At 39.2% G+C, this 121,896-nt stretch overlaps 1 protein-coding gene across 4 annotated transcripts; it reads left to right on the top strand.

The window, feature by feature from the left end:
* Positions 1–2,012: 2,012 nt before the first annotated feature.
* Positions 2,013–71,841, top strand: SLC12A7 (solute carrier family 12 member 7). Of its 4 annotated transcripts, XM_063325663.1 has the most exons (26): positions 2,013–2,240; positions 19,419–19,513; positions 21,758–21,880; positions 24,247–24,393; positions 25,128–25,182; positions 27,111–27,241; positions 30,917–31,158; positions 33,664–33,875; positions 38,795–38,962; positions 40,303–40,401; positions 41,111–41,168; positions 42,150–42,324; positions 45,576–45,694; positions 46,448–46,546; positions 48,761–48,880; positions 50,914–51,018; positions 53,291–53,459; positions 56,339–56,534; positions 56,863–57,032; positions 57,183–57,314; positions 58,968–59,075; positions 62,025–62,141; positions 63,764–63,945; positions 65,205–65,219; positions 70,261–70,394; positions 70,884–71,841. In XM_063325663.1, exons 1-26 carry the CDS (start codon positions 2,132–2,134, stop codon positions 70,973–70,975), a joined length of 3,372 nt encoding a protein of 1,123 aa, XP_063181733.1. In that variant the 5' UTR covers positions 2,013–2,131; the 3' UTR covers positions 70,976–71,841. The 4 variants fall into 4 exon arrangements, with proteins under 4 accessions (XP_063181733.1, XP_063181735.1, XP_063181734.1 ...); XM_063325665.1 differs by lacking the exon at positions 62,025–62,141 and having other exon boundaries at positions 2,016–2,240; XM_063325664.1 differs by lacking the exon at positions 65,205–65,219 and having other exon boundaries at positions 2,016–2,240.
* The last annotated feature ends 50,055 nt before the right edge of the window (positions 71,842–121,896 follow it).

The raw sequence follows: 121,896 nt of genomic DNA, 5'->3' as shown, positions 1-121,896 counted from the left end.
TTTATACTATTTTTTTTACCTTTCAGGTGGAGCTTGAGTGACTCTGGTCATACGTAACTTTGTTATGATTGGCGTAAAATTTCCTCACTTCACATTTAAAGGTATAGACTAGCAGAAATTCAGAGTGCAGACTCAGTGAGGGGTGGTCGCACCTTGGAAGTGGGTAGCTTTTAGGATGCAGATGTGTTTTGGTATTATAATGACATTATAATGAGCAAAGTTCAACCTAAGGACATGATTTTTACAAAAAATACGAAACTGTTGGCTCAGTGTAACAACTATGCAGCTTATCAGTGTTCATAGGACCGTAAGTTCCCATTCCCTGCTCTGATGCACAGAGTTTGGCTACGGTATCTTCGCACCGCCCCACCTTCCATGCTGTTTTTTTCCCACCTTGGAATCTGGTGACTCTAAGATTGCAGGTTATGTGGCCTAGGCAACTACGGTGGAATACATTCCTTGCTTATCAGCTGTACTCCACCCTGTAAGTTTCTTCAACGCTATAGCTTTTCTTAAAATGTGAATATAACTTTAGTTTCTAAGTCACCTCCAGCAATTATCCCATATTGCCTCTGCAGATAGATGACATCACGAAAATATTGGAAATCTGCTATCACCAGCAAAGACACCATTCCAGTAACTTTCTTGAGCTTGGAAAAAGGCAGGGGGAGGATGAAGAGACACACCCCCAACACAGAAATTCCTTTTTCATGCAGCCACCATCCTTGTTACTGTAGTTACACCATGATTTGAATGGGGGTGTGGAACTGGAAGCCCATACCAGCTATGAAAACGTTACCATGCCTCTCACCCCCTCCTTTTCTTACTGCCACTATCCCCACATCTGCCACTTCACTGCCACTTTTGATGGCCAGAATCACTTTCCCTATCCCCTTCTTTGAAGGCTTCTACACTGTGGGACAGACTGTAGTGTTAGGTAGGCATCTTCCATCCCACTGAGGCATGGCACCCGCAAACTTGCCAGAGTCCCCTTCCAAAAGGCTGACATGAATAGAGTCTTTCTGCTCTATTCTAGCGCTTTACTGAGAAAGTTGAATAGCAGGAGACAAGAAAAAGGTTCCTGGCTTCCAAGTCTGTTTTCTCTGCTTTAGGAGTGGAGATGCTACAACCTTCTCTGGGAAGGAAGTGTAAGGTAACCAAAAGGTACAGCTCATCACTAGTTCCAAATCATCAATATTTAATTTGATACACTGCCCATCCACTGCTTCACTGAAACTGCTTCACTTCAGGCCAGAGCTTACACGCTGACTCCAACCTGAATCACAGGACCTTCAGCTGTCCCCAGCAACCCATGGATGCTGTGTGGGAGAGCAGATTTCTGGGAACCATCTTCATCTCCTGGCGGTCCCAAGGTACACTTGTCCAACTGGTAACCTGCAAAGCTCCTGCTTGGGTTGTTGGAACGCTGCCATCCCTTTAGAGACCTGGAAGATCAGGGCTCTACAGTCTGGCTCTGGTTTCCTTTGGAAGACACTTTCTGCCTGCTGGGATCCGAGGACCAGCAGACCAGTCGGTGGTCCTCTTGCTGCGAGGACATCTGCAAGGCAAGGTCTGATAAGGAGAGGACGCATTTTTTTGTGCCCAACAGCCATAGCTGAAACCCAGTAAAACAACCCAGGGCGGTTCTCACGCAAACACACACGCACACCCTTCTCAGGCTGTTTCCCCAATGGCACTAGCTCAACTCACAGCAGAGGCTTCTCCCCGCCGACGGCTCCCCTCTCCCCTTCCGGGGGAGAGCAAAATCTCCCACCAACCCGTCTCGGTTCCGAGCTGTGAAGTTGTGTGTATGTAAGTCAGAGCTAGTCAGAGCGGTACCTCTGGTGCCGGCCCCCTTCCTCTCCCTTCTCCCCTCGCTTCACTCCTCCGCCTCTTCGCCCCCCGGGAGGCCGCCGCCCGCGCCCCCGTCGCTCCCTCCGGAGCCGCGGCCTCGGCGCCGTCAGTCAGGCGGCGAGGGGGCGGTGGCTGGAGGGGGCGGGGGCCGGCACCAGAGGCGCCGCCCCCTGCTGCTTGAGGAAATGGCTCTCACGTGAGGGAGGCGGCAGCGCCGGGCTTACCCTGCCCGCTGCCCTGGGAGGAGGCGCCAGCGGGTCCTGGGGCCGTCTGCGCCATGCCGACCAGCTTCACGGTGGTGCCGGTGGAGGCGCAGGGCGAGGAGCGGGATGGGCAGCGGCAGGAGGAGGAGGAAGAAGAAGACGAGGAGAGGGACCGGGGCTCCGGTGAGAGAGAGGGGAGCGGGGAGGTGCCGGGGACACACACACACACACACACAGTGCCTGAGGACGGCGCCGGCGGGGTGGGTGTGTGAGCGAGCAGGGTTTCCGCGTGGAGCAGGGGGTCTCGCCGCCGGAGGGCTCCTGCAGCCTGTGGAGGGGCCACATCGCCTCTCCGCAGCGGGGGCAATACCGGGGCTACCTGTCCAGGTGGAGAAGAGCGCTTCGGGAGAGGGCGAAAGTCCGCCGCCTGGGGTGGCCGAGACCTTGTTCCTCTTTGTTTCCGCAAGCTACCGCCGCTGCCCGAAAAGAGGAAGTGCTCCTGGGCGGCTCCAGCCGGGGAAGAGGAGCAGCCTGGGGGCGGGCGCGGCGCCCGCCCGGGGCGATGTGGGGCGGTCAGTCTGCCGCCCGCTTTCAAGGGGGAGCGGAAGTAACCAGTGCCGCTGGTAGCTCAACAGGCAGACACAAAACCTCTGCTAAACAGGCAAGTCCTACCTCCTGGGGCTCGCTAGAGAGAGGTGTAGGAGAGCTCTAATTCAGGCTGTGGAGAAGAGCACAGCCACACCTGCCTCGCTCCAGGTGTTTGTCCAGCCATGTACTTTTGCACCAGCGACCGTGTTGTGTTTTGCTGCCTGGTGGCAAGGTGTTAGGCGCCTTGCCTCCTGCTAGGCCTCGCCCCCGAGGCCGCCCTGGGGGAGCAGAATCAAGCCCGAGCTAGGAGTTGGGGCATCACCAGCGAGGGTCCGCTCAGGGCAGCGGGACAAGTATGTGTCTGCAAGTGGTGGTGGGGGAATGAGTGCTTTTATCACTTGGATGATAAGGCGCTGCTAAGGAAGCAGTAACTCTTTCTTCCTTTGGCTCAGAAGCCCTTAACACTTCCTCTTTCCGAAGGGTGTTGCAGTGGCAACGCCAAGTATGGTGCTTGAGTCACTGCTAGCACTCTGAGAGCTAGTTGGATTTTGCACTTGTCTTTTGGGTGTTACAATCAATACTCGTTGTTAACGGTTTGGGGGTTTTTTAGATGTTAGATGATAACAGGTGAAAAGATGGGTTTTTGTAAGAGGCAGTTCCTCATACTGGTGGTTTCTCCCTTTCGTGGTGTAGATCACAGTTAAGTAAGGCTAATACCATGTGATATTGCATGTGAATGTAAAGAGATGAAAACAGATTTGGCAAACTTAAATGTATTTACATTATTTTTATTTCTTTTTTGCACAAAGACTCTTTAGGAAGACAATCCATTAAAACCCCAAGCAGAGAAAGCTGGGTGGCTTTCTCCCAGAGCTTTGTCCTATCAAACCCCTACCTACCTGTAAAAGATACATACTACATGTAGTTGCATTTCTTTTGGTATGTTCAAGCAGTGAGCAAGGGTTCTAATAACTGCCACTTTTTTTTTTTTTTTTTTTTCCTCCAAACTAAATGGAATAGAAAAAATAGCAAAAAAACCAAACTGTTGCCACACTTTATACTGTACTGGATGGATGACAGCAATACAGCATTAATCTGTTTGGGTAGTTTTCCTTATGGTAGAAGAGCTAGCCAGAAAGGCATGGAGTGTCATGTTTGGTCACATGGCATCTCAAAATACTGGAAATACATACAGGCTTAGTTAGACAGGAGTTGTTAGACCATGCGTAGCATGTGGAAGGCTTGGAACATCTGGAGATCTTGGGAGGGTGAGGGAAAGAGTGGAACTGGCACTCCTGTAGTGGCTTATTTCTAACCTTTAGGGTTGTGACTAAAAAAGAAGAAAAAGAATAATTCTTCATGCAATTAAGTAGAATTTGTGTGGACTAGCAGTTATATTTGCAAAATGTTTAAACTATCTACAGTTCTGGATCTGTATCACTTAAGTGGATGAACTTAGGTATGACTCTTCCTGTTAATGTGCCTGTAAAATAGGGAGCAGAGGGGAAAACACTGAAAAGAGAAGGCTTGTAAACAAGATATAGTCAGAGAGCTCTGACTTTGTTAAGACATTAAATACCATACTCAGATACGGAGGTTTGGGATGTGAACCCGATGTTGCTTAATGTTGCCTCAGGTATTATATGGATGGTCATGGTATGTAAACCTGTAATGGATCAAATTAAGTTAATGCTATGTAATCAAATAATTCTCATTGACTCATTCTTCTGAAAACTTTAAAGAATTCTAAAATATTAGTACAGCTAAAAGCTGTTAAATCCATCTAAAAGCCTGCTGCCTTGAAAAAAAGGCTAGGGTGTAAATATTTTCTCTCCTGCCCTTTTCCACATCCCTGAGTTCCCTTCTGTTTTCCTGCACTTGACCTTGGTGTTCATCAGACACTTCAGGGAGCTGGGTCAACATGCTAAACTGGCAGAAAACTAAACTGCAGAGAAAAAAAAAAAACGCTTCCCCTGTTTTGGAGTTCAGGTGAGTGAGTGTTGCAAAAAGTCTGCGAATGTCTAGAGTTGTGTTAAGCTGGGGGGACGGGTAAAGCTGAGAGCAGGGATGGAAGTGAAAAAAGAGAGAGAATGGGAACTTCCCCTTTGGCTCACCCTTAGCCTATACAGCTCTATACAATTTTGTTCCACTTTTCTGGGAATCTAGAACTTTAGCAGTTTTGATTGACGTGTCTGGCTTAAAAACCAAGTAGGTGTTCTGGAACTCTTGAGTGCACTAGAACCTCGTTTAAAAAAAAACAAACAAACAAAATCCCCAGAAAACAAACAAACCCCAGCTGAACCAAAAACCAAATCAACCAACCAAAAAAACCCAAAACAAATCCCACCACTAAACCCACAACACTTGTTTTGGAGGGAAGTAGACTGTATGCTGTTTAGCCATTAGATTACCACTAAAGTAATTCTGGTATTTTATTAGCAAGGCACTTATCAATTATTCTGTGCGTTTATCCCCTTACACTCACCTATACCTGGCACTCATTTATGTGATAATGGACTAAGCTGAGATGTTCTTACTCTATGTTCTTCACTCCTTCATAGTCATCTGAAATTCTATAGCCTTGTATTTTCTCAGTTATGTGACAGTTATGTGTGAAGAAGGGGAAGACTTGGGTGAGTTGCTATTCGCCCGGATTGCAGCACTGGCCAAATGGCCAAAGTAGTACTTGGGAAGAGCAGGGTGGTAGAGTGGAAATTAATGCTTGAATTGAACAATGTAATTGGGGGTTGGAGCCTGCTAACTCAAATAATGGACAAAGTATCAGAAGGCATATGTGCCAGTGCAGAAGCATGTGTCTGTGTCTCTTAATGTGTTTATAGTACACTACAAGTGAAAGGGTAGTCAGGAAATAGTAACTAGTTGAAGAAGAGGAGGAAACAGGGAGTCTGTTGTAGGCAGTAATGGATGAAATTTTAAGAGAAATTCTGGCTCTGACTTGTGTTGGGGTTTTTTGTTTGTTTTCTTCGCACGTATCAGTAAGTGACTGTCTATTGGATAGACCTGTCCAAACTTTGTAAAGTCGATCAAATCTCTATTTCATCAGTAGCTCTGCATGTCAGGTGTTTCAAAGCATAACTAGTGTTTTTAGCATCCCATAGTATTATTTACCTAGCCACAGCAGTGTCTTATTTAGAAACCAATGTGAGAGCTAACTCCTACAAAATATTTTTGAATTGAAGACAAGGAATATCAATCACAAACCTGGTCATCTACCAAGAAGTCATCACATAACTAATGAAGCACGGATGCTGTGTATTTCTATAAAATGCTAATTCTTGAGGCAGGTATGTGTATGTCACTCTCTAGATTACTCAAGCTTTTTATAAACCTTGTTTCATCTTAACTCTGTCACCGTTTTTTCCAAACTGCATACTCTTACTTAGTCATTAGTGATTCTTCACTTGGAAACTGTTTCATACTTACTGTTCTACTTTCCGTCTTTCTCTGAACTTTTCCCACTTCTGTCCATTTTGAAATTGGGGAAGTTCCAGAATTTCATTTGATAATCAAGTTGTGAACAAACAGTGGTGTGTGTGATTTTTGGTTTTGGTGAGGTGTTTTTTGTGTGTTTTTTTTTTTTTTTTTCTTCCCCATGCTGCACTCTTCTCCCTTTTTTTCCTGATGTTCAGGCAGTGGTTTGAAAAGTGATTATTGAACTGGTGTTTTTATGAAACAGTCTTAACCAAACTATCCCATTCATGAGCGGTAGTGATCAGCTGCAGCCCAACTGGTTTCTGATTGTTTTCCTTTGTGTGTGTATCTATCTGCTCTTAAACTTCTACATCAAATTTTGCCTGTTAGTTTAACATTCATGTAGTCTTGGAGATCTGCAGTGCTCCAAAGTTGGCCTGTGCCTTGACTATCCTGAATAACTTCAAACAGTTTCAAATTGTCACATCTCTGATCATCTTGTGTTTTTTACTTTTGTTGATGTTTTTTATTAATGTGGAACAGCAAGTGTCCCAGCAGAACTTCAGTGACCATCTCCATTTCTGAGACCAGACTATATTTGTCTTCTACTTTCTTACTCAATTATTTACCTGTGGTTTATCTAATATCGTCTCTTTTATTCTATGGCTGCTTTAGCTCCTTAAGTATGTTCAGAGGAGGACTTCATCAAAAGCCTTTTGAAGATCTTGGCAGACTGTATAAATTAGGTTTCCATTATCCATGTGCTTGTTGATTTTTATTTTTTTTTTTTTCAGAAAACTATTTTAGTCATGTGAGACAGAATCTCCCTGTACAGAAGCCACATTGGTGGTTCTCCCATGTCACCCCAATGTCTTATTGTATAATACAATGTTGGGATGGAAAAATATTATTCCTGTTGCAGATAAATGTGTATCTGACACTTAATCATAGGCATGAGAGCTATACACAGGAATTTTCTTTGCCCTGAGGGGCATTGGCTGTCCAGGTCAACTCCTGATGTATGCCCAGCTCTGCGAGGTACTCTAATTGATCCATTTGCTGTTTAACATAGCTACCCTTATCATCGTGAATATGGGTGTTTCTGTTTGTTAGTTGTTGATAGCTCCAAGAGAAATGAGGGCAAATAAAGGAGGCAGAGTTAGGATAATAAACTAAATAACTTCACTGTGGAGTAAGTGGTTGCTTAGCATTTTGTAACTGTTCAAACATTTCTTTTAGACTGTTGCAGTTTTGACCTTTTTTTGTGATGGAGAGGATCTTAATGCTTGAAATAGCAAGTTATTGTTTTTACTCCATTGTGTTAATTTCATGTGAAAGAAATGCTAACATTCTCTTACTGTACTTATTGCCTAAGAGCTAAATGTAAATAATTCTAGTCATAAAACAACTTTTAAAGTAGAATATTTCAGAAGAAACTAACATCAAATATAGTGGTATCAAACCTCATAATTTTAGCTTCTCTGATCCTGTAATGAAAATATTATTACTGAGCTTTTTGATCTCTTATTGCTGATTTTTCTTTTGATAATACTTTTGCAGCCATCAGAATATGAGTGAGTAAAGATCTTCTGGTGTAACTGTTTTACTGTTTTTTCGTAATGGATCTGTGCTTGTAATGTTTTGTTATTTTATAATTTTAAGATGACCATTATCCTGTGGAAGCTCACAGGTAAGCATTGTAAAGGATGCCTTTGGTAAAGGATACAGTTTGTTACTGCATAGCAGATCTTACTAGCTGCTGCTGGGGGGGAAAGGGTATTTCTATTTTCTCCAGTGCTACCTCTTGTGAACTCTTTTAGGGAACCAAACTGGCAGGAGACTAACTATGACAGGAAAAAAAGTTTATCTCTAAAAAGTTGTTTTAAGAGGCTTTATTTCCTTGAATCAGCTCATTGCAGAATAGGTATTGTTCCACACCCACACAGAAAGAAGACCACCCCTTTTGGCGGCACTAACCTGATTAATTTTTCCTGCATCTTTGACCTATGTTGTTGCTTTACATAAAAATAGCTACTAAAGCATGGGGAATGAAACAATTAGTGCTATTTTTATTTGCTCTCCAGACTAATGAAATATAGAATGTTATCACAGGGGACTTACTTTCTCAATCGGAGTAGAAATATTAAGCTTGATGGTGTTGTGTGCTGTTATCTGCGCCACTACCCCCCCCACACCCAACAAAATGCATTGTTTGGTGTAAATGAATTCTTCTACCAATTTAAATGGATTCTCCTACCAATTTTTTTTTTTCCCAACATAATCCTTTGTGGCTTATGTGTTATTTCTTACATAATCAGATATATTTCTCTTTCTACTTGATTCAATGTACCAGTTTAACAAGGAGCATTTCTGGTACAGACTGTAATTTGTATAACTGCAATTATTTGTATGCCATGGCTTTGTGAACTGACCAGACAGTAACTAGCAGAATTTTAATTTGGCTATGTTATGGTTTGAGAAAACACATAACAATTTATTCTTGCTTAGACAATTATTCTATGACCCAGTGACCCCTCCCCACCTGGAAAGGGTGATCAGGAAAAGCAAGGAAACACCAAGGTTGAAATAGAAATAGAATTAATAGGATAAGATTAAATAATTAACAATAATACTAAAGAACTAATATTAATCCCAATACTAATATATGATATAAAAAAAATATACTCAGCCAATTATAACAGTAGGAAGCTGTGCACTGCGAGCAGTGGATAGTAGATGTTGGACACTGAGAGCACAATGGCTTCAGGAGGAAGTGAAAGCCTCAGGGGTCCGGCACCAGGGTAGAAAGTTCTCTGGACCACCACCATCAAGGGAGAGGAGAAACTACGTAGCAAACTTCCTGATTTATATTGAATATGACATTCATAGTATAAAATAATCCTGTTGGCCAGCCTGGGTCAAATGCCCAGGCCTTGCTCGCTCCTCATCCCTGCACCTGGCGAGCTCATAAACCCTGAGACCCTGAATCCCACATAGCCTAGCTGTCTATAAATGAAGTATTTTCACAAATTCGGATACTAGTCTTCTAAAAGTGGAGCTTTCTCCAGCATTAGAAGAGAAATTAGTCCTGTATCGCTCAACCCGTGACATGCTAATAGTGTATCTTATCCTGTCAGGTTTCTATTTACCTTCCCCTACCCCAAGCTAATAAGAACAGGTTTGGAATATGTTTTTCTTGGCTCTTTGCACCTTTGATGCTGTGCAGCAAAGATGAATTCAGTGGAGAAGGTGCCATTGCTCTCAGCAGTGGTTGTGAATGTTTCTTCCTTCCCTGCTGAAAGAAAAATACAATTGGTGATGTGCATTGGGGTTACATGGCAAGGTTTTGGTAGCAAGGGGGCCACAGGAGTGGTTTCAGTGAGAAGATGCCAGAAGCAGCCCCTGTGTCAGACAGAGCCAGTTCCAGCTGACTCCAAGACAGCCCAGCTCCAAGATGCACCTGCCACTGGCCAAAGCTGAGCCCATTGGTAATGTTGATTAGAAAGAGTAAAACAAACAAAAAACCCCACCTGTGCAACAGCAGTTAAGAGGTAGGAGTGAGAACATGTGAGAGAAACAAGTCTGCAGACACCAAGATCAGTGAAGGAGGAGGTGCTGGAGGAGAGATTCCCCTGAAGTCTGTGGTGAAGACCATGGGATGCAAGTTGTCTCCATCCTGCAGCTCATGGAGGACCCCCATGCCAGGTGTGCCCTGAAGAAAACTGTGACCTATGGAGAGCCCACACTGGAGGAGGCTCCTGGCCCATGGAGAGGAGGCATGCCAGAACAGGTTTTCTGGCAGGACCTGCGACCCCGTGAGGAGACCCATGGTGGAGCAGTCCATTTGTGAAGGATGGTACCCCATAGAAAGGACTGTGCTGGAGCAGTACTTGAAGAACTGCAGCCCATAGCAAGGGCCCTATATTGGAGAAGGTAATGAAGGACTGTCTCCTGTGAGTGGGACCCCATGCTGGAGCAGGGGAAGAGCATGAGGAAGAAGGAGCAGCACAGACAGCACGTAATGAACTGACTGTAATCTCTGTTCCCTGATCCCCCTGTGCTGCTCGGGGGAAGGAGGCAGACAAGTTGGGAGTGAAGTTGAGCCTGGGAAGAAGGGAGGGGTGAGGGGGAGAAGGTGTTTCCAGATTTGCTTTTATTTCTCATTATCCCACTCTCTTAATTGACAGTAAATTAAATTAATTTTCTCAAGTCGAATCTCTTTTGCCTGTGATGGTAACTGCTGAGTGATCTCACTGTCCTTTTCTCAACCCACAACCTTTTTAGTCTTATTTTCTCCCCCTGTCCTGTTGAGAAGGGCGAGTGATAGAGAGGCTTGGTGGGCATCTGGTGGCTAGCCAAGGTCAACCTGCCACTTGAAGTCTATGAAAACTGCAATCTCTCTGATTTCAAATGCAAACTTTCAAGTAGTTGCAAAATTGGATCTAGTTTGATGCACTAGGTTGTGCCACGCTATGTTCTTACAATGTTGTCCTGACCCTGCATTACAAAAGGTATAACTGTTTCTGTGGTAGCTTCTCAACCCTCAAAATTGCCATTCTGGAGTTTTAGGGCATCAAAAGTGTTACCTACTTATTTTTAAAGGTCTGATGGTATCCTCAGAAATGGATTCATGAGCAATTAGCAGTATGCAAACTTAAAGATGATCCCTCAATAATTTTCCGCTTGAATCACAGCTATAGGAAAGCATGGCTTAATGCCTGTGTAAATTGGACAGTATTTGTTATCTGCTTCCTGATTTCAACAGTTAACGTTCTTAATTAGGTACTTTAATTAGCTGTATCCTTTAGCTAACTCATAGCAATCAAAAATAAGCAGCATTCAGCCTGCTTAGGAAGCCTTTCTGGGAGCTTTCAGGAGGTGAGATGTTGATTGGTAACTGCTTTACAAAAATGGATTATTTTTTCTTTAAACTCATGTGTGTCTTCTGAAAGAAAAAATCTTCTCCTGGAGGAAGAAATAAAAAAAAGAAAACCAACTTGTTCTGTTTCTTGCCTTCTGACAGGGGGCACACAGTTTGCAACTTCTTCAGGTCTTCCTACAAGCTTACATTTTTTTTTTAAGAGAATAAAACCTTTTAGCAGATTAATTCCAATTTTGAAGACTGGGAAGCTTGAGTATTTTTCTTCTAGCTTCGGAAAGGAAAGTTTAGAACATCCTTGAAAATATGTCAGAAGTTTGCTTTGTTATCTGTAGAATTGTCCTGATAGAAACTTACCAGGACAGGATGTGCAAGCAATAGCTTACTGCCATTGATTAGTGACCAGTCCTATCTCTAGCCCTCTACTGCACTGTCTTGCTTTGTGGAACATCTGCTGAGGACTTGCACAAGCTGCTTTATTTTGCTAGTGACGAACAAGTAGCAGTCCTGGGGAGGGCTGCGGGGGAGGAATTCAAAATGGGGAGGTACAGGAGGCAGGCTTTTTGCAGCATCAGTGAGCTACAGCGGCTCTTCTAGGGACCTAGTAAGTACCAGAGCTGGTTCTAGCAAGGAGGAACTTTGGGAAATCGTCTTGGAAGGAGCCTTCATCCCTTTCAGCCTTTCTGTGGTTGACCGTGCTTGTGGCATAGGTGTTAGGATCACAGAAAAGAGTAGATTTTGGATGCGATTCAAAGATTGGACCACAAGAACTAGTCCATTCTAAGCAATAACATCCATTTAATAGACTTGAAACAGTTTGTATGGAGTTGTTTAAGGCTGGTATAGAAGCTGAAATAGATTAATACATAAACTAGAAAATGGTGATACATCTAATTTGAAAGAGAACTAACAAATTATGCAGCCGGTCTTAAAGAGGACCCCTTTAATTTCAAAATACTTTTTTTTTTTTTAAAAAAAAGAGTGCTTGCAAAGTTACTAGAATTATATTTAATTATTTTTTATCTGCTGTATCTTAAGTACAATTAATGCAAGCTCTTTCTACGTAAAATCAATGTTTAGCAACTATACTTACGGTGACCTTGCTTAAGATCTGCTAATGTGTATTTGATGCACAAAACTGGCTTATTTAATAGACAGAATAGGTTGACGCTGCTTGTTGCTAATGTATGCTGATCTGCTTAGTGGAAGTATTTTTAAGTGCATTTATTTGATGTAAAGAAATCCTTAAATGTAGTTATTACTAGGGGAAGATGTGGGGTGATTTAATAACTTGACCTTGCCCATTTCACTAAGCATGGTGTTTATTGCTGGTGGAAATCCTCCAGCTTAATTCTCTTTAGAGAGTTCTGACTGTCATGTAGTTTGGCTGTGTCATGTGCATGCCTCACACTGCATGAAGCCTTAATGACTTGTTTCAGGATTAATCCAATGCTAGTAAGAAACAGGATTTGAGGTCTTACACAAAGCTGGGAGGAAGCAACTGTCAGTTTCCTATTTCAATTCTTGATCTGTGAAGAATCAACAGAGGGGAACAACTTGGCTTTCCTTAATAATGAGCGAACAAGATTATGAAGAAAGTGGGCCAAATCCAAGTGAGTCTCTTTAAAAGACAATACCGTGGTTCTAATGACTCTTACTGAAATAGCGGGTTCTGTTCTTCCAGCTATATTATAAAGAATTTATAAAGAGCTTTTGCAGTGTGTTTTCATTAGAAGTAGGCCGTGCTTGATCATAATAGTAGCCTAAGTAAAGGAAAACTAAAATTTAGTGATGCTGATAAGGTAAGTGATGGTTGTAGTATTAGAATCCTCCATTATGTAAGGGGGTTTAGAAGGACCTTAAGTATACCTTGTTCTGCTTTTCAAGATAACTTACATAAATCGTGCTTCTCATTGATAAAAATAATGCAATAAATTAGCGATATAGTAAATATATTTAGACATTTCTTTACTAAAAAAAAACCAATAACCTGCAACTTTGAAGTAGATTGCACTGAATTCTTAAACCCATCTGATGCAGAAATTCAGAGGCAAGATGTGCTCAAACAAGGTTATTGATGTCTTTTTAGAATTTGACCTAAAGCAAGGTAGTGGCTTTTTAAAACCTGAGTTTATGCTAGAGCTCTAAAGAATACTTCTGTATGTTTTTGGCTTAGGAGTGGTAAGAAATAAAATTTTTAAGATTGTCTGAGTTCTCCTTAGCTGCCAATCAAAAATTTGGACCTATAGGAAGTAAATATGCATGATAGAGAAGATAAAATTACAGTTTTTGCCACAGGTAGCTTTCTTGAATGTGACACTTGTATACATTGGTTCTAGTGACTTTTAAATTTTATGTATTTTTACCTTAAAGATTATTTACATTAACAGTAAATGCTTGTTTACTCTTGTGCAAACAGGATCTCATCTTCATATTCTTAGTTTGTAGTGGTTTGTTCTTAATGTGACTGAATACTAACTTAATGAAAATGTTTATAGTTTTAAAATAAAAACTATGGTATTTTTCGCCTGTATCTGGCTAACCGTAACCTTCAAGGTACGTGGACTGTGATTGAGTTGCCCTTTGGAAACCATGAAAGGTTAGGACTTCCCTGTGAAGTATTATTCTTCAACTGTGTTCTAACTTTATATGCTACTGTCTAAAGCAGAAATTTCTAGTGGTAAGCAAAACTTCTTAGTTTTACGCATGTTTAGGGAACAGCTATACTGTATCACAGCCAAGCTATCTTACTTGAGGCCATGTGGTTGAAAAGTTTAGATCATTCTCACTATTTTGAACACCACCTGTATTCTTTTGTCACATAAAAAGAATCTGCTTTTATTTTTCAGATAGATGTTAAAGTCTTACATGACAGGAGATGTACATGCTTGCTTTTTTGGACAAAATGTGTTTGAATATAAAGTCAAATAGGAACACTTATTGAATGTGAATCATAATGACAGACATAGTGTGGGACCGCAAGGAAGCAGTGAATCTGGAAAGGGTTTAGGGGTCAGACTGGAATAGAATAAGATGAGCTTGGTTTAATGCTGTGGTAAAGAGGGCTAGCCTGATCCTTGGAATAGAGAGGTGATGATTAGACTTCTGTAAATAGCAGGATTGAGAATGTTGTTAGAAGGCTGTATTTGACTTTTCAAGTTTGAATATTTTTTTGCATGACTTAAACTGGAGAGAATGTTGCCACAAAAATGATTAAAGTTTAGGAAAATGTTTCATGAACTTAACTGTTTCAGTTTTTCAGAAGAAAGCTTGAGAAGATTTTATAAGTATAGTTACCTTCACAGATAGAAAATACTAAGTGTGAGTGGTTAAATTTGGAAGGTCTACTAGTATGTTATAGCTACAAGTTTGAAAAGAGCCAAATTTAAATAGAAATAAAGAGCATCCCGTTTTAAATTATCAATTTATCTTTATAATGTTTTTTTAGGCCTTTTTCTTATTTCAGCTCTGAAAACATCAAGAGATAACTGGTGAAATCTCAGTATGTTTTTTTTCAAAGTTATAGAGCCTAATGCAGAATGAAATTCTGTAACTTGTGGAAACACAGGGAATGTGATTAGATGGTCTAATATTTTTGTCCTTAATCTCCTGAACAAGCATCCTAGTGCAAATTTAGGATCATTTAAGTGATCATTTCCTTCCACCCCAAGCCCTGCTCTGCCACTTTCTGTAAGACAAGATACCTGTAACACATTTTTTCATATTCTACCTCTTTTGATTTGGGGGAGGGAGGTGGAGAACCAGCCCCTGTGGTTCTATGATTTAGTAATATTGGCATCAATGCTAAGGAAGTGGGTTGCTTACATTGATTGCTTATTCCTATACTGATGGTGTCTCTAGTTCCAGCACAAGCATTCATGTAGTGAACACACAAACCTGGCTGGATTAAAAGTAGCAGCAAGAATAAAAACAAAAGCAAAATCAAAATGACTCTCTTCCAACTCAGCATTAAGCACATACCCCTGTTGAGTTTACTATATATATATATATCTGTTTGTGTGAGGAACAATGTGATACAGGGACAGAAATGGGTGAGTAGTATGTGTGAGAAGGGAATGAGAAGGCCACCTCTTTGGTGGCAAAGGTGACTTCTGCCTTTCTAACTTAGGCTGTTCAGTTCTCTTTTTACACTGTATAAAATGGACCGGTTTGGATCAGCTTAGAAACTGTCAACATACCTCAAAGTATTCTACCTGTCAGTGTTTGTGAGGATTGCTGCTCTGAAACTTTGGAGGAATATGAATTTGAACAAAGTCTTTTGTGTCTATGACTAACACTTTGAATTGTGATATGGAGACGTATTTCTGATGCAAGTTTTGTTTGCTGTGTGGAAATGTTAATGAGAAATCATCTGGTGGCATTGGCAGTTTTAAACTTGAGGCTAGCACAACTCTGGGATGGTTTGTGATAACTTGTGTGGGCTACGCTGCATAGGTAATTGAGGGGCTGGGGTGTATGGGAGTGCACGTTGTAATGATCTGTATGAACACTCTGAATATTACTTCCCAAACTTGAGACATCTTCTGCTTTCTCTGTTTGCAGCTGGTTTTTCACATGTATATATATAAAAAAGTAATTTGGTGTAGCTAATTTCCATGTAAATATAGCTATACCATCACAGTGCTTGAGTATCTGTAGAAATCAGGAGTAGGAATTTTTGCATGTCCCATCAACACAGAAAATACCGTACAGGCTTCTAGGAAAGGTACATTAGCTGTGGCTTTAGTTTGTCTACTGGCCTATCAGTAAGCACAGAGTTGTGCTATGGTGTGTGAACATTCCATAGCAGATTAAAAATGTAATAATAGTAGTAATAATAATAATCTTAAACTATATATTTGGGGGGACAGAGACAGGTTTATTTATAGAGCTTAGTCTTTGATCACCTTATGTTGGGTGGGAATGGAGTGTCGCATCAACGGGTGAGCATCTTGTGTGTGTCCTAAGACAGAGGAAACATTATACCATAATCAAGCCCATGGATGATTTTTGTTGTTAAATTTTGCCTTTCTCATGGATCTCTGATGGTCCAAGATGAAATACTGGCTCAGATGGACTGCTAAGCTAGTCCAGATTGAATATTTTTTGCCTGTAACACCTAGTAACTTGAATTACTTTCAGAAATCAAATAACACTAAGTATAGATTTTTTTGAGTGCTTTAATTGGATTCCAGAAGACATGCGCAGCTTAGAAGATTGTCTAAAACTATATTGGAAGTTATAATTTTTATTGTATGTTTAATTCGCCTGTACACCTTAGAGGAGTTTGATGCAATTTCAAAGAAGCCTGAGTGAAAGGTGATTTGCTTGTCAAGCATTGGAACAGGCTGCCCAGGAAAGTGGTTGAGTCACCATCCCTGAAGGTATTTAAAAGACAGATAGATGAGGTGCTGAGGGACTTGGTAGCGTTAGGTTTACAGTTGGACTCTGATCTTAAGAGTCTCTTCCAATGTAAATGATTCTCTGATTTGATTATTCTTCTTCATAGAATTCAAGGGAATAGGGTTAAGACATAAAGCTGTAAATGGCTTGAGACTTACTAGTGGAATGACATACCTACTTCTATGTTCCATGTTACCTCAAGGGAAGCAGCTGAAATGTTTTTTCTTTTCTTTGTGCTCCATTCCACTTGATGCACCAGTGGTGATATTTACAGCATTTGTGCAAAGTGTAAATCCTGACTGTCTTTTTTTTTAGTTCTGGTTTTCTAATGAATCCCTTCTTTTGAAGAAAGGATGAGCTAAAGATTATTTTGTTAACGTCACCATATTAGTTGACCATGTGTTGAGATCCTAAAACTAGTTCTTTCTACTGGATGGTGTAATACATCTCAATTTGAGTTACATGTTTGGAAGGCTCAGTGTATTTCTAAGCATATTACATAAGCATACTCCCAAAGGTGGCATTTTTAATTTACAGGCAATGTGATTTTGTTGACAGCGATACCGAAAAATTAAAGGAGCTTGTTCAAAGGTGTTCATAACTGTAGGATTGATCAACAAACTTGCAGATGAGAGAGTACTTGTCAGCACACTTTTGTGGTCGCTTTTTCAGCATTGATCCTCTTTCAAACCGCTAAAATAGATAATGCTGGTCATGTCAAATACTATAAAAATACTGTACCAAACACAAAATATGAAGAGACATCTGTATTAAAGAAACGGGAGACTTCTACAGAGTCTGGCAGTGACAGGGCTATTTTGAAGACTAGCATTGGAAAGCTTCAAAATAGGTAGAATATTGGTTGGAAACACTGAAAAAGGATTTGAAGAGTAGAAAACCTGAGTTCTGTGTTTTTCCATTTGAAGTCTTTTGGGTGTATTTGACAAGACTTGTTAGACATATTGTGCTCTGAGATTTTTTTCCTATTGGAGCAAAGCCAAGTAACTGTTTGTTTAGAAATACAAGAAATAAAAGATGATCTTACTATTCTCCTGACTACAGTTTAAAATACTTAATATACAGAGATGATGATTTTTACCTCCAGAACTGGTAAGACAAAACTATATTCTTTAACCTCAGAATGGTGAATACTGATTCACATTATTTGTTTGTCTACAGTTTTGATTAGTCTAATGATACCCACTGAAGTAGTAACGCCAGCGATATTACACTCATGAATGCAAAACAGTACTTGAAATTCCCCAGCTCACTTCTTGAAGAATAATCCTTTCTGAAGGGATTGGAAGTACCCTGAAGGGAGGAGTTATTTAGCTAGTAAGAACAGCTACCAGCTGTCAATAGGCAAGAAAATCAATAGAAGCGTGGTCTTAGCAAGACAAAAATATCAAGCAACCTTATTTTTATTTTAATTTGGGAACGTGCCTTGCAATGAATGCATTGTAAAAAATTTTAGCAAAAACAACCTGGTCATTTCAAGGAATGGATCTAAAAGAACAGCAATGTTCCAAAAATCTTGGGAAGAAAGTGCAAGGTCTTAACTAAGAAGTTCTAGTGCTTGTACGCTTTAGCAAGAAGATGGGAGTAATCAACATGTATTTGCTTGGGGACAGTGTTGCTCTTTGTTGCCTATGTAAAAGCTAACGGAACCTTTCTCTAAGTACCATGGAGCCAATTAAAGGATAAATGCCAATTTCTCAATCTTGTGCCAAACCAGCAAGTTCCATGCACTGTGAAACATCTTGAGTTGCTGGTCTATGAGGGTGAGTCTTCTGTGTTCACCGTGCTCCTTCTGCTGGCCCTGCATTAAGCATTGGTGGAGGAGGGGGACCTAGCCAGGCTGTAGGACTTGAAGCAACAGGGGACCAATTACAAACTGTAGAAAAACAGAAAAATGAAAGATGGAGGATATGGATATATTGGATAAGAACAGTAGTTGTGGATGAATTTATCAACAGTTCTTCTCTGTATTGTGGAATTAATCCTAGAGCCCTAATGGAAAACAGCTATCTTCTGAGTCTCTTGTGATAGTATGCGTCTTGTATGTCATGATACCAGTAAGTATAGTGATACCATGAATAGCCTATTGGACAAGGGAGCTATGGAGAGCGGTAGGAAATCTGTCAGGCATGTAGTCTCTCATCTGCTTGAGGAACTGAAATCTATTTCTGTCTTTATTACAAGAAAGATAATACTTTGTTCTGAGACTGGTGTCCATGTTTGCAAGAGCTTTGTTCAGGGACTTCATGTGGGGAGAAGTGTCCTGGAGGGGGCAGAGTGGAGGACAAAGGGAAAAGTATACAACTTGTTCTCCAGGTGTTCCTTAATTTTATAGTGAAGAGACCGGGTAGGTGCTGTTGCTGTAACTTGTGAATATAAAGGCAAAAGTACATAGGCAAGGACTTGACTGCTTGGAAATGTCAATGTTGTGACAATGCTGGCATGTAATAGCTTTTGTATTACTTGGGCTGGAAGGCAGTGAAAGTGATGCTACATTTTTTTTTTTTTGAGAGGTGTGCCAGAGGAGGTCAGGGGAGCTACAGCTTAATGAAATTCATAGAATAGAATTGAAGGAATAGAATAAATATAACATGTCATGGAAGAGTCTCCACAGCCTTTATAAAATAATTCTTTTTACATTGCTTTTTTTTTTTCATAAATTCCTGGCTAAACTACTGGAATTTTTTTTCAGGGAGCCAGTGAAGTAATGAAAAGGTAGGTTGGGGTTTTTTGTTGCTTATGTGAAATTCTATTATCAAGTGCTTTTAAGTAAACTGAAAAGATGGGGCAGGGGAGAGATCAGTGCATGTATTAATGAATAATAAGTAATAGTTAAGAGGCAGAAGACTGTACAAAGATTTGACTGTTAAAGTAAGTTTAATTTCCGTAAATGTGAATGTTGAGTCCATGTATGACAAAGACACACAGTTTGGCAGCTACCTCCAGTGTTATCTAGAACCAAATTTTTATGTCTGTTCCTCTTATTGTATACCTTGTCTTTTTTTTTCCTTTTGTTTCTAATTGTTCCACTTTTCCACCAGGGGATGGGATTGCCAGGGAGAGCAGTCCATTTATTAACAATGCAGAGATGGACAGAGGAAACATGTATGAAGGAAAGAATATGGCTCTCTTTGAGGTAAGTTAAATAACCCAAAAACGTATTTCACCTTCAGTTGAGACTCTGGTAACAAGATGAAAACAAGCAAACCGCAGTTTTCTTTCTGTTGAAATTTAGTGGGGGGAAAAGGTCAATTTTAATAACTCTTTAGTAGCTTGGTTCCTGCTAACATTACGTTTCAGTGGATTTGAATGATGTAATAAAAAAAGAAGTGCTACAACTCTTTTGCCTTCATATTTTAGTTTATCTATGTAGGCAACAACAGTACATTTTGATACACATTCATGTGAAGATATGAAATAAGCCTTCTTGCATTTAAGATTTTGGGGCTAGGATCTAGAAATTGTTGTTAAGAGAAAGCTTCTGAAAGTTAAAGGTAGTGGTTTAAAAAAGCAGTATCCAGCTTTAAAAGGATTACCAAATATATTGAGTTGAACAGGAGAAATACAGACTTCTCTTAAAGCAGCAAAACTGTAAAACCAACTGTGATAGGCCATGCCTTAGTTATATTGTCCAATTACAGTGTAGAGCATACCATAGCTACTTCTACTTTCCAATATAAGCATCTACTTTATAACGCAAGTTTAATACCTGTTTAATTCACTGATTAAAATCCTTTAAAAAAATAATATTGATATTGTACATCTAAGTATACTTTTGCAATGGAATAGTAGTTTTAGTAAAGTTCAACTTAAGTTGTTCTGCTCTAACCAGTGTCAGCTAGTCTTGCTCTGATGCTTGCTGTTAACAATAAACAAGATCCTTCCGACATTGTTTGCTTAGACATCCTGCTGTTGCAGTCTACCCACTATTTTTTTTGTCATCCTCTTATTCCTCTTGTCATCTCTTCTTCCTTTCAAATATCTTAGCATAGGGGAGACGGCCTTTCAGTTCCCTCTTTCTGCATAACCCAAATAATGTATTTTTACTATTTTTCATTAAGTTTTTGAGAAGATTGTGCTAAGGGCCAAACTAATGTTGGTCATTGATTGTCTTTTCTCACCTATGGAATTTCTTATGATTTTTTTGAAAGAAACCATGGTGGTGGAGTTTTCTCACAAATTTCTCTCCTTCAGGCTCTATTCTATAAAGCAATGCCCAAAACGTCCTGTTGTATTCCTAAGTTTGATAAATTGGCTGTATCTGCTTTTTGTGCCCTTTTTAAAACTTATGCTTGCATCAGTTATTTTGAAGAGTGGCTGACATTAAATCCTCAGCTGATGGTGTGACGATGACTATCTTTTACATATTTTTTGATTATAGACCATGCTGTCACAGTGTTGCCTTGAAAGCCTTCTAATGACTTCATCACCATTGTTGCTGTAGTGGTGAACCTTTTTTGGTAGTATATATGTTTCATAGTATGTTTCCTACAATCTTGTTCTTCTCATGTTTTCAGCTGACTTGTGTTTAAATTTTTGTATAAACTGTTACAAAGAAGTTTGGCTATCTTAACCATGATTATCATGACCTAATGCCTCAGGCAGAGATGGCTTAGTTCTTGTCTTTCTGTTTGCAATCCTGATCTTTTGTCTTCCTTACAATATTGGATCTTGTATACTTGATCAAATTCTCTGGTTCTGCTTTTCTCAAATACTCTTACTGTATATGCTTCTCCTAGACTTTATTGTTTGTTTTAGCATGGTTTTGTTTCGTAGCAGATATTTGTCTAAAGAAAGATGAGCTGACTTCTGTGTCAAATAATATTACACATGATGTTCGTATGTGCCTGTATTTTCAACAAATGAATACTTTGGAAGTCGCATGCATGGTTTAAGATTAAATAAGCCTGTGACAGTAGGCTTGAGAGTGATCCTTAAGTATCTTGGTGCTTGAGGGAATCGTTTGAGATCACTCTCTAGACACAAGCAAGATGCTGGAAAAACGCCCTAATGACTCAATCCTGCCAGTACAATCCCCTAAAAACCCTATTGTGATAGGAATAGATTTTTATAATTACCAATGCCCCTTCTCTAGATTTCCCTTGTATTCCAGCTGTACAAGCTGCATATTGTAACATAGTGTAAAAAAGTGAAAGCAATATTGCAAGATAGCCTCATGGTGTTAAACTTCTGGAAAGATTTAGAGCTCTTGTTGGTTGAAAGCTGACCGGTATTTTGTCATGATAATTTTTGGGTTTGGGTGAGTTGAAGCTGACCTGTTGAGTATGTGTTTGAAGTAGTATCATAAAATCATGACTTTTGGGGGAAAAAAACAAAACAAACCTATTTAATAAATGCAGTATTCTTAAAATCCCAACAGGAAGAAATGGATAGTAATCCCATGGTGTCATCTCTTCTTAATAAACTAGCAAACTACACTAATCTGACTCAAGGTGTGGTGGAACATGAAGCAGATGAAGACAGCAAGCGAAAGGAAGTCAAGGTATTTAAACTTCTAATAAGTTACTGAGACAAAGCTAGCCACAAAGAGGATCATTGCTTCAACCTAAAAAGAAGATATGTGAATGCCTAAAATGAGGAGTGAGACTTGTAATACTGAATTTAAAATTGAAGTGTTTGCAGTATGGCTTGTGTTATGATTTCTTTTTAAGAATTATTTCGGCTGGTTTATTAATGCATTTAATTGGCTGGATTTTTACCTGAAGTTGAAATTTAAGGAAAACTTAAGATGAAACAGACGACTCTTTAAATCCATAGGATATTTACTCCTGTTAACATGGTGGCAGCTTTTCTGAGTAGCTCTCTTGTTTCTGTGTGTTGCAGTAAGTATTTTTAAAACTTAATGGACACATTCCAATAAAACATTTTGTTGCATACCTCAAAAATATGATATTTATCGGGGGGTGGGGGTGAAGGAAGAAGAGGCAAAGGCTCTCTTTGGGACATCCCTAAACACGCTTGCTAGAAGGTAGCAACTGAATTCTTCAACCGCTGTCTACTGGATAGCCAAAGTGCCTGTCTAGGCCTCTGTAGAAACAGAACATATGCAACAGTCGCAGTCTACAATGAGATGTTGGATTGATCCCTCTGTGAGCAGGAAGCTGTTTCAGAAGGAGAAAGCTTGGATCAAAAACATGTGACCTGACAGAGTAGAAAAACTCCTAGGCAAGGAGGGATAACGAGCTGAAACTGGTTTTAGCATGGTGACTGAAAGAAATTTACAGTAGATACTGGGAAAAGGAGAGTACTGGGAGTCACTTGTCTTTGTGTGTAGAGGGGGTGCAGCTACTGAGTTTGTATGCTGAGCTACGGAGAAAGGAGGAGAAGCGCATAAGAATGAAAAGAAATGAGCACATAGAAGAGACAGATACGAAAAGGTGCTGGAAAGTAAGGTTACAACTGGAGCCCATTTGACTGGAAGAGGGACTTATGGCATGGTACCTACATAGTTGCAGTAGAACTGTTTACATTAGTGTGGGAAGTGTTGGTACGAGGATAATGGGCAAGGGTGAGGAATAAAGTCCAGCTGTTTCTTTTAGCTTTTTGCTTATCCTGCACTTGTTTATATGGGGGGTTTCTTTTTGTCTCATTTTGCTTGTTCTTTTTTTCTTGTTTTGGTTGTTTTGTTTTCTACTTGTGTCTTCTCATCTGAGGATACAGCTTGAGATATGAGAAAACAAACACTGGTCAACTCACGCTTTCCTAAGTGTGATCGTTGTCCTCCGTTCAGTGTTGGGCAGAGGTTTCTGTTGATGCAGCACAGTGTTGAGCCCTCTGAAACCGACTAGCCAAATGCACACCGTGTCCTCACTTGCACTTAACCTCGTTTGAGCACCATCTGGTGGCTTGAAAACATCTATGCATGTGTCTTTTTTTCAGATCCATGCCTGAAATTAAGTGATGGTTAAGTAGTAGCCTGGCAGAGTGACATTTTTAATGTCGTAATTGAGACAGTAGCATGGATGTTGCACATGAATATTGTCCAAGATGCTAAAAATAAGATTATAGTCTAAATGGCATTCCAAGTTCCCTTATAAGTCCTTGGGAACTTAGTATCTTCTTAATAATTTTGTTAACTTAAAAAGCACCAGTGCTTGCTTATTTAATTGATTGCCTTTTTTCACAGCCTGAGTTGTGATTTAAGAAGAGCTTCTGTGTCTGAAAACCTACTGTAACTATTACTTCTAAGTTGAGTCTTTCAAGGCCTGATTTCTTCAGAAGTGTAGAAGGCTGGAACTTAAATGATGAAGCCTGAATGCTTTTGTGTGTGTCTTGACCCATGGTGATCACCAGCAAATAAAAAGTACAAACACTTGTTGTGTCAGGTTTTACAACTTTTGCAGAAACATATGGTAGTCAGCTTTGCATTTCTTCTGCCCTTGTCATAATGTCTGTCTTCTAAAAACTGAAAACACTTATTGTTGAATATCACACTGTGGGCCAGCTGCTGGGCAATTGGTGATCAACTTTGTGCAGAATATATTTGCTATTTTGATGATAGCAGTAACTTCTCTTCAATGGTAGTCTGTAACTGGTATTTCAGAAGTAAGTTTGTAAAGATTTGTAAATAACAGATAAAGGGGCTTCTTACCCCCTATCAAGTTTTCACCCTAGTTCCTATGGAACAAGGGATTTGCTATGACAAATAGTTTTCTGTCTTTTCAGGAATCTTTCTGCATAAATAGCCTATGAATACTTGCGAAGCTGGGCGCTCTGAAGCTACCATTCAATTTCACTTGGCATTTGTTCATGGAGCATTTGTGATAAGTGTGAGCCTTTGTGGAAGAAAGTGCTTATGGACTTGAATTGTTAAGTACAAAGGAATTAATGTTCTGACTTTGTTTCCAGGTTCCACGTATGGGCACTTTTATCGGTGTGTACCTGCCCTGCTTGCAAAACATCTTGGGGGTCATCCTTTTCCTACGTTTAACGTGGATTGTGGGAACAGCTGGAGTTCTCGAGTCTTTCATAATCGTGTTCATGTGTTGTGCTTGTGTAAGTTAACCTCTTTCTTTTCTGTTGGCCAAATCTTCTGTTTCCTGTTACAAGAATACTGCTGCCTCCTAATATATGAGTAGCAGAGAAAGATTTCTCCTTAATGGCTAAGTGTTAGTGCAATTGAGAGACATGGGATATATATATATATGCACTGAGTGTCACATGTCATTCTAGCCTGTATGGAGTTTCTTTTGAGCTGATCACAGTAAGCTTTTATTTGAAGTATTACATTGATTTTTATTAAATCAGCTTTTGGCAAATATTTCATGATTTGTATTGAGGTTTGAACTATTCTGCTTTTCACAACTTCAGAACAGACTGAAATATAAGCTACAAATCAATCCACAACATTATGTCCATAAACTAATATTTTGGAATGAGAGACCACTAGCAGATGATATCATCATAACAATGACACTTGATCAGTTTGTCACTCCTATTTAATGGAAAGAATGAACTTCTTATTTTAAATGTATTCAGTGATCTGTATTCTTCCAATTCTTTTTAAAGACTGTCTCAAACATCTAAATTAACTGAATCTTCCACTGAAAAATTTAGTATTTAATTTACACGTGTATCCCTAACCAAAGACATGATCACTTTTGGTTGCTGTAACACCTTATTAAAAAAAAAAAAATAAAAATCCTAGTTTCATGTAATCACTCTTTCTTGCCTCATCTTTCAAAAAAACTTTCAGTATTTTAAATTTCCTCTATTTCATCTTTCCACAGACTATGCTAACTGCAATTTCAATGAGTGCAATAGCAACAAATGGTGTAGTTCCAGGTAATGTATAATTACCTTAATTATCTTAAAAGGTGAATGGTCAAATGATGAAAGTTTAAAGCTGGGATAAGAAATTTCTGTAGCTTGAAGTATCGAAGTAATGCTTTTGTGTCAAGTGCTTTTAACTGATTTGCAAATGACTTACGGTCAATTTCCTGCAGTCTTTTTACTGGACCTTCTGGGAATTATGAACTGTAGCACACTTCTGTCATTTGATTGTCATAAATCACTTGATTCTGTTTGGATGAAAGATCAGGTGTTATAATTTGAACTAATAGAGACTTGTCTTCATGAAAAGCAGATTTTTTTTTTTTACAAATCTACAAATAAGGCTGTCCTTTTCTTTTTTCTTGCTAGTCATGTTGTTTTGTGCAAGAATAACAGACAGTCTGCTGGCAGAAATCTCTTTCTATATAAGCACTCTGTTACGATCGTCTCCTTAAAGTTTCAGGATAAACAGATGAACTCATACCTCTTCAATTATGAAGCTGATTTTTTTTTTTGATGCAAAAATCAGTTAGTCTTTGAAGCTCTTATCTTTCTCAGTTTCTCAACACATTAATTGATAATACCAGTTTTCAGGTGGTGTTGTGAACTCTGAGCAGTTTACCTAATTATGTTAAAAAAAAAAAAAAAAAATTCTTCACTTGCATAGCTTCTCTAGCTTAGTAAGGGGTTCCAGAACTGGTGCATAAGTTGTTGGGCAAAAGTAAATGCTATGACTTGTGCAGGATGTAGAATAATCACATTTCGTGGATACAGTACCATATATGAAATATAAATACAATGGAAAAATTTGTTTCAAAAGCTTAGAATAACTATGTTTCACTATAAAATATAATTGGTGTCCAGATAACTAAAATGTTCTGCTCTTTTCCCTCTCATATTTTTCAAGTTCACTGTAAAGGTTTTGCTTAATGTCCGAGTGTCACAGAAATCTTTTGAAGTTGGTAGTTCTTACCCTAGATGGGTCTTCACTTTCACTTTTTTCGTTGGTGCCGATTTCTTGGAGAAATGCTGCTTCTACTGGAACATATGGAGGAGGTAGAAAGCACAGATAGGAACCTAGGATTGAAAGAGACCCGAGCAGCAGGATCATGTCTTTTGCTGTTACATGCAACAGCATTATGTTTAGTTAAAGGATTGGTGATGCATCATAAATTTTGTGGTTAGTTTCTCATTTGTTCATATTGAAAAGCAGTTTCTTATTTGTGGACTAATTTTATACGAGGCTGGTGTATGTATGTTTAGATTAAAGCACTTCCTTTCTCTGTCTCCTCTTCCTTAAGTGTCATGAGTGGGAAAAACATCACGAATTTAGGAGAAGATGGATAGGGAACCAGAGAGGAGCATGCTGTGAGGGGGCTAGGGGGAAGTCGAGATAAAGAGATTGAAACTTAAACTTTATAGAAAGGGAAATGTTATAGTGAAGAGGTGGGGAGGGGCAGGAGGATGGAGGGTGGTTTATGACTTAAAGAAAAATGATGCATCTATATGGGAAACATGAGTGAGAAGAACTGAAAAATTCTGGGGTGTTAGTGTTAATGTATTAGTGAGACAAGTTCTATTTTGTCTCCATCTCATAAAGAAATTATTCTGGAAGCTTATTGTTTGTGAACAGCTTGGGGTTAGAAACTAAAGATCAATTCACATCTAGTTATACCTGTATATCCTTTTCTTAATTTAGATTGTTTAGCTTGTGGACTTTTTCATCTATTTCCTTGGTGTTTATTCTCTGTGCACTTCGAAATGTACATTCGAGCTACATAGGTGGTATAGACATTAAATACGGTTTTGGTATGAACACTTCAACCGAGATGCATGCAGTAGTTATCTTGATTATGTTGATTGAATGATTCAAACTTGTTCTCTACTGCTGTCCTTAATCTGAAGGGCTGGAGTTTTTTTTTTTTTTTTCAAATTCACAGCTGGAGGCTCTTACTACATGATTTCAAGATCTTTAGGGCCAGAGTTTGGTGGAGCAGTGGGACTTTGTTTCTACTTGGGTACAACCTTTGCAGGAGCAATGTACATTCTTGGTACCATTGAAATTTTATTGGTAAGTACTAGTTTCTCTTAAGATTAAATGTATTTGGGCTGTTTTGGGAGATTGCTGAGGAATGCACTTGGCCTAAAATGCATTCTAGTTTGGTGAGTTTTAATGTTTTGATGCTATATTTCCAGTATGTCAATACTTATTCTTACTCTACTTGTGACTATTTGAAAAAGTTCCAAAAATTATGATCAGCAATGCAAAAATACATTAAAGGCTGTTTGATGTTGTCCTGGTTAAAGTAGTAACCAAACAGAATTTGGTAACTGACACTTACTAATTTGTACCAGATATATCTGTTGTTACCTTTTCATAACGTGTTCTGAATACCAAATGTCCCATAAATTACGCCTGTGCTACTATACACCTACAGAGTTGCAAGGAAAACTATATTTATTTTAGTAAGACATACCTAAAATTCCAAAACTAAAGGTATAGGACCAAACTGGAGATTAAAAATAAATAGGAAATATTTCAATAAATTATGCAGGAAATAACATTGTGTTAACAGGTAGACTTTGGAGACATGTTAAGATTTAATTCAGTGATTTTTGTACCAACTTAAAACTACAACTTCTAGATCAAAAATGACAAAAAATACCACAAGAAATAATGTAGTCCTTAACGAAATGTCACATTAGGTTGCAGATTAAATCGTAGTCAACAATGCATATTTTTAGGGCCTCTGAAATGTCATTTGGATTTAATGACTATGTTAGCTATTTTAAGTTAAAAATAGTTCACTTACAAATGTGAAAGAATTAATTTCTTCTTTCAATGTTTGTTTGCGTATGTTCATGATGCATCACAGCAAACTTACAAGAAGTTTGATCTGTATATTATGCTGCTTTTGTGTTGTATGTCCTCCTCTCCTTTTCCAAACAATAATAAGCAGATGCACACAGCACTTCCTTTAGGTCACCTTAGACTTGGAATTGAAAAGCTATAATGATTCCATCTTGAGAGTCAGTTTATCTTTTTCGCTTTGCAGTCTCCATTTAATTCAACTCTGAATGATGTCTTACTCTTTTATTTATTTTTTTTTTCGTTCCATGTAACATAAGAAGGCTTTGGTTCCTTTCCTTGTGACTCTCAAGTTTTAACAAGGATGTGGATTTCATGGTGTGAGCTATCCTTTGTCTTTTCCGCATCTTTTTTTTTCGTCTTCTTGCTGTAACTTCTCAATATATATCTTGTTTCATTTTTCCCAGGCTGTATGCCTTTGAGCTCTGAATTCTTCAGGGGAGCTTCCACTTACTTTGTATCTACTGGAATTAGTTTTCCATTTTACTGTTCTAGTTTTAAGATCATGACTATAAGGTTTTAAATCTGGCAACTACGTTATAGTAAGCAGTCAACACACCTAGGTGGCTCTGCATTTCTGTTGGAAGAGCTACTTAGTCTTGGTGAGTATGGCATAAGGCCTCTTAAGCCATGTTTTCTTGAGGTCTAGGAGGACTCCTTCCAGGTGAAAATCTGTGGGCTTGGCATCAGACAAGCATTCCCAGGATAATGTGCAGAACTTTTTCCAGCTTCTACAATGCTTGGCACTGCCATCTTCACTGGGGAAAGCTGCTGCCCAATGAAAGGCTATGGAGAACATGAAGGGCTTATCTCCTATGAGGCAGGAATTAAGAATCTATCCCATTTTCTCCTTTTTAGACTAATGGCTTTGAAATTTCATATTCCTATAAAGATGCAGTTGAAGACTGCCTGTATGGCACTGGCCTATCTACTGTGGCTTTGCCTCATCCAGGAGGGGCCAGACAGTTACTGGTCATCATATCAGAGACTGTGCAGATATGCACAGGAGGTACTTCAGAACTACTCCTTCTGGTTACTTACTGTGACCCACGTTATAAATTCAAAAAAACATGGATTTGAAATTAGAGATAGTCTTCGCTCATTACTGCTAGCTTGTGAGGTCTGGTCTATATTAACAACACTAGCACTGTGTCACATTGTGGATTGGATTTAGTGCACTGTTCTCCCTACTTAAGAGGCATGCTGGTTTTCTGTACTGCTAATAAACATGTATGGAGTTCAGCTATGGAATTTAGCCTCCCAGGATGGGAGGCACACCTCAGACCAGAATGCTGTCGTAGCCCCAGTGCACAAGTATTGATTTCCCCCCCCCCCCCAACTGGGACATGAATTATTTGGAGGGGCAAAAATCAGGCATCTGCCTGTGGCTTTCCCCAGCAAAGGCTGTTAACAGCAGGGCAACAAAGCACATCTTCTGGAGTACCTCCATACAGAGACTGATACTTCTGCAACGTCACAATGGAGACGATTTTTTAATAACAATACATAAATACTCTGAATCATTTTTTCATTTTGCTTTTTAGTTTTCTTTCATGGCGATGTGATGATTTTCATCTCTTATTGCATTCTAGTAAATATTAATTTACTAGATTTAAATTTAATTTTAAAATTTAATTAATTCTTTACTAGAATTTTCTTTAATTTAAGTTGCCTATGTCTGTTTTTGGATTTTGGTTCTGAACATATCAGGATAGCCTCCTGCTCAAAGTTTCTTCCTGCCTTTAGAAGGATAGTCAGTTCAGCAGTTATTTTAAAGGAGTGGAATTGCATCAAGTTTGAACTTGAGAATCTATCTGAATCTTTCATTGTTGATAAGACATGATACTCTGGAAGATGTTCTTTGGTACTTACAAGTTACTGGCTGTTATTCCATCCACACCTAAAGAACAGGAAGATGAGTTTTGCTGGCAGTAAATAGAGCTGCTTTAGATAAAGAATCAAACTAAGTTCTCCCCTAATAGCTGAGCAGAGTCTTTTTTGTAAAGGTGTTAGAAATAGAAATAAAGATATCTTTATTACGTAGTATAGTGCAGAAATGTCTCATAACTATAGGTCAGAGTTTGTCTTTTCATTTGCATTTACCAGTGTGAGTCCTATAAGCTGTGCTGCCAGCTTCTTTTCAGGTGGAACCCAGAACAAAATTATATGAAATTGAGATCTGTAAGAGAATCCTGTTTGAAATTACAGTAGTTTAAAATGTCTATTTTACCACGGGACTAAGCTTTGTCTCACTAATCTTAAACTGTGCAGTTGCAAATTCAGTTTAAAAATTAAGGTAAACTCACCATAAAACATTTTTCAAGGTACGATGTTTAAGGTTTGTTTCTTGGAATTTTATTAAATATAGTGCAGGGACTATAGTACTGAAAACACTTTTAGTTTATTATTATGCTTTTGTTTGGCTCTTCATATTTTATTTTAATCAACGGAATTATTTATCAGCAAATGCTTCAAATGAATCTAAGGATATATCTGTTTTGAGCTGAGTGTTTGAGCTAGTTTTTTGTTTGTTTTGTTGTTGTTTTGTTTTCTTTCTTTTAATTTTTGTCAGTAGCCCCCCTGCCCAGGTCTTTAGTGTTTTTTGCCTGTCTGGCAGTGACATGACTTTGAAGAGTGGAAACTCTTAAAGAGAAGCTGGATCAAAAGCAGTACCTCATTCTCAAAACTCGTTTCTGGTCATCCCTGCCGCCTCCTTCCTTTTATCTCTATGCTTTCAAAATGCCTATGTATTCTGGTTGAACTCTTTTGTGAGAATAAAACTGATAGTGTAATAGAAGATTAGTTTTTGAAGTTCAAGTAAATGATTTATTAATAAAATGTTATTACGTATATGATAGTTTGCCATATCTTTTGCAGACCTACATTTCTCCAAGTGCTGCTATATTTAAAGCAGAAGAGGTTGGTGAAGAAACAGAGGCTATGCTGAACAACATGAGAGTTTATGGAACATGTATTATCACTCTGATGGCCATAGTAGTTTTCGTGGGAGTAAAGTATGTCAACAAACTTGCATTGGTCTTCCTTGCCTGTGTGATTCTTTCCATCATTGCCATATATGCTGGAGTTGTTAAGACTGCTTTTGACCCACCTGACTTTCCGTAAGTGCAATATCTTAAAGTACTGTGGGTTTTTTAAATAAAAAAAACCCAAAAAACAAACTGGGGGGAGGGAATAACTACTGTAACCATTTAATGTTTTAAGATAAACTTCAAAATACAAGCACTTTGGCTTCAATAGTAAGTTTTATGTGTTTTAGGCAATTATGTGCTCATTTGTTATTCTGAGTTATCTATCTGAATCTTTCATTGTTGATAAGACATGATACTCTGGAAGATGTTCTTTGGTACTTAAAATTACTGGGTGTTATTCTATCCACACCTAAAGAACAGGAAGATGAGTTTTGCTGACAGTAAATAGAGCTGCTTTAGGTAAAGAATCAAACTAAAAACCTATAGAATAAAGTAAAAACTTCAAGAAAACATTCTAGCTATGATCCATGGTTATGACAGAAACATACTTTCAAAATTTCTTTGTCATGAGGAAATTTTTGAAACTTCCATTTCTCCCCACTCAAAATTGAGACACTGCAGTGTTAAATTTACAAGTATTTGTGAAGGCTTTCTACCTTCTTGTTGACAAAAATTAAATTTAATTTTTGTCACACATGAGAGGCTTCTCGACATCTTTGGCTTGTGCCTTTCCTAGCTCACTAATAATTATTTCCTTTGTCCAGTGTCCAGTTATCAGCATGTGAGTTGTATTTTTGTGTATCTCTTTCTGTTTGGAGAGAAAACAAAATGATACTACTTAACAGGTGAACAAAAGTTAGCAGACTGTTCCGCTGTGAAGCGCCATCTGTTATGCAGGACCAAAGTTATCCTTTACTGTGTGACTGTTACAGATACTATAGTACTTAGAAGTGTGTGGATGGTTGCATTACAAACTGAACATTAAAGCAGTATTCGTGGAGTGTACTGTAAAATGGTATCAAGTTCTCTATTGAAAAAATATAGTGTGTTCAAAATTGACATTTCTGAAGAAAACTTGATTTTCTAAGAAACCGTAACTTCTAGTAGGGAAATACTTAAATCATTCAGTCACCTATATAGGTAAAAGAGGGTTTATCTGTATATGTAGGACAGGTAAGATTTATTACCAAGTTTCTGGAAGCCTTGTCTATAGCTACTACTTTGATATATTATTGCTTGGGCAGGGGTGGGGAGGGAGAAGGATTATCTTAAAATAAATGTAGTCGTTCAGATTTTTGCCCATCTGTCTCAAAATGGGAAATTCAAGTGTGGTTTTATATTATGGCAAAGCTGATCTGGTGGTAAACTGGTGACCAAAAAAACCAGCTTCCACTTATCTGGTTAGTTGAGTTGACATCACTAACCTGTATTAGCTTTGGCCATTGTATAGGTGGTAAAATAATTTACCTCATCTCCCAGTTGGATCAAACCGGAAGAAGTTTCCGTGAGTTGAGTCAATTCACCCTGCTGCTATAGGGTCACCAAATCAATAGCAATTAAAAAGGAAAATAAGCAAGGCAAGTGGCAAGATGATCTTTCTCACAGAAGCTTTCTGTTAAGTCTGCTTGATTTCCATGTGATGCCATACCCTGAAGCTGTACTGGTGTACTGTACTCTTCTTGAGGCATCTATTCTTAATTCCTGTCAGAAATGGGATATTGCGCTAGGTCAATATTCTACTTGGCTTAGTATACTTGTTCTAATGCCAAAATGGTATGTTTTTACTCTTTGTTATCAGCTTAACTGAGCTCCTTCAGATGTATTAGATGGGTGCTAAGTGTTCTTTGACTTATCTGCCGAACACAAATGTTTTATTTCATGTTCTGTCTTTCGTCTTTGTAGATACTATACTATATATCACTTCATTATTTAGCAAGCCTGGAATAGATGTCTCCTAAACATCTCTTGTGTAGCTTACCAAAGAAACTTTCCTAGATCCTTAATAGTTTTTGCTGTTAGGAATTTGCTTTTTTTGCAGACTATTCTGAGTTTTCTCATTTTCTTTTGTTTCTGAGTGTTTTAATTGCTTCCTGCCATGTGATTCTTTAATTTGTACTCCCATCAATGTTTTTAAATTTTGCTGTTTAACCCTCCTGGCTCATTTCCTACCTCTTAGATTTTAATGTTTTTGAGGGCCATCTGAAATATTTATTTGCTAGAAAAGGGCACGACATACTTGCTTAATCTTACTTTTGTATTTTCTTGGTCAGGCTTATCGTTACATTAACTATTACTTAATTTCACTCCTCTCTTGTAGGACCGAACGAATCACAAACTCTGTTATTTAGTGGCGCAGCTGCTTCAGTTGACTGCATTTTCCAAAGAACAAATCAGAATGCAAAATAGCTATTAATAGCTTAAAGTAGAAATGTTTGATTAGTGTTTTAAAGATTATTGATGATAGCTCTTTATGCAGAGGCTCTATACTGTTTTAGTAGATGTAGTGTAGACCATAAGATAGGTACTAGAAGTAATGGGTTTCTGAAGAAGTCTAATGGACAAAAAACAGTTTAATGCACAACACTGTATTGAAGGATCACCATGATTTTGTTGTGTTTTTTTGTTTGTTTATAGTATCTGTCTCCTTGGAAACCGTACATTGTCAAAACGCAGCTTTGATGTCTGTGCCAAATTTACTGAAAGCAATAATGAAACAAAGACTACAACTTTGTGGCGCCTGTTCTGTGATAGTTCTTTGCTTAATGCTACATGCGATGACTACTTTAGTCTCAATAACGTAACAGAAATTCAAGGGATTCCAGGAATAATGAGTGGAGTCCTAACTGGTAAGTTGGAAAGCACAGTGACTTAAAAATTTTTGGACGCTATTAACTTGGCCTGTAGCTATTCAGTAATATAATGGTCTAGTCTGTCGCTGTTCTTTTACTTCTTATCTGTTTGTGTGAAAGATTGCTACTTAGAGCATGTTTCTTCCTATGAAGTTTCCATCTTGTTTTAGAAGCTTTGTATCAAACTCTTTACTTCATGGGTCATTGGAGTTTTATAGGCACTCTTTCAAAACCCGTTGTTCCAACAAAAAAAAATAAAATAGGAAAATGTTTATCACAGCTGTTTTTTTCCAAAATGTGTAGCTCTTTTGTATGCCGAATACATTTATTTCAATAAGCTGTTCATTAATACATTCTCAAACACTCCTGAAGGAGAACTTATTTCCAATTTACAGGTGGTGCATTGAGGAATGAAGTCCTGTGGCTTGTCCAATATGACATAGCAATTAGTGATGGGTTTGGAGAAAAGCAGTCTTTCTAGCTTCCAGTCTAGCATTTGGACAGGAGATGTTCTATGAAGTGTATAGGTTTTCTTCTGTTTACATTCCTGTATAGTTGTGGGAGCTTGGGATTACAAGTGCATTGGGTCATAAGATTCATTTTGAGCATGCAGTGGATTGTATTGTATACAAACAAATAATGCTTCCAGGTATGAAATGGATGTTCTGATACCTCTCCCCTGCTTCCCCTTAAAATAAAATTTGATTTATGTGAATATGCAACTCTACATAGGGACACTAGGCAATCACTACTACCATAGTAATTCAGTTTAAAATATCAAATATAAAGTGTACAAATACATAAAAAGATACTAGATGAAGCATAGGCTTCTCTGAATATAAATTTGTATGATTTAAAAAAACCACACTTAATTTCCTCAATGAAAAATGAAATTTTCTTTGATTGAAATGTTTGTTACAAGAAATGTGACTTAGTGTTTGTTCAATGCATTTTATAATTTACCACATGCATATCTACATTTTTTTTCCTGAGTATTTTTACATTTCCTGCCCCAGCTCAGAAGACAACTGTACATTCTAATTTTTTGCTACAGTGTAAGCTTTACACTGCTGCTTTGGTTTTGGAGGTTTCAGGCTGAGTAATAATATTCCCTTTGGAAAAATGGGCTTTGGTTCTGTTCACTGATTAATACGTCTGTTTGAACTAGCACTACTAGCACTAAAAGTACATTTAACTATTCTACTGTCACATAGTGCTAAAATGTCTAACAACCATTGAGAGTCCGCTGAAAGCTCAGCGTGAGGGATACACATTCTGGTGTCCATTGCTTGATGCTTCCTTATAGTGAATTTCATCAATTGCATTCTGTTCAGTCAGTCAGTCTGATATGGCTTTTCTGTAGCTATTTGCAGTCAGTTTTGCTTCTTCAACTTTGATAATTAAGTATTGCCAGTAAGCTTTCTCATCTTTCTCATCTAGCTACTAGCTCCTTTTTCCAGGCTGTACGACTGTGCTGGAAAGCACTGGTTACATCCTGTCACTGATTCTTGTGGAACTGACTGATGGCTTTCCTATATTATAAAACTGTATTTACGCTTACTCTTACCTGTTGCTTTCTGTCTTTGAACCATTTTTTGTACATGTGAGGAGTTTTCCTCTTATCCTGTGGCTACTCTAGATCCCTTGGGTGAGGAATCTCTCAAAAACATGAGAAATCCAGGTGACTGAATTAGGCGGATTGCCTTTGTTTGTTCCCTTCAAGGACCTTGAATACTTCTGACAACTTTCTCTTACAAAAGCTATGCTGAGACTTCCCCAGTTCCTCGAAACTCAAGAAGAAACCACGGACAGATGCTGGTTTTGTCAGAACTCAAAAGATAACACCCGTGTGTCTACTAATTCTCTCCATTACTAATGTTGCTATCAACTATGTGCAGGTGCTATTTGTGAGCCTTTAGTTTTCTGATCTCTTTGAAACTCTCTTTAAGTTGGCCTCATGTTTGTCATGTTTCAGTCCTTGGATAGCAATATGATTTCAGGTAAACTCATAATGATCACCACAGGTCTTTCTGTATTCTTGGAGGTTCAGCCTGAGTACTAATTTTTTGCTTTTGGAAAAATGTGCTCTGGTTCTGTTTGCTGATTAACATTTCTTTGAACTAGCACTACTGTATAAAAGTGCATTTCACTATCCTAGCGTCACGTAATGTTAAGACTAAATTAAGTGGATCACCTGTCCTGCTTGCTGAGTATGAGCACATGTTCGGATATCTGATGTAAACTTGAACTTGACTGGCAACGATTTCTCAAAGAGGGTTGTTCTCCACTGGTGCCGTATGTTCTGTTTTGTGTGAAGACTTTGCTACTGCAGACTCTGCACATCTAAGTCTCTTGAGCTGTGACTGGGAATACTCAGATATCATTCCTGGGTGTCTCAGGAAGTGTGTGCTAAATCCTCACACCATTTAGTGGGTACTTACATACAGTACGTATGCATCTCTTAGACCAATAATAATGGAAGGTGCATAACGATAATAAATCATTCTACAAATAGCTGACCAAACCTGCTCATGACTGTGGCCCTGACAGCAATGAAATAATTCTGGAAGCAGCTTTCATTGACATCATTCTGCTCCATGGTAGCATGTTGTTGGGGTAGGTAAGTTTTATCAGATCTTGTATATGTGTCCCTAAATGTTGCTAGAGGAACCTCAGCAACTCATGAATGGTCCTAAAAGGAGAACCTACCTCCTCACAAATGTCTGGACTCTTCTGAAAAGTGACCCTTTTTCCTCACCCTAACTTTCAAGTCCACTTGGATTATCACTTTTGGGAAAATGAACTTCGGAAACTAGTGTAACAAAGCTATGTGTGACATCTTACAAAAGGGGAAGGTGATTTCTATTTTACAAACTCTCAAAGCTGATTTTACCCGCTCCTGCTGGAGTGCACGCTTCCACAAGTAGAGCTATATGCATTGTAGTGCTCAGGACACTGTCACTTCTGTGTCATACTGAAAAAGGACACAGGCTATTGAGTCCTCATTAAGTATTTAGTGCTTTTGGCAATGATGAATTGATTTTTGGACTCTTTTTATGCTCCATAGGGATTGGATGCTAATTTGGAGATCTTGCCTTGTTTCATGTCACTTCTCAAATCGTTGCTAAAATTCCTGAAATTTGCAACTCTTGTTTCTTTTATGCTTTTTTTTTGTATGTCTTCAGCATTCTCTAGGCCAGTTTGGTATTTGTCTTCATTTGAATGAACTAAAACACATACCATTCTGTAGCAATTAATACTTTCTTTTTAATCGTTGTTCTACTGTCTCTTATGTTTCTCATGCACGCTTCCGTATATGCTTACAGATTGTAAGATTTCTGTTACAAATCTGGATATGAGTAGCCTATCTTTGCCCACTTACAGAGATTCAGATTCAATCTCTTATTGTGCTCAAGGTAATCTTTTGCTGTTGTGAAGGCTTAGAATACTGTCCTTAATTCCCTTAAGTTGTACTGGATGGCTGAAAACTGGCTAACAGATCCATTAACCTGGCAGTGCATGGGAATTGTTTACTTCTGTGGTGTAAAATCCTTTGTCTCTTTGACAGAGTGGGAGAGTATTTACTTTGTTTCCCCACATGGGACAAGACAACTTGTCTCATTTTAAAATAAGAATCAGTGTTGAATGTTCTCATCGTCTTGTCAAGGGGCACAACCAGTGTTTCTACAAATGTAAGCTCTCACAAAGCTACTGATTCTTCGACCTGTCAATTTTCATAGAACAAGCATCCTTAGTTTGTTGGGGAGTTTGAGGCACATTCTACTGGTTTTTTGGTGGTTTTTTTTTTTTTTTTTTGCTTATCAGTTCTCTTCTGGAGTCTGGTTACTCTGCTTATTGTCACTGTATGGAATACCTTTGTCATGAACAGCTGAGTCCTGAACTGTTGTCCAGGGTTATTCTTTACAGCAGGCCTCAAAGAACTCAAGTTACTGCTAAGTAGGATTTCTATTTTGACCTGCTCCTCAGAATATAAGAACAAGAAATATGAATATATGTTAAAAATTTTCTGAACCCAGAGATAGTTCCCTTGTTTTTTTAACAATACATCCATATGTCTGTGCAATGTAAAAGGGCATTCTACAAATATATTTTAGTTTTATTCTATGACTAAGTCTTTTTTTTTTTTTAATCACAGAATGGTTAGAGTTGGAAGAGACATTAAAGATCCTCTAGTTCCAGCCCCCTTGCCATGGGCAGGGACACCTTCCACTAGACCAGGTTACTCAAAGCACCCCATCCAACCTGGCCTTGAACACTTCCAGGGATGGGGCATCCACAACTTATCTGGGTAGCCTCATACAGTGTCTCGCCACCCTCACAGTAAAGAATTTCTTTCTAATATCTAAGCTAAATATCCTCTCTTTCAGTTTAAAACCATTACCCCTAATCCTATCACTATGCTCCCTGATAGAGTCCCTCACCAGCTTTCTTGTAGGCCCCCTTTAAATACTGGAAAGCTGCTTTATGGTCTCCCCAGAGTCTTCTCTTCTGCAGGCTGAACAACCCCAACTCTCCCAGCCTGTCCTCATAGGAGAGGTGCTCCAGCCCTCTGAATGTCTTTGTGGGTCTCCTCTGGACTTGCTCCAACAGATCTATATCCTTCTTATGTTGGGGGCTGGCTCCAGAGCTGGATGCAGTATTCCAGGTGGGAAGAGAATGGAAGAGGAAATCTTGTATGACAAATCCCATACTGCATTTCTCCTGGCATACAACGCAGATGTCCACCAGTTACAATTGGTATCGATTGTATTGCTGCTGTCTTGTTGGATTTATAAGGAAATGTTGGTAAACATCATGATATTTGTGTAAGAAAAGCTATCTGAATCATAAGATTCTCGCTGCTTAATATCCTGAAACAGAGATGACACTGGCTCTTGGTTTTTTCCCCCTTTTAGATAATCTGTGGAGTACTTATTCAGAAAAAGGATCAATAGTTGAGAAAAAAGATCAACCATCAGTTGCCGGATCAGAAGAGACTAAAATGGGTGGACTACCTTACGTTTTTACAGACATCATGACCTATTTCACAATGCTTGTAGGGATTTATTTCCCATCTGTGACAGGTAGATACAACTATTTTTGAGTGAGGATGTGTACTTATAGCTGAAAAAAGATTATTTTTTGTGTGTGAATGCTTATTGAAAACACGTCATATTTCTGGTGCTAGAGAGATATAGCTGGTGGCTGGTCATTTTAAGGGGCATTAGGACTTAAACAAGGAATCAGTTTAAGTGCTATTTTCTATGTCTGGAAAGAAGACAAAAGCTCCATGTGTTACTAAATGCTTATTCAAAATAAGGTGTGTACCTTTGTAATATTTTAATCCTCAAATGTATGAGGGAGCAGTTGAGAATTAAGATGACTGTTTCAGGATTCAAGCCGTGAGCTGCCTGTGACTTGTTTAAACGTCCAATAATTTTTTGCAGCTGTAATTAGTAGAGACTTTTTGTTAAGTTGAAAGGCTAGATTAGCTCTATATTATTTTCTTCAGGTCACATTTGACTGAAATAACAAGAAACATTTTTCTTCAAAAGTCCCAGCTCAAGCAATTGTAATATCAAGTAACAAAACATAACTCTGACACGAAGTTGCAGCTGTGTTTGCTAGTAGAATACCAGGTGGAGATGTCTCTTCGTATTCTAGTCCTCCACTGTTCCCGTTTCTCTACTCCAGGCTCTCTTATCTCATCATATCCGAGTCTGTGATTACAGTTTCATGCTTTTGCACTGGAATGACTTGATATTACCTTCCACGTTTGGTTTTTTTGCCTCCAACAGTAGTCAAAGATGGTAGAATTAGTCAGTTATTGTATGACTTTTTCCCTTCTGTCACAGTATGTGCTAGAAAATGTATTTTCTCTTGTTAGATTCAAACAGGGATGCATACATGTGGTTTCCTAAATATCCTTCTTGTACTTCTGCCTTCTCCTTTCTTTTTTGTTTATATATTTTTTTTATTACTTAGCTTATTGATTTGCTTTTGCATATCTCATTATGTATGGTCTGTTTAGTAGAAAGTTAATGCATTTGGTCACACTGGCTAAAATTGCTAAATCCCCATTAGTTTATAACATCCATCCCCAACATCTTGCTACTCCTGTATATTTCCCCATTTTAAAATGTATTCTGAAGTTATATTTGAAAAACAGCTTCCTCAATTTTTATCAGTGTCTTTCCTGAGCTTTCTGTAATTTTTCAATCAACAATGAGTAGTAACACAAATTTCTGAACAAAATTAAGGTATAAATTGATGATTTGTGCAGGATTACAATACGCTTCTGTAGCCTGCTCCATTGGTAATGATGTGTTAAATCAGGCTTAAAGTTAAATGTTTCTAATCTATGAGATATTTACAGGAAGCTAGTGTTAATTGTTTTTGACATAATAATTGGTCTCTTTCTAAGGCATTATGGCGGGTTCAAACAGGTCTGGAGATCTTAAGGATGCTCAGAAATCTATTCCTACTGGAACAATTTTGGCTATTTCAACTACGTCTTTTATTTGTATCCTTTATGCTGTGACTTTTTTTTTTTTCCAGGATGCATTCTGCAGGTATAACAGTGTAGTCGGTTTTTTTTTTTTTTCCGTTGAGAAGTCATTAGAGTTGCCTGAGTATAAAATGAGTGAAATCAAACTGAAAAGAGATATTTAATAATTGTCTAAAATATAAATACTATCTATAAATCTTATTTTAAAATATCAAACTTTACTAGTATGTGTAAATATTTTTGTATATTCTATTTGTGCTTCAAATTCCAAGATGTAATTGATGGTTATAGTTAAGTGATGTAGAGGTTTTTAGCATCATGCTTCATTTGGCAGATTGCTTTGTTGTCATATGCGGTGTAACAAGTGAAAATGTTAGAGCAAGCTACCAGCAACAGAAATCGTTAGTCCTTCAGTACTTAGAAGACACAAATGCTTATTGTATGAGAAAATGTCTGTTCTGTTGCATGATGTACGAACGGGCTACATCCAATACTTTACGGATCAACTGTGCATCAAATACAGTTGTTGAGAACATAAACTAAAAAGCTGTAGCAGGGAAGAGTTGAAACAAACAACCACAAAACAGCAAATATCACTACCCATCTCCCCACTTCATTGTCATGGATGCTTTCGTTTCATCCCTAACTGAAAAATTACGTGTTTTCTCCCTATGTATGTGATTTTTTTTTTTATACTGTAATGTTCCTTCAGTCTCAGTAATAGATCTCTCCTGTATAGTGTTGTTTGGTGCCTGTATAGAAGGTGTGATATTAAGAGATAAGTAAGTCATATTCAACTTCTAATTTTACAGGGAGTATGTATGATCATGGGTTATATTAATAGGACTTATTAATGGCTCTTTTGGGAAATTTTTCTTTTGCTTAGGTTAAAACTGGAGGGAAAGTCTGTCTGTTAAACTGAGATGGCTGCAGAAATGGGTCAGGTTATCAGGCTGCATCCCTTCAAGAAGTAGAAGCAGAATATAAGATTAATGTTTGACATGCTACTGTCCCTAATAAAATGTTCTTGAGAAAGAAAATAATAGTATTTTTGGAGCTGACGGGTGGTGGTAAGGGGAGTGTTAGCACTTTGAGAGAAGAAGCTTCTGTGGAACAAAGACAGAAAAATATTTTTGACAGTTACAAGACAAGGAGAGTTCATGAGAGAGACTGCAATGTACCATCAGGCCTATAATTTCCACTGGATGTATGACTATTTTTTGCTTTTAAAAAAAATCAGTTGCAGGTCAGGAGTCATGTCAGTTTTCACCCATGTGAGTATCCTGAGGATATTTGAGGCACATGAAGTGTGAAGGGAATAAATGGAATGGAGATAAGCATGAACAGACCCTCCAGATTTTGATAGATTTCTCCCTTAGGAGAAGTTGACTTGGCCAAGATTAATCTGTTGTCAGGTTTCAGATTTGTTTCCTTGCTGGTGTCCATTTCTCTCTAATGCCCAAGTTTGCTTTTAGTGATGAAGCAGTTCATTCTGTAACGTTTGCCAAGATCCTGATGACTGCTGCATGTCTGCTTAGAGGCAGCATTTATAACGAATCAATTATAATACGTTTTCTTTAAAACAGCAGAATAAAGATAAATTGGTTGGTTGGGAAGTCCTGTAGTGCATGCTGTGACATGGTGTTTGTTGCTGAAAAGTGCTGTTGTCCAAGATTGAAGTGTGGGTGTTGAAGCTATACTAAAAGTTATTTTAATTCTTACTGACTTTTTTCCTTTTTTTTTCTTTTTTTCCCCTCACTAAGGTTTGGAGAAGCCGTGAATGGAAATCTAGTGGTTGGTACACTGGCCTGGCCTTCTCCATGGGTTATTGTGATTGGTTCGTTCTTTTCAACATGCGGTGCTGGTCTCCAGAGTCTCACTGGTGCACCCCGTCTGTTGCAGGCCATTGCAAGAGATGGGATTGTACCGTTTATTCAAGTGAGACTTTTTTCTTTACAGTACTTCAGATATGGCTTATATTGTGACAGAAAAATAAGGCGTTATTTCTGCTATTCCTGTAGAACTGTGAGAGAAAGATTTGGTGCTCAGTTCTAATTGTGTAAAGCAATAGATCAAGCTATTGTAGGACAAACTTTGAACTTGGATTTCTGCGCAATGCTATTTCATTATTTTTGTTCTTAAACATAAAAGTTAGTGGCTTAAAACTGAGAATACTAGTCTTCTATAAATAGAATTAAATGAACTGAGAAGCAGCTAACAACTGAACTTCTTGACTCCAGGCTTTGTTTACAACTTGTATATGTGAACAGAGTTGACTTAATCTCACTATGGAACTGCATGAGACTTCTGGTATCATAGAGATACAATTCTAATTTTTATTCATTTTGTTTTAAGGTAAATGAAGTCAATAAAGATGTAACATGTCACCATAGAATTCCATCCCATGACTCCAAATATTAAGATTTTTCTGACATACTTCTGAATGTTTTCAGAATAAATGAGATTTTTCTCAAAGGAAGTCAGTAAGGGAACTGGCAAACATAAGCAAAGAGAACACTTGCTTTTAACACAATTGCTGGGCTGCATCTGTAAAAACTAGACAACTAGACCTGAGTTAAAAATGAAGAAATAAAATTCCAAAAGATTATAGTGTCTAGAGAGAACGCTGTGATTTCTGAGGTGAAGTCTGGAGTTTGAAAGCTTACCTCAAATTGCCAAGAATAGCCAACAGTTGCACAGCACGATGATAACCTACCTAGAACAGGTTCAAGTATAAGAACCAGGATTATTTCTGAGTAACTGTGAATATTTTGGGAAAAGAGTTAGGGGACAGTTGTCAAAATTAGAACACAGAAAGAAATTGCAGGTAGCACAGACACTGAAGGACTGAATTTAGGAGAATAGGCTGTTCTGTGTGGAGAGAGTCCTGAGGATGATTTGGAACACTTGATTGTTTCTATATATCTCTGTGGGATTGTGATACCTAAATTACATGACGAAACTTATGTTTGGGTAAAGTACGGAATACATACACACGAGATGCTGTCTCGCATCTAAGGTCGGTGTAGTATATCATATTAAAAATGGGCTATTACTCTTGGTGAATAAACTCTATTCAGAGATATCTATAATCCATTGTCGGTGAGGGCTATGTATAGAACAGCAGCTTGGTTTAGTTCGTGAGTTTGGTGAAAGCCTACAATGAGCGAACGCATTGATGTGTGAATTGAGGAGAAAATTCCTCAGCTAGGATGTGCTTAGACTGTTATAAGTGATGGGTTAGCTGGAGAATTCGAGTGGGATTGGAGGGTGTGTGTGTGTGTGTAACATCTGAGGAGGAGGGAGATGTGCAGAATATGTGGTAATGGGGAAATAGGAGAGGAAAGCACTTCTGTGAAGAGGGGGAAGGATTGTACATGGTTAGAGGACATGGCTGGAAAAGCTGAGAAGCAAAGCAAAATGGAAGAGGTAATGCTAGTGGCTTGGGGGGGGGTGGGTTTTCTTCTGTGTGTTGTGGGGTTTTTTTTTGTTGTGTGTTGAGTTTTGTTTTTAAAGGCAGATCATAATGCTGTTGCCAGCTTTTTTTTCCTCAGTCTTGAATCACTTGGGTCCATTCTGCTGCTGCTGCTTCCCTGGTCTGTCTGCTAGTGCCTAGACTCAGTAGGGCTAGATCCTTGATATTTTCTCTTATGTCCTTCTCTTCTCTTGGGCTGGAGGGGAGAATGGTCACCGTAAATGTATACTAGTATTGCTGGTGGGAGTTAAAAAGAGTTAAAAAGACAGCAGCTGCCACTTCTGCAGCCCCTCTGCTGCCTGAATGTTCTGCCAGCAGTACTTGCAGCAGTGCTACTGCTAGCAGGAAACGCAACTGCTGCATCTCCAATTCTGCTGGCGTGAGCTGCTCGGCACTTACAGTATTGGCAACTTGTTCATTGAGAAAGTTACATCATCATTCCCTTGGTGTGGTAGAAGAGCATCTCTTCTACCAGGGCTAGAGAAAGATGATGAGGATGTACAAGAGTATCAGACATGCTGCTGCTTTATTTTACGGTTGAGAGCAGTGGCATGTTCCCTGGCTTGCAAAACCTCTACCTGTAAATGGAAGTAAATACACTAGGTAGGCTGGGGTGCGGGGACAGAATCATGATGGAGTTTGACTTGTGAGTGGGAAGGGGGTGTAATGCAATAAATTGTAAATGCTGGGTTGTATTGAGAGAGACAAATGAAAAATTTCACTTTTGCCCGAAGTAAAAAATTTGGTACTTGGTGAGAAGGTGACAGTATGATTCCCTCTTATCAGGGTTAGACTTGGAAGGAGTGAAGAATCGGAAGAAAAAAATTTACGTGGTTTGGGAAGTGAAGGAAAGGGAATCCAGGAGAAGCAGGATGTTTGAAGAGGGATTTGAGACTTGAAAAGGGCTTGCAGTTTTGGAGTAATATAGCTGCGTGGAAAACCAAGGAAATGAATGCAAGGAGATTAATACAGGGGCAAGAGTATGACATATTTAAGAAATAAAACAACATACTTGAAACATGAGCAGAAAAAAATGGCATTTTAATACAGGAGAAGGAAGATTGATGGAATACAAGAAGCTAGGGAGACGGTAAGGAGAATGAGTGAAGTGAAGAACCTAGACATTTTGAAAGGAAGGCATTAAGGCACATGGGAGTGAGGGTTTAGCCTTTATAATTGTATGGAGGAGAATAAATACTACTGGAACTTCAGGTGAGGCGTTTTGCCATCTATCACCAGTATAGCTGGATAGAATTCTTTACCACATGCAAAATGATTTTTGGTAGGGCTCTGTGCAAGATCATGGGCTTAGCTAAGTTCTCTTTAAAGATCAATATTCCTGCTTATAAGTACTGAGCTGACGGCTATTCTGTATGTTACAAAAAAATACTGCCCTCAGCTATGTTAGCTTTTTATAGACTAAACATAAATCCCCAATGCATGTGGATTTGAAGTTACTTAAGTTCAACAGCAACTGCAGTAGTACTTTAATGTTATATAGTCATTGCTTATTTTAGTAAATGTTTTTCTTATTGGAAGTGGGTGGTTTTGCAATTTTGTTTGTAGCTTTTTGTAGTATAGATTACTTCATTTTCGTTTGTAATTAGTGACTATTTTTGGTTCCAGTTAGAGTTAGTTTGCAGTCTGCACCATATTTCATAAGTGTATGATGAACAGCTTTCCCTAATCTTGCTGTTTTCTTGAATTGAACTAGGTATTTGGTCATGGAAAAGCAAATGGAGAACCAACTTGGGCTCTGCTCCTCACTGCTGGTATTTGTGAAATAGGAATTTTGATAGCCTCATTGGACAGTGTGGCACCAATTCTTTCAATGTAAGTATGAATGTGGTGTGTTGGTGTTCTTAAGTTAAATATAATTTTATTTTTAAATTAACTAGGTAATGGTTTTTCTTTTTGAAATAACACATGCTAGACTTCATCTTCTAACAATTATATTCCTATTTGATCCTGGAGATGATACGAAACAACAAAATGTTTTGTCTGGAACTTATTTCTAGGCACAAAAGACCTTTTCCAGGACAGAGTTCTTGAATGCTAATAATAAAATGTTGAAAGAAAAACAGAGAAGGCCTCGATACTGTGTAAGCAGTGCTCAGAAACAGTGTAAATATACCTGTGTTATCAACACTGATTTGGTTACAAATCTATAATGTAAAATCATAGAAGGGCTTGGATTGGAAGGGACCTTAAAGATCATCTAGTTCCAGCCCCCCTGCCATGGGCAGGGACACCTCCCACTGGACCAGGCTGCTCAAACAGAGCACCATATGAGCTGCTATGAAGAAAACTAACTCTGTCCCAGCCGATGGGATACATCTATTGATTATCAGTTGTTTGCTACATTTTTTTTCTGAAATCTTTGTTTGAGACTCCATGTGATGCTAATACCATGTTTTGAGGCCTAATACTCTACAAGTATTAATTTAATGTACATCTTGTGTTCTGTTGGACACTGTGAACATGGCATACAAGTTCTTACGCCTCTTTGGATTGTGTTCAGCCTTTTAATGCAAATCTGTCTAGCTAATTTCCTATTGGAAAATGCTCTCTTTTTTTTTATAACAGGTTCTTCCTTATGTGCTATATGTTTGTAAATCTCGCTTGTGCAGTTCAGACGCTTTTACGGACTCCCAACTGGAGACCTCGTTTCAAGTATTACCACTGGTAGGGAACATTCCTTCATTCAGAAGAGTTAAAATTAATTATGCAGTCTTAAATTGTTGATGTTCTTACAAAATAGAACAAAAATTTCCTTTCTGATTTAAATGAGTTATTAGATGATTCTGAATATCCTAACAGCGACATTTGTTTTCATGTGTTTGGAATAGGACTAGTAATAGCTGTGATCATGAAAATGTGGCTAACGTAGAGGATTTAGGAAGGGGCTACAGGATGACATTTAATATTGCTTATAAGCCAAGAGGTCTGAATATGTGAGATGAAGATAAAAATAAAATGTCTCTTATATGTAGATAAGGAGAAGTGGTAAAAAATCTTCAGGAAGGCTGATAAGACTTTTCACTACAGTTCATGCAAAAAAAAATAATACAAAACCAAAACTTGTACAGGGAAAAAAATCTCATTTAATATACATCAGTTGGCTCTTTCAGTGATGTGATATTACTGTTTTGAAAATTTGTCATGCTTTAGACATTGCATTTGATAACTGCAGTAGACAAGTGGATACTTGACAAAGTCATAAAGGTCTAATATACAGAAAGTGTGGGTGTGATTTTTTTTGGTTTAGTTTATTTTCTTTAAATGGCTGAAGAGTCCAAATATTTCAGACAAGATTGGGAAACTTCTTTATTTTTTTTTACCTCATGTTAAAAATACATACCCAGTTAATTGTATTGAGAAATTCTTAATGCTGAAACGCCTTGAAGTCTAGAGCGTTTAGGAGATAAGGCGGCCTGATTCTAGGACGTAAGAGTTGCTTATTACTTTTCCTTTTAAAGAACTGAGTGAAAAGGAAATATCACAGTTTCAGCTCTGAAAAATCTTTTTTAATATGCTCACTAGGTGCTTACAAGTTTGGCACCTAAACCTCCAAATACATCAGTGCCAGTCTCCCAGTTTTATCACTGCAGACACCTAGTAGTATTTGCAACATGAAGGAAAACGGGGGGTTGCTGTCTTTTGGGGGCTTTTTTGTTGCACCTCCCCTGAATAATCTGATTGTGGAAGAAGCATAGTAGGAGGTACAAAGTAGCTTAAAAGCTAAGGCAGGTGGATAAGATGGATGGTAGCAAGAGGTACGGGATGGATGACAGTGAGGAAAAAAACCCCAAAGGGCTGTGACATGGCAGCAGCAGAATTAGTAACCATTTAGAAATAATTCTTTTTTTATATTTTTCCCAGAGAGATCAGGGAGCCAACTGACTCGCTGTGTGACTTTGTAATCACTTCTAGCCAAAGCAGGTATCAGAATGCTTGGCCAGAACTGGGATGGGACTTTATTTTTTTTTTTTGAGTGAAAGTGTTTGGCTGCATTAGTAAAGTTGGCTAAGTCAAGCATGAAAGAGTAGTTGTTCTTTTAGACAAATTACACTTAGATTCATGTCCTCATAACAGGTAAAAGCATTTATTTGGTTTAAAACTGGATGCATTTGGACTCAAATACTTGTATGGTACTAAAGAAGCAAACTAAAGCTACCAAACGAAAGTTGGGTCTGCTGATGCTCTTTGTCAATACAGTGAAAGCTAGCTCTAATTTGGAAATGAGGTGAAAAGAAATCTGGGGTGTCGTATGTGACTAAAAGTATTCACAGAACTGTCTAGTTCTGAGCTGACTTAGGCCTATCTTGAAATAAGTGTGGGCAAACCAGAAGTATAAACTTTAATCTGTAAATACTTCTGTAACTTTTTCAGTTCACAGTCATTCTTTCTTTATAGCCTTTGCAAGATTGTTGTCTATTCTTGTCTACTGATGTGTGTTCTCGCCTAAGAGACAGGTCACAATAGCAAGTGGAGAATATAATAGATGAGTCACACTTATTTAAACTAATCAACTATTTTTGCTGGAAGTAATGTTGTTTAGTATTGTTTGAGTTTGGTTAAATGCAAATCTAACAGTGAGTGATACCAATGTGTTTTGAAACAGACCTTACTTGGAGGTACTGATAGAGTTTCAGAGCTGACAAAGGTAGTATATCTATTGTTAATATCTACTTCAGCTGTATAATTTAAGTCACGCAAAAGTTTAGAATGTAACTTTTTTTTGTAAACTAAAACTGGGACAATGTATTTTTATTTGTATAGTAGCTATGAAATGGCCTTTGAAGAAGGCCTTACTGGAAGTTAATGGAAATAAGAAATTGACTTTGTAGAACGTTTGCATGCCTATTTAAAAAAATGGAAAAACATGATTTCTTTTAGGACTCTCTCATTCCTGGGGATGAGTTTATGTCTTGCCTTGATGTTCATTTGCTCTTGGTACTATGCTTTGATTGCCATGCTAATCGCAGGATGTATATACAAATACATAGAATATAGAGGGTAAGACCATATATCTTATTTATTCTATATTTAATATCTTTAATGTTCAGCAAAAAGTACTTCTGTATAAAATAGACACAACTGAAGTAATACAATTAAGAGTATTCCTTGAAACAAGGTAAGATGCCATCTCTTTAAGGGCTGTAAGTTTTCAGGTTCTAATTCCTCTGGAAGCTCTGTTGCAAAATTCTCCACAGACAGAACTGATCAAAATAAGAACCAATAAGGCTGGGAAATTTTCATTTGAGCACAGATTATGGTGTAAAGTTTTGGTACCTCAGAAACATCACCTTTTAATATCAAGTAGCAAATATTACATATCTGTTACCTTATTATTCACTTGACTGTAGCACTTCTTAGAATGAATGACACTGAACAATCCAGAGCACCCACTGGAAGTTATCTGTTTTCTGAAAGCTTAGATAATTTTTAAATTGCAACATGCTTTGCACTGTAGGGGCACATACAGAGCCACACATGTAAGAAATGCTGTGCAAGTAGGAGACTTAAGGAGCGTACTGAGTTCATTTAAAAAAATAAACAAACAAACAAACAAAAAAAACAACAAAAAACAAACCACCAAAAAAAACCTCACCCAACAATAAAAAAACAAAACCTAACCAAAAAAATCCCCAACTGAACAACATATCCAAACACTAGAGGTGATTATGATCAGTAGTGTGTGTACTTTCCCTTTCTAAAGAAAGATACCCAATGCTGAAAGATTATAGTCAAGAAAAATTGTCAAGCAGGAAATTGAAGCGAGGCCAGTTGTTTTGATGAGTTAAGCACACGTCTTAAGGGAATCAACTGGTATAAACTGCTCCATCTTTTGGGTTCTCCATCTTTTAATATCTCTCTTTCAAGATTAGATGCTTTCCTGGATTGTAACAGCTCCATTTACTGGGTTAATTGTAAGGAAATTAATTTGCCTATTTTAGCCAGGAAGTCGGATCAGATGATAAAAGTTCTGCTTCTGTGTGTGTATGTAAGTATGCACATACATCTAGATTCATATACAGGCTCTACAAATGTTGGCATGTAGCCAGCACATCTACCCTGTGCAAAGAGATTCTTTTTTGTGGAAATTTCTCTTCTCCTTGCCTTTACAAATGCAGGGGCTGATTTGGCAGTGGGGAGAAACTCACCCTGAAGCATTCTAAAAACTGCTGTGTGGAGAAAACCTCAGTTTTTATTTTAATTTTTGGATAACTAAGTAAAAGAAACTTATGTGACTGTGCTGCCTGTCAGGGTACATTTTAATTGCCATGTTGTTTTTAATTGCTTTTGAATTCAATTTGGCTTATTTCATCTAAATTTCAAAAGAAGGCTAGAGGTAACAAAGTTCAGTGAGAATTCATGAGTAGAAATAAGAGGGAAGGAGGGAGGGCAAGGGAGGTGGATCCCTTGCTAATTAGAATCCCCACAGAGGAAAACAATGCGTTAGCCTAACCATTGTTTCTTATTTGGTTGGCCACCTCGTCTATAGCGTAGCTTTGTATTGGGAGAAAGAGGAATGGAAAATGTAGGGAGACTGAAAGTGGTAGGAGGGTGGATAAAGCTTTAGGCTCATCTGGGAGAGAAGCTGGGAAAGAAAGGAAGTGCAGAAAGCTGTATGTAGTGTGGTGTTGGGGGAGAACATATAACACACTAATCCATACAAAGTCAAGTCTTATTCATTCTGTTGCTTTAAAATAATTTCTTTTAAGTAGCCCTCACTTATTCATTCTAGTGCTTAAAAGGCACTTGAGTAGTTCTCATGACTACAAAAAAGCTTTTGAAGTATAAATAAAATAGGCCATAATAAATATTATTAAATACTTACCAAATAGTACTCGTGAAGGTACCTGAGACTGCTTCACACCTTTGTTAGTCTTCCTTCTTGATTTAAATCTGCAAGATGAGTTTTTTCATGCATTCATGCAAAAAAGAGTGTTAACTTTTTATGCCCTTTATCTCTCACACGAGAAAATGTACTTAATTTGTATAACTAAATGGGACCCTGTTAATTGAATCTCTTCTGCACCCTGAAGAGCGGAAAAAGAATGGGGTGATGGAATCCGAGGACTGTCTCTTAATGCAGCTCGCTATGCTTTGCTTCGTGTTGAAGACAGTCCTCCTCACACCAAGAACTGGAGGTAAGCCCTATGCCTTCCAAGGTCGCACAATTCCTGAAATATGTAAATCTATTGGAAATACTGCTGGTATAGTTAATAGCCAAAGTGAAATTCATAATTAAAATAATGTTTTAACTTGGGCATGGCAATGATGTTGTTGCAATAGTATTATTTTAGTGCAATAGACTGTGAGTTATGGTCAGCCAGTAATCAATTTTGCTAGAAATATGGGTAAACTAACTGAAACTTAAATCCATGTGGTATTGTTATAGTTTTCGAAAGTACATAAGAATTTTACTGTTTAATTATTTACAGATTTTTGGATTCAAATGAACAGTTATCACTGAGTCCCACTGTCTCTATAGAAGAAATGCTTCAATTCCATAATGGTGGTTGGGTTTTTTTTGTGCTTCTGTCTATGTTCCTCCTGAAATTACATTGTATAAATATACAGAGGATCTGTTATTTATTTAAATTTTCTTTTTGGCAATTTTTTTAATATAGGTTCATTTAATCATAACACTTTCTAAATTGCTTAGATATCATTAAAACAAAAATCTCACATTTGGCGTCCGTTTGTATGTAATGGAGTTAGATGTCCGCTACTATTTTTGCAATATATTCTTTTTACTTGTTAAACTATTGATTTTTCTCAAAGCAAACACAAAAAATTACTTAGCATTTAAAAACAAAAGGACATTTGCACACTGTCACTTCTGATGAACGTAATGCAAATCAGAAGAACTCTGTTCAGTGGAACACGACAAAAAGAAATTGTCAGTAATTTTGTGATACTATCACACAGCAGTGACTATAATTAAAGTATCCCTGAGTGCATGCACATGCAATGTTCTGTTGCCCTTCGGTGTCATGACATTATTACACCATTTGTCATGGGACTGATGCACATAAGCAATTACTATGGAATACACAAGCCACAGCCAACTGTCGGAACACAGCATCTCAGAGACACAATGCAGTGTAGTGTTGACTAAGAGCCCTCCTGTTAAATGTCTGATATCGCTTCGGTTCCAGATGAGTTACCTTGCTAGTGTGACAATGTAGTTGCTAGAACTGGACCTTCTTGTTATGTCTTAAACTGTGCTGGTTTTGAGGTGGGTTGTGTGCTCTGGCTCTTCATCGTTCTCTTGAATTTGTAGTAATGACAGGAAAACTATAAACTGTTGATTTGGTAAAAGTAATCAGGTTGGGTATTGATTAAAGGAATCAGAACGCATCCTCATCAAGTATGCAGCTGAAACTGAATTTGGAGTGCTATCAGTACAGTTAAGGGTATGACTGTCCTTCTGGAAGGACCTATGCAGGTAGAGCAATGGGTTGACAAGAACAGCATGAAAATCCAGAAGGACAAGTCCAGTACCTGGGCTGAGACATTCCCAAGGCTGGGAACCTGTTTTGGTGAAAAGGACCTGTGGTTCCCAGTAGATAGTAAGCCAACAGTGTGCCTTGTCAGTGACATGTTGGACTGCATCAACGGGAGCATAGCTAGTATATTGAGAAGTAAATATATTGGAAAATAATATTCCTGTTTGCTCAGCACTCTCTAGAATATGTCTAGATTATTTCATCCAGTTTTGGGCACCCTAATGTAGGAAAGACATCAATAAGCTGGAGTGAGTTCAGCAGGGGACCACTGACATGATGGTTGGGGCACAGGAGCATATCTCCTGTGGGGAGAGGCTGAGGGAGCAATGATTATTCAGCTTGGAGGAGGCTTAAGGGGAGCTTAAAAGCTGATATGACTAACTGGTAAGTATCCAATACCTAAGAAGACTACTGAGAAGATGGAATCAAGACTCTTCATAGCAGTATATGGTAGGAAAATGAGAGAACATGACCAAATTGAGAGAGAGAGAAGATGTAATTAAGCATTGAAGCCATTACCCAGAGGCGATAATATCTCTGTCTCTGGAGATCTTCAACTGGATGGAGCTGTAAACAATCTGGTGTGCATTCAGTGCTTACCCCCTTGAAGCAGCAAGTTGCACTAGATGACCGTGGAAGGCTGATAGTTTTAATTCAATAATTTTCTTGGTAAAACTGTTCTTTAAGGTAGCTTTTCTGAATGATGGTATGGTGGCTCATGTAGGAATTCTGTACCTAAAGTCTTGTTGCTATTGCAAATTATGACTGACTTGCTTGATAGGTGAATATTTTCCATTGAATTAAACACTTAATCTGCATTTTATTAATCTTTAATTTTAATTTTCAAATTCTTTCTTGCTTATGTATATGTGTGCGTTTAACTTTTCTTTTTTTTTTTTTTTGGCAGACCTCAACTTTTGGTCTTGCTAAATTTGGATAGTGAGCAGTTGGTGAAACATCCTAGATTGCTTTCTTTCACCTCTCAATTGAAGGCTGGTAAAGGACTGACTATCGTGGGCTCTGTGCTTCAGGGAATCTACTTGGATAAAAGTACAGAAACTCAGAAAGCTGAAGAGGTATGTAAAAGCTTACAAACACTTGTAACTTCCATTAGTATTTAACTATTGAATCTGGATAACTCATATCTTGAATTATAACAGACTATTGTAAAGTATTGAATCAATTTTTACTTATCAGCACAATCAGTGATTATATATAAAGAACAGGTTGGTGTATGTGGCAAAATGTTTTATAAAATTTCCTAATAGGATAAGACAACGCTGATACTTCTTAACTCTTTTTTTTTTTTTTGATATTTAGAGCCCTGGGTTCACAATCAAATTTATGTTCTTGAAAAAGCCAAGTGGTAGACTTTTTTTTTTTAACGAACTACTTCACAAAGAAAATGGAATTATTTAACAGAAATTTTAACATTTATCGAACAAATGCAGATGTGTTTGGCATAATTTCATACTCTGGATGTATACACGATGATATTTTCTGTGTTGTCCTAGAAATACATAGCAGACCTAGGATTAGGAGCCATCTTTGCTGGAATCCTACTCTGTTGCTTAACTCTAAACAGCATCCTTCTTGAGATCCCTTACTTTCTTTATCTTTTGTTTTTCTTTCCTGTTTATCCCATATCTCCAGAGAAGGTAGGATGAGGTAGGAAAAAATGGTAAGTTGTCATGTAGTTTAAGATGACATCTAACTGTGCTTACAAACACAAGTGAACTGAACTGGAATCTTTCTGTTTTTTCCTGGCAACTTGTCAGTGTTTGACTGTGCTACCCGATTGGAAACACATAAATGTTTTTGTGGGAAGCCCTTGAAAATACCTGAACTTAATTTTAAGTTGTCCCCTGAAGGAAAAGGGGACGTTAATAGAGTGAGTTTCTGAAGATCCATTGTTTGTACAGCTTGAACTTCCAATGCAAAGCAAGTTTCCCTTTTTGTTTACTCTTAAGCAACTTGTGTACTTTTGTTTAATCCAGTATTGGTGTAACTCAGATAATTTGCTTACCTATGCACACTTTCCTACTCCTAACTTTATAGAGTGGGGAAAAGTTTTTAGAAAATACTATGTTTCATGTATTGTATTGAATACCATTGAAAAATCTGTTGCCTTTAGAAAACTACTGTAAACTCTACTCCAAAAGTAGGATGATTGCCATTATATCTTCCAAAATTGGTTAATATCTTCAATGTCGTTGAAAAGAGTATCAGTTGAAATGTCTGATATTTTGATCCAGGTTGTCTTCAAAGCTGTGTAAAAATGCCTGTGATTTTTTTCAGACCTGGTATCTCTAAAATAGATGAGCATTTGAGATATCGAAATGCATTTAAAGCTAACTACCCTTTTTCTTACAGCTTTCTTTTTGATCCCTCTTGGTATTCAGTCTTGTCCCTAGTGGTTTTTAAAATAAGAAAGTATGAAGCCAGATGGCCTAGCTGTTATCACATGAAAAGGCTCCAAGAGAGCAAGCAGCTTGAAAACCTGGCTGAAAAAGTCTAGCAATGATCTATTGTGAAAGTGATTGTTATTAAGCTGTTGTTATCAACGCGTGTGAGTAGAAAACAAGACCAAGAATACAATCAGGCCTCTGACATAAACCAAAGAAAAACCTTTAAACAGGAACTGCTTACCCATGAGGATTTGAAATGTTACCTATAGTTGGCTTAACTTAAAGTCAACTACATTTTTGAGGTGCAACAGGAATGAATTTAAGGGAGAGCTATTCTCCGGGTTCTCTAGAAAGTCAGGCCTGGTGTTAAGGTTAGGGAAACTGGTGCTTTTAAAATGGAAATTAAGATGAATTGTAAAAGTTTGAACATCTGGAGGCCTCGCTGGCTTTGGAAAAATTCAACTAGAAAATGTTTCTAGAAGATTTTCAGGAAATCAAGATTTCTCCTGTCTGTCTCTTAAAAAGGAAAAAGCATCTATTTAAACTGATATGCCCTCGCAGATACTGTTTGCACGGTGGCAGACTTGTTACCTTTTCAAACAGGCTTGTTAGCTTTGCTACCAAATTCTCTGAAGACTTTTTTTTTTCCCCCTCTACTAAACAGAATTTCTGATGTGAAGCCATGCTGAGCCAGTGCCAGACATTCTGTGATCAAATCTGTTCCTGATGGTTTTTGATAAGAATTTTGGTGCTTCCAAAATTCCAAATTTTGATGTACTGGTTCTTCCTTCTGAAACCATGCTGATCTCCCATACGAGTCATTGGTAATGATAGGATTTTGCATCAAAACATAGTAAATGCTAAAGCTGATGTTCCCTAGTCAACCTTAAAAGCATTTTGAATGCTACTTTTAAATTACTTGGTTATTTGTCTGTTTAAAAGAAGAGGGAGCCATCTTGAAACTAATGGGGTGTGGGAGACTTAATCTAGTCAGTTTATCTTGTCATTATTCAGGAAGTGACTGCAATTGTTGCCTGCACATCTATTTTTTCCATTTTGGGAGCCGATTAAATAAAGAATCAGCTTCTTAATGTCAAAGTTGTTTAAGGACCTTTGGCCTCTTCTTCTCAAGTCCTTGGCATCATGCTTTTCTAAACCCTCCCAAGTCCAAAAGAAAGGACTCGTCGTTCCAAATGTACAGTGCTTTGTCAGTTAGCAGTTTTGACTTTACCTGAAGCAGTGTTATTTTATTTATCTTTGTCAGCGTGGTTTTGCATGTATCTTGTTCATTGTTCTTTGGAAATAAAAGGCTGAACAACTAAAGTAATGAAAAACCTGTGTGTGGTGTCTTTTGCCAGGGAGGTGGGTGTTTTGGTTTTTGGTTGTTATAGAATCATGTTCACTGCTTTGGAATTTGGAATTGGTTTCTCAATGTTGGTTGTACATTATAGCTAATGTTTTGCTCTTATTTAGTGCTGTTACTCCTTATGGTGTTTATTACCGGTGCTGATGATTGTATTTCCCAATGTGTAATCTTCTTTTTGCAGAATGTTAAGGCCTTAATGGGAGTAGAAAAGACTAAAGGATTTTGCCAGATTGTGGTGTCTCCTAATTTCAGAGATGGAATATCATATTTGATTCAGTCAGCTGGTCTAGGAGGGATGAAGCACAACACAGTCCTGATGGCATGGCCACAGTCATGGAAGCAAACAGAAAATCGTTTCTCATGGAAAAATTTTGTTGGTATGCGTTTACTGACTTTGTCCTATGCATTTGCAATACAACTGTGTAACTAATGTATTTGCTGTGCGGAGGAAGTGTGATGCTGAACATCCAGGAGACAAGCGGATATTTCTCCACATCTGATTTCATGTGGAGTCTGTTTTCTCAGCCCTCAATCTCTTCAACCATGGCGTGTTTTGTTCTTCTCCTAAGTTGGTTAGTCTCTAAACCCAGGATGTTCCTCTTTTGCCTCAGCAGAATCTGTGAGGATTTAAACCTTTGAATTAAAAACAAAGGCTGTGATTGAAAACTATAAGTCCTTGATCAAATGTCTTGCTTTCCCTTGCAGATACTGTAAGAGAAACAACAGCAGCTCAGCAAGCACTGTTGGTGGCTAAAAACATTGACTTATTCCCAACAAATCAAGAACGTTTTACTGAGGGAAACATAGATGTGTGGTGGATTGTTCATGATGGTGGTATGCTGATGTTACTGCCTTTTCTCCTTCGACAGCACAAGGCAAGGACAACAAAAAATGGCCGGGATTTCATTTTCCAGCAGTTAATAGTCTTAAGGGTTTCTAATGAAATATTCTTTCACCTTGATAGCATTATGCATGGTGATGGCAATCACCGTGTTATGAATTTTTATAATGTATCTTTTTGATAGGTTTGGAGAAAATGTAAAATGCGTATCTTCACTGTTGCTCAAATGGATGATAATAGCATTCAAATGAAGAAGGATCTTCAGATGTTTTTATATCATCTCAGACTGAATGCTGAAGTGGAAGTTGTTGAAATGGTATGTTACTGCATATGTCTTTTTAGGTGCAATTGAGACTAAACTTGGGAAAAAGGATTTAACGTTTTTGAAACTAAGAGATGTTAGCCCAAAGATAAAAAGGGAAACGTTGCAGTCCCACCAAGAATAAGGTTGTTTTTTAAGCAGCATTATCTTACCATATCACAATGCTAGTGTACTTGAGTTTATAGTGAGTTTAATGATTTTGTCAAGTAGAATTGGGCCATCTTGATGTGTTAATGCCTACTTTATGAGGACTAGTCCGTAGTGATAGTTCATTCGGGAAGGAAAAAAACAGAAGGCTGAACATGCTTAGTCTAATAAGCCATGGCATCCAACGTGAGAGAGGGTGAACATGTCTATCTCTCCAACTGCTGTATAAATATCTCTCTGGAATAAGGAATCCTTAGGCCCCCATGGGAGTATGGCAGTTGTTTTTGGCACTGTCAGCCTCTTTGGCACTGAACGGCAAGACAATATGGCTACAGAGTCACAAGTGAAATAGTGACAAAATGAAATTTTTGACTTTTTTCCCTCTTTTAAATACTGATCATAAATTGCTAAAGAGAAAGGACTAAAGCTGTAGTCTGTCTAGACCTGCTTTTTTTGGCAACTAAGGAAAAACTTAATTTCCAGCACTCAAAGATGACTAGCATAATGTCCGAAATAAGGCCCAAAAAAAACCCCAAAAAGCTTTTAAACTCTTTCTGAAGTGAGAGGAAGACAGGCCAACTGGTTCAAAACTTCTACCACCACCAGTTCCTGGAATGAACAAAACCTGCCCAAAAGATTTATCGTGCTAATCAGCCATAAAGCAAGTGTTAAGAATTGTTTTAATTAATTATGAAAAAAAAAAATGACTTACGAAAGATTTGGTTAACATTTAGAACTAGGAAGTAAGAGAAATCCATTTATTTTATTTTTTGTTTTGTTTAGAGTACTGAATATAAAAGACTAAAATGCTGTGGCATGTGCAGGTGAAAGAAGGCGAACAGAGTGCCATAAAAAAGGCTCAGCCTTGGTTGGATTTTGAGCAGAAGATACTATACAAAGCATAATTTATTCTTTTCTTATGTGGGTCATATTTAACCCTGAGAATCTTCCAAAAGATAAGAGACACGTTATGAGTCAGTAGCCACACAGATGGCTGCTGTAGACTTTTTACGTTGTATTTTAGCTTTGAGCTGATGTCAGAATATATGCCGGAGTTTCTTCATAAATGCTTCTCACCGGTGAAATGACAATGTGTTATTTTGTGGCCCTAAACAGTTTTTAAGGAAACAAATATGCACACGTGCTCAGGAGGCAGCAATGCAGACCCAGTTTAAATAAGTGCTTTCAAGCCTTTCTTGTTTCTGCAGCCTAGTTGGAACAGAACAATGGAAAGTCTGTCCCAAGCACCTCAAATACAGATAAAGATCACATTGATATTGATATAGTAGGAGAGTTCATTGTACAAGATTACTGTTTGAAGAAGAAGTTTTAAGAATGAGGGCGGAAATGATTGATCAGTTATATGCTTAGTATTACTCTAATGCCATAAATTCAGCCAGGACTGAATGAATGCAGGAATGAATGTGGTACACTGTGTAAATGTTGTTCTTCTGAGTAGTACTCTTCTTCTGATGTTTCTAATGCCAATCTCTTTTGCAGTTTGAAAATGATATTTCTGCGTTCACATATGAGAAGACGCTTATGATGGAACAGCGATCTCAAATGCTAAAACAGATGCAGCTATCAAAGAACGAAAGGGAAAGAGAGGTAGGGACTTTGGCTTGGCAAGATGTTCTGTGAAAAATCTACAAGTAGTATTTCTTAGCTGGGGCTTCTAATCAGTTTCTAACTAGTCAAAAGCTCTTATAACTGCATTCTATGTTAGTTTCTCTACAGCAGGTTTCACTTGCAAGGTTAAAATAATGTGGGGAAAAAAACTTCAGAGTTCTTCTCTTCTTGTTAAGATTAGCGCAAGTATTTACTATCAGAAAATTTGAGAATCAGTGTGGAAAATATATCCAGAGCATTTTCAAACTTGACATATATCTTTAGGTAAGGTTCATGATTAATCAACTGTGTTCATTAGCTTTGTTTGTGCCTTGGCAGTGTGAATTGAACAAGACCTATTTTTTAGTTTCTGCATTATTTTGAATGTTTTATGTATCAATTAATTGTTGTTTCTGGAGCCAAAATTAAGCTGATTAACCTCTAATCCTGCGATATCCAGATGGGAATGCTATGTTCGCTGCTTCCCTACCCTTACTAGTCCCTGGTGGTATTTCGCATGATGACAAGATGCATGCAGCTGTATTTTTGTGAATATTTGTAACTTTAAAATATTTTTCTTTTTCTTTTGGCTTCTACCACCTCATTCAGTTAACTATGCCATTAAATCAACACTTCTTAGTGATGTAAAAGGAATTTAAATGCATTGGCTTTGCTATCACTTACAGTGATTTCTCTCCTGTGCCAAATAAGAGATCTCTACTGTGTTTAACTGCTATCATTCATAAAATAATCAGAATTTTTCTCTTGCGACTTTTTTGTCTACTGATAATTGTAACTCATTTTACACCTAAGCCTTGTTGGTGTTAATCATACAAGTCCATGCCATTCCTTTTTTTTTAGTCTCTCCGTATCTATTCTTTTTTTCCATTTTGCAGGATGTTTTTTTAAGGTTCCTAAAGATGCCTTGTATTGCTACAACAGTGCTGCTCAAAATTACCTATCTTCTCATCTGTGTCATGGTAGTTTTCTTTTGATTTGAGCCTGCCTAATGTCTTTTCAGTAAAAAACGAGCTCTCCTGTACTCCTTAGTGTTTTAGATTTTTCTCATTTCTTTATTAAACACTAGTATTTTTCCAGTGGAGTTTGAGTGATTAATCAATCTACAGTAGGCTTTTAAGGATTTAACTTACTCATGAATGCTATATAAGTAGCCCAAGGACATAAGTCTCTGTAGTCTCTAACATGTAAATTGTAGTAGAGACAAAAGAATTGCTTTTCAGCTTGTTGAGTTGTCTGTAATCTACACTACTTCGGAGGGTTGTTTGCTTGGAAGATTTTAATTTTTTTTCTTCTCCCCTCCATGTTTTGGGTTTTTTCTATTACTGAATGTAACCATCACCATTGCAGCTTCAATTTGTTCCTTCATATCAGGCAGGGTTAAATCTGAGATGTTCAAAATACCATTGAATTTATTTCATGGTCTGAAGTAAAATCCTTTAATTCCAAGAAAATCTAGTACTTATTTCCTGCCTTGTCCAACAATAAAATCCATATCCATCTGTTGTTTCTGATTAGGATACCTTAATCTACCTTGTTCTTTTGTGTTTTCATCAGAAAATGTTGCTTTAGTTATGCCTTCACTTCCTCTGGAGCTACAAGTTGAGTATGTGCACTCAGTGTGGCAGGCCCTCTTGTAATCTGATCATCTTCTCTTAAATTAGCTGAGCTATCTCTTCTGGTTTTACAATGACCTCCAAACATTTCTCTCATTAGTATCAGTAGTTCAAATTAGCATTGGTTTTGTTTTCATTATCTGTCTCCAGACATTCAAATGTAACCCTGATATTCCAGCTTTGAATGGTGCTTGTGGTTTTGTTTCCTATTACCACCAAGATTAGTATTTTAACCTCACTTTTGTGCTTTACCTCTTCAAACAAGGTACAAACCTTCTCAAAGAGAACTTAGCTTTGTATAGCATTTATTTGTTGTTTCCCTTGTAGCCATGCCGTTATCCCTTAGGAATCACCTTCACCTTTCCCTCTTCTGTCTTTTTTTTTTTTTTTAAATGGACCTTTATTTAATCTTGTCCATGGGTTTTCTTGTGGAAGTGGGGCACAGGGACTCATCAGATTTTTGTTTCCTTTTTTTGAGAAACTTGGTTGATTTGCCTCTATTCAAGCATAAATATAATACATGCCTGCAAAGTGTAAGGTCTGCAGACTTACCTGCACAGACAGGCACAACTGTCAAGCATTTATTTATTTGACTTCGACAACGGTGCTGCAAAGATGCAAGAAAATGTAGAGCCTTGTTTACTTCCTTGCCTCTGTTCCTGGTGGTTGTTGGCTTCCTTCTCTGGCTAGTCCTGACTAATGACTGTTGGGTCAGGCAGTGATATTGTTGGAGCTGTGAGAAGGCGGTCATCCATCCCACCACTACTTTGTGTTGGGTTGCAAAGTGCAAATGCTGTTGTGCAGATTGCTGCTGACAGGTAAGATTGGCAAAAACGTGGGTGCATGTAGGTGAGGATCAAAATTAGTTTGAATTGCTGGGAAATAAATCAGTGTTTGGAGTTGGAAAACAGCCTCCTCATCTGCTTGATTACTTTATTTTTTTCATACTTTTGATTGTAACTGAATAAAATCAATTCGTCTGAATCATCACATATATGAAGGGATGTGACCCTCACAAACAAGTGAATATCTGAGGTTCCCATATAGACAAAAGAATTCAATTCACTTCATGTTTTCACAAATTTCTGTAAAGTGACTTCATAACTGCTAAACACTTCAAAAAGAGCCCCATAGTATATATAAACAAATGGCATGTTTGTGAAAACAAACTTAAGTTTATAACAAGCTACAATACAAAATCCTATCTATTTAAAGGAAGCCGATTTTTGTTTTAAATAATATGGTCATCTGCTTCTTCCTGTAGACTGTTTTTTTTTTTTTTTTTTTTTTGTCATTGGTAACCTTTTTGTCCCAGATTCAGAGCATCACTGATGAGTCTCGAGGCTCAATCAGAAGAAAAAGCTACTCCAGTCCACAGTCCATTGGCCAAGATGCTCAGGCACTGCTGACTAATGATTATCGAGAGGAAGAGGTAGTTGGACATAGTACTGGCTAGATATACTTTCCCATTGCAACACTTGAAGTGCCGCTATTGCAAACTGAACTACAAATGAAAACTTGTTCATTCATTGTTATGGAACAGTTCTTTATAAATTTTAATTTTACTATTTTTAAGTTCATTATCTTTCCCTACTTTTTTTTTCTCTAGGTGATGCTTCTGCAGCATGAACTACGTTCTGTTTCTCACCCTTAATTTCCATAAAAGAAAAATTTGTGTCTGAGAGCGCAAGTTTTTCTTAAGAGCCAGGAGCAAAAATACTTCTCTGCCTTTTATCTCTTAAAAAGTCATAATAGTGGGTGTTTCATTAATAAGTATATTTCATGCTTTCACAAAGCGTTGCCTTCCTTTAAAATTCTTATATCGAAGCACTGAAGCTTCTCAGAGACTGTATAGATATACTAGGGCTTTTTAAGGAAACTTCTATGCTTATTGACAAGCCCTTATTAACCTGTGAATGTCATTACTACTTTCTGCATGGCGAGTTCGAAAGGAAACGGACTGATGCAGTCCATGGTTCTAGTGTGCACTTGAAGTGTTGCTCGTCTCTAAAGATGTGTAGCCTAGTCTGTAGAAATGCTGTATAACTTTGTGTTTCTCTTTCCTCATGAAGTATAAGAATGTGTTTTATTCCATCTAATTAATTTGGTATCAAAATAGCACTAACAAAATGTGCTTTTGCTGTCTTTGCGTTTTCATAAACATGTGCTATAGGTCCAGAATTTCTCTTGGCCTCACTGTCTTCTAAAAGAACTTTCTTCCATTGAAGCGTACATCTTACAGTTGTTAGTTTGAAATTTTAGTTCATTGGATTACCAGTACATACAGAATCGGCATGTTTTTGTGAGCTTTTTCCGTTCTCATGGTAGAACTGTATTCACAGTAATTTCTGATTTGTAGTCTTGACTTGTGATTTAATCTTCTGGGAATACACAAAACTGTCAAACAAATAGATATTTATGTGAACCTCAGAACTGAACTCTACGATTTGGGAATCCTGAAGGATAGGGACTAGGGAAATAATTCAGGGAAAATACAGAAGTTCTTAGGCATTTAAAAACAGCTGCAATTACAGTTTGTGAACCACTAGGGAAATCACTGTTCAGAGGCAGAAAGTAGTTTTCTCATCTGCTTTGATTTTATGCATGCTTTTGATTGGCCTGAATGAAATTGATTCTTCTGAATCATCACATATATGGAGAGAAATGACGGTCAGTGTTTATGGCAGCATCTGAGAAAATAACAGTGTAACTGATGAAGAATGAGAGCACTGGCTTTCAAGGTTTTCACTGGCAAAACCCCCTGGTGTTAATAAAGTACCCTCAGCCTGGATTCAACCTCACTTTAGATCATTACAACAGTAACATCCTAGCCCAGATGTAATCCTGCAAATATAAACAAATGACCACATTTTTACAAGCAGTTTCATTTCATGCTGAAGTCAAAACAATCTGGTATTTGTTCACAAAGTAAGGTGCATTTTTCTGTATCTTCTTTTGTTCCACTGCTGTGAAATTCCTTTTGAAAATTTTAATAATGTGTACTCTACAAACACTCTTTTTGACTGAATCTTGGGGTGATTGTTTTGTGGCCAGGCTCAGCTGATCCATGACAGAAACACTGCCTCACACTCAACTCCAGTAGTTAAAGCAAGTGTGGCTGCTGCTGTGCCGGAAAAAGTGCAAATGACCTGGACTAAAGAAAAGCTTGTAGCTGAAAAGCATAAACACAAAGATTCAAATGTGTCTGGCTTCAAAGATATTTTCAACATGAAGCCGTAAGTATACATGTGGTGTTTGGAGTTTTGTGTTTGGTTATGTGCATTTTAGTGTGGGGGGTTTTGTTTGTTGTGGTGGTGGTGGTGTTCTGGGTTTTGTTTTTTAGGAGATTCTGGCTCATTTAAAATTTGAGTACAAACATGATTTTTCCATGCACTTCACTTAAATGCCATCCTTATGAAACTGGCATGGACTTGGGTGAAACAACAATGACTATGAAGAGTCATTCACAAGAATGTTGTGAATGAAGCTTAAATATGACAGACTTTAAGCTATTAACTCAACTTCTGGATTGTACCAGAAAGCATAGATGTTAAAATGCTTAATGATAACTTTTGTGTGTTTTCTCTTTTCTCATGGGTAACAAAACACTGTATATCACTCACCTGTCTCATTGTGTTTTGTTGGGGTAGAGGGTGTACCAAAGAAGCAGACAGACTCTTTCAAGACATTTAGTTGATGTTTTGGTTTTTGTTGCTTTTTAATTTGTTTTGGTCTTCTTTTTTTTTTTTTCAAAGGAACATTGGTCACTCATCATTAAATCAATATAAAATTTGTGCTTTATATGTCTTGTTATATTAAGTATTTCCTGTTGAAATATTCCCTAATGTCTTTTTCTTAAATAGAAGTCACTTACTAGATAAGAGCTACTGCCTGTGTCAAGCCTGCTGTAGTAGACACAAACCAATGACAGAAAGATATCAGCCTGTTTGCTTCCTCATGTTGTGCTTCAAGCACACACACGCGTATTTTGAGTTCTGGAAGAATGCAGTTATAAGCATGGCATAGACTATTTTCTGCATGTGCCCAAAGCAAAACAGTGGAAGTTTTAATATCTAAAGGAATTGTGTCTTAAATCTAGGACTTGTAGACCATAGAAGGTACAATTAGAATTGGCACCTTTAAAATCCAAAGTTGTTTTGTGGACTTGGTCTGAGCTCTTTAGAAACAGTTTGCCTTCTGCAAATTGCAAACATCATCTTGCTCACGCTCTAAAGCACTGGTTTTGTTCTGGCATGTATTATACTCTAATTCTTAGGGGTTTTTTTGTTAGTATCTTAGAAATATTTCCTATTACTTCTTTAAAATTGTGCAAGACACAGATGTCAGAGTAGTTTTAAAAAATAATGTATGTGGTTAGGTGGTGGAAATAACAGTTCAAACTTTATGTTAATATAACAATATCTTAATGATGAATTTAAAATGTACCTAATGGCATAAATATTTTTTCCTCTGTACTTGCTTCCCTTCCCTGTAGAGAATGGGGAAACCTGTAAGTCTCAATTTCATTTCACTTTAGCAATGTAGGCTGTGTTCCCTGGTTCTTGTGGTCTTGTACATTATATGCATGTTTCCTACATCATGATTTGCAGTGCATGTATTCTTTTGTACCTTGTTTCTGTTTACTGTGATTTAGCATTTATCACTGAAAAATATTCTCCATTGTAACTTGTTAATGTTTTCTTCTAAATGTTATCAACTCTCCATTCAAGGTAAGTCACAGAACACGCATTTTAGTTTCTGTAAGAACGTGAAACCTGACAGTACTCCTCTGCACCAGTGCAATATTGAGTTTTCTAATTACGTGCATTAAAAAGTGAATATATTTTTGTTCTGGAAAAATAGTCCCCACTGTGATATAACTAATTGAACAATAAGGATGAATTTGTTCACAAAGGGAACTATCACGTTTCATCAAATGCCAGTTCTTGTCTCACTTCCACCAACCAGTGCGTGTGTACAAATAATGTAAGCTCAGATATATATTGGGTATGACACCATGCAAAAATGGGACATATCTCTGTTCTTGGGTGGAACTGACTGGTGACTGCTCTGCTTCTTTTCAGTGCCCACTGTTGTTTTCATTTTGCCTGTTTAACAGATTGAGCTGCTTATGAAAGCTGAGAGAGCTCACTTCTGTACCATGTATGATTTCAGTTCTACGAGTGCTTGAAGGCTAAATGAAATACACGTTGTACACAATGTACCTTTAGTCTACTTGAACCTTTATGTCTCTGATGAATTCTTGCCCACTCCATCACAAGTATACACCCTGCATATTTCCCCTGCGGTTTATCTTTTGTTTAACAACGTTTCTACTTCAGTATTTGTGCACTTCTTCACTTTTGCCTCTCTCTTCATAGTTGTTCTTTGGTCTTCTCAAACAGCTGTTCTGCTTCTGAAAAACTGATCTTCAAGTATTCTGTTGTTCCATATATTATTTTTTTTTACAGCTGGTTCTAAACAACAGATGGCTGCTGTGACAGAAAATCCCCCAGGAGGGACTAATAAACTAAGTCTTGGAAATGTCTTGGGGGGAAAATAGGGGTGTGCACGTGTGCGAAGAGAATCAATTGGAATTGATAGGGCTGGTCTGCACTGGCCACTAAACTTCCAGCAAAATGCCTTTTTTTTTTTTTTCCAATTGTCCCTGCAAAATCAAGCATGAAAATACAACGTAAGACATGCTACTTGTAGTAGTATCCTGTTAACGGCTTTTCCCTCCATAGTAAAAAAAAAAAAAAAAGGAACTTAGTAGTACACAAGTACATATGCTCCCAGCATTCTCCATCTTTCTTGGTCCCCTGTGTTTGAATGAACCTCCATCTGGCTGCTGTTCTCAACTCCACATTTAATATATAATATTAATATAATATTGTCATAAATGATTTAATTGCAAACAGGATTCCAATTAGAATTTATAATTTATTAAAGGAACAAAGGCAAGCAAACAGTGCTGGGTGTGCTGGGGGTCTCTGCCCAACCAAGACACACACCTTACAGACCCCATTTTTGGTTTATATCTCCTATACTAATACATATTCATAACTGTCTCTAAAATGGTTGGCCCTTGCCAGAAATGGGTGTATCCCCCCCCTTACAGGTCACTATGCAGATAACAACAGGACTGGTTTAAGTTGGTATTCTAGAATGTTCGCCAGGTGGCTCCTGCAAAACACAGACACGACAGACACACAAAACAATCAAAGGTCACACTTCACCCTGTGGCCCTAACACTGTCCACACTGACACGAATCAGTTAAGCACATTTCACAAATGTAATCTGAGGGTGGGCTCATGTTGCTAGAAGATTCTTGGAGTTGGTGTAGTCCCCTTGAAACGACCTCTGGTAGTAGAACAAAGTTATGTGTTTCCTCTTGTAAATTTTGGCCTCCTAAATGTTTTTCTTTTGGGAAAAGAGATCTCATTAATTTCTATTGTTTACTTAAGCTGATACAGTGCTGGTGCTTGTGCTGTAATTTTGATGGCTCTTAGTGGAATTCAAAAGGTGCCAGATTGATCAAGCACTTCAGAAGATGTCTTATGTCCTGCTGCTACTAACCTGCTGGTTTTCTCTCTGTTGTAGTTGTCGCAGGCGGAGTGATTAACTTCACTCGTAAGAGTAGTGAAATATTTATTAATATAAAACGGTGATTCAACAAAGTTAGTAGTGAATGCGACAGTGTTTTACGAGATTGAATGGAAAGGTACATTTTATTTACTGCATAGAGGACAAGGTGAGACAAGCTCTCAGGGAGACCCTCCTGTTGAGTCACAAGATTCAGAAAGGACCCCCTTGCTTTCTAAACTCCTCCTCAGAGAGGAGTCTAGGTGCGGCTGGATCCAGTCCTAGTCCCAGACTTGGCCAACGGTTTATGTCTAAGGGATGATATATGCGCAATCAATCCTTTATATCACTTAGCTAAGATTTCAAAGTTTAGCATGCTATTAGTCACTTACCGAGAATCTGTTGCGGCAAGGAATTGCTCAGCCTTGACGAGTAGAACCTTAAGCAAGCATTCCCACTGCAGGGGAGATCCTGGTGTGCAGTCTGCTGCTGTGCAGGAGAGTTCAAAGGACTCTTGGGCTGTCCGCTATTTATAGAGTGAGATAATTGACTTATACTCATATTCGCATGGGAACAAAGTATCTAGGTTTCCACTCCAGACAGTGTTGTAACTGTGTTGCCAGCCATCCCCCAAAGTCCGGGTGCAATTCATCACAACTCCCACTGGTGGTTATGGCTTGAGAAGGAGCCAGGGTGGGGGGGGGGGAGGGGGAGAACACACCACCACAACAGTATGTGAGCCCAGCTGAGCAGGGTACAGTTGTGCTTTTACTGTGAGACCTAGTTACAGTGCTAAGAAAATTGCATAGGATAGTGATTAAAAAGTGGCTTATATCAGTATGTCAGTATCTCTGTTCTTGAGATGTGCTGTCACATGTTGTTTCTGAGATTCCCTTTGAAGTGACTCACTTCCCTTGTAAAGAGTCTACTTTTGGGCAGCAGATCTTTTGGATAAATGGGATTAGGTAGAGTCATACGCTGTAGCGCATGACTCGTTTCCAGTCTTGGCTAGTTTTACACAGGTGGTAGTTTCTCAGGAACTATAAGGAAACTATTCTTTTGTCTTGGTCTGAAGGGCAATTAAACCATCCAAGGTAGATCCTGAAATAAGGAAATCTCTGAAGTCCTAGCAGTTTCTTCCTCTTGTGCATAAATCTACAACTATTATATTTGTGGCTGTAAGAAGGAAAGCATTAGTTAATTTTGATAATATAAGGGGAGAGGCTCACTTTCAGTTCATTGCTTACTGCCTTTTAGGATGTGAGAAACTAATTTTTCGTAAGTTTTATGCTGTTTCTGAATTTTCTTCACTGGGCTTATAGTAATCTTGTAATGTTTCCAAAGGAGCATGAGGGAAACCTTGTATTGTGCAATATAAATACTGTAATCTTTCCATTGCATTCCTGTAATTCTTATGTTTAGAATTTCTTATACAAATCCAGTTAGTCTCTTATATAATTCAACAAACTGGATTCTCAGTCTTTTTGACTAAACTTAATTTATATTGAAATTTTCTGCTTCATCTTTGTAAAAGTGTCAATTGGAATATTTTGTGCATTTTGGCAATCTGGTTAGAATTGCTTGAATTTCAGAGTTAAAGATTTTTTCTTTGAAAAGAACACTTAGGTATTGCATTTTCTCAAACTTATTTTGAATGTGTACAAATACTGGTGTCCATGAAAATAGCTTATTCTGTGTACCTACAGATTAAATTTATGAGCTCAACTACGTAGAGCTCAACTACGTAGAGCTCAACTACGTAGAGCTCAACTACGTAGAGCTCAACTACGTAGAGCTCAACTACGTAGAGCTCAACTACGTAGAGCTCAACTACGTAGAGCTCAACTACGTAGAGCTCAACTACGTAGAGCTCAACTACGTAGAGCTCAACTACGTAGAGCTCAACTACGTAGAGCTCAACTACGTAGAGCTCAACTACGTAGAGCTCAACTACGTAGAGCTCAACTACGTAGAGCTCAACTACGTAGAGCTCAACTACGTAGAGCTCAACTACGTAGAGCTCAACTACGTAGAGCTCAACTACGTAGAGCTCAACTACGTAGAGCTCAACTACGTAGAGCTCAACTACGTAGAGCTCAACTACGTAGAGCTCAACTACGTAGAGCTCAACTACGTAGAGCTCAACTACGTAGAGCTCAACTACGTAGAGCTCAACTACGTAGAGCTCAACTACGTAGAGCTCAACTACGTAGAGCTCAACTACGTAGAGCTCAACTACGTAGAGCTCAACTACGTAGAGCTCAACTACGTAGAGCTCAACTACGTAGAGCTCAACTACGTAGAGCTCAACTACGTAGAGCTCAACTACGTAGAGCTCAACTACGTAGAGCTCAACTACGTAGAGCTCAACTACGTAGAGCTCAACTACGTAGAGCTCAACTACGTAGAGCTCAACTACGTAGAGCTCAACTACGTAGAGCTCAACTACGTAGAGCTCAACTACGTAGAGCTCAACTACGTAGAGCTCAACTACGTAGAGCTCAACTACGTAGAGCTCAACTACGTAGAGCTCAACTACGTAGAGCTCAACTACGTAGAGCTCAACTACGTAGAGCTCAACTACGTAGAGCTCAACTACGTAGAGCTCAACTACGTAGAGCTCAACTACGTAGAGCTCAACTACGTAGAGCTCAACTACGTAGAGCTCAACTACGTAGAGCTCAACTACGTAGAGCTCAACTACGTAGAGCTCAACTACGTAGAGCTCAACTACGTAGAGCTCAACTACGTAGAGCTCAACTACGTAGAGCTCAACTACGTAGAGCTCAACTACGTAGAGCTCAACTACGTAGAGCTCAACTACGTAGAGCTCAACTACGTAGAGCTCAACTACGTAGAGCTCAACTACGTAGAGCTCAACTACGTAGAGCTCAACTACGTAGAGCTCAACTACGTAGAGCTCAACTACGGTGACAATACTTAAAAATATTTGCTTGCATGCTAGGAATCAGTCAAATGTGAGAAGAATGCACACCGCAGTGAAGCTCAACGGAGTAGTGCTTAATAAATCACAGCATGCTCAGCTAGTTCTCCTGAATATGCCTGGACCTCCTAAAAACAGAAAAGGCGATGAAAACTGTATCCTTTACTATATTGCTTCCATATTTCTTGAAATTAGGCATTTGATTTTTGTGATTGTGCCATTGCCTACTTGTTCGGATAATTGTTAGTAACGATGGTAAGCATAAGTTTGCCTTCAAGAAAATTACTTTTGATTCCACAAACAGACTTTTAAGAAATGTTGACAGTGGTGGGGTTTTTAGTGAATTGAGGTAAAGCATTCCTAAATTTTGAACTGATTTTTAAAATCTCTATTTTTATTTTTTCTGTAGGTGAGTAGGGCACTAGAAACTTCTTCAACTAGAACTAGAAACTTCTCCCAAATTAGTCCTCTCTTCCACTTGAGCAAGCAGGTGGATTACATAATGGGACAGTAAAGGGTGACACAGGAAAACTCCTTGATAAAATTGTTTAACTTATTTTTTGCATTGTATGGCAGATTTTTTGAGAGATTAGTAGCTACTTTTGTCTTTTCTGAACAAATTCCTTGACTTAATGATATTTCAGACATGGAGTTTTTGGAAGTTCTCACAGAAGGTCTAGATAGAGTTCTCCTGGTCCGAGGCAGTGGACGTGAAGTGATCACCATTTATTCTTAACCTGTTTGCACATTTTGTTTGACACACCCACCCCCCCCAATGAGAAAACAAAGTTATTTGCCATGATTTGAGCAGCTTCATTAAAAGTTTTAGTGCATTGAAAATTACCCGCAAGCTGAATCTTTTCATGATGTGTTCTGCTTTTTCTATTAAAAAGTTACATTTAAATTATATTTTAAGAAGATTTATGTAGAAAATATTTCTGTAGTGAATTAAAAAGTGGTGGATGTGTTAGGATATTTATGTGTAGCATATTCTGACACTTGTTAAATTGCGGTTAAATACAAGAAAATAAATGGTAATGCAGTGGTATTTTTAAACATAAGCAACTTCTGAATTATTTTAATCTCTGTTCTGTATCTAAATAAAAGGGAAAAGTTTTAGGAAAAGTTGGCTTCCTCCCTTACCAAAATGCTGCTGTGTTGCTTCTGTTGGGATTAGTCCTGATTCAGAAAACTTCATTCAGAAATGTATACAACCACTTAAACTTGTATATTATGTGCATAAAGTGTTTCCATGAAGTTCATGATTTGCCACACTTTTAAAATAATGTTTCTCTATTTAAAATACTCAGTCAGGTAGCTTGAAGTCTCCAGGTGGCAGTAATATTAAACTGACAACTTGTGTGATTTTTCTTTCATGAGCTATTGGCAGTTATAGTATATTGCACAATTATACCAGTGAAACCTAAAAGCATCCAACTCATAGGAAGACTATGATGCAGTAACTCCACCTTGTTGCAAATATAACTGTAACACTTGATAAACTACAGCAAGTTGGTTAATGAAATGCAGTCTTGTTTTCAAATATGTATATTTTGAAAATGTTGTATGTATGTGCTGCTGTTTAAAATAAAATCTGTCTTTCTGAACTGAACAAGCTCATAAGTATGTTTCATTTGAAATTGTCAAACAATTTAGTTCAGGTGCTCAATAGAAATTTTTTTTGCTTGTAAGAATTCTGCCCCCTTTCGGACTCTGTTCAGTTTTGTAAATATTGTTTTAAGAGTTTTTTTGGGTATTGGAAGTGTTGGGTATCAGAAGATTGTTCTACTCTAAAAATAATGGGTTTATTTAAACATATATAAACTAGTCTTTTATAAGACAGTCAACATCTCTGTTGCTCAGACAACAGTTATTGCAGGGCTGAAATAGGGTCAAGGCCAGTGCTTTTATCATAGCTCCTTCAGGCAAAGCAAAACAACGTTAAACAGCAAAGACAAAGTAGCCATTACCAATCCCTGTAGTTTGACGCATAGCAACAGGTGGAACACAAGGATAATCAGATGACCTACTGAATTTCAGATGGCTCTCAGATGCTGCTGGTGCATGCCAAAAGGCACCTGTGGACCACTGTGTGTGGGTGTAGGGTTAGGATGAGGTTTATGTATAGGCACTCAGATACCCTGGGGGCACACCAAAGGCACTCTAGAGGCCTTTAGGTACAACAGACACACGGAAGACCTGTGGACTGACCAGAAGGTGCTAGATTTGCACAGCTATCAAGAAGTGCGTGAAAAGGCATTCTCAGACCACTGGGCAGAAGAGAAATGTAATCATGTGGCCCTGGTGAATTTCAGATGGTTTGGTTTATGAGTCTGGGGAAAGCTTACAATGAGCCAAGACATTGATGTGTGAATTGAGGAGAAAATACCGCAGCTAGGATGTGCCTAGAACTATTATGAATGACAGGTTAGCTGGAGAATTTGAGTGTGTTTGGGGGGAAAACATCTGAGGAGGAGGGAGATGTGCAGAATATGTGGGAATACCTGCTCCTTTCTTTTTTGTTTATATAGTTTTTTATTACTTAACTTAGCTTATTGATTTGCTTTTGCATATCTCATTATGTATGGTCTGTTTAGTAGAAAGTTAGTGCATTTGGTCACACTGGCTAAAATTGCTAAATCCCCATTAGTTTATAACGTCCATCCCCAACATCTTGCTACTCCTGTATATTTCCCCATTTTAAAATGTATTCTGAAGTTATATTTGAAAAATAACTTCCTCAATTTTTTTTTATCTGTGTCTTTCCTGAGCTTTCTGGGATTTTTCAATCAACAATGAGTGGTAACACAAATTTCTGAACAAAATTAAGGTATAAATTGATGATTTGTGCAGGATTACAATACGCTTCTGTAGCCTGCTCCATTGGTAATGATGTGTTAAATCAGGCTTAAAGTTAAATGTTTCTAATCTATGAGATATTTACAGGAAGCTAGTGTTAATTGTTTTTATGACATAATAATTGGTCTCTTTCTAAGGCATTATGGCGGGTTCAAACAGGTCTGGAGATCTTAAGGATGCTCAGAAATCTATTCCTACTGGAACAATTTTGGCTATTTCAACTACGTCTTTTATTTGTATCCTTTATGCTGTGACTTTTTTTTTCCAGGGTGCATTCTGTAGCTATAACAGCGTAGTTGTTTTTTTCCGTTGAGAAGTCATTAGAGTTGCCTGAGTATAAAATGAGTGAAATCAAACTGAAAAGAAATATTTAATAATTGTCTAAAATATAAATATTATTTATAAATCTTATTTTAAAATATCAAACTTTACTAGTATGTGTAAATATTTTTGTATATTCTATTTGTGCTTCAAATTCCAAGATGTAACTGATGGTTATAGTTAAGTGATGTAGAGGTTTTTAGCATCATGCTTCATTTGGCAGATTGCTTTGTTGTCATATGCGGTATAACAAGTGAAAATGTTAGAGCAAGCTACCAGCAACAGAAATCGTTAGTCCTTCAGTACTTAGAAGACACAAATGCTTATTGTATGAGAAAATGTCTGTTCTGTTGCATGATGTACGAACGGGCTACATCCAATACTTCACGGATCAACTGTGCATCAAATGCAGTTGTTGAGAACATAAACTAAAAAGCTGTAGCAGGGAAGAGCTGAAACAAACAACCACAAAACAGCAAATATCACTACCCATCCCCCCACTTCATTGTCAACATCCACTGCCCTCCCCTCATCTTTCCATCCAGTCATTCCATCATAGAAGGCTATCAGATTAGTGAGACATGATTTCCCCTTGATAAATCCATGTTCACTACATATTTTTTACTTCATTTCCCTTAAAAAAAGTTAGAACTGCGATGCAATCCTGAGAGAAAAAAAAAAACAAAACAAAAAAACCCCAAAAAACAAAAACCAAAACCCCAAAACAGCTGCCTTTTTTCACTCTCCTCAGGGCCAGGTTCAAAAATGCCAAACATCCACAGAGAGTGCTCCCACACCAATGGTGGCAGGAGGGACAATTGTTGCTGTTCTCACTCTCTCTAGAAACTACTTGCAATGCCCCACAAACCTTGGGACTTCAAGTTTTCCAGGTGACTTCATCCTCACAACCACCTTTTTACTGTCTCCCTAGGGCTGGGCTAAAAAGCAGCAAACATCCAGACATTGCTCCAACACCCAAGGTACTGGGAGGGAAAACTAATATTTTTTTTCACTCTCTTTGGGAACCATTTTCATGCCCACAGACACCTTGGGGCTCTGCACTTTCCTGGCGCCACCATCCTCAGAATGATATTTTTTCATTTTTCCCCAGGGCGGGACTCAAAATTAGGCAATGGCCGGAGATTGGTACCGCACCCAAGGTGCCAGGAGGGAAAACTGGTGCTTGTTCTCACCCTCTCTAGGAACTGTCTTCATTGCAACACAGACATCGGGGCTCTGCACTTTACTGCTCTCTTCACCCTCAAAACCCACCTTTTTCAGCCCCCCCGGGGCCGAGCACAAAACCAACAAACAGCCAGAGATTGCTCCCACACTGAATGTGCTAGGAGGGAAAACTCTTGCTTGTTCTCACTCTCTCTGGAAACTGCTTTCATCACCACAGGCACCTTTGGGCTCTGCGCTTTATTAGCGACTTCATGCTCAAAACCACCTTTTTACACTCTCCCCAGGGCCGAGCTCAAAAAAGAGCAAAGGTGCAGAGATTGCTCCCACACCCGGGGTGTCAAGATGGAATGCTGATGCTTACTGAGTTTTGAGTGTAGCTCCAGGAACTGCTTTCACTGCCCCAGTAACTTCTGTGCTGACACTCTCTAAAGAGCCGCACTCAAAACCAGCAAACATATGGAGACTGCTCCCACATGGAAAGAGCTACGAGGCAAAACTGCGGCTTGTTCTAACTGTCTCTGGGACCCGCTTTCACTGCCTCTGTGCTAACACTCTCCCCAGAGCTGCGCGCAAAACCAGCAACCATATGGAGACTGCTCCCACTTAGAAAGTGCCAGGAGGTAAAAGAGCAGCTTGTTCTCACTGTCTGTGGGAATGGCTTTCACTGCCCCAGTAACCTAATGTTCTCTCCACAGCTGGGCTCAAAACCAGCAAATGTATGGAGATTGCTTCCATATAGAAAGAGTTAAGAGGGATAAGTGAGGCTTGTTCTCACTGTCTCTGGAAACTGCTTTCACTGCCCCAGTTACGTCTGTGCTAACATTCTCTTCACACAGCTGCGCTCAAAACCAGCAATCATCCTGTGATTGCTCCCACATCGAAAGTGCCAGTTGAGAAAAGCGTGGCTTGTTCACACTGTCTCTAGGAACTGCTTTCACCGCTCCCGTAACCTCTGTGCTAACATTCCCTAAAGAGCTGCACTCAAAACCAGCAACCAAATGGAAATTGCTCCCATATAGAAAGTGCCAGGAGGAAAAAAAAAAATGGGTTTGGTCTAACTGTCTCCGGGAGCTGCTTTCACTGCCCCCCCAGTTACGTCTGTGCTAACGTACCCTCCAGAGCTGGGCTCAAAACCAGCAACCACATGGAGATTGCCCCTATATAGAAAGAGCCAGGGGTAAAGTGGGGTTGTTCACACTGTCTCCAGAAACTGCTTTCACTGCCCAAGTACCCTCCTATTACTCTCTCCATATCTGCGCTCAAAACCTGCAAACAGCTAGTGATTGTTGTCACGTGGAAAGTGCCAGGAGGGAAAAGTGCGGCTTGTTGTCACCGTCTCCAGGAATGGCCTTCACTGCACCAGTAACCTCTGTGCCAACACTCTCTCCACAGCTGGGCTCAAAACCACCAGCCACATGGAGATTGCTCCCGTATAGAAAGAACCGGGGGGAAAGAGGGACTTGTTCTCACTATCTCCGGAAAGTGCTTTCACTGCCCCACTCACCTCTGTGCTAACACTCTCCCCACAGGTGGAAGCAAAACCAGCAACCGTATGGAGATTGCTCCCAAATGGAAAGAGCCAGGACAGAAAAGTGTGGCTTGATCTCACTGTCTCTTAGAACCGCTTTCACTGGCACCATAATCTCTCTGGTAAAACTCCCTAAAGAGCTGGCTAATACTCGCCCCAGAGCTGGCCTCAAAAAAAATCAAAGGTGCAGAGATTGCTCCCATGCCTACAGTGTCAAGAGGGAAAACTGTGGTTTGTTCTCATGATCTTTGGGAAGTGCTTGCATCGCCACACAGACCTTGGGGCTCCAGGATTTCCTGGCGCCTTCAGCCTCAAAATCACCCTTTCCCACTTGCCCCAGGGCCAGCCTCAAAAATATCCGTAATCCAGACATTTCTCCCACGCCAAAGGAGCCAGGAGGGAAAACTGTGGCTTGTTCTAAAGCTCTCTGGGAACTGCTTGCATGGCCCCACAGACCATGGGGCTCCAGGCATTCCTGGTGCCTCCAGCCTCAAACACACCCTTTCTCACTTGGCACCGCGCCAGCCTCCAAAATTCCCATATGTCTGGAGATTGCTCCCATGCTGAAGGAGCCAGGAGGGAGAACTTTGGCTTGTTCTAAAGCTCTTTGGGAACCACTTGCATGGCCCCACAGACCTTGGGGCTGCAGGCTTTCCTGCTGCCTTCAGCCTCAAAACCACCCTTTCTCAATTCCGACAGGGCCGGCTTCCAAAATTTCCATATGTCTGGAGATTGCTCCCATGTCCAAAGAGCCAGGAGGGAAAACTGTGGCTTGTGCTAAAGCTCTCTGGGAACCGCTTCCATGGCCCCACAGAACTGGGGGCTGCAGGCTTTCCTGGCGCCTTCAGCCTCAAAACCACCCTATCTCAGTTCTGCCACGGCCGGCCTCCAGAATATCCATATGTCTGGATATTGCTCCCACCCGCAAAGATCCAGGAGGGAAAACTGTGGCTTGTTCTAAAGCTCTCTGGGAACCGCTTCCACGGCCCTATAGACCTCTGGGCTTTCCTGACACCTTCAGACTCAAAACCGCCCTTTCTCAGCCACCCCAGAGCTTGCCTCAAACAAGAAATCTTCATCTGGAGAGTGTTCCCACACCCGAGGTGCCATAAGGGAAAACTGTGCTTTCTACTCATGCTCTCTTGGAACCGCTTGCATGGCCCAACAGACCTCTGGGCTCTGGGCTTTCCTGGCGCCTTCAGCCTCGAAACCACTCCTTCTCACTCGCCTGAGGGCTGGCCCCAAAAGTTTTCATTTATCCAAAGACTGCTCCACACCCAAGGTGTCAGGAGGGAAAAGTGTCTGACATAAGCAGCACAACTTTTCCCTCGGGCCTCCTTCATTGTGAGAGAAATCCTCAGATTTTTGGTGGTTTTGAGCCTATCTGTGGAGAGAATGTTGAAACAGAGGTAAGTGTAAAAGTGAAGGCAGTTTCTGGAGACAGTGAGAACAAGGTCCACTTTTCCATCCTGGCACTTTCGGTGTAGGAGCATTCTCCATGTGGTTGCTGGGTTTGCTTCCAGCAGTGGAGAGAGTGTTAGCACAGAGGTAACGGGGGCAGTGAAAGCAGTTCCCAAGGACAGTGAGATCAAGCCCAACTTTTCCCTCCAGGCACTTTCCACGTGAGAGGAATCACTAGGTGTTTGCTGGTTTTGAGCCCAGCTCTGCAGAGGGTGTTAGCACAGAGAATACTGGGGCAGTGAAAGCAGTTCCCAAGGACACTGAGATCAAGCCGCACTTTTCTGTCCTGGCACAGTTTGCATCTTTAGGGATAGGAATCCCTACAAGCTGAAATCCTTGATTCACCGTCCTTGGGAGAGCTGCACAAATCCAACATTCACTTAAATTCAAATTACTAGTAAAAGATTTTAACAAAGACACATGCATATTATTTTCCCACAAATTTCTTGACATGGTTAGGCTAACATCTCTGGCTTTCTGAACCAAACTTTTTATCCTAGTTACATTCCTAAATTTGTAAGTAAAGCTACTGTGCAATAGATTGAATCCATGACAGCACCAATCTCCGTAACCATAAATTCCCCACATCTGATGATCATAGCACCATGTCCCAATTCCCCGTGTTTATTCCTGAATCTGAATGTGATATGAAGGTACAGTTGTTGGAAAGCTGTAGGAGCCCCACCATTTAGAGTAGTCATGGCTGTTGGTCCAAGTATCCCATCGATCGTCAATTCTAACATTGTCACAGAATTCGAGAAAATTTTCAAAAAGACAAATAGGGTCTCTTTGCTGGGTCTTCGGACTAGTAGGTGAAAAAATGACTTGACCAGCTTTTGTTTGATAGCCTGTAATTTGACCCCTAAATTGGCAAGAGCAATTGCTATATATAATAACATTTCTATGGGTACTGGCATCTCTATACCGCAATGCGAACTTTGTCCACAAGGTGTCACCCCAGGATAAAATATCAACAAATGCCATCAGAAATAATACTTTACAATAGTCCATTCTGCTTCTGATTCTTTGTGGGCATGGGAATGGTGGATCCGAGTCTCTTTCCCAGCAACCTTAATAGCATAAAAAGAAGTTAGTAAAACAGTATAAGGTCCTTCTCATTTCTGTTCAAACCTATTTTTCCTTTTAAAATTTTTGATATACACTTTCTCTCCCGGTCGTATATCATGGACCTGAATCTCAGGACTTACTCCTTGGTACCAATAAGCACAATTTCGCATTTGAAAAAAGGAATTTTGCAGATACAAACGATATTGTGTGACCTGTTCATCTCTATCCAAGAGGATAGTTTTTGCTGGCATGTATGTCCCTGGTACAGCAAGTATTCATCCAAACAAAATCTCTGCTGGAGAAACCCCAACCGGTTGCCTTGGGGTATTTCTAATGTCCCACAAAACTAAATTCAGAGCATCGGGCCACTTCAATCCTGTCTGCTTACACACAGTTTTTCCTTTAAACTTCTATTCATTCGCTCTACTTGACCTGATGATTCTGGATGGTGTGGGGTATGAAAACAACTGAAAATTCCTCAGGAGTTACAGATTTGCATTAATATTGCGGCTGTGAAATGGCTTCCCCAATCTGAATCAATAACTTCAGGGACTCCATATCTTGGAATTATTTCTTTTAATAGGATTTTTACTACTGCTTTTTAATCACTTTTCCTAGTAGGAAAAGCTTCTACCCATCCTGATAATTGGTCTACTATCACTAACATATAAGAGTACCCCATTGTTTTTGGCATTTCTGCATATTCAATGTGGAGTTTTTGAAAAGGGAAAGTTGCAGGAGGCCTTTTCCCACTGTGGGGCTTAACTCGGACAGAAGCGTACTGTTTACAAAGCTTACATCCTTCACAAATACTTCTGGCTGCTGCATAAATTCCCAGGGCAGACCAAAGTCTTTGAATTCGGAGCGCTAAATTTTCTGGCCCTCTGTGAGTCTTTTCATGGTGCCATCGCGTAATCGGTAATAAATACCTTTTTGGAAGAAGAGGCTTGTGGTTTAATATCCACTGCCCACCTCATTGTTGAGCTACAAATTGAGTCCATTTTTCTTTTTCCTCATCTGGGAGGTCCTCGTACAGCTTATCCATCTCTGGAAGTTCCAACGTTTCATCATGTTGTATCAAAGACATAACAGATGCAATTTGCCGAGCTGCTGCCTTAGCTGCTTGAGCTGCTAAGGAATTCCGTTTAGAGATCATATCTTGCCTCTGAGTGTGTGCCTTTACATAGATGACAGAAATTTCAGAAGGTAATTGTATTGCCTCTAATAATTCTTTTATCTGTTTTCCATGTGCGACAGTTTTTCCCACTGAAGTTAGAAAACCCCTCTCTTTCCATAGGGTCCCTGTCATAGAATCATAGAATCATAGAATCGCTGAGGTTGGAAGGGACCTTTAAGATCATCAAGTCCAACCTTTAACCTACCCTGACAAAAGGCACTTCTAAACCATGTCCCTAAGTGCCCCATCTACCCTTTTTTTAAACACCTCCAGGGATGGTGAATCCACCACCTCCCTGGGCAGCCTATTCCAATGTTTAATAACCCTTTCAGTGAAAAAATGTTTCCTAATATCCAGTCTAAACCTCCCCTGATGTAACTTGAACCTGTTCCCTCTCGTCCTATCACTTGTCACCAGGGAGAAGAGGTCAGCCCCCATCTCTCTACAACCTCCTTTCAGGTAGCTGTAGAGGGTGATAAGGTCCCCCCTCAGCCTCCTCTTCTCCAGGCTAAACAACCCCAGCTCCCTCAGTCGTTCTTCATAAGGTTTGTCTTCCAGACCCCTCACCAGCTTTGTAGCCCTTCTCTGGACACGCTCCAACACCTCAATGTCCCTCTTGTAGCGAGGGGCCCAAAACTGAACGCAGTACTCGAGGTGGGGCCTCACCAGTGCCGAGTACAGGGGGATGATCACTTCCCTAGTCCGGCTCACCACACTATTACTGATACAGGCCAGGATGCTGTTGGCCTTCTTGGCCACCTGGGCACACTGCTGGCTCATATTCAGCCGGCTGTCGACCAGCACCCCAGGTCCTTTTCTGCCGGGCTGCTTTCGAGCCACTCTGCCCCAATCCTGTAGCGCTGCATGGGGTTGTTGTGACCCAAGTGCAGGACCCAGCACTTGGCCTTGTTGAACCTCATACCATTGGTCTCAGCCCATCAGTCCAGCCTGTCCAGATCCCTCTGCAGAACCAACCTACCCTCAAGCAGATCAACATGCCCTCCCAGTTCAGTGTCATCTGCGAACTTACTGAGGGTGCATTCGATCCCTTCATCCAGATCATTGATAAAGACATTAAAGAGAACCGGCCCCAGCACCAAGCCCTGGGGGACACCACTTGTGACCGGACACCAACCGGACTTAACTCCATTTACCACCACTCTCTGGGCACGGCCATCCAGCCAGTTTTTTACCCAGCGAAGAGTACACCTGTCCAGGCCATGAGCAGCCAGTTTCTCTAGGAGAATGCTGTGGGAAACGGTGTCAAAAGCTTTGCAAAAATCCAAGTAGATAACATCCGCAGCTTTTCCCTCATCCACTAAGTGGGTCACCTTATCACAGAAGGATATTAGGTTTGATAGGCATGACCTGCCCTTCACAAACCCATGCTGACTGGGCCTGATCACCCTGTTCTCCTGCATGTGCCGTGTAATGGCACTGAGGAGGATCTGTTCCATGACCTTCCCAGGCACCGAGGTCAGACTGACTGGCCTGTAGTTCCCTGGATCCTCCTTCCGGCCCTTCTTGTGGATGGGTGTCACATTTGCTAACCTCCAGTCAGCTGGGACCTCCCTGGTTGTCCAGGACTGCTCATAAATGATGCAAAGTGGCCTGGCGAGCACTTCCGCCAGCTCTTTCAATACCCTTGGGTGGATCCCATCCGGCCCCATAGATCTGTGCACCTCCAGGTGCTGAAGCAGGTCCCTCACCATTTCCCTTTGGATTACGGGGGCTTCATTCTGCTCCCCATCCCTGTCTTCTAGCTCAGGGGTCTGGGTAACATGTCTGTCACATGAGACACACCGAAAGCATATTTAGAGTCAGTATAAATGTTAACTCTTGCCCCGACAGCATGCTTAGCCACTTCTGTAAGGGCAGCTATTTCTGCTCCTTGTGCACCCAAAGGTGCAGGCAAAGGTCCCGCCAACAGTACCTGTGTTTCTGTCGTTATGGCAAATCCAGTACATCTTTGATCTTCTTCATAATTCGAGGAACCGTCCGTTAAAAGATTCAAATCAGGCTTATCCAGAGGTTGGTCTCTCAGATAGTCTCGCCGTTTGCTGGTTTCACTTATGAGTTGATCACAATTATGGTTATCTTTTTCTCCATCAGAAGGTAAAGGCATCAGAGTAGCTGGATTCAAAGTATTGCACCTTTCCAGTTCCAAATTATCAGCCAATAGCAAAATTATTTCATACTTGTGTGCCCTTTGTGGGGACAGGGCTTTTTGAATAGTCAGGAAGCCCTAACACCAGGGCAGACAAAAGTGCTGTGTTTAAAGTACAAAAGGCTTTTTCTCTTTCAGGACCCCAGGTAACTGGTTCTATTTCTTCACTCTGGGTAGCTTTGTGCAAAGGTTTAGCTATTTCGCTAAACCCAAGGATCCAAGGATGATAAAATCCTACTTGTCCTAAAAATCCCCGTAACTGTTTTTCAGTCACTGGTCTAAGTATCTCCTGAACTGCTTTAACTCTTTCAGGGTCTACTTCCCTTTTTCACAGTTTTAATATAAATCCAAGGTACTTTACCTGCTGTTTACAAAATTGTAATTTGGATGGAGATGCACGATGTTCTTTTTTTACAAGTTGAATACACAAATATTCAGTGTCTCTTATACAGTCATCTTTGGATTTACTTGCTAATAACAAATCATCAACATATTGCACCAAAACAGACTTGCTTGGAAAAAACAAATCTTGTAGATCATTTCTTAAAATCTGAGAGAAAATTGTGAGGGAGCTAGTAAACCCCTGCAGTAATCTAGTCCAAGTTAACCGCTTCCCTTGCGAGGTAAAGGCAAAAATTAATTGACTTTCTTCTGCTATTGGAATACTAAAAAAGGCTCCGGTAAGGTCAAGCACTGTAAAGTATTGTGCCCAAATTGGTATCTGTGTTAAAATTAGACTGGGATCGGGTACCACAGGATGAGGAGCGATAACATGTTCATTCACAGCTCGTAAATCTTGAACAAATCTATATTCCTGATCTCTGTCCTTATCTAATCTGTGTTTACTTACAGGTAAAATAGAGATATTATAAGGGCTACAACATTCTTTCGGAATTCCTTTCTCTAGAAAATGCACAATTTATTTCTCAATACTAGGGATAGCTTCATTTACAATTGGATACTGTCGGATTGAAGGAGGAGTTCCTCCTTTTGTTTTAATTACTACTGGTTCATCCGATTTTAGCAATCCTACTTCATCTCCTGATGTGCTCCGTAATTCTCTGGGAACTGCAGCCAATTCAAGTGGTATGTTATCTAAATTGTTTTGTTCCCGATTATCCAATTGAACTACTTCAGAATTCGTCACTATCACTTGAATGCTGGTTGGAGTCAAGGCAATAAGCATACCGAGTTCCTGCAACAAATCTCATCCCAAAAGGGAAACAGGAGAATCAGGGGAAATTACGCAACTTCTCCATACTAATTTTTCATTTAAAATCACAGGTAAAGGGGTAGATAGAAACTTTATTTCTTCCCCCAACACACCCCTTACTTTAAGCACGTCATTTGAAACCTGTGGAATTTGGAAATTCAGTAATGACAGAGTAGCTCCCATGTCTACTAAGAAATTAACGTGAATACCATTTACCTTTGCAGAGATCTGACCATGCTCATCTACCTTGATTCCGACAGATCCCATTGTGCTTTTAGTTCCCAGAGAAGTTGAGCATCATCTTTCACTGTGAATGAGGTCGAGGAGGTCTGGCAGGTGGAGGTCCTCCAGGTCCTGCTACAGGTCACAGTGGGCAATCTTTTTGTAGGTGACCTAAATTTCCACAATAAAAACATTCTAGGGAGTTAACACATTGAGAAATAGGAAGGCTCTACCCCTCAGTCCTCTCCCACTAACCCTTCCCCTGGGGAATCCCTGACTTCTTCCCCTGGGGTTATATGTTTGAGTAATTGCCACAGCCAACAGTCCAATTTCTCTTTCTTTCTCCAATCGGTCCCATTTTCTTTCAAGTTTTAACCTTTCTTCTTCTCGTCTTTGCTTCTCTTAATTTCTTCTGTCACAAACAAAGGCTGCAATATTTAGAATTTTGGTTAATGTTTCACCCTGCCAACCGCGCATACGCTTCTTAAAATACTTGTTTGTATCCTGAGCAGGTTGATCTACAAAAACACTAATAGCAAACAATTCTTGAAAACTGTCACGATTCATGCCCCCATATTTTAATAAAGTAGCTTTCAATTAGCCCAAATAATCACTTGGATGTTCATCAGGTTTTTGTCTACATTCTAAGACTTTTGAACAATTAGTTACTTTTTCATCTGCTTGTTGGACTGCTTCTATTAAGTGCGGGATAGCAGCCCAATGAGCTCTCGTCCCTTCAGTAGTTGTTAAATTCCACTCAGGATCTTGTTTGGGCCAGGGATTTAACCTTGGACCTCTCTGAGCAATTTCTCTATCTTTTTGGAGAATTTTTTCTCTCTCTTCTGCTTGAAATAATACCCACAGCAGAGTTCACATGTGTCCTGGTTCCGGCGGGGATAGGGTTAATTCTCCCCAGGCTCCGGCAGGGACACAGGTATTCCGCCCACGCTGAGCTGCCAGGGAAGGGGGCAGGAAGTCACTGCTTGGGCTGGCTGGGGCATCCTGGGTCCGGTAGGTGAGCATCGGTGAGCAGCAGTTCTGTAATCGTGTTTGTATATTCCTCTGTCCGTGTTATTGTTGTTGTTTTCTTGTTCCCTTTCCTGTTCTGTTAAATTGCCTTTGTCTCAACCCACAAGTTTTACCTTTTTCTTCCGATTCTTTCCCGTATTGGGAAGGCTCAAGAGAGCAACACGTGGTTCATTGTTGCCATCTGAGGCTAAACCATGACAGCATGTCATTCCAATTGGGGGTATAATCAGTAACAATTCCTGATAATAACTGAGCACATTTCTCAGCATCGTCCAATAGCTGAGGCATTTTAGACTGCCAGGCTACTAAATCACCTTGTTTCCAAGGCTCACGTTTCATAAGTGCAGTAACCGCAGGGACTTCGGTAGGTGCACCAGGACCTGCCCTTGGGTTTAGGATGTATTCCAAACACATAGGGTACATCCCAGCACTTCTGGGAGGCATATCAGTTTCCCTGAATTCGGGGGCTGAGGGGACCAAATTTCCCTCGGTTTTTGAAAGGGAGGTCTTCCTCCTTTGTTGAGCCCAATTATACCAAATATACCAATACCAATTATACAAAATATAGCAATATCTTGACTTCCCGAATCTTCTAAAATTATCCTCAAAAATTTAAACTTATGGGATTTAAAAGTTCCTTTAGGAGGCCATAAAACCATTGGTCCTCCTCCTTAAGATCTCGTCAGGAATGGCCATTCCTCCTGGCACAATGTTATCAATTTTTGCTTCCATAACGCCTGTGCCAAGGGTATCTTTTTCCAATTCTCTAAAACCTCAGCAAGGGCAGTCCCCCTTTCAACGCTGGGTGTTGACCCCATCTTTACTTCTGTGCAATATTATAAATTGCAAATTTAAATACAAGAGTATCCCAGTATAATTCTGTCTGGAATTACCCGTGCCCAAGCCTCTTAAGTGAACTCACCTGATTCGCCGGCAATTCGACTGTTGGAAACAGATCTGTCCAGAGGAATATCTGGCTCATCCCCTCTTGTGTCCTAGAGTCCCATCTGGGTTGCCGCTCACTGAGGTGATGGTGATGGCCCAACTCTGAGTTGTTAATAAAGCAAACCTAGAGGTACCCACCAAGTAGTGAAATTCTTTAACAGTCGTGTAAATTCCAGTCCTGCATCACTTGTCTTTTTTGCCTTATTTTCTTCAGTAAATACTGTTCCATTCTTTTTTCCTACTCAAACCTCAGGTAGCTGAACAGAACTGGCTGCTGCTACATTAAGTTAGTGTTTGAAGAATGCTCTACTATAGGAATAATCTACAATCCTGTGTTAATAAGTGAGTAGGACTGAAAAAGAATTGTGGCAACTTTTTTAGACATCTCTAATTGCCCAATAAGGCATTAGAGCAAATGTATATCAAATGGGTACGTGTCACTTTTTGCTCCTTTTGCTTGGGAGGAGTTTGTATGGCAAAGAAAATTAGAGTAGATGTGGTTTCTTCTTTCCGCATAGACAGAGTCCACTAGAGCAAGTTAGAAGCACAGTCACTTATGTTTGAGCGTTCCTTAATTTGGCTTAATCTAACAGAAACGTTTTATCCCTGTTTGTGTGGTCATGGCAGCATAGGGCGGGACAACTGTGGCTGGGATCAAGCTCAACTATTATAAATGCCAAGTATGTAAATAGACCGTACTTTTGACTATAAATGGGAAGCTGTAAGGATGCCTATGAGGTTCGGGCTCAGAATAGTGTCTGGGCAGAAAGCCAGGCTTAAGCTTTAAGCTCTACCTTAAGCTTCCTGGGTAAAAGAGTGCTCTCTTTGGTTTTCTTTTCCCTGACTGTTTATGTAAGAAATAATCAGATTTTGTTTCTTTTAAAAAAAGTATTATGAAAATAAGATCACTGCATTATTCAAAGGACTTTGGTTATCAGATACAGTAGATGGACTTCATAGGTTTGAAATGGTTATCCTGAGGGATCAACTTAAGGGAGATAAAATTCATAGCATATTATTTAGCACATCAGAAAACACACCTGTATCTTACAGATGTTCCTGGAGTAGAAGGTATGGTTGGGAGAAACAGGGATCACATAATACAAAGAAGAGATTCTAGCTTTCCTCATCTCTGGGATCAGATTCAATTTGAATTAATCCATCATGCAAGTATATCTTGCATGGTGATGCTGTTGACCCATGAGTTAATGAATCATTTTTCAGCCACTGTTCTTGTAACACTCGGCAAGTGAATATCTGTGAGTTTTTTTAAAGCCCACCTCTGTCTTTTTTGTTGTCAATGAACCGGCATTCTTTTACTCCTGTAGAAGTTTCATGAAGTACCTTAACTTTTTGTAGTGAGTACTGATTGGCATAATGGGATACCAGAGAGGGAACTGTCTTCAGGTCTGAGTGATTTCAGGCATGAAACAAATGTTGTTCAAGGAGTAGTTATGCCAGACACAAACCATAAAACATGACTTAGTCAGTGAGAAAACTGGCTGGATCTAATAACGTACAGCTTGTAGAACTGCTGTACATGCTGTGAGCATATGTGAACAAGCATAGCACCCAGCGGTCACGGCTTCAGTGTGGTGTACACCAGGAATATTATTCCTGGAATAAGTGACAGAAGTTCTTAGAAATCTGTGGTTCTGGACATACTTTTCCCCTGTGCTACACATAATGTGATATCTTACATCTGGCAGTAGACAGGTCACTACTTGAATTTTGTGTCCCAAAACAGAAAGATCTGGGAAAGAAGAGATAATGATTGCTTCAGAAACCTCTGTAGGAAAACACATTTCCAGAAAAACACAAACAAAATGAAAACAAAGTTTGCAGACATCTAAGAAGCATTTGGTACAATGAAAGGAAAAACAAACAAATCTTCAACAGCTGATAAATGTGTCAGAAGTCAGTGATCTCTTGTTGCAAAAACAAGGGTAAGACTAAGCCAACAGTGGCTTGTTTTTGATACGTCTAAGACTTGACCTTGCATTGAAGGGTCAGTAGCTGCACATATAAAGGCTTATGTTCTCTGGGATAGAACCCTGGCAACCTTGTTTATAGTGATTAAAGCAGCAAGTGTCAACAGGCACTAGGGAAGTCATTTAGCGTGATCAGAAGAACTAACTGTGAAGAAGTTTCTGCTGTTTTGGAAAGGATAAGGAAACCTTATTAGACTACAGAGAGAATAATGTATTTTCCATCTTTGATTTGTGGTACCTCCAGTAAAATAGTAAGTTAAAAACTACTAGTGGAAGAGAATAAATGTATAAATAGTGGACACCATTTTCACTCTAGAAATTGAAAATAGACAATAAATTCAATATAAATTGCTCTGTGGCTTCCACGTACCCTGTTGCCACTGAAGAATGAATTTATTTACTTTATAAATAGTATATGGGGTGTCTTGCTATAAATGTCAGCCAAGGGGATGTTTAGTGCTTACTTCCTAAGTGCTACGAAATGAAAGTATTTAGCTACTGAGTCTTACTCTTCCTTTCCAATTGTTTGACAAATTACTTTTTCATCTGAGATATACAGTGAGACTCTCTGCCATCCTGCTCTGTGACCTGAAGTAGAGCAGGAATCCCCAAAATGGATAGTTTGTTTCTTGCTGGTGCTACCAAACACATCTAATACAGACTAGCTGCTTTTATACTAAACTCTTGTTATATTATTATCTTGTTTTCCCAACTCACATTTCTCTATTTAAGCCCATCTGCCTGCCTGTCAAGGCAATTGCAAACATCCTGAAGCTGGGACTGGTGTGTCTGTACTGATCTGCCTAGTGCCTAGGGTGTTCCACTGTCTGAATGAAAAATCACTGCACATATTTTGTGACTTAGGGACATGTTGTAAATTGTTATTAAGTTGGAATCTATTTTTTCTATCATGTTTGTAACTCTTACCCATTGTATTAACTTTGGCCTCAAACCAGACTTACTTTGATGTAGCTTAAATAAAGGTAAATGTAAATGAAAGGACATTCTTGATTCTGGTGCCAGTGGGTTGCTTGGGAGGGAAGGGAGCGTATGATGCTCTTGCAGCTGGTTGTCGCATGCTCCTATGAGGCAGAATGTGGAGGTGAGCTGAACACAATTCTTGGGCTCTCACATGAAAATTCCTTCATCTACTTGAAGTGAGGGAGTAGAAATGAGTACTCTGTCTTCTGGAGTTTTCTTCTCTGGATAGAGCTAAACTCCCCGTGCCAGATACAACTGATCCCTTAAGGTTCATAAAAATCTTAGGAGTGTTTCTTCTTTTTCGCTTTGGAAAGACCATGCAGAAACTGGCAAGCATTTAAAAAATATGCTGTCAGAAGATGTCCCAGGTATCTTCATAAAATCTTAACTCCTCCTCTATCCAAAGTATTGTGGTTGTAAAGAGTACTGTGCTAATTCTATACACAGTAGTATTTTTCAGGAGTATAATATCTAAAATCATCACCAAAAAGTGCCACCTCTTTTCAGTTTAATTTTCACAGATGAACTTTTGGGGCAACTGACCTTGAAGAAATGGGCTTTTACTGACTGATGTCCAGTTGGTGGTAGAAGACTCTGAAACAGAGTTGTGATTATTCCTTTAAAAAGATATACCTATTTATTTACTTATTTATTTATTTAGGGGAAATGCAGAAGAAGCTGTTTGCTCATTTATTTATTATTTCTACTAAGAAAGAACCTGCAATTCAAGCACTACTTTATGATAACTGTTGTTGAAGTCCAGGAAACAGATGCTTTTATGTAGACGAAGAGAGGAAAAGCCTCAGAGAAGAAATATCTCCACTTCGGTACGTCAAATTGCCCCTGAGCAGAATACATTCCTGGAGTGAATAAATACAGTGCAGTCTTTTTTGAAGAGTCTAATTTAGTCACATAAGTTCGATAGTATAGGTGTTCCCTGTAGATTGCAACGATACCAAAGATGATGATATTTTGGTGTGGAGTCCTTCATTACAAAACTTAATTCAAACTCTTTTAGCAAACCTCCCTTTTGAAATACATGATACGATATTTTTTTTGATTATGAGAAACTAGATTAATCCTTTACCAAATCCAACCTCCTATTGCCATTAATATGTGTTTTTAAAGGATTCAGTACAGGTAACAGTGTAGACAGAAGTCAGGTTTTTACTTCTGGCAGCACTGCTGATCTTTTTTTTAACCTCAGTCATTTGACTTCTCAATCTTTGTTAGACTTATACATTTGAATAATAAACCCACTGAATCTTCTCTGATTTTCTACTGTGCCTCTCCTAATGGCATCTCCATGACTGGATAGAGGCTTCTTGGTTTTCATATAGCTAATAATAACATTAGTCCATTCAGAACTTCTATTCCAATTTTAGGTGAGTGCTTTATTTTAGTTATTTCTGCAGTTGAATATTCTGTAAGCCTGTTTAGGGAAAGAGAGGGGTGGAGGTATCAATGACACTATTAGTTGGGATAAAGACAGGGCTAGGTGAATGCTTCCCAGCTGGCAGTTTATTGTATTCACACAGTCACAATCTGACATTAAGTAAGTTTCAGCTTCTCAGGATGGGGACGCTGATGAGGCTTTCTACAGCCAGCTGAAGGTAGCCTCGCAATCGCAGGCCTTGGTTCTCATGGGCGACTTCAGTCACCCTGATATCTGCTGGCAAGACCACACAACCAGGCATGCACAGTCCAGGAGGCTCCTCCAGTGCACTGATGATAACTTTTTGACACAGGTGGTACAGGACCCAACAAGGAGAGGAGCACTCCTGGACCTGGTACTGACAAACACAGAGGGACTGGTGGAGGATATTAAGGTCGGGGGCACCCTAGGTTGTAGTGATCATGAAATGATAGAGTTCAGGGTCATGGGTACTACGCACAAAACATCAAGAAGTAAAATTACAACCTTGGATTTCAGGAGGGCTAATTTCGACCTCTTCAAGAAACTGCTTGGAGAGATCCTGTGGGCTAGGGCTCTGGAAGGCAAAGGGGCTCAAGAAAGCTGGTTGGTATTCAAAGACCTCTTCCTCCAAGCTCAGGATCGGTGCATCCCTAAGAGAAAGAAATCGGCTAAGGGACGCAGGAGACCTGCATGGTTGAGCAGGGAACTTCTGGAAAAGCTCAAGTGGAAGAAGGAAGTTTACAATTAGTGGAAGAAGGGACTGACCCCTTGGGAAGATTACAAGAATGCTGTCAGAGCGTGCAGGGATGAAACAAGAAAAGCCAAGGCCGCCTTGGAATTAAACCTGGCTACGGATGTCAAGCTCAACAGGAAGGGCTTCTCCAAGTATATTGGAAGCAAAAGGAAGACCAGAGAAGTTGTGGGCCCACTGTTGAATGAAACAGGAGCCATGGTGACAGAGGATGCGGAGAAGGCGGAGTTACTGAATGCCTTCTTTGCTTCAGTCTTTACTGCTCGGACCAACCCTCAGGAGTCCCAGGCACTGGGGGAAGTAACGGGGAAAGAAGAAGACTTCCCTTGGATTGAGGAGGATTGAGTGAGGGATCAATTAGATCAATTAGATGCACGCAAGAGTGCTGAGGGAGCTGGCAGAAGTCATTGCTGGGCTGCTCTCCATCATCTTTAAAAGGTCCTGGAGAACAGGCGAGGTGCCTGAGGACTGGAGGAAAGCCAAAGTCACTCCAGTCTTCAAAAAAGGCAAGAAGGAGGAGCCGGGGAACTACAGGCTGGTCAGCCTCACCTCTATCCCTGGAAAGATGATGGAACAGGTCGTTCTGGGCATCATCTCAAGGCATGTGGAGGAAAAGAAAGCTATCAGAAGTAGTCAACATGGATTCACCAAGGGGAAATCATGTCTGACTAATCTGGTAGCCTTCTATGGTGGCATGACTGGATGGAGAGATGAGGGGAGGGTGGTAGATGTGGTCTACCTTGACTTAAGCAAGGCATTCGACATGGTCTCCCACAGCATCCTTATAGGCAAGCTTAGGAAGAGTGGGTTAGGTGAGTGGACAGTAAGGTGGATAGATAACTGGTTGAAAGACAGAGCTCAGAGGGTCGTGATTAGGGGCACAGAGTCTAGTTGGAGGTCAGTGACAAGTGGCGTTCCCCAGGGGTCAGTACCAGGTCCAGTCCTCTTCAATCTATTCATCAATGACCTGGATGAGGGGATAGAGTGCACCCTCAGCAAGTTCGCTGATGACACAAAGCTGGAGGGGATGGCTGACACACCCGAAGGCTGTGCTGCCATACAGAGAGACCTGGATAGGTTGGAGATCTGGGCAGAGAGAAACCTTATGAAATTCAATAAGGGCAAGTGTAGGGTGCTGCCCCTGGGGAGGAATAACCCCATGCACCAGCACAGGTTGTGGGCTGACCTGCTGGAGAGCAGCTCGGTGGAAAGAGACCTGGGAGTCCTGGTGGACAACAGGATGACCATGAGTCAGCAATGTGCCCTTGTGGCCAAGAAGGCCAATGGCATCCTGGGGTGCATCAAGAAGAGTGTGGCCAGCAGGTCGAGGGAGGTCATCCTCCCCCTCTACTCTGCCCTGGTGAGGCCACATCTGGAGTACTATGTCCAGTTCTGGGCCCCCCTGTTCAAGAAGGACAGGGAACTGCTGGAGAGGGTGCAGCAGAGAGCTACCAAGATGATTAGGGAACTCAAACACCTCTCTTGTGAAGAAAGACTGAGGGGTTTGGATCTCTTCAGTCTGGAAAAAAGACGGCTGAGGGGGGACCTTATCAATGCTTATAAATACTTAAAGGGTGGGTGTCAGGAGGATGGGGCCAGGCTCTTTTCAGTGGTGCCCAGCGACAGGACAAGAGGCGATGGGCACAAACTTGAACATAGGAAGTTCCACCTAAACATGAGGAGGAACTTCTTTGTTTTGAGGGTGGCAGAGCACTGGAACAGGCTGCCCAGAGAGGTGGTGGAGTCTCCAACTCTGGAGACATTCAAAACCCGCCTGGACGCATTCCTGTGCAACCTGCTGTAGGTGACCCTGCTCTGGCAGGGGGGTTGGACTAGATGATCTCCAGAGGTTCCTTCCAACCCTATGATTCTATGATTCAACATGATCAAGCAATTGAAGTGTGTTGAAATGAAGAGCTGCATTTTATATTCAATAGTTAATACAAATACTTAATAGCTATAAGAGGAGATTTCATACGTTGCATGATTCTTAAAAAAATGGACATAAATTGAAGTATTTGGTAAGAAACGAGAATATTAGTGCACAGTAAGGCCAGGAAATACACTGCTTTTCTTGATGTGGGGACAGTGAAAAAAGGGATGAAAAAAGAGACTTTGAAAGATCTTTACTGGCTCTAAGGCCAAAACTAGGAACAGCAACTATGAGAAAGATATGCCAAGGCACTTGTGTTGGCATCTCTACTTGGCAACATGACACTTAAGATGAAATAGCTTAAAATTCATTGCACGTTGGGAACAATTTACTCATGCTTTAATTGATATATAGGTTTCCAACCTCTCTGCTTTCAAGCATGTTTATAGAAGTCCACTGGCTTGTTCTGGTTTGCAGGCTGTACTGCAAGAGTTAATAATAGTAGAACAGCTGACTTACGATAGCAACCTTCCTACATGTTAAAATTTGAAGTTGGATTTGGAAAGTTTTTGTGCTCCATTGTTATTAAAGATTGTGCTGGATTAGTCAGACATAACGGACTTTTAGGGAGCCATGTAAAAAGTAAAACAAGAAAGTGGTTTTTCCCCTCAGTGAACATCTTTCTTTGGTGATAGAGCTAAAATAAGGAAGTCTTTACAATTTTGCTGAGGGCACTAGTGGTGGAATGAGGACTAATCTGGTTAAATTTGGAGATAATGACCTGTAAAAAAAAATCTAATACTCAGGGCTACTACAAGTAACTATAAAAAAATATTTATCCCCCAAACAAAAAATTGAAAAGTCCTATTATAACTAACTAGGACATCATTCCTATCTCTTGGTTTTAGTTTGTTTTTGCTTTGACTTCCCATATTTCAAGAAGTATGGAGCACTTACACGGTTGGTTACAGATCTGAGAAGAGCAACAAGGAAGACCGCAGATTTACCGAAGCATTCACAGGAGGAGTGAAAAATAGTCTCAATGTGTGCAAAAACCTTGTGCAAAGAGAAGGGAATTTCAAGATCATGGTGAATTTAGACTACTTCTAGTAGACAGAAATTGCAGCAAGGGAGGTTCAGGTTAGGTATCTGGGAAAACTTGAAAATAGAAATGACAGTAAAGTAGTAAACTGGTCTAAGGAATTTATAAACTGACATAAAATTCCATGCTACTTTTCTCCAAATGTGTGTGAGAACTTCAAGTTCAAAAAATCTACTCTTAATATATGCCTTTCCATTGCTACTGATGTGCAGTTGCTAGCTACTCTCCTCTGTTTTCTAAATAGGGATAACTGACAGCCTTTATTGTCCTACTGATTCCTTGCTATCTTTGTTTTCTATTTCTTTCCCAAGAAACAGAGGGAACGCTTCCTCCAAAGAAAGACATGTCTGCTTTCCTTTGTGCTATATCCTCCCACCTCACGTCTGTTCCTCTGTGGGAACACCTGCAATTTTTATAAACTTGTGAAAATAATTTCTGACATGCAGTCAAATCCCACACACCACACATGCATATTTTTCAAATATAAGGGCTGCTAAGTTTACAGTATTACAGAACTGGGCATAAATATATATATATGTAATTGCTTCAGGGAATTTTCCCCTGCAAGCACTGCCTATTAAGAGTCCTTTGCACTTTTTGTCATCCAAGGAGCCAGTAGCACTTTTTCCTGAATGCTTTTCCCCCCAGCTCCTGCCACCTGTATCATTTCCCTGTCTCCAGACCCAAAAGAATTACACCTCCATCTTTTCTCATCACCAAATTCCCTCTAATCTTATCTTTTTGTCTATCTGTGCTTCTGCTGCAGCAGGACCATATCTGGCAGGAATAACCTGCTCCAGTCCCTAATGGCAGCCACGATCTGTGGATTGTAGCTTAGATATGTGCAATAGCAACTGCCTGGTTTTGTAAAAGTTTGAAACAAAGGCATTTATCACATCTTTGCAAGAGCTCATTCTGCCTATATCCATGGCAGTTGCAGTTTTGTCTTTCCTTCTACTGCCTCAGGAAATCATTCTCATCTTTGCCCTGTATCACCTCTATCTTCAGATATGTGTTGTAGTATTGTAATAGAGATGTTAGGGTGCCAAAAATCTGATATGCCTGTGAGGCATAGTATACTGTACAAAGCAGATGTCAGCTTGGATTTTAGAAGCTAAATAAACATGTAAACATGGTATATTATTGGGTTCATTAGCCCTGTTTTTGAGGGCTAACAACAGGCATTAACTTGGAAATCCCAGCATGGTGTCATGTTCTGCGAAGCAGACGTTTTTTAAGGCACTTAACAGCTTTGCAGTGGTTTTGCTGCAGAGAGGAGGGGTTGTACAACCACAAGTAATTGGGATCTTTTGCTTCACTTAAAAATACTTTTTCATAATGTGTATTATTTGGCAGATCATTTTGTATAATAAAGAGGCTATTGTGAATGCCAAGCATTGGAACAGGCTGCCCAGGGAAGTGGTTTGAGTCACCAACCCTGGAGGTATTGAAGAGATGTGTAGACATGGCACTTATGGACATGGTCTAGTGGTGGGCTTCGTAGTGTTAGATTAATGGTTGGACCTGATGATCTTAAGGTTCTTTTCCAACCTAAATGATTCTGTGATTCTATATGTGACTCCAAAATTGTTGAGTTGAATCATGCTTAATAGTGTTAAATTCATGCCATTTTCTGCAGAAGAAGGAGTGGCTGAGAATTTTTGTTAGCTCAAGCAATATATTTTTGCTAGTTTCTGAGGGCCAACGTGTCTACGTGGTTTAGTGGTATCTGCAAAAGAGAATAAACTCCAGTTGAAGGCAAAATTGAACCACGTTCTCCCCAGATCTCTGCTGTCTCATCAGTTGATGGAAGGAAGTCTTTACAGAAGTGTCAGCATCAAATTGTATTGACACAAATGGAGCCTAATGCTTCGGTCAAGTCTAAGGGCATGGGATGGGATTGTCCACATCCATTCTACATGTCTACAATTAAATGATTTCACAAGTAACTGTAAAATTGTAAAGTCACTATCTCACTGAAATATGAGAATACTCAATGGCAAATTTATTTAGGAAAGAGGTAAGTGTTACTATTATCGTACAAAATTATACAACATCAGTGACAATGCTTTAGCACTGTAAAAATACAGTTACAATGCCTCCATCAAGACATGATAATTATTATGAGAGAGATCTATTTGTATACTACAGACGTTTTTCATATGTATTTTCAGGTTGTTTGGATGTAAAGGAGGAAAGAAAACAATGATTACCTTTACTTTGTTAATAACAAGACATAGAATTCCATTTAAAATAAATCTCGTAAATGCTTTTAAAAAACTGTTGGATGACATAACTCTTCCTACTGAAGTCTGTTACTTAGTGACTTAACAGGAACAAAGCTTAACTAAATACATAAGTATATTTGATAGCTGCCTCACACAAATTGTCTGTGCGATTAACACCATACAACAGCTTACATAAATCCATGTCAATAAAGTCTGCAAACATCCTGAAGGATATTAAAATCCTACTGAACCTCAATGGTAATAAAAGCAACAATCTAGTTGAGTTTCCACCCTTCATGGTCAGGCCCTGAATTCTTACAAAGTGTGTCTTAATAGCTTATTTTTCACTACCAGGAGATTCTTCAAGTCCAGAACCAGTGCTGGAGCTAGAGCACAGTTACCACATTTAAAATTATGGCCATTTCTTTTTTCTCAGCATCAAGTAATATCTACTGACTTCTGAAGTAAATATTTTTCTTTTGTAAATAACATTCAGGTAGCCTCTTAACATTTCAGTTGCCATCAGCTTACTGACTTTGAAAGTCTTCATCTAGTTGAGAAGCCCCTGCTGTACATGCAGCAGCATCAAGTCAATAATAATTCTGCTGTTCCTTATTGATTTCTCATGTATGCTGTGCATAGAACTACAGCTTTTCTTCCTCTGTATCGTTTCCTCTGATGATTTTCCTCAATACGTGTAGAATATGTCCATATTTTTTTACCTCCTTCATTGACTATAAGACTCTCCACGCATCTCAAAAAGAGTCAAGATAGATGAAAGACCTTTTTTGTTTGCTTAGTTTCTAAATGGTTGCTGTTTTCCTTAAAATACTTTCTGTATGAATATTTGAACTTCACAAATGAATCTATTTCTCTTCAGTTCATATGTAGTTATCATTTGACAAATACAGCAAAATTCAAGTTGTCTATAAATCTGAGGAAACGTGACTTTTTTTTTGTTGGTGTTTTTTGTTTGTTTTTGGTGGGTTTTTTTTAAGACCAAAAGGATTCACAGGTATGAAGAGTGGCATTTCCTTAGTGTAGGAATACTGTTGTATACAATTTGTTGCAACACAAGTGGTCTGAGAGAAATGTGAGAACAACAATTACTGCCTTAATCATTTTATTGTGAAACAAACATGATTTGTGATTCTTGACACAGACTTTACCCAGATCCTAAATGGAGTCTGAAAACCTGTTTTTACTACATTATAATGGCTATAAAATGTTCTTTCATACAGAATACGGCCCAGAAGGCCTACATTGACATTCTGACACTTCAGCTGTATAGCCACTGGGCCCACCAAGAGTGGTAAATTGTAGTTCAATGGGCTGTACATTTGCTTTGCTTGGTTTTCCATTTGAGCTGTATTTCTGTGGAAGAAAGAGGTTATGCAGACCTTCCTGGAGGAAAAGGGAGCTCATTGTTTTGTCTTGGAAGGCTGCGCTGTGGGGGAGAGAGGGTTCACAAGCCTGCTCAAGATTTACAGGAGGGAGCTCCAGTCCCCTACTTATTTGGAAGAACTGGCAATCTGCTGTGAAGAGAAGAGAAACAAGATCTTGTGAGCATTTATTTAGTAACTTACCAGATATTGTTTCATGTTCATTTATTACCTAGCACAGATAAAACAGCAATGATATGAAATCTATAGTTACATGGGGAAGAGTTAAAATATGAAGGCTTAAATGACAATTTCAGGTTTACTCTGAGGATCACTGACAGGTAGTTAGTCTTTTAGAGAAGAAATCCTATCTGACTCAGCTTAGAGTTTGACTGAAACTCTATCGGGTTAAGCATAAGCATATTCATTGGCAGCTTAGAGTTAATGAGCCATTAAATTCCACAAAGGTTAACTGCATGTTAATGCTGTATATGCGGATGGGGGGTTGTTCTGTTCATGGGTCTTTTTTGTGATATCTCTCTGGGAGGTGGGAGTGGGCAGGTAGCAAGAGACCTCTCTACCATCCTCTGGTTGCTTTCTGGAGGGCATTGGAAGGCTCTGTCTGAGAGCCGTTTGAGTAAACGAGAATCGAGCCCCTTCATGAGTTTGAGCTAGTACAGGAAGGGTGACCATAGCAGTCAGGGAGCCAGGGACTTGGAAGTACTGTGGTGAATTGTGAGTAGACAAAGTAACCAGGCCTTTCTGGAAGGGCAGACCTTCATCCTAAAAACCAAAGGAAAGCAGCACAGGGTTTGCTGGGATTCCAAAAGTTGCTGAGTTGTTATACGGAGGATGTATCTGGAAGGTCTTTGCTCTGCAAAGAGGCAGTGTGCTGTGTGAGATCTATTTATGACCTCCTTTTATTTCTCTCCTGGCTCGTACTGAATGTGTTCTCCTTTGAGGGGTGACCCAAGGAGATAGTAAACCTTTCTGATTCTTGTGGTCCCTGTATTTTCTTGGTCAGAGCTTTACAAAGCCTCTTAACAAATAGAAAGAAAATTCAAGATTCTCCCCAAAAGGTGAAATGGACAATGTCTTATTTTTGTCCATAAACCTCACTTACTTGAAAAATTATACTAAATGTCTATCATTCATTTCTCTGACTTATACTCAGCTTCCCCCACCCTCCCATTAGTAGTGGGCAGGAGATAAGCACAGTGGTGGTGGGGCAAAATCCTTCTCCACTCCCTTTCCCACCTCCTTTGCTTACTCTGGGTCTTCCTATACTCTGGACACTTTGATGACCTTGGATTGCCTTTTTTCCCCCTCTTTCTAAAATTGAAAAAAATTATGTTTGTCTATAATCTACTTTGACTCCACCTGGGCCATGCCAGCTTCATGCTCACTAACAAAGAACTGTTTCTGAAGCTCTCTCCTTTGGGTCTCCCCTTTTGTCTCAAATTATCTTCCCCCAGGATTTTGGTTTTCTTGCTAGGGCTCAAAAATTTAGCTCCAAATGCCTTCTACATAGCATCTCTGTGATAGGAAGAGGGCTGGCAAATGTATTTTTACTCAATTAAATCAGAACACTGAGTCCTTTGGCAAGAAATAGGTAAGGAGTAAGTTTTAGGGCTCACACATCTCTGATTACTGCCACATGATTGGTGCATGTGCAAAACAGAAAGGAAATGTAAGCAGAAACAAATGGCAGCAGGAGGGTGATTTTCATATAAGCTGAACTCTTCTTCGGTATTATAGCAGATTTTTTCTCAGATTTTAGCAGATTTTAGTCTTGCTGTGAAGTACTCTGTGAAAGAGATTTTTCTAGGTATAGAAAAATAGGCTGATAAAACACTTTGCTTTGAACTATTCAGAATATGGTTCCTTAGTCAAAGCAGGAAGCTTTGGAAAGTGTCCAAACTTCAAATTGACTATGAGACATTAGTAGTCTCAGGGATGCAGCTACAGCATCTGTCAGCTTGGTGACTTAAATCCATTAAACATGCTCATGCATCTGCTCGTTTTAAAAACCCTCCTGCCTTTTTTTTTTTTCCAAAATACTTGAAGACTATTAGTAATGGTCAAAACGTAGCTTAAGAAACCCATTCCACATCTGTTCAGGCCAGACAGCTGAAAAATGAACAACCGAGATGCCCTTTCTCTTCCTTGAAGAAATTGGTTAAGCATCCCAAATGTAAATGATAAAAAAGTTTAAGAATGAGTATTTATGGCTGGTTGAGATATTATTTTCTGCATAAAATCACCTACATAGATGCTGTGCTGCCAACGGATGACCCATCGCCACATAAAACAGTTGGTCTCAACTTGCTAAAAGGTGAAGGTTGTAATAAATCACGTAAAAAAATTCCACATTGTCCAATTGAAACTATTGAAATACTCCAACATTTCTAAAAACTACACATTTTTATGATGAACCTTTAAAACAAACTCAAAGATGAACTAGAGTTGGTCAGCCATATATTATAGCTGTTCCTTTCTATCAGATGTAGCACACAGCTACGTGAGTCCAAGTAAATTACTGGAACTAGATGGAAGTTGATAGAGATGACACTGATGACATACAAATCATACCTAAAATAGAGGTCTCTCCTAAAAGGAGGTGAAATCACATGTTGTATCCATTTTTTGGTGGAATTAATTAATGACAAGAAGCCCAGTGGTAAAGTTTCTACTGCAATAATATGACCTATGCAAGAAAAATCTCATCACCAAAAAAGCCACCAGAGAACTTTTTTGTTATCTGTTTGGCTTAGAACTGATGTTGTGAAAGGCTTTGTTTCAAAGAAATGCATAAAGTTTAATTTTAGTAAATATCTGCAAATGCAATAAATAATCACTAATTTAACAAGAGTAATTAGAGGTCTGGAGTTTTAGAAATAGGTGAAACAAATAAGACATAGTATTAAAAATAGGTGTCAAGATATTCTGAATCAAATTATTTAATAGTAATTTGTAGTGAGCGAATTTCAGAAAATATTGATTATTAACTACTGTTTTATAATTGCCCAATCAGAGATTATTAACATTGTATTAATAATTGGGGAGATTATTAATCCCTGATCCCTTGAAGTCTGACATGCTTTGTATGAACCTTCAAATACCTTTTATTCAACTTCAACTCTGCATTCAACTGTACATACTGCAAATCATACGAAAACAGGATTTTTCTTGGAATGTCCTGTGCTATATTCTTGCTTTAATTATATTACAACTGGAGTTAGGAAGTATGTAGGTCAGCAAAAACGAATAACTAATGGGATTGATCCATTCTAGTGGCGTGGTTTAGAATCCTGGAATAATCGAGACCAAAAAGTTTGATTCAGTTTTGGGACACGGAATAGGTTTTCCCCATTGCTTCATATGTATATTTCTACTTGAAATGGTTCATGGGACAGAAAATTGAAAAGATAAGAGATGCTTTTGCATTTGATTGCTCAGAGCAGTAAGGAAAATGTTGGTTCTCTTGATTTCTCTCTTGCTCTATCAGCATATAATTTGGCTACATGTTCATACTAAAGAACCCTAGAACGTGTCTTGTCAAGGAATGGTGTTTGGGGACACTGGGCTACCAAAAGTTGTCTATGTGATCTCTGAGCTCCTGCCCAACACCCTTGTTTGGTAAGGTTTGATCAAGGCCCAGCTACAGATCTGTCTTCCTTGCACTTCTGAGCTCTGATATTAGGTTGACAAAGGAGGGAAACATTCCTAGCTTCCTAGCTGGTGTGTGGATAGGCCAGTGAAGCCCAGAACAGCCTGGGGAAGGAGCAGTTTTACTTTGTCTGATTTTTTTTTTTTGTTTGTTTCCTCTGGTCCTTGAAAGCTGGATGTTATATTGTGACACAGTTTCATCCCACTTAACGGTGTTTAACAGAGATGACCTGACCTCTGTGAGATATTCAAGCCTGAGATCTGATCTGATTTTTATGGTCAGAAGAAAGTGGGTTTTTTTGGGGGGTGGTGGGGGGGTCGTGGTTTTCTGTGTTGTGGTGGCAGTTTTGTGTTTTGTTTTGTTGGTGGGTTTTTTGTGGTTTGTTTTGTAGTTTGGTTTTGATTTTTTTGTCTTTAATAAATGCAGCTTATGGCACATGTGTGAGAACATGGTAACTCAGCTTTCTGTTGTGAATACTTTTTAGAGTACACTTGGAAAGAAGAGAAAACCTGGGGGTTTTGGCATGGATTTAACTATTATTTAAGTATCTCCTTTACTTACTATAATACAATTATAATTTAAAACTCTAAACCACTGTTTTCTGCTATGAGAAAAAGAAATGAACACTGTAACATGACAGCATTCCCAAGTGTTCCTATCAGTTTACTCAAGGCAGGAGTAAGACTGAACTGATCCTGTTTAGAAGAAAATGCTCTAAAGAAGTTTTGACTGCTATATCTTTATAAAGAGTGCGACTACTGGTAGATTATGTTGGTCTTAAATTGTTGCAACTGCTGAATTCTTCACTGGCATCAGATGGGGGGGGTGAAGTGGTGGTGGTGTAGGAAATGTATGTGGCCACAAGACGGAGCACCAAACTCCTCGATGTCAACATGACTTTTGTAATTTTTAATGTTTAATACATATTAAATGCGATTGGACTGATAGTGCTGAATTGGGCATCACTCAGAATTTAAACCTAGCCGCACCTAGCCTCCCACCTCGGTGAGGAGTGTTAGAACGCAAGGGGGTTTATTTTCTGCCAAAACCGCTTTGCCCCTTTTCACGCAACAGAATTTTGGCGTAGTCGGCAGGATTGCCATGGATAAACTGCTGCAAAAATATGATTGTGCCCCTTCCCAGGCTGGGAAGGAGTGGGCCCATAAATTTTGGAAGGATGAAGAGAAAGTGGTGGAACGTATTGAAGAGTGTCGGGTTTCACAGAAGCTCAGAGCCGGGAAAGGCAAAGGTGTGATTTGTGCGGTGTTAGGCGCCTGTTTATCTTGTGCACAACAAGAAGCTAGAGAAACCCCTGCTCCTAATCTGATTTCATCTGTAGAATATGCAACCCTGAAATCGGAGAATGAGGTGTTGAAGTCATCACTAGCCTTTCAAAAGGAGACAGGAGAAAAATTAAGAACTCAAGTTGATAAGCTTGTGAGTGAGAATGAATGTTTAGGAAACCGGAATGCTCAACTTGGGAGTGAAAATCACCAACTTAAAATGTTATTGGAAAGGGTGACTGGGCTCTTAGATAAAATGCAGCCCTCGACCCAAGTCCAACAAATTCATAAATTAATGTGTTATCCAAATTCTGGAACCCAGATCGGAGATTTTTGGTCTAATAGTGAAGATGAGGAAGAAGATGAGGAGGGAAGGACTTTTACTGTGAAATCTCGAGTCTTTCCTTTACGACCTCTGATTAAAACTGAAACCACAGTTGATGAGGATGATGAGGAAATCCGCAACACTATGCGTACTATTCCGTGGACACCAACAGAGTTAGCGAAAATAAGGGAAAAATATTCGAGGCAGACAGAAGAATCAGCTGTTGAGTATGTGTGGCGAGTTTCTTCTGAAGGAGAAGATAGAATTATGTTAATTGAGGAAGAAGCAGGAGACTCTTGGGGACCAGGAGTGTTTTTAACTACAATGGACGGGGATCATAATTATTCCCTAACCGCTCGAGCAGCCTTTTGGGCAGGTGGTATGGATCCGCGAGAGAGGGGAGAGCCATTAGAGATTAGAGCTACAGGCTACTCTGAACTGTTTGCGGCGATACGGAAAGCAGCTTGGCTGCAAGCCATGTATGACAGAGAGGAATTTCGGAAATCCCTAATGTCAGCTGCTATCGACCCCGATCGATTAGCCCCTCTCATCCGTGGTCTTCCCGATTGCCTGAAACCATTCGTTGTCTGTACTCAAGATCGTATACGAGAGGCTCGGGATGCTCATGGGTGGGGCCGGCGTCGCTACATGCCCACCTGGAATGAATATGTACAGGAAATAGACCAATATGGGCGCCGAATGGGCTGGGCCAGCCTAACTAGTGAAAAATCCTCCGAACACCCGCGAAAGGTTCGCCAAGTCCGAACTCACACTCAAAACCCCAAACCAGTGGAAAGGTTTAAGCCTGATAAGGACCGGAATGAGTTGTGGCGTAAAGCCCTACAATTAGGGGTGCCCCGACAATTCTTGCACGGTGTCCCTACGGGAGATCTCCGTACACTGGTCCAATCTCTAACTAGAAAGAATAATTCGGCTGGGGAGAAAAGTCTAACCAGAGAATCCCCAAGCTGTGAGAAAATTGTGCCTTCTGCACCGGAGCGTAATTTGATTGATTTGTCAGAGTCCCAGTCAAAAAACTCCTATCCCCGGGGAGGGCAGTGAGCCACCCTGTCCGGCGGGTACTAGCTATTCAATGGCTCTCTCATAAAGATTCTGAACCTATTATCGCCATTCCTGTCGGACCCTGGAGGATGTCAGTAAACTTTATTATTGATACCGGAGCCCAAATGTCTGCAATCACTAATGAAACGGCACAACTTCTAGGTATAAATCCCACCAGACGCAGAGTCAACTTTGCAGGAATTGATGGTGTGGTAAAAACATGCCCCATTGCAAAAATTAACCTCTGGTTGCCGGGAGAGCAGCGAATGACTAGGGCGGAAGTGTTAGTGGGTGCCTCACGTACTAACCTCCTAGGATTTGATGTGCTGCGTGGGCGAATGTGGAAATTCCCAGATGGAACTGTGTGGAGTTTTGCAGGATGCGAAAAAGTAATAGACACAGTGAAATTGAGTCTATTGGAAACTTCCATGCCTTTACCTCCCTCTAAAATCACTCATGTCCGGCAGTATCCACTGCCTGCAGCTGCGCTTGCAGGAGTGGACGGGGTGGTATCAGATTTAGAAAAAAGAGACATCATTAAGAGGACTCACTCACCTTATAATTCACCGGTGTGGCCGGTAAAGAAACCAAACAGGCAATGGCGTTCAACCGAAAGTTGAATGCCAGCACTGCACCCCTCACCGCCGCAGTTCCAAATATCGCGGAAATTGTGACAATGATACAAGGAGCTGCCCATCCTTGGATGGCTGCCTTAGATGTTAAAGACATGTTTTTTATGATTCCCCTCCTTGAGCAGGACAAAGCGCGGTTTGCATTCACGTGGAAAGGAGTCCAATATACCTTTAACCAATATACCTTCAACCGCTTTGCCCCTTTTCACGCAACACACTCCTATTTGGTAGAGATGTTCCCAGCTCCAGAGGTCAAGCTATGAGTTAGATTACTACTGTGTCGCTTATAGGCACAGGAACTGACTTCTTGACTGCACTGCATATGGGAGATGGATTAAGCAAAGTAGATGATGCCTGTTAGAGGCTATATCTTTCCAGATGTTCTCCTTTTGGATATTACATATTTACTCTGATCCTGGACACAAAAGTACTGCAAGTTTGTTTCTGTCTGTCTGTATGGTGAATATATGTTCTCACTCAAAGTGAGTGGGTGGTCTTGAAAGGACACTTTGGCTTATGCCTCACAAATTCTTGCCACCTTCATGTAGTATGTGGAGTGCAAGGGTTTTGTTAGAATTTTTTTTTTCCTTTTTTTTTTTCTAACACGGGTGTGGAAGTTATATCCAGTTTGGCAAATAGTCCTCAGTGGTAAATTCTCAGGGTTGTTGACCAGTAGACTTAGGAAAGAGGTTGTTGTGTCCTTATATGAACAATGGTTCTATGGCTGGGCTCATGGTTTTTCACTCTAGCACTGCTATAATCCAATAGAAAATAAATGTGACTTCTCGTTACAGGCATATCTTTTCATGTCTATTACTTCTTTATATGTTGTTGGGCAGTGAAAAAGTCTATCCTCAGAATCTTTAACCAAATGTTTGAAGTCTCTTTCTGAAGAGGTAAGGTATTTTTCTTCTCATTGAAGTTCCCACCTCTATGTCCATTAAAGAAGTTAAGACTGAAAAGCATGCTTTTAAAAGCATAGTTATTTTGTTACTATGGTGATACAGAATGTCGTAGGGTTACTACTTGCACTATGCAGCAAACAGAGGCATCTAACACAGATGAAACAGTTGTCGCACCAGTTATCCCAGGACGAACACTGGGGCCCAGAAACACTGATCAACACTGCATGGGACTGCTTGACACCGTGCAACTCTGGTAGTGATCGGCCATGATTTTTCACGCCACTTGAAGCCACTGTCCCATGGACATCAGAGGCCTCAGTGGAGGCAGGCTCCAGAGGGAGCAGCCAGGTCCAGGGTCAAGGGAAGTACCTGGTCCCTCTCCCTGGTGCTCGTGGTGAGCAAGACAAATAGTGGAATTATGGTGCTGGACTACAGGACAGCAGGTTTGAGTTTATTCAATAAAGGAGAATGCAAAGTCCTGTGCCCGGGATGGAATAACCCTATGCATTAGTACAGGCCAGACAGCTGGAAATAGGCTTTGCAGGATCAGGGGTACTGGTGCAAAACAAGTTGAACTGTTTCTGAGAAATGCTAAGAATTGCAGTATTAGGCAATAGACAAATATAATTATCTCGGTTACATATGAGAGATTAATGGATTTAAGAGGAAACTGTTGAGTAACCACAGATAGGACAGTAAATCATTTCAGTCATTTATGTCCAAATTTGCTGACAGTACATGCCCAGGTAATAAATAAGTAACAGCAGTGTATTTGGGGTAATTTACCACACTGCCTAATCCCTTTCCTTTGGAAATCGTGGAAGAGGATAACCTGTCAAGATTATATTCTGAATGACAAAAAACGTGATTTGTGATCTGGTATGCATGTGCAGACATTTTGGCATGTGCTGTCTAACTTGGAAACTTTTTGTTGTTTGAAGTACCATGCTTGAATATCTGGCAAATGGTGTGCTTGGGTGTCTGCTGGTGCCATAGTATGGTTGTCAGAAATCAAATCCAAGGGTAAGATTTATTTTTTTTTTAATCCTGGGCTGTTGGAGAAAATATAATTTTGCCATGGAAACCACTGGGGAAATTTAATTTTTATTTTTGTCTCAGCGGAATTTCGTTTGTTGTTTTCATGGGGTTAACCTGAGCTTCCTCCACCTTACCGGAGGCTTCATTTCCTCTTATCTTATGGCGATCTTATGAGTGAAAGACTTGCTGTATACTTTAATTCTTTCTGATTGCCTTTAAGATCAGATTATTGGAACATTTGTGAGAAAAATGGCTAATACTCCTTCTCATTTATTAATTTGCTAAATAGCTCCTGTGATAGAGGAAGAGACTTGTTACACAAAGGGATTTTTGAACAGGCCATGATGCTTCACTGCAAAACATGCGTTGTTTTTTTTTGTGCGAGTATGTGGAAATACAATGACTTCCCTTGCTATCCTTATATGCTGACTGGAAGGGAAGAGAGTCACAAAAGCCTTTTGGCGATCCATGCCCATATGTTAACCAGATCAATTATACTCACAAGCCTGTTGACTCCTTCAGAGGGATCCAGTAAGTTTGTGAGGCAAGAGTTCCCTTTTCAAAAAATAGACTGTGTGTATACGCATATATTTTGACATGTGTTTGTTAATCATATTCCTTTCTTTTGCTTTTTCCAGTGCTTACTAGGCTTACAGGTATGATGCCTCTTGGTGTTCACTGGAACCTTTCTAAATAATTGTTGAACCTTTTTTGCAATCTTCCTGTCCTTAGATACCAAAACAGTTTTAAACAAGAGATCAAACACCACATGATTTGTCTGTCTCTTGAGTCTGGTCAGCAATCTACTCCACAAGGAGTGGGATTGAAGGAGCTTCATTTCCTTAAGAAAGCAAGGCCAAGTAGTAGCTCAAAAAAGTCCAACTTAATACTAATAAGAAGCCATACTGATAAAGAAACATTTAATGTGCGTAATAGAATTCAGTCATAATAGATTATTAGATTTGCTTTGGTACATAAGAACAATATTTTTTTACGGTGCCTCGTGAATAGTAAACATAGTGTATATTATATATCTAGGTTGTTTTCTGGTGTGTGTGTGTGTGGGTTTGGTTGTTTTTTGTTTGTTTTTTTTGTTTTTTTTTCCCCCTAAGCATCATTCAAAGAGCTTCAGACAATCAACTATAGATGTTGTACAATTGGACAGATATGTCTAGTCCAATACAATTCTACTTGCAAGGATTGTCATATTTTGCTGGGAATAAAATACTTGAAACCTGTGATTTACTTGTGACATTACTAGGATGTGACCGTATAAGCAGTACAAAAGTCCTGATGCATTCAAAAAAAAGCTTAGGAGTCTGTGTGTAAAGTAGTCATTAGTTTTTTGGGTTATTCCTATTACAGGTCTTGGAGGATCCATATAGAGAAAGATTAAAAAAAAAATAAAATTATTCATTGCCTAGAAAATTATTGAGGTGGATTCTAGATTCTGGATTCACAAAAGTCCTTTGTGCTTCCATGAAATGTCTTGAGGCATGGTATGAGTATGCTGTGTATCTTTTTCGGGGACTGAGTATTATCACAGCACTCTTCAACTTGTTCTAGTGGGGAATTTTATAAAGAAGGAAGACAGGAATAGAAGTACTGTTTACAGAAGTAATAACCAATTTATATCAGCTAAAGACTTCATCGATGTATTCTGTAGTTCTGTATTCAAGTAGCTACTCCTTGAAGTTGACTCCATATTATGATTCTAATTAGTATTTCTTGGCGTTAGTCGTCTGACTGTAACTTTTGGCTTACTTTAGCACCTAAAGGGAAATAAAGAGAAATATTTTTTTCCTTTTGTCTTTGTGTGGTTTTTTTCCTTTTTAGCCTTTATCTAAAATTTCTAGACAACAGCTTTGTTACTTACCACTTGTATAGTCACTACTAGTGTCTACTAATGAGACTTGTACAAAGGGTACATTTACCGCTTTGGGCTCTTTTTGATATGTATTATTGCTGTTGCAAGATCCCAATTCTGTCAGTTATCTCCAGGAAACAGTTCAGACTGATTTGAGGCAGAGTTCAGAAAGATCTTCTTGACATTGCACCACCTCACGCTTAGCTGTCTGTCAGTTTCTTTGCAGAACTGAACTGCTACCTTTTTCTTTCTTCCTTCCTCTTTTTTTCCTTTCTGTTTTTTGTTTTTGTTTTTGTTTTTGTTTTTTTCCCCCAAATGAGATACATGCATTTTGTTAAAAAAAATATTCAAGCAAGCAGATCCTGCCTGAAAACTGCCTCTCTTCCACAGCCCTCTACCAGGCAACATGCACTGGGGATTAGTCTCCTTTCTCTTTCCAAGAGAACTTTGAAAAAAAAACCACCTAAAACTGAAATGAAACTATATTTGAAGACTTTGAAATTCCAGACAGAAAAAATTAGGACATTAATGTTGTGATAGCTCATTTGTTTTTAGCACAAACTTGACTTGGTTTAACTGAGGATTTTGAAGGCAGATACAATGTTTTGCCTTTTTTTTTTTTTTAAGGAAGCTGTGGCTGTTGTTCAGTTTTCTAGTGTAATAAGATTATTGAACTATAGGGAGGTATTTTTTTAAATCCCATTTTGTCCAGCAGGTGTCACTCATTCATAAAGAATTACGAGGATTTTCCCAGTGCCAATCCTTAGATAAGTGAAGACAAAGCCTTCAGAAAGAATTACCTGCCTTGTCACTTATATCCCCCTATTTAAAAGAAGGTACAAATTATTATACCATGTATCACTGAGCTTTGAAATGAAGGAAAATTCACAAAAAATAACTCCCATTTTGACTCTAGTTCAGTCTGAACAAAAACAATGGAAAGCATTGTAACAAGAAGAGGCAGTTCTTACCCTGGAACCAGCATGGTGGTGATTCATAGACATTGTGACATGTTTTGAGCAAGGCTTCTTTGATGAATAGTCACCTGACAACAGTTTCCTTTGTTTTTTTAAACAAAAACCTTGCCTGCTCAGTGTCCTATAGAAAAACTACTCTTTCTTTTACCTCAGCCAACTTTAACATTTTCAGGTGGTGCTGGAGAAATTAGGTGAAGGTTTGACAGTTTAAGAAACAGAGGCAAGTATGTCTTTGTCTAGCTAGTGGGAGCTTTTTACATTAAAGGATGGAATAAGTAGTTATGCTTGCTAAACTGCACTCAGTTGCTTTTGCAACTATTTTTTTCCTTTCTGAATTTAAAAGTTAAAAGCTATACATTTTACTGTAAGTGCAGGAAGAAGGAAAAATAACTGCAATAATATAAATGAACCACAAACAAAATGAGGGGCTACTGAGCTGAGAAGGGTCTATGATTTGTAGGAAGCTATGGTTTCTAGGAGTGCTTTTAGAAGAACAGTGATGTTTGGGGGATATGTTTTAATTGTAGCTAAAGGGTATTTACATCCTAAAGCTACATCTGTTTGATTCAAGTAACTTCTAATCAACAAAAGCTCTTCAATAAACCACATGGACAGCACACTGCAATAATGCTTCAGCATTTGCTTTTGTGTATCTAGGTAGAACTAACTTGGTATACACTGGTGGCTTTGACAGTAACAAGGTACTACATCACTGTAGTGCAAATTTCCTTTACCTATCTGGAATTTGAAATGGCTTTCAACATTAGGGAATCATGTGGATCTAAGAATTCCCCTATTGCCTTCATGAAACTACAGAAGAGGCAGAAATTGGGTAGAAACCCTGGAAGAGGTACCGGGCAATGAGCTCTGTTTCCTCTACACCAAAAACACACTCACACTCTCAGTGCTTGTCTAAATAGTTGTCTATGAACAAATCTATCCAAGATGGATGAGATGCTTGCTGGGTGAGGAGAGGAGTGTTTTGGAGAATTTGTGTCCTACTGAGGCATTTTCATATATGATAATTTCAATGGTGCAGAGCCATGAAACCGAATAAGCTGCAGCTTATACCAAAAAGAAAAGCCATCCTTAGAATCTATGAGCAGAAGATCTGCTCTTCCATTTTCTTGTATTGGCTGTAACGTACAGATCTCTTCGAGGTTCTGCTTCAGAGACTACCACCATTTAATTGAAAAATCACTTTTTTCTTTGAGTACCTCACATTAGAATATGGAAGCTGTGACGAGATGTAGAGAAAGCTGGCAGTACTGCTGATAGGTGTATTCATGATGGAGGTAGACTTTTACTTTCAGATGTGAATAGCTAACCCAACGCAGAGCAGGTTAATGAGGGATGCAGCTTTGGTTACAAACAAAACACCAAAATTTCATTATGGGGAAAGTAACAAGAATAAGTGGGGAACTAATTGTTCTCACAATAAAATACAACTAGCTCTGTGATTTAGGTTATCCTCATGCACAGTTGCTCATACATATACCAACAATTTTTTTGAATTAATGTCCTATAAATTAAGCTTCTTCTCTTACACACATAATAGAAAGTATTTTTTTAAAAAAACCAAAATGTAAGGGAAGAAAGCAAGCAAGCAAGCATGTTATTCCTACTTATAAATATTGGTTGTGCTCAGATACTACAGTGATGGGACCATGTAATTATCTAGCTAAATAGATAAAATCTTTTGTGCTGTTTAGCTAAATATTCCCCACTCCCCTCCTAATTTCCACTGTACAAGAACTTTTCAGACCTTGCTTGCTGTATCCTGACTGATCACACAGTTGTCAGCAGAGCAAGTAATAGTCATGGAGTCTTTTCCTTTCCCCCTTCCCTCTCCCTGCCTCCTTTTGGGAATTGTAGTACTAAAAAGTACTTAGTTTCTGCTCTGGTCTCTGCATTGGGGAAATAAGGAGTATGTGCCTAAAGAGACTAAATAGTGGCAATCTTCTGCATGCTGAGGCACAAGTATGTGCTTCTAATGCAGAAAATTAAGAGGGTGGGCTTTTTGCTCTGACATGGAAGCTGCACCTCCCTCCCCCATTCAGAAATAACCAGAAAATCACGAAAAGTGACTGTACCTCATATATTGGCAAACCACACTGCAGCAGTCTGGAGCATGGGGCACAACAGAAAAAAAAAGTCAGTGAGTCAAAGGAAAATGATATTTCCCTCATCTAGATTATTTTGTCTTTGAGAGCCGCTGTTTCTTGTTACCTTATTGAACACTTGATTGCAAAGGCCCCACAAAGCCATTGTGGTTACAATTTGTTCTTTTAGCTATTTCCACAGTACAGCAATTCAAACCTATAGATTATTGATTTGGGGAAGGCAAAATAACTGGAATATCAGCAAATACCTGAAATTCCTTAAAGAGCATTGAAAAGTAAGTGTCTTTAGACAAAACTGCTACTCTGAATGGCAGATCACAGCTGGGTACCACATGTTTCAAATCTTGGTCTTCTATCAGCCTTTTCTAGAAGAAGCATCTGACAATATTTTAGTTGTACTGACTTTGTCTGTTGAACATTGTAATCTCATTCAAGCTTTTGGAAGTTGTAGCTCTTGGAGGCTGGTTGACCCCTGACTTAATTGGTAGGTTATGAAGCTATGCAGCTGTATCTTGTGGGAAAAGCAGTGTATGCCATGTTCTCATGCTACTCTGGCATGTTAAAACATGTCTTCCTTCAAACCTCTATCTTATTCAATTCATCCAGTAGAAACGCTCTAATATCTATAAAATAATCAACTTTACAGTACTTGTCGGCGAGCCGGGATAGAGCAACACAAATACTGATATGCAAGGTTTTCTCTTCGTGAATCCTAACTAAAATCTCTTAAGTTTCACATATAATGCCTGACCCTCATTTTTCTGGAATTTGTTTTTTTTTCCTAATGGCATCACCTACAACTTCCACATTCTTTCCAGTTTGTGTATCTGTGCTTCAACTTTTTGGTTTTCTGGAGAAAAGCACAGGAATGGGTTGCAATTAAGGAGTGTCTCATGAGGCTCTGTGAGAGGCAGTGACCTCCTTCTTGAAGCTTTCTTGTCTTGCTCATCCATCTCACGTAACTTAACTGAGGGAGAGTGCTTTCCTTTCCTTTGTGAGACTTAGTACATGATGCTCCATAGAAGACAAAGACCGATATGTCTGTGTGAATTTTGTTTCCTTATTTAGCATTTATATGCTGAAGGAAGGCTCTGGCTGAGTGCCACATTTGTAGGGTCTGACACTTCAGCTGACCACCCTATTCATGGTAATGTTTTGATTCACTTCCAATTCTGTATGTATGAAAACTTCAGTGATTTTTTTTTTAATCACATCATTAAATACCAGAAAAAGTTTATGCTACATTCTCCATAATACACATATGAATATTTTTTCTCACTCCTCGAAAACCTGGGTGTGCCAGAGAAAAATTAATTGCAAAATCTCCTCAAAAGAGAGTGTAAAGACTGAGTGACTATGAGCTTTTCTTAACTTGGACTCTAGATGCAAAATACAAAAAATAACTCACAGGAAAAAGTAGTCTAAACTTCCTTGGATTATTCTAACCCTTATATTTTCACACATACACACATTTAATCAAAACTCTGTAATTTGTTATATGTCAAGAGCCAGCCCTATTATTTTCATGTGAGTGAGAGGTTAGACCCTTTTTTCCCCACTATCAGACAGTAGAATCTTATGTTAGCAGGTACTTGGAATTTTTATAAGTGGCCCTGGTGTGTTAGTGTTTCAAATTGGCTTCAAATTGCAATCTTTTACCACATAAGTAATCTGAGCCACAGCCTCAGTTTAGAATGACTAGAAGTCTGTGAACTAATAGAGTGACACGGTGTCCTCATAATTTTAGGAAGCCGTCCTGAATCATGGCCTAAATTCTGCTTTTTAGTGCTCTACCATTGATTCAGGCTTTTAGTCAGTTTTAAAGGTTTAAAAGTTGCTTTGTGGCTTCATATTTCTAATTCTGCAATAAACTTAGGGAGCATAAACTCCCGATTCTTCAGTGATCTTCATATTCTGTGATAAGAAACAGTGCATGGGTGCTCAGAGAGATGTGTGTGTGTGGCTGCCACCTTGGTTGACCTATTGGGAACTGGGATTGCTGGAGCAAAAAGATTAGCTTCTACATGGTAAGTGGAGGCTTTTTAGCAGCAACTGTGTCTACCTCATTCCCCTGTGTGACTAAGGCATAGAAAATTTATAAGGTACTCATTAGGTTCAGGTTTAAACACTTTCAAAGTCTGCAGTTTCCTAAGTAAGTATCAAGCAGCATTTCCAACAGCAGTACAACTTGTTGTTCAGGTCCAGTCACACACGCGTATGTGTTACTGGAGAGGATGAAATATAGATGTGGTACCACCACCCTCTTACTGAGGAAAAAAAAAAAAGAAAGGATTATAGTTCTACTTTCATTTTTTCTCTTCTCCCACCATTTACTAAAGAAGGTGTGTTAGAACATTTTTCTTAGAGCTGTCCCAACATGATGCTATTTTTATCTTTTTGTATTTATGTCTTGCAGTTGCCAAGTTAGCTGACCCAGGAGCACATGTCTGGTACTCCCTGAACAGATCACACTGCCACCTCTGCCAGGCAGGAAGTGGTGAATGCCTATAAGGATTAGGGTAGGACCACTAGTAAACATTAGTAGCATATTTGTTAATCAACAGGAAATTACCAGTATGATATATAGCTGGAATGAAATATGGCCTCTCTGGGTTTTGAGCTCTAAGAGGTTAAGAAAGCAGAGCAAGTAATATGAAAAGGACATTGATTTGCTGCCATAAGTTCTAACAGAGACCTACCTAATCATGGCAAAAAAAGAGTCCATGGACAGCAAATCCCAGGAATGTAGCCTGAAGCCTCAGACTCTGGAGAGGGGCCAACCATAAAGCTCCCTTCCTTAACTTGAGTCCATTCACTAGGACACAGAGGCCATTTACAGATGCTAAATTTTACTTAGTGGCTATATTGCAAAAGTCAAAAATAAATTAATTTGTTATTTAAACTCCACAAATGTAGTTCACATTCATTTAAAGCTATGGTTCCCAGGCCTGCCAGTGACTCCAAGGCAAGATGTTTTCAGAAATAAGCTAATTATCTTTGCAGGTTTTTGTGTAACACATCTGTTGACACATGCAAATTATGGATACTATAGTATATTTTGGTGTATAATGGCTATACTAATCTTCTGTAACTAATGAAGTGGTAAATTTTTATAAAAGAAGAAACACCTGTGCTCCTAAGGGTCCCCTTTACTTTGAGTACAGGATGTCGATTATTTCAGCCTGCTGTATAATACAGGTATTTATTTTTTCATTGCCTGAATGACTGTGTTTGGAAAATATTCGGTGAAATCAGTAATACCAGGCTATAGGAGGAATAAGCCATCCAGAAAGAAATACAAAGACAAATCTGATATATCTGTTAGAATGTATCATAAGTATTTAAATAATAGACATGATATTTTCTTATTGTAGAAAAATAATTATTTTTGGACATCATGTTACTTAAATAACTGCTTACCAATTTTAATAGGAGCTTGGATATGCTGGAAAATAGAAGGGACCCAAACTACAGTATACACTGGGCTTTGTGACTTTAGATGTCAAGTATGATGTAGTGTATGTGGTACACAACGAAAGGGAAAGGATTTGTTAATGTATCTTGGACTCGATGATCTCAAAGGTCCTTTCCAACCATGAAGATTCTATGATTCTATGATCTTCTTTTACGTATTTCATAAAGTTAACTTTGATGAAATTGCATATAAAGAAATAGAAACAGAACAGTGTTCCTATTTTACTGCAGTTTTTTTTTCTTGGAATTCCTTTTCAATTTCTTTGAATAACTAACATCCATATTAGTGTTTAAGACTGCATCAAGAATGTACTTTACTACTTTACTCTTACTAGTAGCAGAAGAAAATGCAAATATCGGAGTGAACCCAAACATGCTTATGATTTCATGTCATAGTTTAGCCTCAGCTAACAGCAAAGCTCCCACCCAGCAGCTTGCTCATCTCTCCCTCCCCCAGGACTGGGGTGTGTCAGGGGGAGAAAGTGTGAAGAGCAGGAACAAGAAAGTTTGTGGGTTGAGATAAAGACAGGGAGACCGCATGCCAGTCACTGTTGCAGGCAAAACAGACTAGTCCTGGGGAAAATTAACTTACTTGATTGCCAATAAAAATGCAATCACTAATTTGAGTAGTGGGAAACAAAGACAAACAGTAAATAGCACCTTTCATCCCACCTCCCTAGACTCAACTTCACTCCTTCACTCTAGTCTCCCACACTATCCCCCACCTCAAGTTGCGCAGGGGGATGGGGAATGGGAGGCTGCAGTCAGTCCATAACACCTCCTCTCTGCTTCTCCTTCCTCATCATACTTCTGCCCTGCTCCAGCGTGGGTCTTCTCCACAGGCTGCAGTTCCTATTAAGAAAAATCTGCTCTGATGTGAGCTCTACCCAGGCTGTGATTCCTCCAAGAATATCCATGTACACCAGCGTGGGGTTGTCCACAGACTGCAATGACTATCTGCATTGGTGCAGGTTCTCCATGGGCTGCAGGGAATCTCTGCTTTGGCACCTGGAGCACTTACACTTGTCACTTATACTAGGGTTAGGTGGGTAGTAAAGTTTTGTCATTGGCATGTGACTGGAAGAACCTTAGACTATATGCGATTTCTTAGGAAAAGAGCAGAATTTTTGTTCAGAAAACAAGAATATTGCTTTAACCTGAATCACTTTTAGAGTATAAACTGCAGCCTACAATACCTAATACAGGCAAACATATATTAAATTAGGATCCACATATAGCACAAAGTGCACAAAAATGTAATGCACAAAAATGATGCCATACATGGAAAGCTACTCGTTCTTGTTGGAATTTCACAGAATGTCGTCACTGCCAAGGGACCTTTCACTCACATCATGTGTACTGTGTATTTGGGAGGGGAATCATTGTGAGTATATCTAAACTTGCAATATCTGGCAGGAAATAGGACTTTGTGTTCCTGCAGAATAAGTAACAGAAAGGGAGGAAAGAGTTTCTCCATGGTTTTTAAATTTACAATTATTCTCTCTGGTAGTTAGTCATTAATGTTTATGTCCACATGGACTTCTCTGCTTTAAATATTTGAGAAGAATAGAATCAAAGAAATATGATCTGTTGACAGATAGATGTTAGTGTGCTTTTTTTGGGGGGGAGGTCAGTGACCATGAAAGCTGATTTATAGCCTTAAAGACTGAAGATCTGTCTCTACTACCATACAATAAAAGAAATAGTGTAAATTTTATACTTTTTTTTTATTTTGGCGTACCTCAGTTGAGCCTGTTTTGACATTATTGATAGCTCATGATCATCTAGTCCCAGATCTACAAAAGCCTCGTAACCCGCACTGAGGGTTAAACATGAGAATTAAGCATCAAAAAGTGTTAGGCATGTTAGACTTAGTACATCTGCGTCTTCGTGATTGTTTCATCTCTTTAAGCATGCTTACCCTTATGCAAGGTAGTGTGGTCCTGGAACATCCAAACTAGAGACATTGGAAATTGTTTCAGGACTGTATATTATATCTTTATTACAGTACATGCCTGACACACAACATACATTAGCTTAGGAGGACCACATTGCTAGCCCAGCTGTTATGGATTAACCCTGGTAGGGAGTTACGCCCTACATAGCTGCTCATTCACTCCCCTGCAGTGGGATGGGGGAGAGAATCAGAAGTGTAAAAATGAAAAAATTCATGGCTTGAGACATAGACATTGTAATAGGTAAAGCAAAAGCTGCACACACAAGCGGAACAAAATACAGAGTTAATTCAGTACTTCCCATCGACAGGCAGATGTTTAGCCTTTTCCAGGAAAGCAGGCCTTAATCACACATAACAGTTACTTGGGAAGACAGACTCCATAACTCCAAATATCCCCTGCCTTCCACCTTCTTTTGCCCCAGCTTTTATTGCTAAGCATGACACCATATGGTGTGGGATATCCCTTTGGACAGTTGGGGTCAGCTGTCCCATCTGTGTCCTCTTCCAACCCCTTGTGCACCCCCAGCCTACTCACTAGTGGGGCAGTATGAGAATCAGAGAAGTCCTTGATGCTGTCTAATCGCTGCTCAGCAGTAAGTAAAATATGGGTTTGTTACCAACACTGTTTTGGTCACAAATCCAGAACATAGCACTATATGAGCTACTATGAAGAAAATATACAAACGAGTACACCAGCTTTTTGATTATGTTTCCCCTCACTGACCTGTGCAGATGTTCTGAGCTGGAGCTGCTGAGACATTTTATACGGCATTGTCATATGTAACATTCAAACACCAGAGAACATCTACAAAGTTGTTGCCATTGTACAAACTTAGATGTATAGAAAAAAGACGGGAAAGAACCTGGTAAAAGATCAAAAGTCATTGGTCTAGATTTGAATTTGTTGTCTAGATGTTTTTCTTATATCTTAGCAGTTTCTTGCATCATCAAGTAGTGCTGTAAAAGTTTCTAAATGATACTCTTGTATTTTCTAAAGTAAGTATTACTTTCTAACAGAATATCTCTATTGTGTTCCTGTGGAAAAAGACTTTTAATTAGTCATTAGGACATTTTCTTTTGATGACTAAAATTTAGGGGAGAAAAAAATGGAAAAAAGATTCAGATTTTTATGCTTAAAAAATAAAAGGTTGAGAGAACTTGGCTTGCTTCTTAGAATAATATACTTTAATTGGCAAAACTGGTGGAGGAAAAATGTTGCGTTCAGGTTGTGTGCTTTCATTGTGCTTTATATAACATGGTTTTGACTGCTAGGAATGTCCCAAACTATGCATAAATAGTTCATTTAAAATGTTTTTCATTAAATGTGCTGACTGGTAATTGGGAAGGTATTCTGATTTCCTCTTGAAGGGTGAGTTCTTGTAATTGCACATCTGCACCCAAAATGGGAGCATGCAGCTTTTGCCACTCAGTTTATGACAAGAGTTACTCCTGGCACAATATAATACCAGTGCAGCAATACTCATGCTTATTTGACTCCCATGAATTCAACAGTGATGATGCAATTCTCTATGAGGTAAATTTTATACTTCAGATCAAGTGCCACAGTACAGTAAGTACTGTGTATATATTAAAAATTGCAATTTAATAATGTCACATATCTGATGCAGAAGCTCGGCAATCCTTATGCAGATATTGTTGCCAAATTCACCATTGCAAGAGCTCTTGGCCTCCCTTCATACCAGGTGGACACTCTCAATTGATGTTTTGCTATTTATGCCTTGCTGCCCCGTGATTTGCAGTACATGCTGGTTTTCTCCTATTTCTCCACCTACTAAATCAAAGGTGTGGCTGTGATGTTGAAGGCATAGCCACTGGACATAATTTACCTAATTAAGTAATAGATTCAGGTTTAAGAAGTTCAGCAAAAAGCATGTAATTGCTGTCCTCGCTTGGTTTTTTATCTGCTTGTTGGGCCAAACTGGAAGCTCTGTGTGGCAGATTGACCTTAGCTAGATGCCGAGGCCCACCAAGCCACTCCATCACTCTGCTTTTTTAACAGGACAGGGGGAGAAAATACAATGAAAAGCTCACAGTTCGAGATAAGGACAGGGAGATCACTTAACAATTACCATCACAGGCAAAACAGACTCAACTTGGGGAAAATAATTCAATTTATTGCCAATCAGAATAAGATAATGAGAAAGAAGAACAAATCTAAAAACACCTTCCCCACCACTCCTCCCTTTGTCCCAGGCTCAACTTTACTCCTGCCTTCTCTACCTCCTCCCCTCAAGTGGTGCAGAGGGATGGGGAATGAGGATTGTTGTCAGTTCATAATGTGTTGTCTCTTCCACTTCTTCCTTGTCATATTCTTCCTCTGCTCCAGTGTGGGGTCCTTAATGAGCTTCCCCAATGTGGGCCAGTCTCATTGGCCACAGCTGTTCAAGAACTTCTCCAGCATGGTCCTTTTCATGGATTGCAGTCCTTCAGGCACGGACTGCACTAACGTGGGTCCCCCACAGGGTCACAGGTCCTGCCAGAAAACCTGCTCCTGTGTGGGGTCCTCTCCATGGGCTGACATTCCTGCCAGAAGCCTGCTCCATATTGGTGTCTGCATAGTTGTTTCTCTCACATATTCTCACATTCCTCTTCACCAGCTGCTGTTGCACAGCTTTTCTACTCTTTCTTAAATACATTATCACAAAGACGCTACCACCAACATCGCTGATTAACTCAGTTTTGGCCAGCATTGGGGTCCATCTTGCAGCCGGCTGGAACTGCCTTTGTCCAACATGGCAGCAACTTCTGGCATCTTCTGACAGAGGTGACCCCTGCAACCCCCCCGTCTACCAAAACTTTGTCACATAAACTCAATACACTGTGAAACACGACCAGTATAATTGTTACATATATTAGCTAGTTTGAAATGTATGTATGTGTATTTAAGTGGGCACTTCCATTTCAGAAAAGCTGACTTCTCTGAACGGTTTAGACAGTAAGAGGGATAATGTAGGCTCAGCTGACTTTTTTGGTTCTAGTCAAGGGTAGGTGGGCCGTAACAGATACTTCCTTGGCCTGTGTTGTTTTGTCTCCATCTAGGACAGAAGTTCTGGTTTTCAGCTAGTGAGGGGTGGATCTCTGTAGAACTTCAGAGTGCTTGTGAGGACTGTATGACAGGCAACAGAGAAACGAAGTTGCTTGTCAGTCAGCTTATGTTTATTATAAAAGGGTCTGTACTTCCATTAGGAAGTTACAAAGTGTTCATAAATTGTGAATGGGTTGAAAATCATAAAGCTTTATGTGTTTAGGCTATACTTAAATTGATGGGTATAAAACCTATGGAGGCTTATATATTTACAAAAACCTGAAAGTAAGATAGGAGTAATGGGCCACAGTACCCCTGGCAGATCCTAGTAACACTGAGCAATAACTGCAAGTGTATTTATGACAAAGTTAATTCACTGCATTCCATGCAGCTAACAGTTTCCAGGAATCTTATACACGTAGTACCTGTGTGAACTGGAGTTTGCATTAGGAAATCCCCGAAGTCAGTCCAGAAATGATGCTCAAACTAAGTCATTCTGTTCTGTAGTCACTAATACATGTGCTAGTTGACTAAAAATCATTAGTGATCCTGTATGATACACTTTGGTCTAAAGTTGTAATAAAAAATAAGGCCAGTAGATGGACCCAAAGATAGAATATCCATGATGATGTACACACATAATTTCCACAAAAGTTCTTCAGTATGCTGACCATGTTCTTTCTATTTCTTTGTACTGAATGGCTGTTTCCTACTTGTTTGCTTTGCCCTACTTCTACATGGCTTCTAATGGATTTTCTTTCTGGTTCTGTACTTGCAGTTTTCTTAGACTTTTAAAAGTATTTCTTTATTCCAAGAATAAAATAAATGGCAATCTGAGGGTTTAGACACTAAGATATCTTAGAATAAGAGCTTGGATCTGTAAACAAAATAAATCACTAAACAAAATAAGATCTGACCAGTTCATAAATTTGTTGTATAGCAGCTTTTGTGCAAAAGAAACTAATTGCATTGCACATACAATTAGATGCCAGAGGAATTATAGGAATCATCTTCTGAACAGAGAAGAATATCAATAAAACTTTGAAACAAGTTTTTTCCTAAACTAGAATGGCAGCAGAATGAAGTAGATGTGCCTATTAGTACACACTTTTTGGAAAGACTCTGATCTTTCCTTTTTCTTTACTGGCAAAAAATCTGGTTACTTTTCCAACCTGCTCTCATATTGCCTTCTTAGCCAATTGGGAAACAGGCTTATTATTGATTGAAAAGCTCATGGAAGTGATATGTAACATAAGAAACTACATCTGGGTGAACATGGCTTGCAGTATTGATCCCAGAATGACATGTGTTAAGTCCTATAAATTGCCAGCAGTATCATCCCTATTTAGCATATCAATATGAATTTGCTACAGCATACTTCTTCTATACTTGGAATAAATAATTTATACTGTTCCTAAGCCTGCGTATCTGTGCACACACACATTTTTACCTCAGTGCTCCACCCAGACAATGTAATTTGATCAGTTCCTTCTGCAGGGCTCTTCAAGGTCCTGTTCATCCACTTCAGATTTAGATGGATTTTATTTATTTATTTATTTTTAACCCTGCCCACCTGTATGCTGTACATACAGGAATGCAAAATATTGAAACTATGCTGTTAATAAAGTTTGGCTACTGGAACAATTGGGGAATTCCTTGATAAACTTTTCAAGCAAGAGGAAATAGCACACTACTTTGAAGACCCCAAAAAAGTGGTAGTAGGGGACAGGACAGAGTGCTAACTTCCGAAATCTTTCTGTGAAAAAAGATGAGTATCTATTTCTGAGGACAACATCCAACAGGGTTGTACAGAAAATTGTTAATTAGCTGGTAATGAGAATGCAAGTTTACCCTTTAAGCTCTGACTTACTTTGAATTGCCTAGAGGTTTGGAGATTCCTCTAGACAGGTAGGGTTATTAATTCTAAATTAAAGCAAACTCATTAGAACTTCTTTGATATGGAAATTGGGTAGGACATTTATGAAGAACAATATTTGTCAAGATCATTTCAGTATTCTCTAGGTTTGACTAAGTTGGAAACTTATGCGAGAATAGCCTTTCTTGTGGTATTCAGACATTCCTTTCTGGCTGAACTAGAAAATCTAAAATACACTGTTTAAAATGAAATTAAAAAAACCCCAAATGTAAAAAAGAGGTGTTGAACCTCTGAACTTAAAGAATTTCATACTATGGTTAAAGGCTAAGGGAAGGATTTAAGGTAGTTCCAATTTCATTGTCCACAGGCTCTGATTGGTCTTCTTTTTTTGGCGTGGTATGGGAGCAAGTGGAGGATTCATGGATTTTAAGACCTGTTTAATTTGATCTCAAAGAAAGATTTAAGAGAAATCATGTGAACTTCCCAATATGAACTTCATCTGAAGTCTGTGACAGAAGACTG

The sequence above is a fragment of the Chroicocephalus ridibundus genome, chromosome 2, assembly GCF_963924245.1.
Source record: "Chroicocephalus ridibundus chromosome 2, bChrRid1.1, whole genome shotgun sequence".
Lineage (NCBI taxonomy): Eukaryota > Metazoa > Chordata > Aves > Charadriiformes > Laridae > Chroicocephalus > Chroicocephalus ridibundus.
Note: the sequence above shows the minus strand (reverse complement) of the source record. Positions and strands in the feature narration are given on the sequence as shown.

Bases quoted from the DNA above. Each gene is read 5' to 3' on its own strand.
- SLC12A7 (XM_063325663.1), top strand. From the start codon at position 2,132: ATGCCGACCAGCTTCACGGTGGTGCCGGTGGAGGCGCAGGGCGAGGAG. The intron at 45,695-46,447 runs GTAAGTATGAAT...TTTTTATAACAG, and splicing joins GTGGCACCAATTCTTTCAAT to GTTCTTCCTTATGTGCTATA. The intron at 51,019-53,290 runs GTAAGCCCTATG...TTTTTTTGGCAG, and splicing joins CCTCACACCAAGAACTGGAG to ACCTCAACTTTTGGTCTTGC.